This window comes from Macaca nemestrina, chromosome 4 (genome assembly GCF_043159975.1).
Source record: "Macaca nemestrina isolate mMacNem1 chromosome 4, mMacNem.hap1, whole genome shotgun sequence".
Taxonomy (NCBI): domain Eukaryota; kingdom Metazoa; phylum Chordata; class Mammalia; order Primates; family Cercopithecidae; genus Macaca; species Macaca nemestrina.
This window is the reverse complement of record NC_092128.1, coordinates 1895417-2036370: the sequence shown is the minus strand read 5'-3', so window position 1 is coordinate 2036370 and position 140954 is coordinate 1895417. Positions and strand designations below refer to the sequence as shown.

Genomic DNA, 140954 nt, shown 5'->3' with positions numbered 1-140954 from the left:
AACTAGCCGGGCGTGGTGGCGGGCGCCTGTAGTCTCAGCTACTTGGGAGGCTGAGGCGGGAGAATGGCGTGAACCCGGGAGGCGGAGCTTGCAGTGAGCCGAGATCACGCCACTGCACTCCAGCCTGGGAGACACAGCGAGACTCCGTCTCAAAAAAAAAAAAAAAAAAAAGAAAGCGCACAGAACCCTTTGCCTAGAGGCCCCTCCACTGTGGCATTGTGCAGAATCACCACATGGCGTTCCTGCCAGCACGGCCACAGAGACACAGCCACACCTCTCATCAGGCCTCCTGGCGTTTCTTGTATTTGTGTGTGCTGCGTGTCTCTATATATGTGTGGTGTGGTGTGTGTATGTGGTGTGTTGTGTGGTGTATATGCTAAGTGTGGTATGGTGTGGTGTGTGGTTTATGTATATGGTGTGTGGTGTGTGTTGTATTGCGTGGTGTGTGTGTGCATGTGATGTGTGCGATGTGATGTGGGGTGTATGTTATGTGTGGTGTGTGCTGGGTGTAGTGTGGTGTGTGCTGGGTGGCATGTGGTGTGTTGTGTGTGCTAGGTGGTGTGTTGTGATACGTGGTGTGTGGTGTGCTGGGTGGTGTGTGGTGTTGCCTGGTGTGTGTGTGCTGGATAGTGTGTGGTGTGTTGTGTGTGTGTGTGGTGTGTTGTATGTGTGTGTGCTGGGTAGTGTGTGGTGTGTTGTGTGTGCTGGGTGGTGTGTGTGGTGTGTCTGTGTGATATGATGTGATATGTATCCTATGTGTGGTATGTGGTGTGGTGTGTATGTTTTGTTGTGTGTGTGTGCTGGGTGGTGTGTGGTGTGTTGTGCACGTGTGCTGGGTGGTGTGTTGTGCGTGTGTGCTGGGTGGTGTGTGGTGTGTGTACTGGGTGGTGTGTGGTATTTGGTGTGTGATGTGTGTGTGTTCTGTGGTGTGTGGTGTGTGTGGTGTATGTGGTGTGTGGTGTCTGTGGTGTGTGCTGTGTGTGCTGTGTGGTGTGTGCTGTGTGTGGTATGGTGTGTGTGGTGTGTGGTGTAGTGTGTGGTGTGTGGTGTGTGTGGTGTGTGTGGTGTGCGGTGTGTGGTGTGTGCTGTGTGTGGTGTGGTGTGTGGTGTGTGTGGTGTGTGGTGTGTGTGGTGTGGGGTGTGTGGTGTGTGGTGTGTATAGTGTGGTGTGTGGTGTGTGTGGTGTGTGCTGTGTGTGGTGTGGGGTGTGTGGTGTGTGGTGTGTATGGTGTGGTGTGTGTGGTGTGTGGTGTGTGTGGTGTGGTGTGTGTTATGTGGTGTGTGGTGTGTGTGGTGTGCGGTGTGTGGTGTGGTGTGTGGTGTGTGTGGTGTGTGCTGTGTGTAGTGTGTAGTGTGTGTGGTGTGGTGTGCGTGTGGTGTGGTGTGCATGGTGTGCGGTGTGTGTGGTGTGCGGTGTGTGTGGTGTGCGATGTGTGTGCTGTGTGTGGTGTGTATGGTGTGGTGTGTGTGGTGTGGTGCGTGGTGTGTGTGGTGTGGAGTGTGTGGTGTGTGTGGTGTGTGGTGTGATGTGTGGTGTGGTGTGTGCAGTGTGTGTGGTTTGTGTTGTGAGGTGTGTGTGGCGTGTGGTGTGTGTGGTGTGGTATGTGTGGTGTGTGTGGTTTGTGTTGTGAGGTGTGTGTGGTGTGTGTGGTGTGTGCGGTGTGGCGTGTGCGGTGTATGTGGTTTGTGTTGTGAGGTGTGTGTTATGTGGTGTGTGGTGTGTGTGGTTTGTGTTGTGAGGTATGTGTGGTGTGTGTGGTGTGGTGTGTGGTGTGTGTGGTGTGGTGTGTGTTATGTGGTGTGTGGTGTGTGGTGTGTGGTGTGGTGTGGTGTGTTGTGTGGTGTGTGGTGGGTGTGGTGTGTTGTGTGGTGTGTGTGGTGTGTGTGGTGTGTATGGTGTGGTGTGTGTGGTGTGTGTTATGTGGTGTGTGGTGTGTGGTGTGGTGTGTGTGGTGTGTGGTGGGTGTGGTGTGGTGTGTATGGTGTGGTGTGGTGTGTGGTGTGTGTGGTGTGTGTGGTGTGGTGTGTGGTGTGTGTGGTGTGTGTGGTGTGGTGTGTGGTGTGTGTGGTGTGTGTGGGTGTGTGGTGTGTTGTGTGTATGGTGTGTTGTGTGTGGTGTGTGTTATGTGGTGTGTGGTGTGTGTGGTGTGTTGTGTGGTGTGTGTGGTGTGTTGTGTGTATGGTGTGGTGTGGTGTGTATGGTGTGGTGTGGTGTGTGGTGTGTGGTGTGTGTGGTGTGTGTGGTGTGTGTGGGTGTGTGGTGTGTTGTGTGTATGGTGTGTTGTGTGTGGTGTGTGTTATGTGGTGTGTGGTGTGTGTGGTGTGTTGTGTGGTGTGTGTGGTGTGTGGTGTATGGTGTGGTGTGGTGTGTATGGTGTGGTGTGGTGTGTGGTGTGTGGTGTGTGTAGTGTGTGTGGTGTGTGGTGTGTGTGGTGTGTGTGGTGTGGTGTGTGGTGTGTGTGGTGTGTGTGGTGTGTGTGGTGTGTGTGGTGTGTATGGTGTGGTGTGTGTGGTGTGTGTTATGTGGTGTGTGGTGTGGTGTGTGGTGTGTGTGGTGTGGTGTGGTGTGTGGTGTGTGTGGTGTGGTGTGTGGTGTGTGTGGTGTGTGGTGTGTGTGGTGTGTGTGGTGTGTATGGTGTGGTGTGTGTGGTGTGTGTTATGTGGTGTGTGGTGTGTGGTGTGGTGTGTGTGGTGTGTGGTGGGTGTGGTGTGGTGTGTATGGTGTGGTGTGTGTGGTGTGTGTTATGTGGTGTGTGGTGTGTGGTGTGGTGTGTGTGGTGTGTGTGGTGTGTGTGGTGTGTGTGGTGTGGTGTGTGGTGTGTGTGGTGTGTGTGGTGTGTGTGGTGTGTGGTGTGTTGTGTGTATGGTGTGTTGTGTGTGGTGTGTGCAGAGGCTTCTAGCTCTCTACAATTCCACCACCCAAGGGTGCTCACGGGCACCACTACAGGAGCGGCTCGGCCCCGCGCTGCCCCCAGCCCCCCTCCTGCCCCGGGACCCTCCGCCCCGGGACCCTCCGCGCTGCTCTAAACCTGCCAGCGGCGCCTCCTCCGTGTCTGAGCTTCTGCCATTTCCGCTGTGCTCTGTGAGTGGCATCAGGCCGCAGGTCGCCTTTGGGGTGGCTTCCCACACAGCGGAGGCCCCAGAGGCCGCTCTGAGCGTGGCGGGCGCCAAGAGTCCGGGGTGCGGGAGCCCGGGGTGGAGGAGCCCGGGGAGGAGGAGCCCGGGGTGCAGGAGCCCGGGGTGGAGGAGCCCGGGGTGGAGGAGCCCGGGGAGGAGGAGCCCGGGGTGGAGGAGCCCGGGGTGCAGGAGCCCGGGGTGGAGGAGCCCGGGGTGGAGGAGCCCGGGGAGGAGGAGCCCGGGGTGGAGGAGCCCGGGGTGGAGGAGCCCGGGGAGGAGGAGCCCGGGGTGCAGGAGCCCGGGGTGGAGGAGCCCGGGGTGCAGGAGCCCGGGGTGGAGGAGCCCGGGGAGGAGGAGCCCGGGGTGGAGGAGCCCGGGGAGGAGGAGCCCGGGGTGCAGGAGCCCGGGGTGGAGGAGCCCGGGGTGGAGGAGCCCGGGGTGGAGGAGCCCGGGGAGGAGGAGCCCGGGGTGGAGGAGCCCGGGGTGGAGGAGCCCGGGGAGGAGGAGCCCGGGGTGGAGGAGCCCGGGGAGGAGGAGCCCGGGGAGGAGGAGCCCGGGGTGGAGGAGCCCAGAGTGGAGGAGCCCGGGGTGCAGGAGCCCGGGGTGGAGGAGCCCGGGGTGCAGGAGACTGGGGTGCAGGAGCCCGGGGTGGAGGAGCGCGGGGAGGAGGAGCCCGGGGAGGAGGAGCCCGGGGTGCAGGAGCCCGGGGAGGAGGAGCCCGGGGTGGAGGAGCCCGGGGAGGAGGAGCCCGGGGTGGAGGAGCCCGGGGTGCAGGAGCCCGGGGTGGAGGATCCCGGGGTTTGCTCCTCGGGATGGAGGCTCAGCGCCCTCCAGTCTGCAGCCGTCGCGAACCCGCTGCCACGCACATTCCTGAGAAGGGCTCTGCAGGGGCGAGCGTGCACGGCTCTGGAACCTGCCAGGATGCGCTAATGTAGCAACTCACTCCGGGTGGCATCGTTCCATGGGCAAGCACCCCTTAGAGAAATGAGGAATGACTCAGATGATCGGCTTCTACAAGTCTCTCCTGCCATTTTAGGGCCCCCCTAAGCTTCCAGCTGTTTTTTATTTCGCTTTGTTTGCTGTTTGGTTGGACGACAACGTGAGTAGGACTCCCTGTCCCAAGGAGAGGACTCGCCAGCCCGCCCACCACGCGTCCAGCCCGCCCACCACGCGTCCAGCCTGCTCTCCAGAGCTGCAGCACAGCCTGTGTGGAGAGGAAAAGAGCAGCTCTCTGGGAGAGGCCTCAGCACAGCGATGCAAACTCCTCACACCCATGCAGAATTCTCCCACGCGTGCCAGGGAGCCCAGTCCACCTCCCAGGGAGGCCGCCTCCCCAGCGTCCGGCACGGGGCCTGCTCTGCAGGGGAGCTGGAGGCCGGGGTACCCCACACAGCTTCTCTCCGTCCACCTGCGAGGAGTTCCTGCACTGGAACCGTGGTGAGCAACTCCCGCGGTGGGGGGAGAGCCCACGCAGGTGTTGCAGATGCCCCGTGTCACTTTCCCTGGTGGTCTAAGGAGATGGCATTCACTCACCAACATCCCACTCCATTGTTCGGAATTGAAAATGCCATTAGTCCTGCCTCTGTCAGGCTGAAGGCAGTCACAGCCCTGGAGCCAAGAATGGCTTTTACATTTATGGAGGGTTGCAAAAGACAGACAAGGGAAGGAGGATAGCTTGAGGCCACAAGTTTGAGACCAGCCCAGGCAACAAAGCAAGATCTCGTCTCTACAAAAAAAAAAAAAAAAAAAAAAAAAAAAAAAAAAAAAAAAGGCCGGGAGCGGTGGCTCACCCGTGTAATCCCAGCACTTTGGGGCTGGCAAATTGCTTGAACCTAGGAGTTTGGGACCAGCCTGGGCAACATGGTAAAACCCATCTCTACTAAAAAATACAAAAAAGTAGCTGCTCAGAAGACTACAGTAGGAGGATCACCTGAGCCCTGGAAGTCAAGGCTGCAGTGAGCCGTGTTTGCGCCACTGCACTCCAGCCTGGGTGACAGAAGTGAGACTGTCAAAAAACAAAACAAAACAAAACAAAACTAGCCTGGCATTGTGGTGCATATGCCAGTATCCCCAGTTACTTGGGGCAGGAAGATCGCAGGAGCCCGTATTCAAGGCTGCAGTGTGCGGTGAGCAATTATTACACCGCTGCATTCCAGCCTGGGTAACACTGATCCTGTCTCACAATACATAAATATATCCAGCAAGTAATTCAGATCACGTTAATTTAAAGGCAACACAGCTGAATATATGATGGCAAATACAAAATGTATAACTCCAATATATAATATGAAACCTTAGAGCATTTATTCCCCTTTGCTAAGAGGGTCTGAATTCATTTTGCAGGGCTGCCAGAACAGCATCCCATAGACTGGGCAGCTTAAATAAGAGATTGATCGTCTCGCACTCTGCAGGCTGGAAGGCCAAGGTCAAGGTGTAGGCACGGCTGGTTCCTCAGTGGCTCTACAGGACGATTCTGTCCCAGGCCACTTCCCTTGGCTGATCAGTGGTCCTTGGCCCTCGGTGTCCTCACAGGGTGGTCCTTCTGTGTGTGTCTGGGTCTTGATCTCTTCTGGTAAGGACTCCAATCAGATTGGAAGATGGGCTGCCCTAATGACCTCCTTTTGGCTTAATTATCTCTTGGCAGACCCTGTCTCCAGGTACAGTCACATTCTGGGTACTGGGAGTTGGATTTGAACGTAGGGCTTGGGGAGCACTGTTCCCCCATAACAAGGCCTCTGGGGAAAAGTTCAAAAATCTGTTAAAAGAAGGAGAAGACAGGAGAATCGCATCGCTTGAACCCGGGAGGCGGAAGTTGCAGTGAGCCAAGATTGCACCACTTCACTCCAGCCTGGGTGACAGAGCAAGACTTTGTCTCAAAAAAAAAAAGAAAAGAAAAAAGAAAAGAGAGAACGGCAGAGCCTTCTGTTCTGCCTGGAAGGTTGTCCATGAGGCCTTAGTGAGTGAAAGAGGCATTCTGGGGGAGTCTAAACTATGTTCCCATGTGTACGTTCAGGCTACCGACCTGTCGACCTGTAGCTCGAGTGGAATGGCAGGGGCCTGTCTACGTCATAGACAGGGCACGCTTTGAATTTTCCTGACAACGTGCGTTTTATCTATTATAGGCACACATTTTTAGAACTGGAAATAAAAACCAAAGCAAACACAAGAAAATAAAAACCCCCAAACAGATGAGTAAGGGAAACCACTCAGGATGTGTAAACCATGCCGCCAACGTTCTAGTTCGGAGCAGCCAGAACACAGACCTGCCCGTCACAGGCGCCCACTTCCTGGTGTCAGGCAGCCCAGAAACTGCCTTGTCATCAGCGTTGCTTGGTGAGCACAGCTCCAGGCAAACAGTGCATGCTTTTCTCGACTGTCCTTCCGAGCCCAGCTCCCGCCTGATGGGAACATTCAGTATGTCTTCCTCGGAGGAGGCCACATCAACCCTGACCCAGCCACTCTCTCTGTCTTCTTCTTCTTTTTTCTTTCTTTCTTTCTTTTTTTTTTTTTTTGAGACGGAGTGTTGCTCTGTCGTCCAGGCTGGAGTGCAGTGGTGCAATCTCGGCTCACTGTAACCTCTGCCTTCTGGGTTCAAGTAATTCTCCTGTTTCAGCCTCTCAAGTAGCTGGGATTACAGGCACGTGCCACCACATCCAGGTAATTTTTGTATTTTTAGCAGAGATGGGGTTTCACCATGTTGGCCAGGATGGTCTTGATCTCTTGACTTCATGATCTGTCTGCCTCGTCCTCCCAAAGTGCTGGGATTACAGGCATGAGCCACCATGCCCGGCCCTGTTTTTTTTTTTTTTTTTTTCCAGTAGAGATGGGGTTTTGCCATGTTGCCCCGGCTGATGTCGAACTCCTGAGCTCAGGCAATCCGCCCACCTTGGCCTCCCTAAGTGCCAGGATTATAGGCATGCGCCACTGCGCCCGGCTGATCTGCCCTTCTTTTCAGTCGCTGCATAGTCTCCATTGCACGGTCCTACTGTGTTCATCTCACCAATTCCTTAGCAATTAGTGCTTAGCATAGCTGCAGTCTCTGCCACTCCCACTATGGTTGCAGCGTGTGCCCTGGCACATATTTAATGTGTTTCACTTTGTCTACTCCTGCAAATGGATCTGCAGACATTCCTGTCAGTGGAATTGATAGGTCAAAGACGATGCATGTCTTCCTTTGAGTATTGATTGTCACAAGTCTCACACTGACATATGCTACTGATTGCAAATCTATGTGGATGCTACTGTATCTAATAACATTCAAATTAGTCGCAAAGGAAAAGAAAGATGGATTCCTTTCATATGAATTGTCCAACATAGGCAGGTGCACAGGGACAACGTGGAGGAAGGGGAGAGCCCGTGATGGATCTGAGGTGGTTGTGGTTTTTGTTTTGTTTTACTGCTCCTTATGGAGTAGGTCCTCCTCGTAGACAGTGTGCCCAGAATAGCCCAAGGTTTCTTTCCTTTTTTTTGAGACGGAGTCTTGCTCTGTCGCCCAGGCTGGAGTGCAATGGCGGGATCTCGGTTCACTGCAACCTCTGCCTCCCAGGTTCAAGCGATTCTTCTGCCTCCTGAGTAGCTGGGACTACAGGCATGTGCCACTGCACCTGGCTAATTTTTGTATTTTTAGTAGACGGTGTTTCACCATATTGGCCAGGCTGGTCTTGAACTCCTGACCTTGTAATCCGCCCACCTTGGCCTCCCAAAGTGCTGGGATTACAGGTGTGAGTCACCGCGCCCGGCCTTCTTTTCATGTTTTAGAGATGGGTCTGCTGATGTTGCCCAGGCTGGAGGGCACTGGCCATAGTTAGCACAGAAGCTCTTACCTGCTCCTGTTCCCTGCTGACCTGGGCTGGTTCACCCCACCTGGGGCAGCCTGGTGGCCCCCAGCTTCCGGAGGTCACCACATTGATGCTGAATTTAGCATGGACACTCAGTCAATTTAGCATACTATAGCCTGAAGTTGCTGGGATCACACAGTCATCCCACATTCCTGGCAATTCTGTTTTAGGAATTTATCTGTAGGAGATAGTAAAAGATAACTTCTTTTTTTTTTTTTTTTTTTTAAGTTGAGACAGGGTCTCGCCTTGTCCCCAGGCTGGAGTGCAGTAGTGCAATCACAGCCCACTGCAACCTCAGCCTCCCGGGCTCAGGTGATTCTCCCAGCTCAACCTCCTGAGTAGCTGGGACTACAGGCATGCATCACCATACTCAGCTAATTTTTAAATTTATTTTTTTGTAGAGATGAGGTCTCACTATATTGCCCAGGCTAGTCTGGAAATCCTGGCCTCAAGTAATCCCCCTGCCTCAGCCTCCAAAAGTGCTGGGATTACAGGGAGGAACCACCACACTCGACCCTAGTAAAAGATAACTTTTAAAAAGAATATAGTCATGATTCATACAGATATAAAATGAGCAAGAACATATAGATATAAAATTCCAAGAACTTGGAATTAAGAAGAATTCCAAGAACCACACACATATAGGAAATGTCAAAAAAAGAGTCAAACTGCGTAAAACATTTGAAAAAATTTATTCTGAGCCAAATATGAGTGACCATGGCCCATGACACAGCCCTCAGGAGGTCCTGAGAACATGGGCCCAAGGTGATCGGGGCACAGTTTTATACATTTTAGAGAGGCATGAGACATCAGTCAAATACATTTAAGAAATACTTTGGCGGGGCGCGGTGGCTCATTCCTGTAATCCCAGCACTGTGGGAGGCCGAGGCGGGTGGATCACCTGAGGTAAGGAGTTAGACACCAGCCTGGCCAACATGGTGAAACCCCATCTCTACTAAAAATGCAAAAAAATTAGCTGGGCTTGGTGGCAGGCACCTGTAATCCCAGCTACTCAGGAGGCTAAGGCAAGAGAATCGCTTGAACCCAGGAGGCAGAGGTAGCAGCAAGCTGAGATCGTGCCACTGCACTCCAGCCTAGACAACAAGAGCGAACCTCTGTCTAAAGAAAGAGAGAGAGAGAGACAGAGAGACAGAGAGACAGACAGACAGAGAGAAACAGACTTGGGTTTGGTCCAGAAAGGAGGGACAACTCAAAGCAGGAGCTTCCAGGCTATAGGTAAGTTTAAACATTTTCTGGTTGACAATTGGTTGAGTTTCTCTAAAGACCTGGGATCGATAGAAAGGAAATGTTCAGGTTAAGATAAAAGATTATTGGCCTGGTGCGGGGACTCACGCCTGTAGTCCCAGCACTTTGGGAGGCTGAGGCGGGTGGATCACTTGAGGTCGGGAGTTCGAGACCAGCCTGACCAACATGGTGAAACCCCATCTCTACTAAAAATATAAATTAGCCGGGCGTGGTGGTGCATTCCTGTAATCACAGCTACTAGGGAGGCTGAGGCAGGAGAATCACCAGAACCCGGGTGGTGGAGATTGTAGTGAGCTGAGATCACGCCACTGCACTCCAGACTGGGCCACAGAGTGAGACTCCATCTCAAAAAATAAATAAATAAATAAAAATAAATAATATTAGCTGGATGTGGTGGCACATGCCTGTAATCCCATCTACTCAGGAGGCTGAGGCCGGAGAATCGCTTGAACCCAGGAGGCGGAGGTTGCAGTGAACCAAGATCATCCCACCGCACTCCAGTCTGGGCAACAAGAACAAAACTCTGTCTCAAAAAAAGAAAAAGATAAAAAATTGTTGGCTGGGTGCAGGGGCTCACGTCAGTAATCTCAGCACTTTGGGAGGCCGAGGCAGGAGGATCACCTGAGGTCAGGAGTTCAATACCTGCCTGGCCAACATGGTGAAACCCTGTCTCCACTAAAAATACAAAAATTAGCCAGGTATGGAGGTACGTGCCTGTAATTCCAACTATTAGGGAGGGGCTGAGGCAGGAGAATTGCTTGAATCTGGGAGGCAGAGGTTGCGGTGAGCCAAGATTGCGCCACTGTACTCCAGCCTGAGTGACGGAGCAAGACACTGTCTCAAAAAAAAAAAAGACTGTGGAGACCAAGGTTCTTTTGAATCTTATCTTGGCTGCCCTTAGAGATGGGAGATGACAAATGTTTCCTATTGAGATCTTTAACATGTGCTAGACTTTCAGTTAATCTCTTCAGGACTGGGAGGGCCTGGAAGAAAAAGATCTAGCTATGTGAAGAGACTCTTCACAGATGCACATTTTCCCACACAAAGGACGCTTTACAGGGCCATTTCAAAATATGGCAAAGAAACATATTTTGGGGTAAAATATCTTGATTTTCTTCTTTGTCATGTCATATTTTGCCAGAGTCAGATTGGAAAGTAAGTCACGATATATAGGGTTAAAGAAAACCCATCTGGCCGGGCGCGGTGGCTCACGCCTGTAATCCCAGCACTTTGGGAGGCCGAGGCGGGCGGATCACGAGGTCAGGAGATCGAGACCATCCTGGCTAACACGGTGAAACCCCGTCTCTACTAAAAATACAAAAAAATTAGCCGGGCGAGGTGGCGGGCGCCTGTAGTCCCAGCTCCTCGGGAGGCTGAGGCAGGAGAATGGCGGGAACCCGGGAGGCGGAGCTTGCAGTGAGCTGAGATCCGGCCACTGCACTCCAGCCTGGGTGACAGAGCGAGACTCCGTCTCAAAAAAAAAAAAAAAAAAAAAAAAAAAAACCAGAAAGAAAGAAAAAGAAAACCCATCTGTCTCTGAAGACGGTCCCGCTGAGCTCTGGTGGACGTGAATCCACAAGGAAAGCTCAACCCAGCACAGCTCTGAGTCAGCATCCCAGTAAAGGCACGTGGAGAGGGGCTCGGGCCAGGGCCACACAGAGCCTCAGGTCCGCCATCTGCCAAACGAGACGCCAGCTGTGTGCAGCCACAGCCCCTTCGTGAAACTCTTGGGACCCAATGCACTTTGGAACTTGGAATTTTCCCAAACTTTGCAAAGTCGATTCTGCACATATACTATGGTTCTATTCCATCCCATCTCCGGAGGGTAGGCAGCAAAGTGTGTGGGTTCACACTGGCCCTCGGTAGCCTCAGGCGGTGGCTCACGCCTGTAATCCCAGCACTTTGGGAGGCCCCGCCACTCTAACTAGGTGAACTCTCCCTAGCCTGAGGCTCCAACCGGCTTCCACCTCCGGGCCATTCCTAGTTTGTCCACTCTGCCTCATGGCCACACCTCTGACTGTGCTTTGAGGGCTGCACCAGCTGTGTGAGCATCTCACGTGCTAGTCGTGCTCGTCGGACAGACCTGGATTTCTCAGTCCCATGCTTCTGAATTCTCTGCTCCCATCACCTGCAGGCTTTTGTCCGCATAATAAGGCAACGTTTGTTCACCAGACCCATTCTTCCCGGACCACCCCAAAACTTGTCTCCATCACCCCCAGAAACCCCAAGTCCCTCTTCCTTTCTGTGGCTCAGAATGCCGTCCAGGCCTCAGTCATCCAGCCCTTCTTTGTGTCTCTGTGGTACTGTTACTGCGAAGGAGTCCTGATCCAGACCCCAAGAGAGGGTTCCAGGATCTCACGCAAGAAAGAATTTGAGGTGAATCCATAGAGTAAAGAGAAAGTAAGTTTACTAGGAAAGCAAAGGGATGGCTACTCCACAGCAGAGCAGCAGCTTAGGCTGCGGGACTAAGGATACTCACAGTTATTTATTGATTATGTGCTAAACAAAGGGGTGGATTATTCATGAGTTTTCTTCAAAAGAGGTGGGCAATTCCTGGAACTGAGGGTTCCTCCCCCTTTTTAGACTGTATGTGGTAACTTCCTGACATTGCCATGGCATTTGTAAACTGTCAAGGCACTGGTGGGAGTGGTTTTTAGCAGCTAATGTGTTATAATTAGCGTATAATGGGCCGGGCGTGGTGGCTCACACCTGTAATCCCAGCACTTTGGGAGGCTGAGGCGGGCGGATCACAAGGTCAGGAGTTCAAGACCAGCCTGGCCAACATGGTGAAATCCCGTCTCTACTAAAAATAGAAAAATTAGCTGGGCATGGTGGCAGGTGCCTATAATCCCAGCTACTCCGGAGGCTGAGGCAGGAGAATCACTTGAACCCAGGAGATGGAGGTTGCAGTGAGCCAAGACCATGCCACTGCACTCCAGCCTGGCGACACGGCGAGACCCTGTCTCAAAAAAAAAAAAAGGCATATAATAAGCAGTGAGGACAACCAGAAATCACTTTCATCTTGGTATTTGTGGGTTTTAGATGGTTTTTTTTTTTTTTTTAATATGGAGTTTCTCTCTTTTGCCCAGGCTGGAGTGTAGTGGCGCCATCTTGGCTCACTGCAAACTCTGCCTCCTGGGTTCAAGTGATTCTCCTGCCTTAGCCTCCTGAGTAGCTGGGATTACAGGCATGTGCCACCACACCTGGCTAATTTTGTATTTTTAGTAGCGACAAGGTTTCTCCATGTTGGTCAGGCTGGTCTCAAACTCTCGACCTTAGGTGATCCGCTTGCCTCAGCCTCCCAAAGTGCGGGGATGACAGGTGTGAACCACAGCGCCTGGCCTTAGATGGCTTCTTTATGGCATCCCATTTTATCAGCAAGGCCTTTGTGACCTGTATCTTGTGCCACTTCCTATCTCATCTGGTGACCTGGAATGCCGAACCTCCTGGGAATGCAGCCCGGTAGGTGTCACCTCATTTTACCAGCCCCTGTTCAAGATGGAGTCGCTCTGGGTGAAATGCCTCTGTCAGTACTCCCAGGCATGTGCGTGGAATTAGAGTGATTTTCACCTGTTAAATCCATTCTATGCCGACTTAATTCCTAGACCAGCCAAAGAACCAGCGAGGGTGGACGGAAGCGCAGGCTTTTCCTCCCTCGGCTGGAGAGCTTGTAAATTCTCTCTGCCCAGCCCTCATCACGGGCGCAGGCCCTTTCCGAGCTCGGGTCATCTTGTCATTTCCACACTCGATCCTAACTTTCTTTCATCACGAGGTCCTTCCCACTGTAGGACACACGGGGCCACCTGTGAGTAGCGGAGACCCGCGGTACCAGGAACCCACCTAACACTGCAGTGCCTGCCTTTCTCACCCAGACGACTGCAGGCAGGTGGTCGAGGCTCGGGCAGCAGCTCTGCGCCCACAGGGCTGGGGCTTCAGGACCCACCTGTAAATTTCAGGCTGTAGGAGGGAAAGAATCAGGGAAACATGGGCCTCTGTGCATCACGCTCAACCCTGAGCCTGACCTCATTCTGTGGCCACACCCAGTCACAAGCAATGTGGGCCAAGAACCTAGAACCCAGGGCTTAGCTCTGAAGAACAAAGGGAAGATGCTCCCTGGAGGACACTGGCAGTTTCCACTTGGAAAAGTTATGCTTTCCAACTCGAATGGGCTGAGGTTTACGTCCCAGTACCCTGGGTTCTCTAGTGACCAGAAAGACTGCTGGTCAAGACCAGGGAGCACCCACCACCTGATCAGGGACACGGAGATGGCTCTCAGATCGTCCAGCCATTCTGGGGAGGCCAGTGCCGCCATCCCCCAAAGATTGCGGTAACATTCCTCCACAGCTTCAGATGCATCTGCAGTTCTTTGGAACTTCAGGTATTTAAAGATTCTCCAGTTGGGTTCAGGGCTCTATCTGACTCCACAGCCATGACTCATACATCGTGGTAATAACATAAATATTTGGGAATGAATGAGGCTGGGAGCCTGGGAAGTAAGGATGTTACAGCTGGTGGAGGAGAAGGCTCAGGCCCAAGCTGAAATCATAAATCTAAAGGGAAAGGAGTGCTGAGTCAGTCAGTCCCGCAGCCACAGTCTGGTATCTTGCTGGAGTAAGAGCCACACAAGGACACTGGGTTTTCTTGCCTGTCAGGTTAGTTCATCTCACCTGGATCACCTGAGGCCCCACAGAATGGGAGCCATTGTTCCATTCCATTAACAGCACACAAGGGACAGTTGTCCCTACTGGCAGAATAACAATGAGAACATTATGATTGCATTTCTTGTGAATGGATGGCATCATTGCCATGATTTTTCCACTTGTAACTATTTTCATTCTGAAGTAAGGAAAAGTACCAGATTAAAAAGAATGAAAGTTTCCTTGTTTTCAATTTGACAGAGATAAAATTACCACAGACTTGGTTTAAAGATCTTAATTGGCTTTATTTGCAATTCTAGAACTGGGAAACACCTCGTTCTATAGAACAGAATGAGGGCTGCTGTGTGCTGGGCAGAGGAAGTGGGTTTTGTAGACAGAAGGGGGCTGAGGAAGCCAGACACGGAACAAAAAGCATATTGGTCGTTTCCAAGAGGTTTTCCTTGGAAGGTTCCAGCAGAGGGGACCTCCTCATCATGCTGGCAAGACCTGGCTTGCTTGGGGCTATTCTCTGTCTCCTGGTTTCCTGGAAGGTGAGATGAACAAGTTAGTTTTGGCTTGGTGTCGTGGAACTCTAGCACGAGTGGCTGCGTTTTGGGCTAGTCTGCCAGGCCTAGTGCAGGAGCTCAGGCCAAACCAGTGGCCTCTCGTATAGTGCAGCCTTGACATAACTAACTCTATCTTGAAGCCAGATGGGGTGGTTCACACCCGTAATCCCAGCACTGTGGGAGGCCGAGACAAGCAGATCACTTGAGGAGTTTGAGACTAGCCTGGGCAACATGGTGAAACCTTGTCTCTACTAAAAATACAAAACTTAGCCAGGCGTGGTGGCTCACACCTGTAATCCCAGCTACTTGGGAGGCTGAGGTGAGAGGATTGCTTGAATCCAGGAGGTGGAGGCTGCAGTGAGCCGAGACTGTGCCACTGCACTCCAGCCTGGGCGACAGAGCGAGACCCTGTCTCAAAAAACAAACATAAATATTTGTTTAACTAACTCCATCTTGGAAAAAGACTCCATTTGCTATTTCATGGGGAACTCTGCCAACAAGGATGAGGCATTTTGCTTAATAAACAAATAAGGCCGGGCCAGACACGCTGGCTCACGCCTGTAATCCCAACACTTTGGGAGGCTGAGACGGGCGGATCATGAGGTCAGGAGATCGAGACCATCCTGGCTAACACGGTGAAACCCCGTCTCTACTTAAAAAATACAAAAAACTAGCCGGGCGAGGTGGCGGGCGCCTGTAGTCCCAGCTACTCGGGAGGCTGAAGCAGGAGAATGGTGGGAACCCGGGAGGCAGAGCTTGTAGTGAGCCGAGATCGCGCCACTGCACTCCAGCCCGGGCCACAGAGTGAGACTCCGTCTCAAAAAAAAAAAAAAAAAAAAAACCACAAATAAGGCCGGTCACGGTGGCTCACACCTGTAATCCCAGAACTTTGGGAGGCTGAGGCGGGTGGATCACCTGAGGTCAGGAGTTCAAGACCAGCCTGACCAACATGGAGAAACCCCGTCTCTACTAAAAATACAAAAATTAGCGGGCGTGGTGACACATGCCTGTAATCTCAGCTACTCGGGAGGCTGAGGCAGGAGAATTGCTTGAACCCAGGAGGCAGAGGTTGCAGTGAGCCAAGATTGCACCACTGCACTCCAGCCTGTAATCCCAGCTACTTGGGATCCTGCCACTGCACTCCCAGCAGAGACCAGGACTCCTTTTGTCCTCTCGCCCTGTGGACTGGTTCATTAACACCCTCCCTCCCTCCTTCCCTCCCTCCCCTCCCTTCCTCCCTCCCTCCCCCCTCCCTTCCTCCCCCCTCCCTTCCTCCCTCCCTCCCCCCTCCCTCCCCCCTCCCTCCCCTCTCCCTTCCTCCTTCCCTCCCTTCCTTCCTTCTTTCCTTCTATCCTTCCTTCCTTTCTGACAGAGTCTTGCTCTGTCACCCAGCTGGAGTGCAGTGGTGCAATCTCGACTCACTGCAATCTCTGCTTCCCAGGTTCAAGCAATTCTCCTACCTCAGTTTTCCAAGTAGCTGGGATTACAGGCGCTCACCACCACGCCCAGATAATTTTTGTATTTTCAGTAGAGATGGGGTTTCACCATGTTGGCCAGGCTGGTCTCCAATTCCTGACCTCAGGTGATTCACCTGCCTTGGCCTCCCAAAGTGCTGGGATTACAGCCACAGTGCCCGGCTCCTCTTTATTTTTTTTATTTTTAAAATAAAAATTAAAAAGAGACAGGGTCTTGCTATGTTGTCCAGGTTGGTCTTGAACCCTGGGCGCAAGTGAATATCCTGCCTCGGCCTCCCAAAGTGCCGGGATTACAGGCGTGAGCTACCCTGCCCAGCTGCCTCTTTTTCCTTTTTTTTTTTTTTTGAGACGGAGCCTCACTCTGTGGCCAAGGTTGGAGTGCAGTGGTGTGATCTCAGCTCACTGCAACCTCTACCTCCCAGGTTCAAGTGATTCTCCTGCCTCAGCCTCCCGAGTAGCTGGCATTACAGGCACATGTTACCATGTCTGGCTAATTTTTGTATTTTTAGTAGAGATGGGGCTTCACAGTGTTGGCCAGGCTGGTCTCGAACTCCTGACCTCAAGTGGTCCACCTGCCTCAGCTTCTTAAAGTGCTGGGATTACAAGCGTGAGCCACCGTGCCTGGTCCTCTGTTTCCTCTTGATTTTAAATGTTACTTAAATGTGGAGGCTGGGCACAGTGGCTCACACCTACCTGTAATCCCAGCACTTTAAGAAGCCGAGAGGCCAGGTGTGGTGGATCACGCCTGTAACCCCAGCACTTTGGGAGGTTGAGGCGGGAGGATTGCTTGATTCCAGGAGTTTGAGACAAGCCTGGGCAATGTAGTGAGACCCTGTCTCTATTTTGTACATAACAGTAATAAAATAGAAAAAAAAAAAAAAGAAAAAAGTATACTGTCGTGTTCGGTTTGCAACACTGATGGATCTGTGGAGAGGCTTGAGCCTGTGTGCCCATGTCTCTGACCACAGACTGACCAGGAAGTGGTAAGGAGAACTGTCTCCTCAGGAACCCCATGGAGCTCATGGTTTTTGTGATTGAGACAGCATCAGTAAAGGCCCGACACTGTGGAGAGACGAAAATGTGCATGGACCTGGTTATCTCTGACCTTACACGGCTCATGACACCTCCTATAAACTTTACTTAACCAATCTTATTTAAAGTATGGCCTGGCTGGGCACGGTGGCTCATGCCTGTCATCCCAGCACTTTGGGAAGCTGAGGTGGGAGGACTGCTTGAGCCCAGGAGTTTGAGACCAGTCTGGGCAACCTAGCTACCAAAAAAAATACAGAAAATTAGCCAGGTGTGGTGGCGCACACCTGTAGTCCCAGCTACTCAGGAAGCTGAGGTGGGAGAATCACCTGAGCCTGGGAGGTTGAGGCTGAGCCGTGATTGCACCATTGCACTCTAGCCTGGGTGAGAGGCCATCTCCAAAAAAAATAAAGAATGGCCTTCCTAAATTGGAATTCATTCAACAATGTCCATTTTTTTCTGATATAATTTCTGTTAAGTCATCAGTAAAATGTATCTATTACGCCTGGATTTACTTAAAAGAGCCTCACTCTCGTGAAGTGCCCCCTGAGTCGTATGTGCTCTAAAGTGAGGAAGGCGTCTCGCCCAGCCGGTCCGGAGAGGCAGGCTATGTGCCTGTGTCCACTGCCTCCTGCCTCCAGCAAGCACACACAGGGTGTCCATCCAGCTAATGGCCAGACAAGCAACCCACCGCTACACATGTATCCCTGGCTTGGGCGCCACTGCCGTGGCCTTTAACCTCTTTTAATAATGGGAAGCCCACTGTGTGCCAACACGCTGCAGCCTGAGCTTCTCTGGGGGTGGGGAGTTGAGGCAGCAGAGCTGCGGGGGCGGCGCAGGTGCACGGCGTCAATTCTCTGAATCAGAAAGTGAACTGGAGGTGAGTGTGAGGGAAGAGAATAAAAACCTGGCCCAGCCCTGGGAGCAGGCTCTGCAGGGCATCTGCGGCTCTGCCCGCGGCTGCCGGCTCTCACTTTTCTGGCTGCTGCGCTGGGCAAGGATGCAGGACTCCTGCTGTGCCTTCGTGGGGGCCAGAGGCCTGCAGGGCACCCTCCACCGTGGGCAGCACGACTGGGACCTCAACAGCTCCTCTCAGGCAGGCCACCCTTCCAGTATCGAAGACTTGTCACCTATGTCCCCTCTTTCCAGGCCTCCACTCCATCGGGGACCCACATCCTCCTGCTGCTTTCATGGGACCCATACTGGTCACTTTCTCAGGACTGAATTGAAACCGCATTTGCAAAAACTATTAACAGGAAGTTAAGACAGTGAAAGAGATCAGACCTAACCGACTCCATCTTGCTTCTAACCTTTAAGCTGTCCTTGTTCATTCCTGGGTGGAGGCCGAATTAACTTTGGGAAGCAATTCAGTTTGAGAACAGAATCCCCTCCCCTCCCCTTGCCCTTCCCCTTCCCCTTCCCCCTCCCCTTCCCTTCCCTTCGAGACACTCCCGCTCTGTTGCCCAGGCTGCAGTGCAATGGTGCGATCTCAGCTCACTGCAACCTCCACCTCCCGGGTTCAAGCGATTCTCCTGCCTCAGCCTCTCAAGTAGCTGGGATTACAGGCACGTGCCACGACGCCCAGCTAATTTTTTGTTCTTTTTTTTTTTTTGAGACAGAGTTTCCACTCTTGTTACCCAGGCTGGAGTGCAATGGCACGATCTCGGTTCACTGCAACCTCCGCCTCCCAGGTTCAAGCAATTCTCCTGCCTCAGCCTCCCTAGTAGCTGGGATTATAGGCATGCGCCACCACGCCCAGCTAATTTTGTATTTTTAGTAGAGAGGGAGTTTCACCATTTTGGCTAGGCTGGTTTGGAACTCCTGACCTCAGGTGATCCACTCACCTCGGCCTCCCAAAGTGCTAGGATTACAGGCGTGAGCCACCAAGCCCGGCCTGATTTTTTTTTTTTATCTAGCTCATTCCTATCTAAGGGGCCTGGAGAGTTATGCCCTACAAACCATAAATTCTCATCTGATGGGTTTTATTTAACCCTATATATCATGACTTACTTTCCAATCTGACTCTGGCAAAACATTACATGACAAAGAAGAAAATCAAAATATTTTACCCCAAAACATGTTTCTTTGCCATATTTTGAAATGGTCCTGCACAGCGTCCTTTGTGGGGGAAAATATGCATCTGTGAAGAGTCTATTAACATAGCTAAATCTTTTCCTTCCAGGCCCTCCCAATCCTGAAGAGATTAACTGAGAGTCTAGCACATTTTATTGTATTTATTTTAAGACGGAGTCTTGCTCTGTCATCCAGGCTGGACAATGGCTGGATCTCCGCTTACTGCAATCTCCACCTCCCAGGTTCAAGCAATTCTCCTGCCTCAGTCTATGGAGTAGCTGGGGTTACAGGTGCCCATGACCATGCCTGGCTAATTTTTGTATTTTTGGTAGACGTGAGGTTTTATCATGTTGGCCAGGCTGGTCTCAAACTCCTGACCTCAGGTGTTCTGCCTGCCTCAGCCTCCCAAAGTGCAGGGATTATGGGTGTGAGCCACTGCGCCTGGCCTGGAGAGTCGGGTAACTTTTGTTTGTTTGTTTTTTAAATTGAGACAGTTTTGCTGGTCACCCAGGCTGGAGTGCAATGGCGCGATCTCCACTCACTGCAACCTCCGCCTCCCAGGTTCAAGCGATTCTCCTACCTCAGCCTCCTGAGTAGCTGGGATTACAGGCTCACACCCCCACACCCGGCTAATTTTTTTCCCCCCTCCTGAGATGAAGTCTTGCTGTGTCACCCAGGCTGGAGTGCAGTGGCAAGATCTCAGCTCACTGCAACCACTGCCTCCCGGGTTCAAGCAATTCTCCTGTCTCAGCCTCCTGGAATTACAGGCACGCACCACCACGCCCACTAATTTTTGTATTCTTAGTAGAGACGGGGTTTCACCATGTTGGCCAGGCTGGTCTTGAACTCTTGACCTCGTGATCTGCCTGCCTCGGCCTCTCAAGTGTTGGGATTACAGGCGTGAGCCACTGTGCCCGGCCAATTTTGGAATTTTTAATAGACAGGGCTTTGCCATGTTAGCAAATTTTTAATAGACAGGGTTTTGCCATGTTAGCCAGGCTGGTCTCAAACTCCTGACCTCAGGTGATCCGCCTGCCTCAGCCTCCCAAAGTGCTGGGATTACTGGCTTGAGCCACCATGGCCAGCCTGGAGAGTCTGGGTGTTTCTGTTTTGTTTTGTTTTTTTTTGAGATGGAGTTTCACCCTTGTTGCCCAGGCTGGAGAGCAATGGTGCGATCTCAGCTGACCGCAACCTCCGCCTCCCAGGTTCAAGCGATTCTCCTGCCTCAGCCTCCCAGGTAGCTGAGATTACAGGCATGCACCACCCTGCCCAACTAATATTGTGTTTTTAGTAGAGAGGGGGTTTCACCATGTTGCTCAGGCTGGTCTTGAACTCCCGACCTCAGGTGATCTGCCCGCCTCGGCCTCCCAAAGTGCTGGGATTACAGGCATGAGCCACCATGCCCGGCAAGTCTAGCACCTTTTAGAGGTCTGAAAAGGAAACATTTGTCATTTATTGTCTCTAAGGGCAGCCACTATAAGACTTCAAAATAACCTTGGTCTCCACAATCTTTTAACCTGAAAATTTTTTTTTCTATGATCCCAGGTCTTTAGACAAACTCAACCAATTGTCCACAAGAAAATGTTTAAATATATCAGCTGGAAGGCCACGGCTGAGGCGGGCGGATCCCTTGAAGTCAGGAGTTCAAATTCTCTATTTGGTTGCAATATTACAGCAACACAGTAGTAGCTATAATCCATGCTACTAGGGAGGCTGAGGCAGGAGAATCGCTTGAACCCAGGAGGTGGAGGTTGCAGTGAGCCAAGATTGCACACTGTATTCCAACCTGGGCAACAGAGTGAGACTCTGTCTCCAAAAACAAAAAAAATATTTACCTATAGCTTCTTACTGCCCACCCCGCCCCCGCCAACTTGCTTTGAGTTGTCCCACCTTCCTGGACCAAACCAATGTGTTTCTTAAATGTATTTGACTGATGTCTCACGCCTCCCTAACACCTATAAAACCAAGGTGTACCCCAACCACCTCGGGCACATGTTCTCAGGACCTCCTGGGGGCTGTGTCACAGGCCATGGCCACTCATATTTGGCTCAGAATAAATCCCTTCAAATATTTTACAGAGTTTGACTCTTTTTGTAGACAAGTTCGTGGTTTGAATCTGAAACAAAATTGATAATGGCCCTTTCCCCCAAAGACCCCCTTCTTGCCTGGAGACCAGTCAGCCTTTGCATGACTAACAAATTAGCTACAAGATTAGAAATTACAGTTTAGGGGGTCATGCAGCCTCTGGCTCCAAGAGTCAGAACCTCCCCACATTGCTCCTGGGGACAACATCACTATTGTGAAACTGAAGATCGGTGCTTGAGATGTTTTGCAGACCCTGCATCAGCTGATACCACCCAGACAGCTAATCTGACTCAACCAGTTCAGCCCTCACACCCAGGAACAGAAGACAGCAAGAAAACCTCACTTACGATTCCATCTCCCCCTATGATTCCATCTCCAACCCGACTAATCAACACTCCCCACTTCCCAAGCCCTTAGCCACAAAATTATCTTTAAAAACTCTGATCCCTGAATGCTCCCGGAGACTGAGTTGAGTAATAATAAAACTCCTGTCTCCCTCACGGTCTGTTCTGTGTGAGTCACTCTTTCTCCATTGCAATTCCCCTATCTTGATGAATTGGCTCTGGGCAGCGGACAAGGTGAGCCCATTGGACGGTTACACAATGAGTGCCCAGAGCCTTTGATCTTCTAAAAAAAGTCACTCACCTCTCTAGTGTGTCCATGTCCAATTAAGCCAAGAAGACGTTCGTTCATTCACCCATTCCATAAACATTTGATGGACACTGGGAGGTGCGGTGGCTCATGCTTGTAATCCCGGCACTTTGGGAGGCTGAGGTGGGCGGATCACCTAAGGTCAGGAGTTTGAGACCAGCCTGGCCAACATGGCGAAACCCTGTCTCTACTAAAATACAAAAATTAGCCAGGCGTGGTGGCGGGTGCCTGTAGTCCCAGCTACTCGGGAGACTGAGGCAGGAGAATCGCTTGAACCCACGAGGCAGAGGTTGCAGTGAGCCAAGATTGTGCCATTGTACTCCAGTTTGGGAAAAAAGAGTAAAACTCCCTCTCAAAAACAAAAGAGGAGACAATTTTTACTTTTTTTTTTTTTTTTTTTTTTGAGACAGAGTCTCGCTCTGTCGCCCAGGCTGGAGTGCAGTGGCCAGATCTCAGCTCACTGCAAGCTCCGCCTCCCGGGTTCACGCCATTCTCCTGCCTCAGCCTCCCAAGTAGCTGGGACTACAGGCGCCTGCCACCTCGCCCGGCTAATTTTTTGTATTTTTTAGTAGAGACGGGGTTTCACCGTGTTAGCCAGCATGGTCTCGATCTCCTGACCTCGTGATCCGCCCATCTCGGCCTCCCAAAGTGCTGGGATTACAGGCTTGAGCCACCGCGCCGGCCAGGAGACAATTTTTAAACAACTGGGGACACTTACCTGTGGGTTACATACCAGCCCATATTATTGAATAAATGTGTTCTTAGGAGTGTCAAAAGACAAAATTAGGCTGGGTGTGGTGGCTCACACCTGTAATCCCAGCACTTTGAGAGGCTGAGGTGGGCGGATCACTTGAGCCCTCCTGGGCAGGAGTTCAAGGCCAGCCTGGGCAGCATAGTGAGACCTTATCTCTACCGAAAATACAAAAATGAGCCGGGCGTGGTAGTGAATGCCTGTGGTTCCAGCTACGCGGGAGACTGAGGTGGGAGGATTGCTTAACCTGGGGAGGTTGAGGCTGCAGTGAGCCGAGATCAGGCCACTGCACTCCAGCCTGGGCAGCAAAAGAGCAATAGCTTGTCTCAAAAAAAAAAAATAAATGAATAAAAATAAGGAAAGCTATGGAGAAAAGGTACCACTTGGTGAATACCTTTTGAAGGGTTTGCAGGTGTTCACTTGATTATTTTTGCAAATTTTCTGTAGGTTTGAAAAATGAAATCAGAAACTGGGAAAGTGTGGAGTTTTGTGTTAAAGGGACGGTCAGCTGGCACATGGGGCCTCTGCAGCCTGGCTTTGGGCCCTTGGACGCTGATGACCCTGCTGTGCCCAGGAGCCCCGGGTGGCTCCCTTGGGCTGCAGGTTGAGCTTGTCAGGGCCTGCCCAGTGCTGCTGGGTGGGGACAGGGAAAACCCTGCCCTGTCATTTCACAGGGCTGAGCATCAACTAGAAAAGAAAATTTCCAGCTGGGCGCGGTGGCTCACGTCTGTAATCCCAGCACTTTGGGAGGCCAAAACGGGCAGATCACGAGGTCAGGAGATTGAGACCATCCTGGTTAACATGGTGAAAACCCGTCTCTACTAAAACAGAAAAACTTAGCTGGGCGAGGTGGCGGGCGACTGTAGTCCCAGCTACTGGGGAGGCTGAGGTAGGAGAATGGTGTGAACCCGGGAGGCGGAGCTTGCAGTGAGCCAAGATTGCGCCCCTGCACTCCAGGGTGGGCGACAGAGCGAGACTCTGTCTCCAAAAAAAAAAAAAAAAAGAAAAGAAAAATCCCCGGCGGGCGGATCACGAGGCCAGGAGATCGAGACCATCCTGGCTAACACGGTGAAACCCCGTCTCTACTAAAAATGCAAAAAATTAGCCGGGCGAGGCAGCGGGCGCCTGTAGTCCCAGCTACTCGGGAGGCTGAGGCAGGAGAATGGCGTGAACCTGGGAGGCGGAGCTTGCAGTGAGCCGAGATCGCGCCATTGCACACCAGCCTGGGCGACTAAGCGAGACTCTGTCTCAAAAAAAAAAAAAAAAAAAGAAAGAAAAATCCCCAGATTTCAACTTTCAAAAAAGTGGGGGAAGTGTGGGGGAAAATCTACTGGTTGACTGAAAACGAAAAAACATTCCCTCTGGAGGGGACGCTGCTTGACAGGCTGAGTGCTAGAGAAGCTTGCAAAAACAACAAAAGGCCGTCTTTAGTTTCCTCAACAGAATCTGCCTGCTCTTTCACTCTGCTGATCGCTCTCAGGGTTCAGGCATGAAGAGGAGACCTCAGGGTTCTGAGCCCAGGACAGTCACTTCCTTCTGGCTCAGCTGAGAGTTCCTGGAGGCTGAGCCCAGGACAGTCACTTCCTTCTGGCTCAGCTGAGGGTTCCTGGAGGTGTTTGCGTGCTGTCTGAGCTCTGAGGTGAGGAAGCTCTGGGCCTAGTGACCTCACTCACCTGCCTCTCCGGATCCAGAACTGCCCATGAATCCCTTTGTGGATGTCTCAACCTGTTTCCTCTCTGGCAGATGAGGCCTCTGGATCTGGTACCGTCTGAGAACCCTTCCTGCTGGAAATCTGCCTGCTTCTTTGCCAGTCCAGCCTCATTACGGAACTGACTCAATTTATGGCCCATGGAAGAAAATGAAAGGTACTATTTAGGGACTTTACATTCTCTTAGGACTTTTATTAAAATCCCATGTCCCGCCTGGGCACCGTGGTAATCCCAGCACTTTGGGAGGCTGAGGCAGGTGAATCACCTGAAGTCAGGAGTCGGAGACCAGCCATGCCAACATGGTGAAAGGCTGTCTCTAATAAAAACACAAAAATTAGCCAGGTGTGGTGGCGGGTGCCTTTAATCCCAGTTACTCAGGAGGCTGAGGCAGAAGAATCACTTGAACCCAGGAGGTGGAGGTTGCAGTGAGCCAAGATCCTGCCACTGCACTCCAGCCTGGGTGACAGGCAACAGTTCTGGGATTATAGGTGTGAGCCACTGCGCCCAGCAGAAAAAAAAATCTTTATTAAATTATAAAAAGAGAGAGATGGCCGGGCGTGGGGGCTCACACCTGTAGTTTTAGCACTTTCTGAGGCTGAGGCGGGCGGATCACCTGAGGTTGGGAGTTCGAGACCAGCCTGACCAACATGGAGAAACCCCATCTCTACTAAAAATACAAAATCACCCGGGCATGGTGGTGCATGCCTGTAATCCCAGCTACTCTGGAGGCTGGGAGGCGGAGTTTGCAGTGAGCCAAGATTGCATCATTGCACTGCAGCCTGGGCAACAAGAGGGAAACTCTGTCTCAAAACAAACAAACAAAAAATACAAAGAGATGCAGAGATGACTGGAAGGAAAGGGAGCCAGGTCCTCTGCACCCTGACTTCTTTGAGCACACCATTGTCACCGGCACCAGAGTTTTGAATTGGCAGGACGTCTAGTACTCCTGGTTTAGCCCTCATGGTTTGAATTTCCTCTCCAATAGCATAAGAGATTAGCCTGCTCTGGGTTTGACGCCTCTAGTAATGGGGTTGTAATTACTCCTTGAGGCAGCCCCTCCCATTTGGAGAAGCTTTGATGAAAATTATTGCAAACACCCACTTCCTCTGTAAACCTCCCCCGTGTCTGCTCACCCTGATGGCCTTTTAGAACCCGGGCAGGGACCTGAAGGCTACTGGTAGGGGCAGTTTATAAGCGGGGACTACATGTCCTGGGAGAGAGGCCACGAGTGGCATAGGTTATGCACGGAGCTATGGTTGGCCTGGAAGGTCACCCCTAGGACCTCATCCTGAGCTATGGTTGGCCTGGAAGGTCACCCCTAGGATCTCATCCTGAGCTATGATTGGGCCTGGAAGGTCACCCCAGGATCTCATCCTGAGCTATGATTGGGCCTGGAAGGTCACCCCTAGGATTTCATCCTGGCTCCAGCTCTGTCTAGGGCTTGTCTTTGTTTTGTTTTGTTTTTTTTTTTTTGAGGCAGAGACTTGCTCTGTAGCCCGGGCTGGAGTGCAGTGGCTCGATCCCAGCTCACTGCAACCTCCACCTTAGGATTCAAGTGATTCTCATACCTCAGCCTCCCGAGTAGCTGGGATTAAAGGCAAACACCACAACACCTGGTTAATGTTTGTATTTTCAGTAGAGACAGGGTTTCACCATGTTGGCCAGGCTGGTTGTGAACTCCTGACCTCAAGTCCTGATCCTCCTGCCTTGGCCTCCTAAAGTGCTGGGATGACAGGCGTAAGCCACCCTGCCTGGCCTTGGGCTTTTCTTCGAGACGGAGTCTTGCTCTGTCGCCCAGGCTGGAGTGCAGTGGCGCCATTTCAGCTCACTGCAACTTCCGTTTCCTGGGTTCAAGCGATTCTCCTGCCTCAGCCTCCTGAGTAGCTGGGATTACAAGCGCATGCTGCCACACCTGGCTAATTGTTTTTGTATTTTTAGTAGAGACGGGGTTTCAACATGTTGATCAGGCTGGTGTCAAACTCCTGACCTCGATCTGCCCGCCTTGGCCTCCCAAAGTGTTGGGATTACAAGTTTGAACCACCACGCCCAGCCTGGGCTTGTCTTTTTTGTTGTTGTTGCCAAGGCCGGTCTCAAACTCCTATGCTGAGTAATCCCATTGCCTCAGCCCCTCAAGTAGCTGGAACTACAGGTGTAAGCCACTGCAGTGTTCTGAGCCCAGAACACGGGACTCAGAGCCTGACTTTTTCATTTTTATAACTGGTTTTTGAAAAGCAAAAGTGTTGGCCGGGCGCGGTGGCTCAAGCCTGTAATCCCAGCACTTTGGGAGGCCGAGATGGGTGGATCACGAGGTCAGGAGATCAAGACCATCCTGGCTAACATGGTGAAACCCCGTCTCTACTAAAAAATACAAAAAACTAGCCGGGCGAGGTGGCGGGCGCCTGTAGTCCCAACTACTCGGGAGGCTGAGGTAGGAGAATGGCGTGAACCCGGGAGGCGGAGCTTGCAGTGAGCTGAGATCCGGCCACTGCACTCCAGCCTGGGCGGCAGAGCGAGACGCCGTCTCAAAAAAAAAAAAAAAAAAAAGAAAAGCAAAAGTGTTTATTTTTGAAGAGATCTAATTTATGAATTTTCTTTTGTTTTTTCTTTTTTCTTTTTTTTTGAGATGGAATCTCACTCTGTCGCCCAAGCTGGAGGGCAGTGTTGTGATCTTGGCTCACTGCAACCTCTGACCCCTGGGTTCAAGCGATTCTCCGACCTCAGCCTCCCTAGTAGCTGGGATTACAGGTACCTGCTACCGTGCCCGGCTAATTTTTGTATTTTTAGTGTAGGCGGTGTTTCACCATCTTGGCCAGCCTGGTCTTGAACTTTTGACCTTGTGGTCCACCCGCCTCGGCCTCCCAAAGTGCTGGGATTACAGGCATGAGCCACTGTGCTGGGCCACCTGACTAATTTTCAAAAGTTTGGTAGAAAAGGGGTCTCACTATGTTACTCAGCCTGGTCTTGAACTCCTGAGCTTAAGCTATCCTCCCGTCTTGGTTTTCCACAGTGCTGGGATTATAGCGATGAGCCCCTGCATCCAGCAGAAATACAATTTTTAAAATAAAACTCTTGCATTTTTTATGGCAGCCCTTATACACTTGTTATTCTTATTACTGCTGTGAATGATATTGAAATCACAGTGAATGCCAACTTGTAAAACATACAAAATTCAGAATTAGGCCGGGTGCGGTGACTCATGCCTGTAATCCTAGCACTTTGGGAGGCCGAGGTGGGCAGATCATGAGGTCAAGAGATCGAGACCATCTGAATAACATGGTGAAACCCTGTCTCTACTAAAAATACAAAACTTAGCTGGGCGTGGTGATGCATGCCCGTAGTCCCAGCTACTCAGGAGGCTGAGGCAGGAAAATTGCTTGAATTTGGGAGGAGGTTGCAGTGAGCTGAGATGGAGCCACTGCACTCCAGTCTGGTGACAGAGTGAGACTCCATCTCAAAAAATAAAATAAAATAAATACAGAATTAATTTCAGTTATGAGCAACTAAGTTTTAACTGATAAAATAGAAAGCCATTAGCAAGGTCAGGGGCTCAAACATGGCCGGGCGCAGTGGTTCACGCCTGTAATACCAGCACTTTGGTAGGCCAAGGCGGACGGATCATGAGGTCAGGAGATCGAGACCATCCTGGCTACAGTGAAACCCAGTCTCTACCAAAAATACAAAAAAAATTAGCCGGGTGTGGTGGCTGGCACCTGTAGTCCCAGCTACTTGGGAGACTGAGGCAGGAGAATGGTGTGAACCCGGGAGGCGGAGCTTGCAGTGAGCCGAGATCACGCCACTGCATTCCAGCCTGGGCAACAGAGCTAGACTCCTTCTCAAAAAATAAAAAAAGAGTTCAAACATGTATTACTTTATATCAAAATCATGATTTGATTTGGTCACATGCTTTGTTCTGGGAAGGGTAGGGAATACCTCTTCAATAGAAATTTGGCCGGGTGTGGTGGCTCATGTCTGTAATCCCAGCACTTTGGGAGGCCAAGGCTTGTGGATCACCTGAAGTCAGGAGTTCGAGACCACCCTGGCCAACATGGAGAAACCCCGTCTCTACTAAAAATATAAAAATTAGCTGGGCGTGGTGGCGTGTGCCTATAATCCTAGCTACTTCGGAGGCTGAGGCAGGAGAATCACTTGAACCCAGGAGGTGGAGGGTATAGGGGGCTGAGATCATGCCACTGTACTCCAGCCTGGGTGACAGAGCGAGATTCTGTCTCAATAAATAAATAAAAAAACAAAAACAGGCACATGACTATTGTCCTAGCTCCTTAGGAAGCTGAGGTGGGAGGATCCCTTGAGCTGGGGAGATGGAGGCTGCAGAGAGCAGTGATCACGCACTTCATTCTAGCCTGGGCAACATAGACTGAGTGTAAAAAATATATTTTTTAAAAATAAATACAAATGAAAATATTATTTCAATCAAATTGATTATAATTGAACATTATAATTTGAAAACAGTAAATATTTTATTAAACCTGAATTTGAAGCACTAACACAGATTCAACATGTTTCTAGGGCAGATGGCAGGTCTTAAGGCTCAGCTCCGTTGAAAGGGACGGTGTCTGTAAAACTAACTGGAAGCCTCCTGGGGCTTCAGTGTTGGTCCCAGCTGAACTTTTTCGTTTGTTTTGTTTTTGAGACAGGGTCTCACTCTGTCACCCAGGATGGAGTAGAGTGGTGTGATCTCAGTTCACTGCAGCCTTGACCTTCCAGACTCAAGTTATCCTCCCACTTCAGCCTCCCTAGTTGCTGAGACTACAGTCACGTGCCATCATGCCCAACCAATTTTTCTTTCCTTTTATTTTTATTCTGAGACAGAGTCTCACTCTGTTGCCCAGACTGGAGTACAGTAGTGCAATCTCGGCTTACTTCAACCTCTGCCTCCTGGGTTCAAGCGATTTTCCTACCTTAGCCTCCCAAGTAGCTGAGATACAGGCACCCACCACCATGCCTGGCTAATGTTTGTGTTTTTAGTAGACACAAGTTTCACCATGTTGGCCAGGTTAGTCTCACTTCATGTGATCCACCTGCCTCGGCCTCCCAAAGTGCTGGGATTACAGGCGTGAGCCGCTGCGCCAGCCTCCAACATTTGTTTTTTTTCTGAAGCTGTCCCTCCTCTCATTCTTTTCTCTCACGTAAGCCCCATGCTGTTGTTCCCCAAGATACTCTTTTTCTTCCTTTTAAAATTTATTTATTATTTAAAATGGATGGGCCGGGCACGGTGGCTCACGACTATAATCCCAGCACTTTGGGAGGCCGAGGCGGGCGGATCACAAGGTCAGGAGATCGAGACCACGGTGAAACCCCGTCTCTACTAAAAATACAAAAAATTAGCCGGGCGCGGTGGCGGGCGCCTGTAGTCCCAGCTACTCAGGAGGCTGAGGCAGGAGAATGGCGTAAACCCAGGAGGCGGAGCTTGCAGTGAGCCGAGATCGCGCCACTGCACTCCAGCCTGGGCGACAGAGCGAGACTCCGTCTCAAAAATACAAACAAACAAACAAAAAAAATAAAAATAAAATAAAATAAAATAAAATGGATGACTACTAGAGCGTACTATTAGTTTATTATTAGAGGGAACTCACTTGGTCATAGTGTTTGCATTGCTTTCTCTATTGGATTTTTTTTTTTTTTTTTTTTTTTGTATTTTAGTAGAGATGGGGTTTCACCATGTTGCCCAGGATGGTCTCGAACTCTTGAGCTCAGGCAACCCGCCTGCCTTGGCCTCCCAAAGTGCAAGGATTACAGGCGTGAGCCACCGCACCTGGCTTCTCTATTAGAAATCTATAGAGATACTTGTTTTGTTTTGTTTTGAGATGGAGTTTTGCTCTTGTTGCCCAGGCTGGAGTGCAATGGCGTGATCTTGTCTCACTGCAACCTCTACCTCCCAGGTTCATGCAGTTCTCCTGCTTCGGCCTCCCGAATGGATGGGATTACAGGTGCCTACCACCACACCCAGCTAATTTTTGTATTTTTAGTGGAGATGGGGTTTCACCATATTGGCAGGCTGGTCTTGAACTCCTGACCTCAAGTGATCCACCCCCATCGGCCTCCCAAAGTGCTGGGATTACAGGGGTGAGCCACTGCGCCTGGCCGAGATACTCTTAATATTCCAATTTGACATATGGGACAAATGAGCCTTGGAGAGATTAGGGAATTTTCCTAAACGTCTTCAAACTGGAGATAAGAAAATTATGCCTAAATTTATTTTTTTTTTTTTGAGACGGAGTCTCACTCTTGTCGCCTAGGCTGGAGTGCAATGGCGCGATCCCGGCTCACTGCAATCTCCGCCTCCCGGGTTCAAGTGATTCTCCTGCTTCAGCCTCCCCAGTCGCTGGGATTACAGGCACCTGCCACCAAGCTCAGCTAATTTTTGTAATTTTAGTAGAGATGGGGTTTCACCATGTTGGCTAGGCTAGTCTCGAACTCCTGACCTCAGGTGATCCGACCACCTTAGGCTCCCAAAGTGCTGGGATTACAGGTGTGAGCCACTGTGCCCAGCTAAGTTTTCTTTTTAATTTCTTTTTTTCTTTAAAAAATTTTTTTTGACTGCTCCTTGTAAAGCAGGGCTAACCCATAGGCAGCACACCCAGAGTAGCCATGCTTAAAAATTTAAAGAGGCAACAACCCCCGCTATCCTCAGTGAACTCTTTCCTACAGTTGAGGTCTCAAGTACAACCACATATGATTCTAACTAGGTTCTCTCAAGTACCAGGCAGGGCTTAACCCTGAGTTTCGTTGTAATGTGTCCATCGTTTTGTATAGATGTCTAGATTTGATGTCCTTGCATTATGAGAACATGAGAACAACATATAGTAATAGAAACACATGAAGCATGGTGATTTGGAGGAGTCCCGCGGTTGGAGGAGAGTGGACAAACCGTAATGATGTGAAGTGAACAAGCACTCATTAGAGAAGTGCCCAGTGAGCAGAAGCAAACGAAAAACAAGTGAAGCAATCTCTGTGAACATCAGAAACCAATGTGTATGTCCCCAGTGAAGGGTTACCAAATAGAAGTTCCTGGAGTGCCTTTCTCTAGGAAGACACCAATACAGGGTCCTGTGTGGCAATGGTGGGTCAATGGAAGCAGAGATGCCAATGAATGTTTTTACTGGCCATTGAATTTCTCTTACCCTGTTTGTTAATGTTCATTCAAAGAAAACGAGGTCAAGGCCAGGTGTGGTGGCTCACGCCTGTAATCCCAACACTTCGGGAGGCCAAGACGGGCAGATCACAAGGTCAGGAGATTGAGACCGTCCTGGCCAACACGGTGAAACCCCGTCTCTACTAAAAAAATTTCAAAAAAATTAGCCGGGCGTGGTGGCGGGCACCTGTAGTTCCAGCTACTCGGGAGGCTGAGGCAGGAGAAAAACAAACAAACAAAACAAAACGAGGTCAATTTGTCCCGTGGCGTACACCGCAGATCCCCTACCCACAATCTGGAACTTCAGCTATTCAGTGTTCGGCTGATTGTCACGTGGGGCGGGGTGCGGTTGGCTTGGGGAGAGACAGCCTTTCAGTTTGATTTTAAGCTTTTCTTGCTGGGTACAGTGGCTCACGCCTGTGATCCCAACATTTTGGGAGGCTGAGGCGGGTGGATTGATTGATCCCAGGAGTTCAACACCAGTTTAGGCAACAAAGTGAGACCATGTCTCTACAAAAAACATAAAAAATTTAGCCAGGCTTATCCAGCTACTCGGGAGGCTGAGGTGGGAGGATTGCTGGAGCCTGGGAGGTCAAGGCTACAGTGAGCTGTGGTCGTGCGACTGCACCTCAGCCTGGGCAAAGTGAGACCTTGTCCCAAAAAAAAAGGAAAGATTTTCTTCTTTTTTTTTTTTTTTTTTGAGACAGAATCTTGCTCTGTCATCCAGGCTGGAGTGCAGTGGCGCGATCTCGGCTCACTGCAAGCTCCACCTTCCGGGTTCATACCATTCTCCTGCCTCAGCCTCCCGAGGAGGTGAGACTACAGGTGCCCGCCACCACGCCCGGCTAATTTTTTGTATTTTTAGTAGAGACGGGGTTTCACCATGTTAGCCAGGATGGTCTCAATCTCCTGACCTCGTGATCCACCCACCTCGGCCTCCCAAAGTGCTGGGATTACAGGCATGAGTCACTGTGCCAGGCAAAAAGATTTTCTTCTGTCTCCTTCCTTTGGGGTTGGGGAACCGGATGATGGCTTTTTTTTTGAGACGGAGTCTTGCTCTGTTGCCCAGGCTGGAGGGCAGTGGTGCGACCTCAGCTCATTGCAACCTCTGCCTCCCAGATTCAAGTGATTCTCCTGCCTCAGCCTCCCAAGTAGTTGGAATTGCCATCACACCCAGGTAAGTTTTGTTTGTTTGATTTTTTTGAGACGGAGTCTCGCTCTGTCACCCAGGCTGGAGTGCAGTGGCACAGTGGTGCGATCTTGGCTCATTGCAACCTCTGCCTCCTGGGTTCAAGCAATTCCCCTGCCTCAGCCTCCTGAGTAGCTGGGATTATAGGCACCTGCCACCTTTGTATTTTTAGTAGAAATGGGGTTTTACCATATTAGCCAGGATGGTCTTGATCTACTGACCTCGTGATCAGCCCGCCTCAGCCTCCCAAAGTGCTGGGATTACAGGTGTGAGCCACTGTGCCCGGCCCCAGCTAAGTCTTGTATTTTGAGTAAAGTTGAGATTTTGCTGTGTTAGCCGGGCTGGTCTCGAAATCCTGACCCCAGGTGATTCACCTGCCTCAGCCTCCCAAAGTGCTGGGTTTACAGGTGTGTGCCACTACGCCCAGCTAATTTCTGTATTTTTAATAGAGAGAAGGTTTCACCACGTTGGCCAGGCTGAAGGAGTGATGCCTGTTCTGAAGTGAGCACAGTGACGATGGTGACAAGCCTTGCCACGCCTGGGGTCAGTCATTGCTTCAGAGGGCTCTGTAAGGCACCCGCTAGAACCCTGGGATTCATTATTTAAAGCTTATTTATTGACTGGGTGCAGTGGCTCTGGAGGCTGAGGCAGAGGAGTCGCTTTAACCTGGGAGTCGGAGGTTGCAGTGAGGTGAGATCACGCCACTGCACTCCAGCCTGGGCGACGCAGTGAGACTCTGTCTCAAAATAAATAAATAATAAATAAAATAAAAAAGCAATTGGGATTAATAAGAACCTACAAATAATTTTTGGCATTAAACTTGTTCTTTTGTTTCTAGATCTCGGTATGTAGTTTCTTTTCACAGCTATTCTAAAGTAATGCTGAATGGTATATGGCGAATATAGAAGACTTCACAGAATTAGCACGAAATTAAATTGTGACTTGATCTGTGAATGTCACCCATCATCAGTATTCTTTTTCTCTCTGATGGTGTGCAGGTCTGCTGAGCACACAGAGTCTCCTGTGGATTCCTCTGGGACACGGACCCTGTGCTTACTTATTGTCAGGAGCTCACACGTTTCCTGGAAGGTGGAATGGGGAGCTTATTGCCACAGAGAGTTTACATGGAACCGGTGTTGTGGATGTGTGGGAGCTGGACTTGCCCACATTAGCTGAATTTGTTGAAGTGCTGTTTCGTATCTAATTCCCCTACTCAAGTGAGACATGCCCATCTGTGAAGAAATCAGAGGATGCAAGGCTGAGAAGCAAACTCATGGCTTCTCTACAGAAGCCTGACTTATCCTTGATCCAGTGTCCTGAGGCAGTGGGAGGCTGCTCATCGGCTGCCAATGAAAACCCGCCTGACCTACTTTCAAGGCCACGCAGACACAACTATCCTTCCTGCCACAGTCGGGACCTGGCACCACCAGCAGCCAGCCTTCGGGGAGTGCTGACCAGTGCTGACCAGCTTGACCAACATGGTTAAACCCTGCCTCTATTGAAAATGCAAAAATCAGCCAGGCGTGGTGGTGCATGCTTGTAATCCCAGCTATTTGGGAGGCTGAGGTGGCAGTATTGCGTATACCTGCTTGAACCCCAGAGGTGGAGACGCAGCGCCAAGTGCTTCTGTCTCACCCTTTCCACTCCACATCTCCTCTTGGTCTATTTATTCTATATGTGAATACATTCCCATGGCATGAGGTTCAAACAAGAAGTATAAAGGACAATGTGTGAAAATTCCTGTTCCCAGCCAGGTGCGGTGGCTCATACCTGTAATCCCAGCACTTTGGGAAGCCGAGGTGGGCGGATCACAAGGTCAGGAGTTCGAGACCAGCCTGACCAACATGGTGAAACTAAAGATACTAGAGATACAAAACAATTAGCCAGGCGTGGTAGCACACACGCCTGTAGTCCCAGCTACTCAAGAGGCTGAGAAAGGAGAATCAGAATCACTTGAACCCAGGAGGTAGAGGATGCAGTGAGCTGAGATTGCGCCACTGTACTCCAGCCTGCGTGACAGGGTGAGACTCTGTCTCAGAAAAAAAAAAAAAAAAAATTCCTCTTTCCTTCTCTGCTTCTCAGGACTAACCCCTAACAGTTTTCTGCTCTTATGCCCATCCCCCACCTCTGCAACTTAAAAAAAAGTTTTGTTTGTTTCTTATTGTTTGTTTGTTTTTTTGAGACAGAGTCTCGCTCTGTCACCCAGGCTGGAGTGCAGTGGCGTCATCTCTGTTCACTGCAACTTCCACCCACCAGGTTTAAGCAATTTTCCTGCCTCAGCCTCCCAAGTAGCTGGGATTACAGGCGTGCACTACCACGACTGGCTAATTTTTGTATTTTTAGTAGAGACAGGGTTTCCCCACGTTGGCCAGGCTGGTCTCGAACTCCTGACCTCAATTGATCCACCCACCTCAGCTTCCCAAAGTGCTGGGATTACAGGCGTGAGCCACCGCACCCTGCCTAAAAACATTTTTTTTTTTTTTTTTTTTGAGACAGAGTCTCACACTGTCGCCCAGGCTGGCGTGGAGTGCAATGGCACAATCTCGGCTCACTGCAACCTCCGCCTCCCAGGTTCACAAGATTCTCCTGCTTCAGCCTCCCGAGTAGCTGGGATTACAGGTGCACACCACCACACCTGGCTAATTTTTTGTATTTTTAGTAGAGATGGGGTTTCACTATGTTGGCCAGACTGGTCTCAAACTCCTGACCTTGTGATCTGCCCACTTAGGCCTCCCAAAGTGCTGGTGTGAGCCACCGAACCTGCCAAAATAATTTTAAAGCCAAAGAAAAGTTAAAAGAATAGAACAGGCCGAGTGTAGTAGCTTACGCCTGTAATCCCAGCACTTTGGGAGGCTGAGGCAGGTGGATCACTTGAGGTCAGGAGTTTGAGACCAGCCTGACCAACACAGTTAAACCCTGCCTCTACTGAAAATACAAACATTAGCCAGGTGTGGTGGTGCATGCTTGTAATCCCAGCTATTTGGGAGGCTGAGGTGGCAGTATTGCTTATACTTGCTTGAACCCCAGAGGCAGAGGTAACAGTGAGCTAAGATCATGCCACTTCCCTCCAGCCTGGATGATGGAGCAAGACTTCCACTCCAAAAAAAAAAAAAGTTTATGTCTATTAAACATATATATTTTGATATTTTTATTAAACATATATTTAAAAAACATATTAAACATATATACCCATTTTGATATTTTTTATTAAGCATATATATGTTTAACAGGCAATATATTCATATAGTTTAAAATGTATTCAGTGAATATCAGTTTACCCTCAGCCCCTTCTTCTCTGTATTTTCTGCGCCACTCCCCAATGTCTTAAGTGTAATTGCAGAGTTTCTTATACAAACGCGTGTTCTTTTTCTTTCTCTCTTTACTACACACACTGTTCTAATGTTTTAAACCTTGCCTTTTTTTCTTTCTTAGCAATATATCTTGATGATGATAAGATAAAGTGATTTCTAAGAATATATGTGAATAATTCTGTAATACAGTGAAAGTTCTTTACTGCTGGCCTCAAGTCATCCTCCCACCTCAGTTTTCCAAAGTGCTGAGATTATAGGCATGAGAAAGTTCCTGTTTAGTGTGTTTGAATCATCAGGAATTAAGCTAATATTTCTCTTTTTTTAAGCTAACATTTCTAAAATGAGCAGTGGGTAATTTATTTTGATGGCAGGAAATGTAACAAGTAAAAGCACTTACATATAGGACTCTTCAAAGGTAATCACATCTTAGGTATTCTTTGACAGTTTTTTTTTTTTTTGAGATGGAGTCTCGCTCTGTTGCCCAGGCTGGAGTGCAGTGGCACCATCTCGGCTCACTGCAAGCTCTGCCTTCTGGGTTCACGCCATTCTCCAGCCTCAGCCTCCTGAGTAGCTGGGACTACAAGCACCCGCCACCATGCCTGGCTAATTTTTTGTATTTTTAGTAGAGACGGGGCTTCACCATGTTTGCCAGGATGGTCTCGATCTCCTGACCTCGTGATCCGCCCGCCTCAGCCTCCCAAAGGGTTGGGATTACAGGCGTGAGCCACCGCACCCGGCTGACAGTTTTGATTTACATACTTTCCTCTGAGGGTTTGAGCACAAGGATTTCATTAAGAGAAACATTAAATAAATATGTGTGTGAAATACCACAGTTCTCATACACTGCCCTGTTTATTTCTGATACCAGTACAGCAGCTATCTGTAGCTATCCTTCTTCCTATTTTACAGAGAGGGAAGCTGAGGCTTGTTGATGTGGGTAAAGTCAGCGTGTCATCAGCCCTAAAGTTTTATTGGGCATCAGGGGATGCGGGCACCACAGGGAACCATGCCTCAGGTCCTTGTGGTCACTCCTCAGCCTCCAGTCTGGCCCCAGTCAGGCCCCAGTCAGAACTGGGCCGTCTTCCCTCCGCCCAGGGGCAGAGATGCCCTGTAGCCTCTGCAGCCTCTGCGCTTGCTGGCCCATGAAGCTTCTCAGTCCACTTTTGGCCTTGAATGTTTCAGCTGCCCTCAACCCCCGGGGCTCCCTGCAAGCCATTACCCCTAATCCATCCACATTCTCCATGCTCCTCCTTTCCTTCTTTTATTTTTTGAGACGGAGTTTCACAATTGTTGCCCAGGCTGGAGTGCAATGGCGCAATCTCATCTTACCACAACCTCTGCCTCCTAGGTTCAAGTGATCCTCCTGCCTTGGCCTCCCGAGTAGCTCGGATTACAGGTATGCGCCACCACACCCCGCTACTTTTTGTATTTTTAGTAGAGACCAGGTTTTACCATGTTGACCAGGCTGGTCTTGAACTCCTGACCTCAGGGGATCCGCCCACCTCGGCCTCCCAAAGTGCTGGGATTACAGGTGTGAGCCACCGTGCTCAGTCTCCAAAGACTTTTCACTCCTATTTAAATCTTTTCTGGGATAAATCCTTGTCATTGAAAGATCTCGTTTCAAAAGAGTTAACTAAATATTACCATTTAATCTCCAAGGTGTTTATGCCTGTCCTCCCTAACTGCTATGTGACGTCCATCAGGATGGGGACCTTGTTTTGTACTGGTTCCTTTTTTTCATGATAAAATTTATTGCATTGACATGCTTCTTAAAAATTATGTATGTATTTGTTTAGAAACAGAGTTTTACTCTGGCACCCAGGCTGCAGTGCCATGACATGATCACTGTTCATTGCAGCCTCGACCTCCTGGTCGCAAGTGCTCAAGTGATCCTCCCACCTCAGCCTCTTGAGTAGCTGGGACTATAGGTGCGTGCCACCATGCACAGAAAATTTTTCTTTTGTTTTCTTTTTTTTCCTGAGATGGAGTCTTGCTCTGTCACCCAGGCTAGGGTGCAGAGGCACGATCTCTGCTCACTGCAACCTCTGCCTCCCAGGTTCAAGCGATTCTCCTGCCTCACTCAGCCTCCTGCGTAGCTGGGACTATAGGCATGTGCCACCATGCTGGGCTAATTTTTTGTATTTTTAGTAGAGATGGGGTTTCACCATGTTGGTCAGGGTGGTCTCAAACTCCTGACCTTGTAATCTGCCCGCCTCAGCCTCCCAAAGAGCTGGGTTATAGGTGTGAGCCACTGTGCCTGGTCATAATTTTCTATGTATTTATTTTTGAGACAGGGTCTCACTGTATTGCCTAAATTGGAGTACAATGGCGCTCCACTGAAGCCTGGACCTCCCTGGGCTGAGGTGATCCTCCTACTCAGCCTCCTGAGGAGCTGGGACCATAGGCGTGTGCTACCACACTTGGCTAATCTTGCTATGTTTTTTACAGGCGGGGTTTCACCAAGTTGCCCAGGCTGCTCTCGAACTCTTGAGCTCAAGCAATCTTCTTGCCTCAGCCTCCCAAAGTGCCAGAAAAAAAGAATTTTTTTTTTTTTTTTTTTTGTAGAAATGGGGTCTTATGGTGTTACCTAGGCTGGTCTGGAATTCCTAGTTCAAGCAATCCTCCTGCCTCAGCCTCCTAAAGTGCTGGGATTACAGGTGTGCACCACTGTGACCAGCCTGACACACGTTTTAATAAGCATATATATATATATATGTTTATATATACACACACACGTATTTCTTTTTCTTTTCTTTTTTTTTTTTTTGAGACGGAGTCTCGCTCTGTCGCCCAGCCCAGGCTGGAGTGCAGTGGCGCGATCTCGGCTCACTGCAAGCTCCGCCTCCCGGGTTCACGCCATTCTCCTGCCTCAGCCTCCCGAGTAGCTGGGACTACAGGCGCCCAAAACCGCGCCTGGCTAATTTTTTGTATTTTTAGTAGAGACGGGGTTTCACCGTTGTCTCAATCTCCTGACCTTGTGATCCGCCCGCCTCGGCCTCCCAAAGTGCTGGGATTACAGGCGTGAGCCACCGCGCCCGGCCTATATTTCTTTTTCGAAGGGGGAAATAAAAGCTATTTGTGGTGAGCCTACCACTTGCAATGTAAAATTCATGTCTGTGCTGTCTACATTTCAAGATTAGCTCACAATCACAGGGACTTACTGAAATGTAAAACGTCCCATAACAGTACTGTCTGTCCACACTGAGATGGAAATAAACCTCCATTAACCTGCAAGCAGATAGGTTACATGTGACAGTGCCAAACTGTGCACATATCTGAAATTCCAGTCTTCGCTGAGATTATTTTAGGTTTTATTATGAGATGCCCATACTAACACAAAATATTATTTCTTCCTTTTGAACAGTCATTTATATAGCCAGTAAAAAAAGAGAACAGAGGCTGGGCTCGGTGGCTCATGCCTGTAATCCCAGCACTTTGGGAGGCTGAGGTGGGTCAATCACCTAAGGTCATGAGTTTGAGACTAGCCTGGCCAACATTGCGAAACCCCATCTCTACTAAAAATACAAAAAATTAGTCATGCATGGTTGCTCATGCCTGTAATCCCAGCTACTCAAGAGGCTGAGACAAGAGAATCACTTAAACCTGGGAGGTGGAAATTGCAGTGACCCGAGATTGTGCCATTGCACTCCAGCATGGATGACAGAGCGAAACTCAGTCTCAAAAAAGAACAAAGAATCGAGTCAGATTTTCCTTTGCTAACTGATCATCTGCTAGAAATGACATGCAGTAATACAATTAAAATTTAAGAAACACAAAAAATGAGCCCAGCATAGCGGCTCACCTTGGTAATCCCAGCACTTTGGGAGGCTGAGGCAGGAGGACTGCTTCAGCCCAGGAGGTTAAGGCTGCAGTGAGCCATGATTGAACCACTGCACTCTAGCCTGGGTGACAGAGCAAGACCCTGTCTCAAAAAAAAAAAAAAAGGCAGTATTTCATTTTGAAGTATAACAATTAGCGCCATTAACCAAGTGTTCCAGTTGTCTAAAATGAGGCAGGTGTAGAGGGAAAATTTTTCCTGTACTCTCTGAAGGTTTCATAACTGAGTCTCTGAACTAAGCTGACAGTAGGCAGAATCGTAAGAGAAAAAATATACAAATTTATAACATGTACTAGGGCATCCCAGAATCCAGTGATATCTGGAAGCTTATATAGCCCCTTCATAGAAGAGAGGGGAGGCAGATGCAGGCAGCTCAGGGGAGAGAAAATGATTTTTGCTTTCAGAAGAATAGGTGGTGGCCTCTGGCAAAATCTGGGTGTGGAGCTGACTTCCCTTGGTGCTCTTCTCTGGTGATACTGGCTCATTCTTCCCTATTGATGAGACTTCCAGGAAGGGGGTCAAGACAATTGAGTTCCTTTGGGATGATCTGTCTTTACGCACATAACGGGGGATTCAGAGAATGCCCCTCCCTGCATTGGCAGGTCCCCATGTGCCCTCAGTTTGAGGGCATACTAATGTGGTAATCAGTGAACTAGTTAGTAATTGGTATCTTAACACGGCATAATTCGGGGTGGCATTTCTCCAACTCTTTCATTACTAACCAGCTATTATAAACCAAAAGTGATTCAAGTGTTAAAAGTGTCTTTTGAGTATCTCCCAGGCTTAAACGATCACGAATTCATAAGCATTGTTCAGAAGGTGGCTGAGCAGGCCCCCGGAATTCAGCGTCAGCATGCCACAGGATCTGAAGTTCAGGAAAGGTGTGACAAAAAGGAATTTTTCTTTTTCTTTTTTTTTTTTTGAGAGAGTTTCGCTCTTGTTGCCCAGGCTGGAGTGCAATGGCATGATCTCGGCTCACTGCAACCGCCTCCTCCTGGGTTCAAGCGATTCTTCTGCCTCAGCCTCCGGAGTAGATGGGATTACAGGAATGCGCCACCACGCCTGGCTAACTTTTTTTTTTGCATTTTTAGTAGAGACGAGGTTTCTCCTTGTGTCAGGCTGGTCTTGAACTCCCAACCTCAGGTAACCCACCTGCCTTGGCCTCCCAAAGTGTTGGGATTACAGGCGTGAGCCACCACGCCAGGTTGGCATTTTTATTTCTTAAAGGAAAGGATAAGGTGGGCTACGAAGACAACACAGTAGCAAACATCTGGCTGAGTGCTGGAAACGAAGACAGTGGGAGATCCAGGCCAGGCTCCATGCACGGAACTGCTTGTTGACCTCTTTAGGCTTTGGATCTACAGGACCTTTGGTTACTGGGAATGAAAGCCTGTCTGACTGCGCGGGGTCTGAGGTTCCCTGCTCCCGCTAGTCACCATCTGCACGCGTGTGGTATTAATCTCCAGGGTTAGAACCAGAACCCCTGCGGACGCGGGAAAAGCTCGCGAGTCTGGGGATGACCTCAAGTCCAGCGATCAAAGTGCGGCCCGTTTTCAGGAAACAACTGCCACGATTCAATCTAAACAGCTTCTTCGGTATTTTCGGCCACAGTTTGCTTCCATTTCCTTCCATCATTATTCCCTGGCGAAGTCTCCACGCACTCCCGTTCGCCGGGGAACTTAGGGTATCAGGCCTTCCCTAAATTGACGAGCGGGGGCCGGTGCCTTCGCTTGCCTTCCCTGGCCGCCGCTTGATTTCTTTTTCCTCCCCTTCGAGGACTTCTCCGCCCGCGCCCGCGCCCCAGCTTTCGTCCCGCTGTGGGGAGATGCCACCCAGCTCCACGGGAGGACCGCGGGGCGAGAGGCGGCGGACGCGCTCCGGAGGCCGCCGGCCGAAGATGAAGGGCGCGACGACATCGCGGTTTCCAGAATGGGCTCCTTCTCGCCCAGAACAATCAGTGCCGTTTGGAATCTTCAGGGCCTTCTCTGCGCCGTCCGCGCCTCTGGGCTCCCCGGTACGGTGGACCCGGCCCCGAGCTCCGCCCTCTCGCCCTGGGCTTCCCCTCCCCTCCCCTTCGCCCCCAGTCTCCCGGCCTCTTCGGGGCGGCGGAAGAGCCGAGAACCTTCGCGAAGGCGGGGCGGGCGCCTCCGAGGCTGGGCCCGCGTTTTGGGCAGTGGAAACTGCACATGCGCGGCGTCAGGGCCGGGCGGAAGTTAACGTCGCTGTGCCGCCGCCGCGTGACGCATTTCCTGTTTGTTGTCGGAGAAAGGAGAGAAAGGAAAGCGCGAGGAGACGCCGCCACCACCAGCGCAGCAGTGCAGGCGCTGTGAGGAGATTCGGGCAGTCACCCCGCCTCCCCTGCGTCCCGCCACCAGCCGCCTCCGTCCTCGGTGAGAGTCTGTTTCGAGGGCCGGGGGAGGTCGCCTAGGGCCCTGCGCGCGCCCGGCAGACGGCGGACCTAACCCGGCTCCTGGCAACAGCGTGGGGGGTGACCGGGGTCGCCGGTCGGGGCAGTACTGGAAGGGGCGGGGGCCGTGGCCGGGGTTGCGGGGCGAAAGGTGGGCGGCGTCCTCTGGGTCTGGGGCCGAGGCCGGGGCCGGGGCTGGGGGCTGGGGCCGCCCGGCCGCGTCCTCCCCGCCCGGCGTCCTTGCCGGAACGCGGCCCGGCCTCCGCGGCGGCGGTTGGGGGTGGGGCCCGGCCTGGGAGCGGCCGGCTGGGGCTCGGCTGGGGCTCGGCGGGGCCGGCAGCGTGGGAGGCGTGGAGCGCCTTCTTTCTAAGGCTCCTTCCCTCGAGTCTGAAACCAGAAACGCGAGTGGCTTGCGGAGCGGGAATGCCGCTGCCGTGCCGCCAAGTTCGGAGGGAGAAGAAGCAGGTGGTGGACCGTAGAGCCCTGTTTCTAGAACTCCGGACGGATTGTTGAGAAGTTTGTGGAAGAGCAGGCTGCGTTTCTTATTCAGAACGTCTGTCTGCTTTGCTTTGCGTTAAAGAATCTGCACCGTAGTTGATGCAACTGAAGTTTATGTAACAAGTTTATATTAACTCTTACCCAACTGAGGAAGGTCAGTGACACACGAAGTATAAACTGCAAACCGTATGTTGGCTCGAGAAAGGTTTTGGCGCTAGCGCATTTTTTAAAAAGGATGGGTTTTCTAGTCAGACGTAAACTTCTGTACTAATTTTCTCACGTAAACGAGGCAGGAAGGAGCCCGAGTAGAACGATCGTGCCACCACCGAAGGGATGCCGCCTGCGAGCTCAGAGGCTTCAGCCTGTTTGGGAAGAGTAGGCTGAGCGGAGCTCTTTGTAATTTTTAACGTTTTTGTTAATATGAGTTGCGAATTTAGTAAGGATTTGTGGCTACAAGTTAAGCCAAATTATTGATTTAGTAGAAAAGTTAAGACTAAAGACCGAAGAAAGGAAAGTAAACAGACTTTAACTACTAAATCTTGGTTGCTGCTGCTTCGTGTTTAACCGCACTTTTCCAAATAATGTTGCATATCAGAACGATTCATGGTTTCTGAAAGGAATTATATGCATCCACCTTACTACTCCGCCTGTCCATCCGTCATGTTTTCTTTTTGGGTTTACTCCAAACTTTTTTTTTTTTTTTGAGACGAAGTCTGTTCTATTGCCCAGGCCAGGGTGCGGTGGCGCGATCTCCACTCAGTGCAACCTCCAGCTCCCAGGTTTAAACGATTCTCCTGCTTCAGCCTCCTGAGTAGCTGGGATTACGGCTGCTCGCCACCACGCCCGACTAATTTTTGTATTTTTAGTAGAGACGGGGTTTCACCGTGTCGGCCAGGCTTGTCTCGAACTTCTGACCTAAAGTGATCCGCCTGCCTCGGCCTCCCAAAGTGCTGGGATTACAGGCGTGAGCCACCGCGCCCGGCCGACTGCAGACTTGTTTCCACTTCTGAGAGCCTTAAGCTCCTTTGAAGTTGGTTCTTTCACATTTCTTTCTGCCTTCTGTGATAAAGGGGTGAATATTTTTTATGCACACTTTAATGAGCTGTGGGTGTTTATGGATTATTCTGGATGTGAAATTTGGGAAGTAAGTTGCCTTAAATTGGTAGATGTGGAGACTTGACAGGAAGTGGGAGAACAAAAGGATTGAGAACCTTTGAAAAATGCCTAACTAGGCTTAGTCTGTACTGTGGAACATGAGAAAGTTGGGAATTTCAGAGGGCAAAGCTCTTAAAGAATTTGAGATGAGTTCAACACTTTCTTCAAAACATCAGTGTTTTAAAACTTATTTTCTTCTGGATATGAAAGTGTTAGGTTTGGGAAGTAATTCTGGCTGTAGGACAGTTTTTCCGGAACACTAGGTGGTGAGTATTGTTGAATATTGTAAAGACTGAAATAAGGATATGGTATTACAGTGTGATACCTGTAACTAAGTGGCATACATTAGCTTTCATTTTTAAGCAAGTCTGTAATTCCTTTCTATTAACTGATTTGGACAGTTTCAAACGAATAGTGGTACCCATCACCTTCATCAGTTTTCCACCTAGGTAACCCAAATCCAGGTCTGAGGTGGGGGTGGGATGGTATGTTTGAACTTTTTTTTTTTTTTTTTTGAGACGGAGTGTTGCTCTGTTGCCCAGGCTGTAATGCAGTGGCGCGATCTCTGCAAGTTCACGCCATTCTCCTGTCCCAGCCTTCCGAGTAGATGGGATTACAGGCGCCCGCCCCCATACCCGGCTGATTTTTTTTGTAGTTTTTAGTAGAGATGGGGTTTCACCATGTTAGCCGGGATGGTCTTGATCTCCTGACCTCATGATCCACCCGACTCGGCCTCCCAAAGTGCTGGGATTACAGGCGTGAGCCACCGCGGCTGGCCCTTTTTTTTATTTTTTATTTTTGTTTTTTTGAGATGGAGTTTCACTGTTGCCCGTGATGGAGTACAATGGCGCCATCTTGGCTCACTGCAACTTCGCCTCCCAGGTTCAAGCGAATCTCCTGCCTCAGCCTCCGGAGTAGCTGGGATTACAGGCATGCGCCACCACACCCAGCTAATTTTTTTGTGTTTTTATTAGAGATGGGGGTTTCACCATGTTGTTAGGCTGGTCTCGAACTCCTGACCTCAGGTGATACACCTGCCCTGGCCTCACAAAGTGCTGGATTACAGGCATGAGCCCCCTCGTCCGGCCGTCACTGTTAAGAGTATTTAACAAGAGGGCACTTCAAAACTTGGGCAGGTATTTTTAGTCATCCTGAACATGTCGCTGTGTACTGTCACCGTGGGACCGCACAGACACCTTATTGTCTGCCGTAAAGGTCAGCTTCTATATTGGTTAATGCTTACGGATATGTGTTGATGAGGAATAAGGTAATCAGCCTTTGTGTTTGTGAGTTGATGATTTGACAGGATTTTTACTTCTTAATTTTTACTTGCATCGAGGTTACACAGTGGATTAACAGGGTTTTTGAGAAACGTTTCTAAAACTTTCTCTTTTTCTAGGAAGTGATTCTGTTCAAAATCTGGTTTGGTTAAATTTGTCCAGGACCCCACCTGGTGGTGAGAGGCGGGTAACTGCAGGCTCATTAGCGAGTAAGAATAGGATCAGTGGCAGGATTTAGCAAATGGTGTAGTTCCAGGATAGAATTTGAAAATACCAAACTCAAAAAAATGAGGTTACTGAGAAGAAAAGCAAAGTTAGTGAAAACAAGAATATGTTAGAAATGATGATGTAGGAATGGAAAAATGACAACGCCTACCTGGAGAAAATGACTTCTTGGATAAGGCAACTAGTAAAAATGTGATGTTTTTTGTATTGATATTAATGAGGTGTTTTGTCGAACAAAATCATTTATGTTTTTGTATGGACGCAAATCACTGTTGACCTGTTTCATGTTCCTGGAGACATCCTGCTTGAGAAGGAAGATTGATTTACTTGAGATGGAGTCCTTGCTCTGTTGCCCAGGCTGGAGTGTAGTGGCATGGGCTTGGCTCCCTGCATTCCCAGGTTCAAGCCATTCTCCTGCCTCAGCCTCCCAAGTAGCTGGAATTACAGGCGCGCGTCACCATGCCTGGCCACTTTTTGTATTTTTAGTAGAGATGGTTTTACCATGTTGGCCAGGCTGGTCTTGAACTCCTGACCTCAGGTGATCTCCCCGCCTTGGCCTCCTAAAGTGCTGGGATTACAGGCGTGACTTACCGCACTTGGCTTTTATTTATTTATTTATTTAGTGCAGCTGGAATTGCCCTGTGTACCCAGGCTGGTATCAAACTCCTGGCCTCAAGTGATTCTTCCACCCTGGCCTGCCAAAGTGCTAGAATTACAAGTGTGAGCCAGGAGACTGGCCAGATTTTAGAATTTTTTTTTTTTTTTTTTTGAGATGGAATCTCACTCTATTGCCCAGGCTGGATGCAGTGGCACCATCTCAGCTCACTGCAACCTCTGTTGCACGGGTTCAAGCGATTCTCTTGCCTCAGCCTCCTGAGTAGCTGGGATTACAGGCACCTGCCACCGCACCTGGCTGATTTTTGTATTTTTAGTAGAGATGGAGTTTCACCATCTTGGCCAGGCTGGTCTTGAACTCCTGACCCTTGTGATCCACCCGCCTCGGTCTCCCAAAGTGCTGGGATTACAGGTGTGAGCCACTGCACCAGAACAGATTTTAGAATTCTTAAGCTCTGTTGCAAAATAACGTGTCTTTGTAAGGGTGATTTAGTTACACTACATATGATTTTGCCCTCTCTGATATTTTTCTACCTTTTGCCACCAAAGGCTAAGTGTGTTTTATATTTGTGTTATGTGTATACATATGTGTGTGCTCTAGTTGGTATGCTTATGAACTGTGTACCAATACTTACCCCTCTCTGCCACCTTGAGATGGCATATACCATTTGGGTGGGCTTTGAATCTGAAGTTATTTGTGCCTACAGGAATGTCCAGGACACAGAGTGCTCAGAAAATATTGATTGAATTAGATTCTTTCTGGTTTGTTTGTGTCCTGATGACCTTTCTGTGATTAATAATGGAATCCAGAATTCAAGAAAGTTGGAAAAAGTAAATTTAAGCAGCATTAGAGACTGAGTACTTAACCCAGTGTTGCTTTCTTTCTTTTTTTTTTTTTTGGAGATAGAGCCTTGCTCTGTCACCCAGACTGGAGTGCAGTGGTGCGATCTTGGCTCACTGCAACCTCCGCCTCCCGGGTACCTCAGCCTCCCAAGTAGCTGGTACTACAGGCGCCTGCCACCACGCCCGGCTCATTTTTTGCATTTTTAGTAGAGATGGGGTTTCACCATGTTAGCCAGGATGGTCTCGATCTCCTGACCTTGTGATCTGCCCGCCTTGGCCTCCCAAAGTGCTGGGATTACAGCTGTGAGCCGCCGCGCCAGGCCTATTTTGATTTTTTAATGAAAGAGAATTTAGTTAAGCTTGGAAGTATCTAATAGGTGATGAGTGCCAGTTGAAGGAATGGTCTCTGATCTTGAGTAGTGGGGAAATAACTTCCTGTGTTCGTTTCAGAAATGTTTTAGGATATACTGGGTAAGAATGAAATAAGGTGATGTGTGTGATAAGGAATGAGAATTCACTCCTGTGGCTTTTTTTTTTTCCTCCCTGTCTGTACTGTTTTTGTTTTTGCCTTTTTTTGTTGTTTGAGATGCAGTCTAGGCTGGAGTGCAGCAGCATGATCTTGGCTCACTGCAACCTCTGCCTCCCAGGTTCAAGCAATTCTTGTGCCTCAGCCTTCTTTCTGAGTAGCTAGGATTACAGATGTGCACCACCACACCCAGGTAGTGTTTTTTGTTTTTTTTTTTTTTTTTTGACAAGAGTCTTGCTCAGGCAGGAGTGCAGTGGCACTGTCTTGGCTCGCTGCAACCTCCGCCTCTCAGGTTCAAGCAATTCTTCTGCCTCAGCCTGCTGAGTAGCTGGGACTACAGGCGTTTGCCACCATGCCTGGCTAATTTTTGTATTTTTAGTAGAGAAGCGGGTTTGCCATGTTGGCTAGGCTGGTCTTGAACTCCTGACCTCAGATGATCTGTGCACCTTGGCCCCCCAAAGTGCTGGGATTACAGGCATGAGCCGCCTCACCTGGCCTCAGATGAATTTAGAAACCACCAATTTTATTTTATTTTTATTTATTTATTTATTTATTTTTTTTTGGAGACGGAGTCTCGCTCTGTCACCCAGGCTGGAGTGCAGTGGCCGGATCTCGGCTCACTGCAAGCTCTGTCTCCCGGGTTCACGCCATTCTCCTGCCTCAGCCTCCCGAGTAGCTGGGACTACAGGCGCCCGCCACCTCGCCCGGCTAGTTTTTTTTTTTTGTATTTTTTAGTAGAGACGGGGTTTCACTGTGTTAGCCAGGATGGTCTCGATCTCCTGACCTCGTGATCCGCCCGTCTCGGCCTCCCAAAGTGCTGGGATTACAGGCTTGAGCCACTGCGCCCGGCCAATTTTATTTTATTTTATTTTATTTTTTTGAGGCTGGAGTGCAGTGGTGTGATCTCGGCTCACTGCAAACTCTCCCGGGTTCAGGCAGCCTCCTGCCTCACCTGGAACTACAGGCGGCACCACTCCCGACTGGGTTTTGTATTTTTAGTAGAGTTGGGGTTTCACCATGTTGGCCATGCTGTTCTCCAACTCCTGACCTCAGGTGATCCACCTGCCTTGGCCTCCCAAAGTGCTGGGATTATATGCATGAGCTACGCACACCTAATCTTTATGTGACATGTTTTTTAAAAGTCCTAAACTTAGAGGTCATTAAATTTATTTGAGAAGGTTATTTTTGATTAATGGTGATTAGGCTAATTCTTTTTGTGGTTCTAATAAAGAGATTTTTCTTTTTTTTTGAACTTGATTTAGGTGTATTACTTTTGGAAATTGCAGGAATTAACAAACTTAGTTTTCCTAAGAAATATTTTTTCTTAATTTCTTAATTGAAAAGTTTTCTATGGCCTCCTTAATAGACAGTAGGACCTAGTTACTAGAATATTAAAGAAGTTTTGTAATTGCTATTAGAAATGTTAATTATGGGCCCGGGCACAGTGGCTCACGCCTGTAATCCCAGTACTTTGGGAGGCCAGGGTGGTCGGATCACAAGGTCAGGAGTTTGAGGCCAGCCTGGCTAGCATAGTGAAACCCCGTCTCTCCTAAAACAATACAAAAATTAGCCGGGTATGGTGGCACACACCTATAGTCCCAGCTATTTGGGAGGCTGAGGCAGGAGAATCGCTTGAACTTGGGTGGTGGAGGTTGCAGTGAGCTGAGATTGCGCTGCTGTACTACAGCCTGGGCGACAGAGCGAGACTCCATCTCAAAAAAAAAAAAAGAAATGTTAGTTTTGTAGTTAAAGAATATGTTCCTGCTCCACCCAAATTCTTTTCCAGCCTGAAGTGTTTTGGTTTTTTTTTTTTTTTTTTTTTTTTTTTTGAGACAGAGTCTCGCTCTGTCACCCAGGCTGGAGTGCAGTGGCCGGATCTCAGCTCACTACAAGCTCTGCCTCCCAGGTTTACGCCATTCTCCTGCCTCAGCCTCCCAAATAGCTGGGACTACAGGCGCCCGCCACCTCGCCCGGCTAGTTTTTTGTATTTTTAGTAGAGACGGGGTTTCACCGTGTTAGCCAGCCTGGTCTCGATCTCCTGACCTTGTGATCCGCCCGTCTCGGCCTCCCAAAGTGCTGGGATTACAGGCTTGAGCCACCGTGCCCGGCCTGTTTTTTATCTTTTATTTAAAAAAATTTTATTCTTTTTGTGACAGGGTCTTGCTGTGTTATGTAGGCTGGTGGGCATTGGTGCGTTCACGTCTCACTAGCATCGATCGCCTGTGTTGAAGTGATTTTCCTGCCTCAGCTGCCCCCAGTAGTTGGGACCACAGGTGTACACTACCACACCCTACTGAGTTTTTATGTTTTTTTTTTTTTTTTTTTTTTGTGATGGAGTCTCGCTCTGTCGCCCAGGCTGGAGTGCAGTGGTGTGATCTCGGCTCACTGCAAGCTCCGCCTCCTGGGTTCATGCCATTCTTCTGCCTCAGCCTCCTGAAGAGCTGGGACTACAGGCGCCCGCCACCACGCCCGGCTAATTTTTTTGTATTTTTAGTAGAGACGGGGTTTCACCGTGTTCGCCAGGATGGTCTCGATCTCCTGACCTTGTGATCCGCCCTCCTCGGCCTCCCAAAGTGCTGGGATTACAGGCGTGAGCCACTGCACCTGGCTAGAATTTTTATGTTTTATAGAGACAAGGTCTTGCTGTGTTGCTCAGCCTGGTCTTGAACTCCTGAGCTCAAATGATCCTCCTCCTGCCTCAGCCTCCCAAAGTATTAGGATTACAGGCATGAGCTACTGTACCCAGCTGTGATTTCTTTTAAAATGCTACTTTACAGCACTGTCACTTTTGTTTTATCATTTTTAACTTTAAAGTTTTTATTTTATTTTTATTTATTTATTTAATTTTTTTAGATGACATTTCGCCCTTGTTGCCCAGGCTAGAGTGCAGTGGAGTGGTCTCGGCTCACTGCAACCTCTGTCTTCCTGGTTCAAGTGATTCTCCTGCCTCAGCCTCCCAAGTAACTGTGATTACAGGTGCCCGCCACCACACCCGGCTAATTTTTGTATTTTTTGTAGAGACAGGGTTTCCCCATGTTGTGCAGACTGGTCTTGAACTCCTGCCCTCACGTGATCCACCCGCCTCAGCCTCCCAAAGTGCTGAGATAGATTACAGGCGTGAGCCGCCGTGCCCGGCTTAAAATTTTTTATTTTACTTTTTGTATATTTTGTTTTTTTTCTGAGACAGGGCCTTGCTCTCTCTCTTGTCCAAGTTAGAGTGCAGTGACAGGACATAGCTCACAGCATCCTCGGTCTCTTGCACTCAAGTGATACTCCCACTTCAGCCTCCTGCGTAGCTGGGAGTACAGGTGTGTGCCACCCCACTCAGCTAATTTTTTAAATCTTTTTGTAGAGGTGGTGTCTTACTGTGTTGCCCAGGCTGGTCTCAGGCTCTTGGGCTCAAGTGATCCTTCTGCACATTTCTAGGGTTGTCTAACTTGTGTCATTGCTGTCTAGAAGCTTTTTAGTGTGATGTGATCACACTTGTCTGTTTTGGCTTTTGTTCCCTCTGCTTTTGGGGGGGTCATATCCAGAAAAAGATGGCTGAGGGGCCAAATTTTACATTGTGTTTAATTTTAATGACGTCGGATTTAAATAGCTGCATTTGGAGTCTTTTGAGCAGCACCGTTTTAAAACGGTTTTTGTCAAGTGGGGTTCTAGTGGACACATGCTTGTAGGGCTCTGATGTGAGTGATTTGCTGTAGAGATTACTTCCTTTGATTTAGTGTATTATTTTAAAATGCAGGTGATGCACTGGTTTCTCAGTGAGGGAAGTTGGTTTTTACTGGCTGAGCTTCTGTAGGGTGGAGGGCTGGAGTCCAGGCTCTTGCTGGGCAGGAAAGGCGGCTTGAGTGTGTCTTCCAGGCCTCCTGAGGGCCCTTGTATTTGTGGTATCCCCTGTTTTCTGTAATGTGCGTTGAACACATGGGCCGGGAGAAGAGGGAAGTAGAGGAGGTACCTGCAGTGCTGGGCAGGCCACAAGGATGCTGGGCCAACCTTAGGAGGGAGATGAATGCCACTTAAAATGTTTTATTGCCACAAATGGTGTCTTTTAGGAAATAAATCCATGTGTTTTAACACTTAAATGATATTAGGCTACTCCGGGCACACTGCCTATGGGGTAGCCCTGCTTTGCAAGGAGCAGTTAAAAAAAAAAAAAAAAAGAAAAATCATGTTAAAGATTCAACTTGTAGGCCGGGCGCGGTGGCTCAAGCCTGTAATCCCAGCACTTTGGGAGGCCGAGACGGGCGGATCACGAGGCCAGGAGATCGAGACCATCCTGGCTAACACGGTGAAACCCCGTCTCTACTAAAAAATACAAAAAAACTAGCCGGGCGCAGTGGCAGGCGCCTGTAGTCCCAACTACTCGGGAGGCTGAGGCAGGAGAATGGCGTGAACCCGGGAGGCGGAGCTTGCAGTGAGCTGAGATCCGGCCACTGCACTCCAGCCTGGGCGGCAGAGCGAGACTCCGTCTCAAAAAAAAAAAAAAAAAAAGATTCAACTTGTAGTTTCTCTGTGACTAGGGAAATAGTCCAAGTATGTATCAAATAATACTAATTGGTACCTAGCTGTGTATCTTGATTAGGCAACTTTTTGCTTAAAATTGTTTCGGAGTGCAGTAGTATTTCTACAATTTCAGGCTGCTTTATCATCTAATACACAGTTGGAATTTTTTTTTTTTTTTTTTGAGACCGAGTCTCGCTCTGTTCCCCAGGCTGGAGTGCAGTGGCACGATCTCGGCTCACTGCAAGCTCCGCCTCCCGGGATCATGCCATTCTCCTGCCTCAGACTGCTAAGTAGCTGGGACGACAGGCGCCCAACACCGCGCCCGGCTAATTTTTTTTGTATTTTTAGTAGAGACAAGGTTTCACTGTGGTCTCGATCTCCTGACCTTGTGATCTGCCCGCCTTGGCCTCCCAAAGTGCTGGGATTACAGGCGTGAGCCACCGTGCCCGGCCTGGATGTTTTAATATATAGTTTTATCAGTTTTTTATTTAAACACTGTTTTTGAGAGGTCTGAGGAAAAAAAAGATAGTGTTACCAGAAATACTGACTTCTATAGGGAAATACTGATACAAATGTTTAGGTAGTCTTGAAGCTCTAAGGTTAATAAAAAAATGTGAATGCAGGTAACCTTTCATGGAGTTTGTCAAAGTTTAAATTGTGTCTTACATCAGTGATTACTCTGAAGCAGTAAGGAGTGAATCAGCTTGCAGCGAACACTGGTGATTGTTGCAGCATCAGCACTTCAGCCAGCTCTGCAGGTTTCCTTGGAGATACACGTGGAGCTCTCTTTCTGGACCTTCAGCTCTTTTCATTTTGTTGTTTCTGTAATACGTGTTTGTCTTTATATTCCAAATTTGTTAGTCTTACTGGCATTTGATGAAAACTAAAAAGGTAATTTTGAGATTCAAGTACTGGTGGGAGAATGTCCCAAAGCCTTGAGCATTGAGATTGTGTACATTGACAGCATAGTGTCATCATAGAGGCTAGCATGAGTTCTGGAGCCAAACTTGGATTCTTACTGTTTTTAAAGGTGCGGTGTCTTCGGTGTGTTGCCCAGGTCGAGCTCAGACTCCTGGGCTGAAGCCATCCTCCTGCCTCAGCCTTCTGAGTCCCTGGGACTTCAGGTGCACGTGACTCTGCTGGGCTCAGACTTGGATTTTGAACTTGCTGGAACATTGACATTTACTTAATTCCTTTGAGCCCCAGTTTCCTCACCTACAAACAGTAACTCACAAAATGGCTGTGATAGAATATGTACCTGTCATAATGTGTGACACATGAGTCAGTAACACATTGTTGTCCCAGCTCCTTTCCCCCTTAATTGGCTAATAACTACGCCTCAGTGATTTAGTAAACTAATTGAACATCATGTGACTTGATTAGCATGTCATGTTTAAAATTACCTGTTGTCATTTGGATTATAAGAAGTTTGTTTGTTTTTTTTTTGAGATGGAGTCTCGCTCTGTCACCCTGGCTGGAGTGCAGTGGCGCGACCTTGCCTTACTACAACCTCCGCCTCCCGGGCTCAAGTGATTCTTTTGCCTCAGCCTCCTGAGTAGCTGGGATTATAGGCGCACACCACCATGCCCAGCTGATTTTTGTATTTTTAGTAGAGATGGTGTTAACGTCATGTTGGTCAGGCTGGTCTTGAACTCTTGACCTCAGGTGATCCACCTACCTCAGCCTCCCAAAGTGTTGGGATTACAGGCATGAGCCACCATGCCTGGCTTCATTTTATTTTATTTTTTTGAGATGGAGTCTCGCTCGGTGGCTCAGGTTGGAGTGCAGTGGCGTGATCTTGGCTCATGGCGACCTCTACCTCCTGGATTCAAGCGATTCCCCTGCCTCAGCCTCCTGAGTGTCTGGCATTACAGGTGCCCACCACCTCGCCTGGCTAATTTTTTGTATTTTTAGTAGAGATGGGGTTTCGCCACATTGGCCAGGCCGGTCTCGAACTCCTGACCTCAAGTGATCCGCCCGTCTTGGCCTCCCAAAGTGCTGGAATTACAGGCGTGAGCCACCGCGCCTAGCCTTATTTTTTTAATATTGCTATATTTTAAATAGGAATGGAAGATTTCTGGCACCAGTCGTAGGGTTTGTGGATGTGTGTGGAACGCTGTTGGTGAAGTTTTCTTGCCTTGGAGAAGGACCCCAAACAGCTTCCTAAATAGCTGTCCTGTGTGCTGCTCGGTTTCATTCCTTTTTTTTTTTTTTTTTTTTTTTGTTGAGACGGAGTCTCGCTCTGTGGCCCAGGCTGGAGTGCAGTGGCCGGATCTCAGCTCACTGCAAGCTCCGCCTCCTGGGTTTACGCCATTCTCCTGCCTCAGCCTCCCAAGTAGCTGGGACTACAGGCGCCCACCACCTCGCCTGGCTAGTTTTTTTTTTGTATTTTTTTAGTAGAGACGGGGTTTCACCGTGTTAGCCAGGATGGTCTCGATCTCCTGACCTTGTGATCCGCCCGTCTCGGCCTCCCAAAGACTCTGTTTCATTCCTGCTGTCATTTCTGATTCCGGCACATCCTCATTTGGAGCATCTTAGTAACCCTGCCGTCCCGTCATCACTCTCTTAAGTCCATTTCCCTTGTAGTTAGAAGTTATCTTTCCAAATACTCTTGTTGACTTCACACCACTGCTTAATACTTCTACTTACAATGGAAAAGTCCTAATTCCTTAGTTCTAAAATTTTTCAGTTGCACCTTGTTCTTTCTTGTCCTGACTTCCTCCCCTCCCCCTCCCTCTTAGTCCCGGCACTCTCACACTGACGTTCCACCCTACTAACTTGCTGCGTCACATGTGGGCTGTGTGCTGGCGTTATTTTGCCTGAGTGTACGCTGTTACTTGTGTGTGGAATACTTTTGCCTCTGTTCTCTGCCTGGGGAGCTTACTCTTGTTTTTCATTTCATCAGTAAAATGTCAGTGTTAATTTTTCTTTTCCTCATGGTCTCCATACCATCTCCCCAGCACTCTGTACATCTTTGTCTTTTTAAACGTTTTTTGTTTTTTTGTGTAGATGAGGCCTTGCTATGTTGCCCAGGCTTACCTGGAATTCCTGGACTGAAGCAATCTTCCAGCCTCGGCCTCTCAATAGTGCTGGGATTACAGATGTGAACCCCTGCAACGGCCGCGTGCATATTTGTCTTAATTGTAAATGACTGGTTTGTTTACATGTCTGTCTTCCACTAAACTTGGTGACTTTTATTATTTCCAAAGCCAGCGTAGTGTGTGTTGTAAATAGTAAGTTTGTGTGATTATATTCAATCAGAATGACAGTATTCTTTTTAATATTAGGAAGGCTTTGATTGGTTGACTAATGGGGCCAGTCTCACTAAAATGAAGCAGTTGGGCAAGCTGTGACCCTCCCTTCCCTTGAGAGTCTCACCTGCCCAAAGGTAATGGGAAGGCAGGACAGTAACCCCAGGTTAAAAAAGACTAGGGGACTTAGCAGAGTTTTTTAATTGCTATTTTTTTTTTTTTTTTTTTGAGTCAGGGTCTTGCTCTGTCACCCAGGTTGGAGTGCAGTGGTAAAATCACGGCTCACTGCAGCCTAGACTTCCTGGGCTCAAGCCATCCTCCCACCTCAGCCTCCAGAGTAGCTGGGACCATATGCATGTGCCATCATGCCGGGCTAATTATTTGATTTTGTGAGACGGAGTCTCTCTCTGTCACCCAGGCTGGAGTGCAGTGGTGCGATCTCAGCTCACTGCATCCTCTGCCTCCCAGGTTCAAGCAATTCTCATGCCTCAGCCTCCTGAGTAGCTGGGATTACAGGCGTACGCCACCACACCCAGCTAATTTTTGTGTTTTTAGTAGGGAGGGTTTCACCATGTTGGCCAGGCTGGTCTTGAACTCCTGGCCTCAGGTGATCTGTCTGCCTTGGCCTCCCAAAGTGCTGGGATTTCAGTCATGAGCCACCGCGCCTGGCCAACGTCCGGCTAATTATTTTATTTCTAGTAGACTCAGAATCTCCCTTTGTTGCCCAGGCTGGTCTTGAGCTCCTTAGCTCAAGTGTTCCCCCTTCCTCTGTCCCCAGAACACTGGGATTACAGGCATGAACCATTGCACCCTGCCCGAATTTTACTGTTAATTGTAGCATTCTGGTCCATATTTCCGTCCTGATTAGAAAGAGAGCTGTGGGTCTTGGTGTCCTTTGTTGGTGACAGTTGGACTGTCCTTGGAGTATCTGTGTTGTATTGGGGGCACTAAGACATTACAACATTGGAGCTTGCTCTGAGGGGAGGGACCAGATAGGTCAGGGTTTCTCAGGAGGAGCTGTAAAGAATTTTAAGGGTATATTTGCTTGGAGACGGAAAAACTTGCCAAGATAAAGCACCCAAATATCCAAAGGCAACTATCTGGAAGAAAAATTGAACCTGCATAGCATAATTTGAACAAGGACCAAAGGGTGAAAATTCCTTGGAGACCCACACTACCCAGCATAAGGAAGAATGCCCGTAGTAAACACTAAAATTCAGGACTTGACTTTGGAGATAATGAGTTCCAGTCACTGGCGTTTGTTCCGACAGAAGAAGGTCGCACTAATTAGTGGTTATTGAAGTGTGGATGCCTTATGAGTCAGAGCTTGAACTTGGTGATATAAAGGTCCTTTTATTTAATAGGAATTTGAGGAAGACGCCCAATATGGCACTTTTCTCGAAGTACTTGGAGACAACAACCTTTTTTTTTTTTTGAGACAGAGTCTCGCTCTGTTGCCCAGGCTGGAGTGCAGTGGCCGGATCTCAGCTCACTGCAAGCGCCGCCTCCTGGGTTTACACCATTTTCCTGCCTCAGCCTCCCGAGTAGCTGGGACTACAGGTGCCCACCACCTCGCCTGGCTAATTTTTTGTATTTTTAGTAGAGATGGGGTTTCACCATGTTAGCCAGGATGTCCTGACCTAGTGATCCGCCCGTCTCAAAGTGCTGGGATTACAGGCTTGAGCCACCGCGCCCAGCGTCTTTTTTTTTTGAGACAGAGTTTTGCTCTTGTTGCCCAGGCTGGAGTGCAATGGCGCAATCTCGGCTCACCACAACCCTCTGCCTCCCGGGTTCAAGCGATTCTCCTGCCTCAGCCTCCTGAGTAGCTGGGATTATAGGAATGCGCCACTGTGTCTAGTTAATTTTGCATTTTTAGTAGAGACAGTTTCACCATATTGGTCAGGCTGGTCTTGAACTCTCTACCTTAGGTGATCCGTCCGCCTCAGCCTGAGCCACCATACCTGTCCTGTCTTTGAATACTGTCTCACTGTTTTTGTTCTGAGTCTTTGAAAAGAATGTTAAAGGTCAATAATAGTTGGAAGAATTAAGCCTGACATTCTCCCCACTCATGCTTTTACCTTTATTAAAAAACTGTCGTGGCCCTGGCGCGGTGGCCCACGCCTGTAATCCGAGCACTTTGGGAGGCTGAGGCAGGCGGATCACAAGGTCAGGATATCGAGACCATCCTGGCTAGCATGGTGAAACCCTGTCTCTACTAAAAATACAAAAAAATAATAGCTAGATGTGGTGGTGGGCGCCTGTAGTCCCAGCTACTCAGGAGGCTGAGGCAGGAGAATGGCGTGAACCTGGGAGGCGGAGCTTGCAGTGAGCCGAGATTGTGCCACTGCACTCCAGCCTGGGCCACAGAGCAAAACTCCGTCTCAAAAAAAAAAAAAAAAAAAAATTTGTTTGGCTGGGTATGGTGTATTCCCGTAATCCCAGCACTTTGGGAGGCCGAGGTGGACAGATCACCTGAGGTCAGGAGTTTGAAACCAGCCTGGCCAACATGGTGAAACCCTGTGTCTACTAAAAAAAAAAAAGTCAGTGTGTTGGCGGCACATGCTTGTAGTTCCAGCTACTTGAGAGGCTGAGGCCAGAGAATTGCTTGAACCCAGGAGGTGGAGGTTTCAGTGAGTCGAGATTGTGCCACTGCGCTCTAGCCTCAAAAACAAACAAACAGAAACATAACTGTTGTCAATTTAAAATATTTACTCCAAATTGTGGCTCATTCCTGTAATCCCAGCACTTCGGGAGGCCAAGGAAGACGGATCACGAGGTCAACAGATTGAGACCATCCTGGCCAACACAGTGAAACCCCATCTCTACTAAAAATACAAAAATTAGCTAGGCGTGGTGGCAGGCGCCTGTAATCCCAGCTACTCTGGAGGCTGAGACAGGAAAATCGCTTGAACCAGGGAGTTGGAGGTTGCAGTGAGCCTCAGTTGCACCAAACTACTCTAGCCTGGCATCAGAGTAAGACTGTGTCTCAAAATATATATATATATTTTGTACTCCAAATAAGCCAGGAGTATTTTCAGTATTGCTGAAGGCTTTACTTAATCATGCAGTGCATTTGATCATGAATTACTCTCAATATTTATTGAGCTGAATGTGGAATGAGGTGGTATGATGATGGGGGTGGGGGTGATTTGGAGCCAAAGTCCTTTGACTATTCCTGCTGGCTCCCTAGTGAGGGTGTGGCATCTCTGCAGATGAGTTCTCAGAACTGTGCTCAGGCAGCTCTCTGTGTGCCCATCGTTCCTGCCTGCTTTTCTCTTTCCTCCCCACTTCCTCATTGTGTGAGACCATCCACTCCGTGTATTACTGGTTCCTTTCTACTTCGTCATAAGCAGGTAGCACGGAGGATGTTCTAGATGGAGCCCAGGGCTTGCTTCCCTTGGAGAGCATCATCTGTAAATAGCCGTAGGAAGTGGTTGTCACACACTTCACAGGGTGGGGAAGGAACCACAATGAAGGTAGGTAGTTTTCCAAGGAACCACGGCTTATTTACGATAAACACCCAGTTCCACTTCCAAGTTCCTTTGCTGTGAACATTACTGCTTCCCTGTACAGGGAAGGCAGGGTGGTAAATCCTTGATTCTTAGTGCTTGCTGGCTTTTTAGAGTGACATGAACTCAAGTATTTTAAATGTAGGTTTTAAATGCAGTTCGGTCAATTCATTTTGAAGCCCACATTCTGGTTTAGGTCATGGATTGCCCTATCAATTTTTTTTCTTTTTAATTTTTAAAACGTTTTGTAGAGACTCTTTCGCCTTGTTGCCAAGGCTGGTCTCGAACTGCTGGGTTCACGCAATTTGTCCGCCTTGGGCTCCCAAAGTGTTGGGATTACAGGTGTGAGCTACCGCACCTGGTCCAGTTTGGTATCTGTGTCCTTTTGACATACATTTCGTCTTTTTGAACTTTTTAAACTTTATTTTGAAATAGTTTTAGATTTATAGAGAAGTTGTAAAGATAGTACAGGGATTTTCCTGTATACACTTCACCCAACTTTCCTTAATCCTTCTGTAACTGTGGTAACTGGTGAATTTCTCAGAAGTAAGCAGTTGACACCGCTACAGTACTGTTAAATGTGGACTTTATTCACATTCCACCTGTTTTTCTGCTAATGTCCTTTTCCTGTTCTAGAAACCATCTGAGGAACCCAGATCGTATTTAGTTGTCATTTATTCTTAGTTACGGGTTGTCCCCTTGTTTTTCTTGACCAGGTGTGTGTGGGTGTGTGTGTGTATGTGCGTGTGTGTGTGTTTATATGTGTGTGTGTGTGTGTATATATGTATATATTTTTTTTTTGTGATAAGTTGGGCCTGGTTAGTGCTTTGATGGGAGATAGGGTCTCCTTCTGTTGCCTATGCTGGAATGCTGTGGTGCAGTCATGACTCATGGCAGCCTTGATGACCTTCCTGGCTCAAGTGATCTCCCACCTCAACCTCATGAGTAGTAGCTGGGATGACAGAGACATGCCACCATGCACAGCTACTTAAAAATTTCTTTTGTTGCGCAGAGTTTCACTGTGTTTCCAGGCTGATCTTGAACTCCTGGGCTCAAGCAGTCCTCCTGCCTTGGCTCCCGAAGTGCTGGAATTATAGAAGTGAGCCACTTTGCCTGGCCTGAGTCTGATTTTTGGATAGCTTTTTAAATTTTCTTGCTTGATCTAGCATTAGCCAGTATAGTAAATTTTTATTTAATTTAATTCTGAATTGACCTATCCTTTATAGCTGGTTTTGTCCGGGGCAGGACCACAGATTGTATCTGTTGTGATAATAATCTACACATTTATTCATTTTTTTTTTTTTTTGAGTTGGCATTTATTCTTTTTGAGGTGGAGTTTCGTTCTTGTTGCCCAGGCTGGAGTGCAATGGCGTGATCTTGGCTCCACCACAGCCTCCGCCTCCCGGGTTCAAGCAATTCTTCTGCCTCTGCCTCCTGAGTAGCTGGGATTACAGGCATGTGCCACCACACCTAACTGGTTTTGTATTTTTAGTAGAGACGGGGTTTCTTCATGTTGATCAGTCTGGTCTTGAACTCCCGACCTCAGGTGATCCACCCACCTTTGCCTCCCAGAGTGCTGGGATTACAGGTGTGAGCCACCGCACCCAGCTATTCATTTTTAATTTTAATTTTTAAAAAAATTTTATTTTCATTTTTTTGGAGACAGGGTCTTACTCTAACCCAAACTGGAGTGCTGTGGCACGATCTCGAACTGGTCTCCCAACTCCTGGGCTCAAGCAGCCCTCCCACTTTGGTCTCACAAAGTGCCAGGATGACGGGTGTGTGCTGTTGTGCCCAGCCAATATCTGCACATTTATAAGCTGACATCTGTGAGAGCAGAGGGCAGGATGAAATTAGAGGCTGCTGTAGGTCAGGGTAAGAGAGAATGATGCTGGTGAAGATAAAGAACAGTGAATGAACTTCAGATACTTCAGAGGTAGACTCGGCAGAATTTTGTGATTCATTTGTGTCTGTGTGCTGAGTTGTGATGTTGGTGAAGGTGAACATTTCACAGGTACCTCAGAGCTCAAGGTAGAATTTACTAGAGAAAGACCAGGTGTGTAGTGGGGGAGAAGGATTAAGAGTTAAATTTTGGTCGTGTTCTATTTGGGATGTCTGCTGGACATCCAAGTGGCTGTGTCAAGTAGTCATCTGTCTATTTGTGTCTGAACTGCCTAGGAGAGCCCTGAGCTTGGAACTTACATTTGGGACTCAGTGCTAAGTAAATGATACTTACGTAAGGGGAAAGGATGAAAACCCACATGTTGGATGAGAGTTGGCCTTGAGCCTTTAGAGTTCCCGTAGTTTCTTCAGCGGGCCGGTGGAGGGGTGAAAGCTGGTGATGGAAGTTAGATGGAGAGAGAAGTCGGACAAGTAAAGTTGGGAAACTCATTTGTGGGTGGTGCTGTAGGTTTTTTACTGACCTTAAATAAGAGCCTCCAGTGGCAGGCAGTGGGGAGCTGCAGCAGAACTGGGGGATGAGTCCATGCAAGGGAGTGGAGAGGCTACGGGTAAGCAGTGCAGGACGGTGGCGGAGGTGAGGGCATCCCCTACAGGGGGTGGCTGTCATTACTGCCTTTACGCTTTCCTTGTAGGGTAGCCTTCATTTAGTAAGGACACTAGCCATTTGATGGAGTGCTGTGAATACTGGGTGCCCTTAGTGGATGCTGCACGTACATGTCAGAGCAGGCTTTCAGTGAGTGTTTTTGGTGATGAAGTAAATCACAGCATTCCCCAGCTGGCCATGCGGCCCTCGCCCACACCCACGTTCTCACCTCTATGCTGGCTGCCTCGGGGGGTGTCTTCTTCCCATTCCCACCACCACATGCATAAACACAGGCACACAAGTGTAGATAGAGGATGAGCTGTTTGGACTTGCGAGAGTACGTGTGCTTGGTGTGTGGCCTCTTGCTATATATAGTGTTCAGGGGATGATCCAGATGTCTGGCATGGGAAGATTGGTACTGAGATTTCTGCTCTTGTTCTGTTAGTGAGGGTGGATTAGCAGCTTCCCCCTGTTTCTGCTAGGTACTGCTGCTGGCATCACTGCCAAAACGGCACCTCAGATCCTTGGCATCAAACTGGAGCTCAAGTGAAAATAACCTCACATAGTCACTCAGCCAAGGGAGTGAGAGAGATGTGAGGAAATGCTGGCTTTCCTGCTGCTTGTTGGCTGCTCTGCTCTGTGTGCTGTGACTGATGGGCAGGTTTTTAGTTACTGAAAGAAGATTGCAGTGTTCCTGCTTACGGGAATCGACTCCTGTCTTTTCTCTAGAGACTGGTTGGACTGGTGTGGTTTGAATTCTGTATGTTGCCATGTCGTTCTAACTACCAGGGAGGAAATCTTTCATAATTGGGTGTCCTTACCTTGTAACTTATTACATAAAAAAGTCCCTAAAATGTTATATTGAATATTTCCAAATGGAGTGGAAAGAACTGTATGGTGGTATACCCTTAGGCACCTTCTCCAATTAATATTTTATTTTGTTTTATTATGTGTCCAGCAAAGCTGATAATGTTAAGTTGGAATAATTACAAGAAAATAGGAACCATACAAGTTTTTTTCTAAGTTGTAATTTTAAAAATACTGGGAACAGATCTACTTAAGAAAAAGAACATTTTGATACTTTAAATTCTGTATCTTGTGGTTGACATTTTAAACTTAACACCTAGAATCTTTGCTCTCCTGTATTTGAAGATGTACATTCCTTTCTAAGTTTGATGTTAGTCATTCCATCGAATTGATAATGTAGTTTATATACATCTAGATAGATCATGATTTCCATTATAGTTTTTTGATTAAAGGACTTCCATAAAAACAAGGTACAGGTGTGGTGGCTCGTGCCTGCAGTCCCAGCACTTGGGGAGGCTGAGGTGGGAGGAATCCTTGAGCCCAGGAGTTTGAGACCAAGACCAGCAACAAACTGAGACTCTGTCTCAATTAAAAAACAAAAAAACCCAAGAGTTTAAGTTTCCACAGATGTTTCTTTGTGGTTTCGTGATAATGTTTTTTTTCTTTTTCTTTTTCCTTCTTGCCCTTTTTTTTTATTTTTGAGACAGTCTCGCTCTGTTGTCCAGGCTGGAGTGCGGTGGCGCGATCTCAGCTCACTGCAGCCTCCGCCTCCTGGGTTCAAGCGATTCTCCTGCCTCAGCCTCCTGAGTAGCTAGGACTACAGACGTGCACCGTGACGCCGACTAATTTTTGTATTTTTAGTAGAGATGGGGTTTCACCATGTTGGCCAGGCTGATCTCGAACTCCTGACATCAAGTGATCCGCCCACCTCAACCTCCCAAAGTGCTGGGGTTACAGGTGTGAGCCATTGCACCCGGCACTGTTTTTTTTTGAGATGGAATCTCCCTGTGTTGCCCGGGCTGGAGTGCAGTGGTGCGATTTTGGTTCACTGCAACCTCCACTTCCCGGGTTCAAGAGATTCTCCTGCCTCAGCCTCCCAAATAGCTGGGACTACAGGCGTGTGCCACCACACCCGGCTAATTTTTGTGTTTTTAGTAGAGACGGAGTTTCACCATGTTGGTTGGCCCAGATGATCTCGATCTCCTGACCCTGTGATCTGCTCCGCCTTGGCCTCTCAAAGTGCTGGGATTAGGGATGTGAATTGCCGTGCCAGGCTCTGCAGATTCTTGATTGTTGATTTAATAGAGTAGATTAGCCAGTGAAAGTTAAAGAAGTAAATTGGTTAAGAAACATCATGTCTTAAAGCAACAGTGTGTGTGTAGTTCCTCCTTGTGGGACCAGAGGCTGCATCCTCCTTCAGAGCTGGCAGGAGCAGAGTGGGTTTCGCTGAACGTTTTACTGCCCGGAGAAGTAACAGGGCTGAACCACGTAAGCCATAGGGGAGCTTAGGGAACGAATCTCTGCTGCTGGTTTTCTCTCCACCTTCTAATCCATAGTGATACCATCTAATTAGTGTGATCAGCCGGCAATACTGTATTTGTTTGGTAGAGGAATGGATGGGAGCTTGGAGCCAGAGGGTAAAGTTACACTAACCACTGTGTAGTCAAAGGTCTTTCTCTCTTGGGAGATATGTGGGAGGGCTTTTACTGTTCCCTGTGTGGGTGACAGAATGGTGGAAGGATGGCTTTCTATTGTTCCCATGTGAAGTTGGTTCAGGGCAGGGACAGCGTGTTTGTCCTTGGAGCCCCATGGTCTTGCCCAACGCCTGGCACAGGAATGCATTGAATGAAAGAGGTAACTGACGTTCCCTGAGCACAGACCGTGTCTAGGAACACACGACAGACTCTGTCAGCTAGTGGTCAAGTGGCATGGAGTCTCTGCCTCAGAGTCACCTGTTGTTTTTATTTAGTTTAGGCTATTATTAGGCTATTTCAGAGCTTTTCCCCCATCTCTAGAAGGGTCTTAGGGCATGAATCTGAGAGCCAGTTCCCAGACAAGGTCTTAGCCCAGCAGGCTAGTGGTTAGCTGTAGAAGAGTCTTAGGGTGTGAATCTGGGAACCAGTTCCCAGACGAGGTCTTGGCCCAGCCTGGCTAGTGGTTAGCTCTAGTGGAAGTTCTCTCTGTAGGCCAGTAGGTGCTAAGGTGACACCATCTCTTTCTCCCTCTCCAGACCCGTCCCACCACCGTGACTTGCCTATCCCCAGCATCCTCATCACTGACCACCTGTTTTTACTTGCAGGACCCATTCCAACAATCTCTTAAAACATGGTGGATTACTATGAAGTTCTAGGCGTGCAGAGACATGCCTCACCCGAGGATATTAAAAAGGCGTAAGTAATTTTATTTCTGAGATAATGCATCTGCACAGTGGTACATTGGTAATTGAGTAGTGTAACTTTTTCTATTGCCTATGAAAACTACTTTTAGTGTAGTATACCAGTCTTTGAATGCCATGTAGTTTAATTTGACAGAGCAGTTAACAAGGAGCATTTGCAGTCTAGGTCTGGGCTTTGCTCTTCGTTAGTCACTTGGTTTATATCTGAAGTTGATGAAAAAGTTACCGAGGATGTGAAATAATCCCAAACATCTTTTACTTTGGACTTTGAAAATGGAGCTGACTTGGCACTCTTGAGTGCCCTTTTGCAAGGCAGGGGCCCAGAGTAGGTAGCACTCGGATTTTCCTGGTGTGGTTGTTGGGCTCCAGCCTCTGCCATTGGAGTCCCTTCTGATTCATATGAAAGTTTGAGAACTGCACCACTGCCTGTTGCACCTGCATCTGTGTGACCAGGGCCTGGCCAATGTGAGGAGGGCAGTTCCAGCCGTAGAAGGCTCTCACGGTAACCTCAGTCTGTTTAATTAATGAAATGCTAACTGTGAATGTAGAGTGTACAGCAAAGACATCATGAGACAGATTGTTAGATATTCACATAGCTAGAGAGCAGTTAGCCTGGAATAGTTAGTATAATAATAAAAAAAATAATACAAAAAAAAAAGAAAAAGTCTGACCTAATAAAAACCACAACACAGGACTCTATGGGCTGTTTTCCAGTCAGGACAACCCACATCTCTCTTGGCGTGTACTCTCAATAAACTCTCTGCTCTGTTAGCTTAAAAAAAAAAAATTGTTAATAAATAATGAAGTTTATACTGCTAGACTTAGTGGGCCTGAAGATAGAATTAACTTTGTTTTTGGACCAAATAGTTCATTTTGATTAATTTTTAAATTTTAATAGAAAAATAGAGTCTCACTATGTTGCTCAGGCTGGTCTCAAACTCCTGGGCTCAAGCAATCCTCTCGCCTTGGACTCCCAGATTGCTGCGATTATAGATGTGAGCCACTGTGCGTAGCTGAGATAGTTCATTTTAAAATGCTAAATTACGGCCAGGCAAGTGGCTCACACCTCTAATCCCAGTACCTCGAGAGGTCTACGTGGGAGGGTCAGTCTCAAGCCCAGGGGTTTGAGACGAGCCTGGGCAACGAAATGAGATACTGTCTTGACCAAAAAAAAAAAAAAGGGTGTGGTGGCATATGCCTGTAATCCCAGCTGCTCCAGTGGCTGAGGCAGGACAGTTGCTTGAACCCAGGAGGTTGAGGCTGCAGTGAGCCATGTTCGCGCCACTGCACTCCAGCTTGGGCAACTGAGCCGAGACCCTGTCTCTCAAAAAAAAAAAAAAAAAAAAAAAGGCCAAGTCAGGATGATTACTATTGGGCAGAGCTGACGTTGCCTGCAGATTATTTGAAACCTCTGCCAAGGAACCTAGTAGAAGCAGCCCACTGAGGAGAGGTCAGGCAGGCCCTGATATTGTCACCAATGGAGTGAGGTTTCCCACACTGAGGAAGCCTATGCTGTACACTTGAGGCACACACTGTTCTTATCAATAGTGTTAACAGCTTGACAGATTATAGAATGAAGACAAATACTTTGCTCTTCTTGAATAAGTTAATGGATGTATTAGTCTGTGTGTACACTGCTGATAAAAGACATACCCAAGACTGGGAAGAAAAGGAGGTTTAATTTGACTTAACAGTTCCACATGGCTGGGGAGGTCTTATAAACATGGTAGAGGGCAAAAGGCACTTACATGGTGGCAGCAGGAGAACGCGGAAGAAGCAAAAGCGGAAACCCCTTATAAAGCCATCAGGTCTTGTGAGGCTTATTCACTGTCATGAGAATAGCACGGGAAAGACCAGTCCCCCTGATTCAGTTACCTCCCCTGGGTCCCTCCCACAACACCTGGGAGTTCTGGGAGATAAAACTCAAGTTGAGATTTGGGTGGGGACACAGCCAGACCTTATCAGTGGATAAGCATAATATGTGTACAGTACTTTCAGTAATGATGGAACTTACATACCTTTATGATAGAGGTCATTAGAGAGTAGATTGGTTTTAGTATTTGTGAGAACAGACAAGTTGCTGAGTGTCTCTAGCATGATGTTGAAGTAGGAATTTAGAACAGGCTATTAACCTTTAAAAGCAGTGAGATTTCCTGCACTCCTGAGGGTACAGTTGTATAAATGCTGACTTTTAAAAATGAGCAGAATGATAGCTATGGGGTACATGCTGTTAGAACAGTCTACCTTGTGTACCCTTGGCTTTGTGTCTGTTGACAGTTTTTGTTTGAGGACTTAAAGGTCTGTGGCTGCCACCTATTCCGCATCTCTCCTGAGATACCAGACTCTTCCTGTGTTTGAATCACACACCATGGGCCTTCCTTCCTTGGTGCTGAAGTACTGGTGTGCAGGTCCAGCAGATCTGAAGGTCAACATTCAAAGTCATTTGGCACTGTTTACACTTGCATGTCATATGTTGTATTACACCTTGATTTTTAAAGATTTTAGTAGGTGTATGACTGGGGCATACACAGTTGAATCTTGTCCTGCATTCTCATCTGTTACCAAGTTTTCATATGAACACTAGATGGTAGGTAGTACTGCACACTAATCATGTTTTCTCTTTTGTCTTTTGTATGGTCTGTTATTTTTGAGGATTTCTGGCACATTTAGGGTTATTTGATCCACTGCTACATGTTTATTTAGGTCCACAGTGACATAAATTACTGTTTAGTATTCTGGACTCCAGCTTTAATCAGATTTTAGTATGGTTAAGCCAAGGTTTTGTTGAACATGTTGCAAGTTAAATTGAGCCACGACAGCTTTACAGTAATAACTTGCCAAGTGTTAAAAGCACTGTCAGATTTGTATACTAGTCTGAGATTTTGAGGGGTATACTGCTTCTCTTTTTTAACATTATCCTCCTTTTGAATATATGCTGCTTAGGTTTTGCTGATTAGAGAATTTTTTTGTATTCATTCACGTATTCATGTTGATCCGGAGGCTCGCTGTGTCACCCAGCCTGGAGTTCAGTGGCATGATGTTGGCTCACTGCAACCTCTGCCTTCTGGGTTCAAGCAATTCTGCATCAGCCTCCTGAGTAGCTGGGATTACAGACGCACACCTTCATGCCCGGCTTTTTGTATTTTTAGTAGAGATGGGGTTTTGCCATGTTGGCCAGGTTGGTCTCGAACTCCTGACCAGGTGATCCACCCGCCTCGGCCTGCCAGAGTGCTGGGATTACAGGTGTGAGCCACTGCACCTGGGCTTTTTTTTTCGTATTTAAATAGCATGCAATTATTTGGTCAGTTGAAACTCTGCAACAGAATGTGACCTTGGTCCTAGAATCTTTGTGGAAGTCAGTGTTTTTTTTTCCACTGGGTGAACCAAAGACTTTCTTTTTTTTTTTTTTTTTTTTTTTTTTTTTGAGACGGAGTCTCGCTCTGTCGCCCAGGCTGGAGTGCAGTGGCGCGATCTCGGCTCACTGCAAGCTCCGCCTCCCGGGTTCACGCCATTCTCTTGCCTCAGCCTCCCGAGTAGCTGGGACTACAGGCGCCCACAACCGCGCCCGGCTAATTTTTTGTATTTTTAGTAGAGACGGGGTTTCACCGTGGTCTCGATCTCCTGACCTTGTGATCCGCCCGCCTCGGCCTCCCAAAGTGCTGGGATTACAGGCGTGAGCCACCGCGCCCGGCCAAGACTTTATTTTTCAAAAGCAGGTAACACCAAAGTACTACGTGGTATCCATATTCGTTGCAAAAATGGTAATTACTGGAATTTTCCAAACGTCAAATGACGTAAGGGGGATCAACGGTTACCACTATCATTTTCAACCAATATACAGATGTTCGCTCAAGGTCTAGGCTTTATTTCTACATAGTAGTATTCACATGAGTTTCGTAGGCTGAATTATTGTCAAAACGAGGACTCTTGAAGGTCGAGCCCAGCTTAGTCTTGACTTCAAAGATGACACAGCAGCCAACCTAGAATCCTGGCTTGCTGCTTGAGTCCCGGAAGTCATGTCTTCTGATGTTTTACAACAAGCCGTGTCTCTGAAAACTAAAAGCAGACTTCAGATTCCTCTGAAACAGCGCTGGTTCCCAAGTGTTCCGCACTGTGGTACCCAGAGATGCTCAAAATGTGCTTTCCCTTATCTTTCAAAACCCACCACCAGGAACCCAAGAGGGCCCCACTTGGAGAGTTCCAAGATGAAGGTGTTTAAGAACCACGTTAACCCCAAGTAAAGGCAGCGGATGAAATTATCCATTTCTTTTCCTTATTTTTTTTTAAGTGAGACTACCTTGGCAAATGGGAAAATGACACCAATCATATGATTAGAGAAAATTGTTTTATAAATCCTCCTCTTGAAATTATGTTCAGGCCCCACACGGTAGCTTATGCCTGCAATCCCAGCACTTCGGGAGGCCAAGGCAGAAGGATCACTTGAGCCCAGGAGTTCGAGACCAGCTTGGGCAACATAGTAAGACCCCGTGTCTGTTTTTTTTTTTTTTTTTTTTAAAAGAAAGAAATTCTGTTCAAAAGTATTTCAGACCAAAAGGAGGTCATAAAAACTGTTCATATGATTACTCTATGAGAAAAACATCCCTGTATGGAAAGGGGCACTGAGGATCTGGCACAGAGAAACAAGGGCAGACAGGGCAGTGATAAAATCCAGCCCTAGTTTTCTACCATGAATTTATGACCTCATGGATATGTCTGTACTGGGTGTTAATAGCCCCTCTTTGTACTTAAAAAAAAATTAGGAAATTAAAGTGAATCTGTGTGCTAATGAAGTCTGAAGTTACAGAATCTAAAAGCCAAGCCTGTAAAGTCTGTAAGGCAAGATCTTTATCATCAAGGATGGGAAGGAAGTCAGTGTTTTAACTCTGTTTAGATCTTGAATATAGCACAGAGGGTGTTTGAAAGATCCTGAGATCCTGGCCGGTTTGGTGGCAGGCGACTCACCTTTGGCACACAGATGAGCTAAGTAGTGGACTGACTGAGGAAGTAGGGTCCTGGGAATCAGAACGTGGAAGGATATGGATGGTGATGTTCGATCTTACTGCTCAGTGACCCAGGCCTTTTTCTCTCTTTTTAAAAATTTTTCGAGACGGAGTTTTCGCTCTTGTTGCCCAGGCTGGAGTGCAGTGGGGTGATCTCAGCTTACCACAACCTCTGCCTCTTGGGTTCCAGTGATTCTCCTGCCGCAGCCTCCTGAGTAGCTGCGATTACGGGTATGCACCCCCATGCCTGGCTAATTTTGTATTTTAAGTGGAGTCGGGGTTTCTCCATGTTGGCCAGGCTAGTCTTGAACTCCTGACCTCAGGTGATCCGCCCACCTCAGCCTCCCAAAGTGCTGGGATTACAGGCGTGAGCCACCACATCTGGCGTTTTCCCCTTTACTTCCTGTCACTGTCAGTCCATGTTGTGGACACTGTGATCTTCATTTTTCTCTCTCCAGAGGTTTGTTTGTATTATGCTATCAGGATTTTGTTTAGAAAACTTACTTTAATGAGTATTTTTACACTTAATTTTGAGACGGTCTTGTTCTGTCGCCCCAGCTGGGTTACAGTGGTGTGATCATAGCTCACTGTAGCCTTAAACTCCTGGCCTCAAGCCGTTGCCACCCCTTAGCCTCTGGAGTAGCTGGGTCTGTCTGGCAACACACCACCTCACCTGGCTATCTGGATTTTAGAACTTTGTGTATTTCATTGTAGAGAAAAGGGAGGTTTTACAATTAAAACCGGTATTCATCTCACCAGTTGGCAGCTCTGAAGCCATTCTCGTGGTTAATGACGTTAGTTTCAAAAGCATAGTTGATTTCTGGGTTTAGAATGTGATCAGTATCCTTTATTCTTTTCAAGATATCGGAAACTGGCACTGAAGTGGCATCCAGATAAAAATCCTGAGAATAAAGAAGAAGCAGAGAGAAAATTCAAACAAGTAGCGGAGGCATATGAAGTGCTGTCGGATGGTGAGTGACACCAAGCTGCTGAAGGACCTTGAGCGGGCATGCCGGAATGCGGAGTGGGTGTTGGGATCCTCCTGAGGGTAGCACAATATGGACTCAAGTGACTTGTTTTTGATGCCAGCTGAATTTTGGGCCCCCGAGAGGTTTTTACTTTTCTTGTGAAGATGTGAATTGATTGAGGTAACCGCGAGTGCTGTGGAGTACCAGGGCTTCTAGTAGTTACTCTTAGGACGGCTGTTCTAAAACAGGACTCGGAACCCGGGAGAGAGGAGGTTGCAGGACTCAGGTCACTGTGCATGTGGCGTGCCTGCCCCCGTTGTTGTGTGTGATCATTCTGACCTCGCTCACCCCCACTGGCTTAAACAATACCGTGCCAGTGGAGTAAGCTTTACTACTTGAGAGGACGTCATTAGTTCCCAAGAAGAGGGGATGGAACATACAGCTAAAATTTAGTTTGCAAATTTCAGGCCTGTCTTCCCCTCCTGGGTCTGGAGCAGAGGTGTTGTATGTTACTGGAAGTCAGATCCATTGGCTTAGTTCACAAATGGGTGAGGGATCAGAGGTCAGCTGTTGCCTAGATGCAGTTGGGGTTCCGTGGGGAAGTAAGAAGCTGTGCATGGGGCCTGGGGTGGGGGAACAGTGACAGAACTGGAAGGCCACACAATGCCCCTGTCTGCTGCAGTGCTGGGTGGCCTGTTGCGAGCAAAGGCCGAGGCATTTACAAAGTTAGGGATGGACTACCAGAACCCTGGAAGTGGGCACTTGGTTAGGTTAAGTGTATCTGCATATGGTCAGGTAATTGGCCCATATTTACAACAAATGTGGGTGGTTTTTTTTTTTTTTTTAATTTTTTAAAGAAGGAACCCAGTTTGAGGTGGAGGTTGCAGTGAGCTGAGATTGCACCACTGTACTCCAGCCTGGGTAACAGTGCGAGACTCTGTCTCCAAAAACAAAACAAAACAAAAAACAAAACAGAAGGAACCCAGCGTAAGCTTGCCACCTTCAACAGCTACCAGCACACCACCAGCCTTGCTTTCTCTGGTGACACTGTGGCCCACCCCCTTTGTTTTAGAGGAAATCCCAGACATTTTACTTCAAAAATATGAAAAGACATAAAACACTGATACTTGAAATCATCTTGAAATGTGGCATTTAAGGTCTTGAACTGTTGAGCTTATTCATTGGAAAGTTTTTTTTTTTTAAAGAGAGAGGGTCTTGTTAGGTTTCCCGGGGAGGCCTTGAACTCCTGGATTGAGGTGATCATCCTCTCAGGCTCCAAGCGCCACTGCGCCAGGCTCGTTCCCTTGGACTTGTGTGCTGGAGTGACAGGAGGGCACAGGCCTCAGTGTTGCCATCTTGTTCTTCGGTTGTTGTTGTTCGTGTGGTAATTCAGTATTGCCAGATTCAGGGTTTTAGGGACTAGTATCATTAGGAAAAGTGAGGACCAAAATGAAGCTTCATACTTGATAGAGCAGCTTTAAACTCTCACACTGAGGAGTCGCTTGGTTCTTTCGGGAGGTGCGGGGTGTGTGCTTCATATCCTTTTAGGCAGCCCTAAGTGCGAGCTGGAGTTATCTTCAAAACATGGTCATTGTTCTTGCCATGGCATCGGCTACCTGAACCTGCTTGTAAGTGGTTTGCTTATAAGCCTGTTTTCCCATTTTGTGGAATGTGAGATTTTCTTTTACTTTTTACAAATTGAGAAGGAGTCTCACTCTGTTGCCCAGGCTGGAATGTAGTGGCATGATCACAGCTTGCTGCAGTCTTGACCTCCCAGGCTCAAGCGATTCTTCCATCTCGGTTTCTCGAGTAGCTGGGACCACGCACGGGTGGGTGCCCCTGTGCCCAGCTAACTTTTTTGTATTGTGTTTAAAGGTGGGATTTTGCCGTGTTGCCCAGACTGGTCTTGAACTCCTGGGTTTTAAGTAATCCACCTGCCTTGCCTGCGCAAAGTGTTGGGATTACAGGCGTTAGCCACTGCGTCCAGCCTATGAGATTTTTTTGAGGAGCACAGATGGTGTCATGTCAGAAGTACCAATGCTTCTAGTGTCATTCTTTTTGTTCTGGGGTATAAGTAGTGTTTGGAATGTTAAGTGGGAAGGCTCAGGGGGAGAGTGGCACGCTAGCCCCAGGCCTTGCATCCAGGTGGTCCCTTTTCAGGGTGAATGAGCCTGCAGGGTGTTAGGTTGGCGCCTTTCTGGCACATCTACTTTCTACCACTTGCCTAGGCCCTGGCATGTTTGTTTTTGTGCTGCAGATTTTTGTAGTAAGATGGTGCACTTCTGTGGTTGGAATAATTTTGTACTTGGTCATGTGATTTTAATGTAGCATGCCTGGGCTCTGTGGGCAGTAGAGTGAAAGAAATGATCTAATAGAATAAAAAAAAAAAAAATTTTTTTTTTTTTTTTGAGATGGAGTTTCGCTCTTGTTGCCCAGGCTTGAGTGCAGTAGTGCAATCTCGGCTCAGTGCAACCTCTGCCTCCTGGGTTCAAGCGATTCTCCTGCCTCAGCCCCCTGAGTAGCTGGGATTACAGGCATACGCCACCATGCCCGGCTAATTTTGTATTTTTAGTAGAGATGGGGTTTCTCCATGTTGGCCAGGCTGGTCTCGAACTCCTGACCTCAGGTGATCTGCCCACCTTGGCCTCCCAAAGTGCTGGGATTACAGGTGTGAGCCACTGTGCCCAGCCGTAAATACTTACATACTTAATGTCTTTTTTGAATTGTTTTTCAGCAGAGAGGTACAGAAAGTTTTCCCTCTTGCTTCCTTTTGTTTTAAAGAAAGGATGGCCATACTCCTTGAAATTTAATTGTAAAACACTGAAAACTGATTTACAACTTGGGAAATACCTTTTCTTTTGAATTAAGGGTTTAAAAGGAACTTGGCCTTACTGACCTTTCTTTAAATTTTTAGCTAAGAAACGGGACATCTATGACAAATATGGCAAAGAAGGATTAAATGGTGGAGGAGGAGGTAAGTACATGAGTTTTTTCTTTGAAGACAAATGGTCTTGGCAAGTAAGTTGAGTTTGTAAATCACGAGTCTCTTGGTCAGAGTCTATTTTGTATCAGTAAATAGAGATGCAACCTAGAAAGCATACTAAATTGGGGAGAGGACAGAGAAATTGATAGCATTTAAAAATCTTTTGTGAGACTAGAAGTATATGTTGATGTACTTCTTATAGGTAGGATACAATTTGTAACCATACTGCAATATATTGTGAACATACACCCTTAGATCAGCACTTGACGTTATGTCAAAATTATCTTAAGGGTTTGAAGAGCAGATTTTCCTGAAAAGCTAAAATAATGACCTTGTAGGGCCTATACTTTGTCTCCAAAAGTTCCCATGGTCACTGGGCTGTGACCAGCCTCCCTTGGAATGTTGGGAAATTATTGCTCCAGACCCACTGAGGCCACATGGCAGCTTCTGTGGCTCCAGGAGGCCAGTCGTTGAAGTGGATGCAAATACTCTTGGTTGGTAAACCTTCATAACAAATCATAAAAATGGTGTGTAATGTTACATGCCGATCATGGGTTTAGAGATGTCGAAAAGTAGTCTCAATATCTGCACTCATGTGTCATCAGTGCTGGGCACACTCACTTTCAGTCAGTACAGGACTCATGTTTTGAATTACAGAGAACTTCAGGTTTATGAAATGTTTTTTTTTTTTATTAGATCATGATTTTGTATAATGTTCTGTCAACAAAGAATTCTTTGCCTACAAAACAAAATTTATAAACTAAAAGCTGTGTTGTATTTGTGCAGGTGGAAGTCATTTTGACAGTCCATTTGAATTTGGCTTCACATTCCGTAACCCAGATGATGTCTTCAGGGAATTTTTTGGTGGAAGGGACCCATTTTCATTTGAATTCTTTGGTAAGTTAAACATGTGGGTTGACTTGGTGTGTGTCCATGACCCAAGTGAGGGTGAGGGCTTAGTATGACCTTTCTGTTGAATTAACATTGTGTTTTAGGCTGGGCGCGGTAGCTCGTGCTTATAATCCCAGCACTTTGGGAGGCCGAGGCGGGCAGATCACCTGAGGTCAGGAGTTCAAGGCCAGCCTGACCAACTTGGAGAAACTGCATCTCTACTAAAAATATGAAAGTAGCCGGGCATGGTGGCGCATGCCTGTAATCCCAGCTATTTGGGAAGCTGAGACAGGAGACACACTTGAACCTGGGAAGCAGAGGTTGCGGTGAACTGAGGTCACGCCATTGCATTGTCGCCTGGGCAACAAGAGCGAAACTCCCGTCTCAAAAAAACAAAACAAAACATTGTATTTTGTCGTGAAACTTTGTGTTGAAGGCAGCATTGGACTAGCCTGGGCAACATGGTGAAACCCTGTCTCAACAACAACAAAAAAACCCACAAAAAATTAGCTCAGTGTGGTGGTGTGTGCTTGTGGTCCCAGCAACTTGGGAGACTGAGGTGGGAGGATTGTTTGAACCTGCAAGGTCGAGATTGGGCCACTGCACTCCAGTCTGGGTGACAGAGCAAGACCCTGTCTGAAAAAAAAAAGCAGCACAGGGGCTGTAAAATCTTTTCTCTTCTTCGTCTTTGAAATTTTGTTTTGAAGTTACAACTTGAAAAATTAAAATAATAAAGGGTTTAATGTATTTTTTTTCTTTGTTATGTACGGCCCTAGTTAACTTGCTTTTGCCCTCAGATGAGACAGTGGTAAGGGCATGGGTGCTGGTGTCTTGGAAATGTTGTTTCCCATTGAACAACCAATTTGTGTGTGAATTTGCCACATCATATTCCTGTTAAAATCATTAAGCATCATAGTACTGTTTGCAAGACCTTTCGTCTGTGAACATTGTGTGTGAGGACCGTTGTTGAGAGTTTGCTGAAAGGCACCTCTGGAGCAAGACTGTGGAGGCCTTTGCTGAGGAGAGAATAGTTTTGTTAAGGGAGACAGTGCTGTTATAGCTGCTGTGTGATTGTAGGAAAATGGATTTCTCATCGACAGCATTTCAGTCCTGATGCCTGGTCCTAGGCTTTGGTGTGTGTCTTGGGCACAGTTTGGGTCAGGCACTTTTGTTAGTTGTCTCCTGTTAGTCTTCTCACCCACCAACCACTGGGACTTCCTGTGTGATGCGGTGGGTGACCTGAGAGGTCAGGATTAAACGTGTACTACTGTAGCTGTTTTTGTCTTTTGACTTATTGAGAGGGAAACACATTGTATGTTTACTTCCTTCATTGCCTGGAGCATGGGTGAAGAAACTGACCACCACCTGCAACCCCCAGGAGGGAAAGAGAAGAGCAGTTGTGTCTGCAGATAGTATAGGGGAGACACGTGGAGCCCCTGCCTGCCGCAGACTGTGAAGATTGTGCTTCTTTATAGAAGCATAGTCACTCATATCTGGTAGGTCTTGGGCCTTTTGCATGGTGCAGTTCTTCAGTGTATCTCAAATGGGGATTCAAAGAGGTTGTCCTTACACCTTATTATGGGCTGGGTGGCTTGAAGAGAGCCCCTTTCTGAGGGAGGAAGGACAGTCAGTGGCCTCAAGCATTTTCAGGGAAACTGTAGCTAAGCGGGGGATTTCAGATTAGGGGACCGGGAGACTGGTCTGCTCATTTTTGAAGTGCATTTGCTGTAATCGCTGCTGCCATCAGCAGAAACAGAGCTCAAGAAAGAACCATGTTTACGTCCTTCCCTCACCGACCCTCACAGGCACGAAATCTTCCTCTAAGACACCGTTTCTGTCTTAAAAATGGCCTTTGCGTCTTGCTGTAGCCTTCAGCAAACTGCATTTGTTGCTTTGCCGGACAGGGCAGTGTTGGGGTTGAAGTCCTGTGTTCTGATCCTTGATTCTCATGGTGACCAAGCGAGGAGGAAGTCCCACTCTTCCAACACCGTGGCTTCTATTCTAGGGCATGTGAGGTGAAAAAGGCTGTCCTCTCAGTGTCTGAGACCGGACGTCTTAAACAGGCACTTTCTTAACATTATTATTATTTTTAATTCAAAGGGGAAAGTCCCTTAGTGACTGAATTGTAGCTAATTTTTGTTTTCTTTGGGGAAAATAATCTGATACACCAAGTCATAGAGCAATTACTCGTAAAAGTGTAGAGATTTTTTTTTTTTTTTGAGACGGAGTCTCGCTCTGTCACCCAGGCTGGAGTGCAGTGACCGGATCTCAGCTCACTGCAAGCTCCGCTTCCCGGGTTTACGCCAGTCTCCTGCCTCAGCCTCCCGAGTAGCTGGGACTACAGGCGCCCGCCACCTCGCCCGGCTAGTTTTTTGTATTTTAGTAGAGACGGGGTTTCACCATGTTAGCCAGGATGGTCTCGATCTCCTGACCTCGTGATACGCCCATCTTGGCCTCCCAAAGGGCTGGGATTACAGGCTTGAGCCACCGCGCCCGGCCAGGTATAGAGATTTAATTAGATATGAGTGAATATGGGAGTTTAATTAGATATGAGTGAATATGGGAGTGAATATGGGAGAGGTGCTAGTCTTACTGAAACGCTGCACTGTTAAATGCTCCATTTTGCATACAGACCTGCTTTAAGACTAGGTACCCTGTGTTTCCCATGATGAGTGTGGCAGTGGTACTTGTTCATTCCGTTCTTGCAGGTGTTCTAGATGACTTCCATTTTCAGGCTTTCAGGATTTACACACAGGAGAAGCTGCTACTCCGTGGCTACTGTATGTATGTAGTCACTGTGCAACCTGCTGGCGGCGTGTTTAGTGTAGATGGGCGTGGATGCAGAGCGAGAGTGATTTCTGCCTATTAATGATGTCTTTCAGGGGTCAACACCGTGGTCTATGGCCTGTTACGAACTGGCCTGTTAGGAACAGGAGGTGAGCGGCGGGCAGGCGGGCAAGCATTACTGCCTGAGCCCCACCTCCTGTCAGATCAGTGGCAGCATTGGAGTCTCGTGAGGGCACGAACCCTGTTGTGAACTGCACATGCGAGGGACGTAGGTTGCGCGTTTCTTATCAGAATCCAGTATCTGAAACCATCCCACCTCCCGCTCTGTGGACGAATTGTCTTCCGTGAAACCAGTCCCTGGTGCCAAAAAGGTTGGGGACTGCTGTTGATAAACCATATTTACTAGACCTGGTGTATTTTTCATGTGACAAAAAAGTAGTTTAAAATCTGCTGTAAGATATTTCTGAGCTGCACTTTACATCAGTGCAGAATGTAGAACCCCTGCCGTACTTCAGACCTCCCTCATGATAGGTGGGGAAGGGTGAAGTGGGTGCCGGGTGTTGGACACACGGTATGCAGGTCTGTGCCTGAGCACCAGGCAGTTGCTCATTGTCACGCTGTGGCCAAGGAGACTTGGGCCTGGGGCCTGTGGGTGTGGAACCCATCCTTCACAGCAGAAGCCCTCCAGGAGAGGCCGTGGAAGCGGATTCAGACACCAGCCTGGAAAGGAATGCTGCCTCTGAATCGGAGGGTACAATCAAAACTGCTGAGGCTAGGTGACTGTTGAAATTTCCAGAATATGGAGCTCGTGAAAATGAGCTCTTGTCAAAATGTTAATCAGGAAAGTTAATTAATAGGCAGTGGACCTGTTTGAATTAGGATGATCTCTTTATGTTATTCTTGGAGGACCCTGTTGCTCAGTGAAGTGATGCTCTAAGTTAGGAAAGAAAGGGTACCTGATAATAGTGCCTTTTGATCCCGTTAGTCATAGCAGGCATTACCATCTGGGAAAAGCCTGTGGGTTTAACTTCACAGTTTTATTTATATTCTTGGAAAGCCAAAGCTAACCTTTAGGGTTTCCAGAGAGGCCTTTTATTTTAGCAGTGCAGCAAGTTTTTCCTTTTTTTTTTTTTTTTTTTGAGACGGAGTCTCGCTCTGTCACCCAGGCTGGAGTGCAGTGGCCGGATCTCAGCTCACTGCAAGCTCCGCCTCCCGGGTTCAGGCCATTCTCCGGCCTCAGCCTCCCGAGTAGCTGGGACTACAGGCGCCCGCCACCTCGCCCAGCTAGTTTTTTTTGTATTTCTTAATAGAGACGGGGTTTCACCGTGTTAGCCAGGATGGTCTCGATCTCCTGACCTCGTGATCCGCCCGTCTCGGCCTCCCAAAGTGCTGGGATTACAGGCTTGAGCCACCGCGCCCGGCCTTCTTTTTTTTTTTTTTTTGAGACGGAGTCTAGCTCTGTTGCCCAGGCTGGAGTGCAGTGGCCGGATCTCAGCTCACTGCAAGCCCCGCCTCCCGGGTTCACGCCATTCTCCTGCCTCAGCCTCCCGAGTAGCTGGGAGTACAGGCGCCCGCCGCCTCGCCCGGCTAATTTTTTTTGTATTTTAGTAGAGACGGGGTTTCACCGTGTTAGCCAGGATGGTCTCGATCTCCTGAACTCGTGATCCGCCCGTCTCGGCCTCCCAAAGTGCTGGGATTACAGGCTTGAGCCACTGCGCCCGGCCAAGTTTTTCCTTTGTAAAGCATCACTCTGGTACGAATGATGCTCCATAGCAATAGAGGGGGAGTCCTGTGGTATGTAGCACCAAGGGAAGCAGACTTTTTGGAGGAAAAATGAGTGCATTGAGGATAGTAACCTGACTTTCTGACGTGTGATTAAATGATGGTGGTGAGTCAGTCATTTTACTCTCCCAGGGTGTGAGGAAGTGGCCAGTGAGGACTTGGAGCCTAGTGAGGAGTTAGTGGAGCTGCCCGGGATGGAGGAGGCCACAGAGGACAGCCCCAGTGAAGAGAACAGTGAGGCCTTGGATGTGATGATATCCAGTGAGGACCCGGCACTCCAGTGAGGGTGAGGCCTGCATAGGATATAACTGGGGCCTGGGTGAGTCCCTCAGCGAGGAGCTGGAGCTCATATCCAGCAAGGACGGGGCCAGCCCTAGGGGCACAGAGGAGCTCAATGAGGAGTGCGAGGAGTTGCTGAGTGAGGAGGAGCACAGTGGTCCAGAGCTGGGGCGCTGCCGGCACCACCATAAAGTGTCAAGGAGCTGTCCGGGCTGGACTGACTTACAGGGTATCTAGAATAAAATGGTTTCCTCTAATGCCTTGATACTGTCCTTGGTCAGATGACCTCAGCTGCCTCAGAGATAGAACTGAAGAAGCAAAAGAGGGAGGTGGCAGTCCTGAAGCACTGGCCAGGCATCACTAGAAGCCAGAGCACAGACCCTGAAGGCAGCCTTTGGTCTCTGAGTTTGATCTGTACCACAAACCCGGGGCTTAAACAACCAAAACATATCATCTCCTAGTCCTGGAGGCTGGCGGTGTGAGACCCAGGTGCTGCAGGGCTGGTTGCCTCTGAGGTTGAGGTGTGTCCTGTCCAGCCCTGAGGTGTGTCTTGTCCCGCTTCAGGCCCCTTCCCAGCTGTTCTTCTCTCTGCGTTTGCAGATGGGTGGCCCGTCCTATCTTCACATAATCATCTTTGAGTCTGTCTCTGTGTCCATTGGATTCAATGTTTTAGAGACAGGGGTCTCACTATGTTGCCTAGGCTGGCCTCGAACCGCTAGGCTCAAGCAGTCTTCCTTCCTCAGTCTCCCAAGTACTGACTACGGGCATGAACCACTGTGCCCAGCCACAAGTTCCCCCTTTTCATAAGAACATCATTTATATTGGATTAGTGCCCACTGTAATGATTTCATCTTAACTTGATAATCTACACAGAGCCTATTCTAAGTAAGGTCACATTCACAGGTACCGGGGATTGGGATATCTTTTTTGGGGGGCATGATTCAACCTTTAACATCGTATTTCTAGCGGGTGGATTTTTGTGCTAGTCTTTGAAATTCACAGCCAAGCAGCAAATTTTGAAAGGTGAAAGGAGGAACCTGTAAAGTTAGACATGTGCCCCCACCCCCAGCTCCGAGACAGAGTTTTGCTCTGTCACTGAGGCTGGAGTGCAGTGGCACGGTCTCAGCTCACTGCAGCCTCTGCCTCCCAGGTTCAAGCGATTCCCTTGCCTGCCAAGTAACTGGGATTACAGGTGCCCACCACCACACCTGGCTAATTTTTGTATTTTTAGTAGAGATGGAGTTTCACCATGTTGGCCAGGCTGGTCTCGAACTTCTGACCTCAGGTGATCTGCCCACCTCGGTCTCCCAAAGTGCTGGGATTACAGGTGTGAGCCACCATGCCTGGCCAGAGTTAGATATGTTAATGAGAGCTAGAAGTTAGGGGTCAAGTACAGGCATGGGAGTGGCACAGCAAATTGGATCAGTGTGTGCTGGTGACCTGGACCCACTGTCATTGCACAGTGCTACAGCAGTTTGTTTGTAATGAGTGTTCTTTGATTACTTAAGGACAGAGTTCATACGCATGCACACCTACACACAGGTCACTTAGAAGACGTTAAGGAGTCCTTTAAAATACGCATAAAAATCACATATTAAGCTGGGCGTGGTGGTGCACCCCTGTAATGCCAGCTGCTGGGGAGGCTGAGGTAGCAGATTCCTTGAGCCCAGGTGTTCGAGTCCAAGCTGGGAAAAATAATGAGATGCCGTCTCTAAAAATTGAAGAAAAAAAGATTAAAAAACGAAACCGTGATGAACGAGACTGGTTTCTGGCTAAAGTTGTTGGAACTATCCTTGTGTGTAATTTCACATGGCCATGAAGCAGCGGGCAGTCCCACACGCTCTTCCCCTCATCTGGTGAGTTTCTTGGAGACGATGCCAAACCCATATATGGTTGTGTGCATATTTGAGAACTCCTCATGTCGAGAAAGCTGGTTTTTGGAAGTATCTCTTCTTTTTTGAGATGGAGCCTCACTCTGTTGCCCAGGCTGCAGTGCAGTGGTGCGATCTTGGCTCACTGCAAGCTCCACCTCTCGGGTTCAAGTGATTCTCCTGCGTCAGCCTCCCAAGTAGCTGGGATTAAAGACATGCGCCACCATGCCTGGCTACTTTTATATTTTTAGTAGAGACAGGGTTTCTCCATGTTGATCAGGCTGGTCTTGAACTCCTGATCTCAGGTGATCTACCCACCTCAGCCACCCAACGTGCTGGGATTACAGGTGTGAGCCACCGTGTCAGGCCCTTCATTTCTACTTAAAATTATTCTGGCTAGTGAGGATGGTGCCATGTTAGTGATCTGCAGCTTCTTCTGTGCTGTTTTTCAGTACACACTTGGTAATTTTAGGACCTTTGTTTCCTCTGATCTCCTTCCTTAAATAGGGAGAGGAAATGGTTCCCTGAAACGGTCATTTTGAGAATTTTCTCTGCTGTGAGAACTGAGGCTCTGGCTACCCCCCTAGAAGACTTGAGCCATGCCATAGGAGTTTGTGTGCAGTGTTTCTTTGGTGGTTCCTCCCCTGCATTTTGTGGTGTTGGTCTCCCTCGCAGGTCTTTGTATAGTGTTTGGTTCACATTGTTGGCATGACAGTCAGCTGAGCAAGACGTTGCGTGAGTCCTTTGTCGGTTTGTGGGTTTTCGCATCATCTGTTTCCAGTGGGATTTTGGTCCCTGGTGAACTTGCGGACAACTCCAGAGATTGAGATAGTTGCCGTGTCTGTAGTGCTCCCAGGAGGAGATGTTCTGGGACTGTAGGTGCAAGAGGTAGGAAGAGTGGTTTAAACTTGAGGCTGCAGCAGAGCTGAGACTGTGTTGGGCTTTGACAGGTTTAGGGAATACCAGCGTTTATAGGAAGTATGATGGTGTAGGGGACAGTGAGGTGGAGTGTGTGACGGTGGAGGACAGATGAAGCGGCGGTCTGCGAGTAGGGCTCAGAAAAGAGCCCGGAGCCTGCTGCTGTTCTGGTGGTTTCTTCCCTGAGGAATGAGGACTGTGGTTGGGAGGAGGCCCGTTCCTCCTGACGCCAGGGTTCCTCGTCTCACGTTGGCCTTCTTGTATTTGAAATAGAATAATTTGATTCCAGTGTATTGTGGATTCTTTGACTTTGATAGATTTTTGTAACTTTTGGGAAACGGATTGCTCTAACCAGACCTAGGATGTAATTAGAAATTATACTTGTTTTTTTTTTGTTTTTTTTTTTTTTTTGAGACGGAGTCTCGCTCTGTCGCCCAGGCTGGAGTGCAGTGGCCGGATCTCAGCTCAGTGCAAGCTCCGCCTCCCGGGTTCACGCCATTCTCCTGCCTCAGCCTCCCGAGTAGCTGGGACTACAGGCGCCCGCCACCTCGCCCGGCTAGCTTTTTTTGTATTTTTTAGTAGAGACGGGGTTTCACCGTGTTAGCCAGGATGGTCTCGATCTCCTGACCTTGTGATCCGCCCATCTCAGCCTCCCAAAGTGCTGGGATTACAGGCTTGAGCCACCGCGCCCAGCTAGAAATTATACTTGTAATACAAAACGATTGTATGGGAAGCTGAAAATAGTGGTGTTCATTTAACAAATCTGGTGTGCCTGCTGTTTAGTGCCAGGCACTATTCTAGGTGCTGGTTCGGCAGTGGAAAGAAACACTGAAGCCCTGTTCTCAGGGTGTGTAGTTCAGGGCAGAGCTCTGGTCGTGTTCTTCATTTACTGCCATTGCATATTGTACTCCAGATTCCTAACAGTTATGTTATTTGCTGCTTCAGAAAATGTGAGTGACACCATCAAAACACGCAAGTTGTAGTAAATGAGTGCCTGGTTTTGAGAGGAGTTGGGAGAGCAGAGTCTGTGTCTTTCATGCTTGGCTTTTGAATCTCAAGCGTTTCTCACTTTTGAGGGTGGCTGTTTAGGTTTTAGCTTTGGAACTTCAGGAGAGAGTGATATTGTCCTTTGTTTGAAATAGCCATGATGCTTTTTCAATTTTGTTTTGCTGTCATCTTTTTGTTCCAGCTTTTCTGTGCACTTGGGGAGTTGACAGTGAAATCATGACAGCAGGCCTCTCCTGGGCCGTGGGGTGGGGGTGTGCTGAGGAAGGGCGAGCTTAGTTCTGCCCTGCACTGTGCTGCTGTGAGATGAAAGCGGTTGGTGGGAATCCCCTTCGCTTTGTTTTTTTTTTTTTTTTTTTTTTTTTTGAGGCGGAGTCTCGCTCTGTCGCCCAGGCTGGAGTGCAGTGGCCTGATCTCAGCTCACTGCAAGCTCCGCCTCCCGGGTTCACGCCATTCTCCTGCCTCAGCCTCCCGAGTAGCTGGGACTACAGGCACCCGCCACCTCGCCCGGCTATTTTTTTTGTATTTTTTAGTAGAGACAGGGTTTCACCATGTTAGCCAGGATGGTCTCGATCTCCTGACCTCATGATCCGCCCGTCTCGGCCTCCCAAAGTGCTGGGATTACAGGCTTGAGCCACCGCGCCCGGCCCGCTTTGTTGTTAAGCTGTTCCTGTTCGTCAGGTTCTCATGCTTGGTAAAGCTCAGAGAAAATGTGTGGGTTTAAAACATGTTCTCCACTTCCTCAGTGTTTTTCAAGTTTGTATGTGTGTAAATGTTTGTTACATGTGTTTTGTGGTCAGTTTTCTCACACTGTTCAATTCATTGTATATATATTTTTTGTTCATACATTTGTGACTGTTCTTTAGATTGTTGGTTTAGGATCTCGTTAATGTTATGGGCCCCTTCGTGAATTGGTCTTAGTATTCCTCAGGCAATAGCATGGTATTGCAAAGTTTTAAAGAAGCTCTTGCTATACGATGCCCAGAACATGGAAATGAAGAGAGTGTCACTGAAGAGAGTCGAACTGTGTAAAATATTTAAAGAGGTGTATTCTGAGCCAAATATAAGTGACCATGCTGGTGACGCAGCCTCAGCAGTCCCGAGAACATGTGTCCAAGTGGTCAGGGTGCAGCTGGGTTTATACATTGTAGGGAGGCATGAGACATCAATCACATCACACCTGTAATCCCAGCACTTTGGGAGGCCGAGGTGGATGTTGAGGTCAGGAGTTTGAGACCAGCCTGGCCAACATGGTGAAACCCTGCCTCTACTAAAAATATAAAAATTAGCCAGTTGGGGTGGCAGGCGCCTGTAATCCCAGCTACTCGGGAGGCTGAGGCAGGAGAACTGCTTGACCCGGGAGGTGGAGGTTGCAGTGAGCTCAGATCGCGACACTGCACTCCAGCCTGGGTGACAGAGCAAGACTCCGTCTTGGGGGCGGAGAAGACATTTTTTGGCTCAGAAAGGCAGGACAGCTCAAAGCAGGGGGCTTCCAGACTGTTGGTGAATGAAAACATTTTCTGGTTGACAATTGGTTGAGTTTGTCTAAAGACCTGGGTCACAGAAAAAAAATGTTCAGGTTAAGATATAAGATTGTGGAGAAGGTTCCTTTGAAGTCTCATAGTGACTGCCCTTAGAGACAATAGATGACAAATGTTTCCTTTTCAGACCTTTAACATGTTCTAGACTTTGAGTTAATCTCTTCAGGATTGTGAGGGCCTGGAAGAAAAAGATATAGCTATGTGAATAGACTCTTGATAGATGCACATTTTCCCCCACAAAGGATGGCTTTGCAAGGACAATTTCAGATGGTTTGTAGGACACGACTCCCAGGCCCCTTAGGAATTTGGGCAAGATAAAAAATCAGAACTTAGTCCTCAAGAGTTAAATCCTAATGCAGTCTGTTTCAAGTAATGTTTGTACCTCAGGATACAAAGTTAAGGTTTGAAGACCCATGTAAAGAGATGCTTCTAAAGATTGATGAGCATACATGTTTTGCTTTGCAGAATCTGCGTGAGTCTAGAGAAACTGCCAGTGGGGGAGAAACGTGTATTACAAGGAAGGTGCTCAAGACTCTAACCCTCACCACTGTGGAGACTAGCCAGTAAAACCCGTCAGAGCTGGAGCAGTCTCCTCCCCTGGGGTGGGGTGGTGTGGGGTGGGGATCCCCGGCCCCCCAGGTGATTGGATGAGGCTCATCCACATTAGGGAGGCAACCTGCTTTACCAGTCTCCCGATCCAAATGCTAATCTCATCCAGAATCACCCAGAAGGATGTTTGGCTCAATATTTGGGAACTCTGTGCATGGATGGCCCAGTCAGCCTGAACATGAAATCAACCACGTGTCCATCTCTTGTCAACTGGGCACCTATATGCATTTCCTTAACTCAGGCTTAATCTTCAAGTGAAGACAAGAGCAAGGTCATAGCCACCTAACATGATACCACTATCCTACAGACAACCAAAAGCGCACTAGCTGCTTGCCTAGTGGAGGTCACGTTCCCCTGTGATACTTATGGTTCTACTTGATACGGGGTAACTTAATAGGCAGTATGTGTATGTTACGTAAGAGGATAAGAGGGAAGAAAACTGATACGTGCTTAACTATAACATACATAGACTATATGTGACAAATACTGGTCACAAAATAAGCAGGAAATACTCCAAGCATTGATGGTCCTCTTTCCTGTAACTGATTCTGTGGACACAACCACTTTCTTCCACTGCCCATTCTGTGGTCCTGTGCCTGCCTTAAGCAAGCACCTCACTGGTTGTGGTTCTTTCTGGTGAGGTAAAGTAAAAAAGTCTATAGCACATTTGATTAACAAGTGTCTTAAGATTTATTTCTAAAGTGTAAAAGTATGATCAGTATAATCCAAAAGTAATAACACATGCTGGGTTTAAGAATTTGAAAATGGGAGTGAGGTGTGAGGAGGAGGAGGTCTTGCCCCTCCGCCCCCAGTTGGAGCCCCATGGGAGCGTTGTAGCACGTTCTGTATAGTTAGGATGCGCACAGGCCTCCCTGCCTCTCTCCAGCTCTGCTAGCCAGGAGCACTTCCAAGTCTGCATTTCACAGGCTTGCTCGCCTCTGCGTGGTTATTCTCACATCAGTAACAGTTGCACACTCAGCAGCTTCGTTCTGCGTTTGGGAGAGTTGAGTTCCCTGACGTAGAATTGCTGGGTTGAAGGTTTTTATAATAAAAATATTGGTCTTATTTTGGGGGCTGAAGGTTTTAAAAGCTTAATACATACTTCTAGATTGCTTTTCAAAACGACAGAAAGCGGCGCGTGATAAGTAGCTCGTCCTTGAAATAAGGACTTGTCTGATCCCAAGTGGCAACTTTTAACTATATATAGTTATAAGTATTGAAATTCTTTTAATGTTTCTTAATACTGTTTGTATTATAAATGAGACTTCATTTTTAGGGTAACTTGTGGTTTTAATATTTGAAATTATAGGAGTTAACACTGTATTATAAATGAGACTTCATTTTTAGGGTAACTTGTGGTTTTAATATTTGAAATTATAGGAGTTAAAATTCAGTGAATACCTGAATTGTAAAAAATTATATTTAAGCTATAAAATGTCAGTAGAGAAATAAGATAAAGATTTTTTTCATACAAGAAAATGGAACTGAAAAGCGTTGGCTTTCTCATAACATACTTACTCAACCAGTTTTTGAGGTAGCTTCTGTAGATGATGATTTTATAATTATGAATGTCCTCGTCTTAATTTAGCCTGGAATTGAAACCAGTTAAAATAACTTGGCTAGTACTGCTATCACTCAGACACTGACTGGTTCAAGATGCATCCAAAAGCTCAATGCCTTGTGGACAACTTCTAAGGGTTTAGTTGCCATGGATTTAAAGAAATTGTGACTGAACCAATCTGTTAACATTGATAAATGGGAAATTGCAGAAGGATATAGACGTTGTAGAGTGTGTAAAAGTAACTTGGTTTAGGGACTCAGGTATGGACAGTGAGACTGGCCACACGAGTGCCTTTCTTTGGATCTCACTGTCACACTCTTTTTTTTTTTTTTTGAGACGGAGTCTCGCTCTGTCGCCCAGGCTGGAGTGCAGTGGCTGGATCTCAGCTCACTGCAAGCTCCGCCTCCCGAGTTCACGCCATTCTCCTGCCTCAGCCTCCCGAGTAGCTGGGACTACAGGCGCCCGCCACCTTGCCCGGCTAGTTTTTTGTATTTTTTTTTAGTAGAGACGGGGTTTCACCGTGTTAGCCAGGATGGTCTCGATCTCCTGACCTCGTGATCCGCCCGTCTCGGCCTCCCAAAGTGCTGGGATTACAGGCTTGAGCCACCGCGCCCGGCCCTCACTGTCACACTCTTACCCAGGTTGGAGTGCAGTGGCTGTTGACAGGTGTGATCATAGCTCCCTGCAACCATGGATTTCTGGGCTCAGCAGTTCTGCCTCAACTTCCCAAGAAGCTGGGACTAAAGATGTGTACCACCACACCTGGCTAATTTTTAAATTTATTGTAGAGAAGGGGTCTTGTTACGTTGCCTAGGTTGGTCGTGAACTCCTGACCTCCAGGGATGTCTCCTGTCTTGGCCTCCTTAGGAGCTGAAACTACAGATATATGCTAATGTCCTCAATTTATGGTAATGCAGAAATGCCTTTTGTTTTTGAGATGGACTCGTGTTCTCTTGCCCAGGCTGCAGTGCAGTGGCGCGATCTCAGCTCACTGTATCCTCCACCTCTGGGATTCAGGCAGTTTTCGTGCCTCAGCCTCCTGGGTAGCTGAGACTGCAGGTGCCCATCACCACTCATGGCTAACTTTTTTTGTATTTTTAGTACAAAATGTTGGCCAGGCTGGTCTCAAACTCCTGACCTCAAGTGATGTGCCTGCCTCGGCCTCCCAAAGTGCGGGGATTATAGGCGTGAGCTACTGTGGCCTCCTGGAAATGCTTTTTAAGGATCACCACCTAGGGGAGATGAAGAGAGTTACCGTAGCATAATCAGTTTTAACTGTATTTGTAATGTTTGTTTCTTTACCTGGGAGGATATATTGTAGATATGTCAGATAACATATGTGACCCAGTGGTGTGCAGGCTATGGCTATAAAGTAGAAAGTTACTAAATAGAATGCTTGGATTTTATTTGAATTGGATGCAGTTTTTGTGTCCTAGAGAAATTCACAAAATGTTCCTAGTTTTAGATACAAGGTTATGATTTAACATCTTTGCTTTTGTTCTTTCTTGTCTTTGAGTAGAACAGTGGGGGACAGTAAGGTCTGTTTGCAAAGTACCTATGACCGTCTTCTTATTTTTATGGGTGGGGGGCATTGACTGTGGAATGTGGGCGGTAACTTGCAGTCAGTAACAGTTTGAGTAACTTCTTGTTGGCATCCCCGTTCTGCCATTCCTCCTCTAGGTCTCCACCTCTCGCTGGCTGGTGGGCGGAGGGGCAGATTGGCGCATGGGGTGTCCGGGCACTGGTCGTGCATGCCTTCTTCCTCTTCTGTCTTCCAAAAAGTAACCAGTGACCAGCTCTCCCAGTGTTTCTTTCTTTGGGGCTCAATGTCTTGGGCTTGGCATTGGGTAAAGCCGACTGGCCAGTTTCATTCCGACGAGCTTTATAATAGTCTGGTGTGGACCTCTGTCCTCTCTGCTATGCAGAAGCTTCCTCAGCCTTTGCTCCTCACTATGCACTATTTGCTGGTCCTGGGGGTACCCAGCATCTTAGGGTTTTGACTGCCCACCTGTACTTCGATCCTTTCAGACTGGTCAGAGTCAGCCTCAGGTGCTGCTTTTCTCTAGTCACTGAATTTTCTTTAGTAGGGACAAAGTCTTGCTATGTTGCCCAGCCTGGATTCAAACTCCTGAGCCCAAGGAATCCTCCCACTCAGCCTCCAGAGTAGCTGGATCAAGTCACTCTTGTTCATAACCTCAGTTGCTTCATGAGTCTCGATTTCTGCCTAATTTCAGTGCTTATTGTTGTATCCTTGTGTGCTGCGGTATTTATTGTTAACCTTTGTGACTCGAATGTATCCACTCCCTTCTTTGGTCACTCTGGCCTGCAAATAGGCCATATTAATTCTTAGTTGGTTGTGGCTTGCCTTTGTCTTTATACCTTGCATGTGTTTATGTCTTAATGCATCTATTAGGATTCCTTGCTTTTATCACAGGTTTCCCATGTTTTCTGAAAAAATTACAGTAATTAATGCAGCACCCAGGTAAATTAAAAAGCTTTGTATACTTTATGAATTTTTAGTAAGTATGCATTGATTGATAACACCAACGGAGGAAAACAAAACAGTCAGTTCTGATCTTGATTTTCAGGAGCATTTTGTGTTTCCACTTGGCAGCGTGATGCTTCCTCACGTTGGTGATTTTCTGTTGAGACACCTTCAGGCGTAATCTTATGTCTGCTGGTTAACATTTGTTCAGAATTGATTTCAGCTAATCCTTAAAAGTTTTTTGAGACATCACACTTAGAATGAAAGGAATTTCCTTTGCCGAGGTTCATCAGGTATTTACACTTAGTTTACATGGCCACACCATTCCTCTTCTCTCTCTGTGTGTGTATGTTCATGTTAGGGTAATCCATTTTTCTGTTTGTTTCTGAATTGCTTTGGAGAAGGCAACTCAGACTCCAAGGAATACAACAGCCTCAGTGTAAAGCTTTTCTCACTTTTCCAGTGGTCATAGCAGGAATAGCATCTAACAGGACCTCAGATCAGTGATGTGAAAAGAGCTGAGTTTGAAGTGCATATTGATGCTCCATAAAGAATGTGTATATGTGCTGTTTTTAAATTAAGTCTGGTAATTTATTTGATATAAGGTATTGTAGTTTTAGTTGAATTAAACAGTTGGTGAAACTGTTGTGAGGTAGTCTTTCAGTTACTCTGTAGATAAGCTCTTTTGTTACAACCTCGTCTTAAGCTTTTTGTTCCTGAATATGTTACAAACATCTATTTTCTCTTACTGTAGCTGTCACATGAGGAAAAAAACTTGAAAGAAAGATTTCATAGTGTGTGTTTATGTTTGATTTTAGAAGACCCTTTTGAGGACTTCTTTGGGAATCGAAGGGGTCCCCGAGGAAGCAGAAGCCGAGGGACGGGGTCGTTTTTCTCCGCGTTCAGTGGATTCCCGTCTTTTGGAAGTGGATTTTCTTCTTTTGATACAGGTATTAAATCCCTAGGTTTAATTTCTGTTGTCTTAACAGTGGTTAGTACTTATAAGCATAATACTCTTTTAGAGTAATTTAAAATATGTGCATTGCTTTCGTAGAATAACATTGTAGATTTGCCAGCTTTTTTTGGTATACAAGTCTATGCTTAATAACCTACATTTTCTCCTAATCTTCCTAAGAATGTTGTACTTGGAAATCTCTTAATATAATAATCAAGGCCAGAATGTAATGAAATTCTTAGTTAAAAAGGGGCAAGGTATGTTCTGTGTCAGTAGGTGGAAAGTAACGCACTTGGGAAATCTCACTAACCTTCATGCTGTCTAACCTCCTTTGCAGTTAAAACAAAAGTGCACAAATAGGTAGCATCCCAGGAGTGTCCCACTGGATGGAATCGAAGGCTAGGCCTTAACACCAGCCCAGGCCAGGCTCACTCGCTAGTGAAGTGTCAGCCTCGCTCACGTAGCTCTTCATAAGTGGAAACATAGCTTATAGACTGGAGTAATATGAATATGTATGTAAACACACATTATATACCTGTGAGTTTAGCCTGAAGAATTAGCATCCCATTTTTCTCTGAAGCTTACCCAGTTTCTCTTCACAGAGGAGCTCTTTTTTTTTTTTTTTTTTTTAAATTTAAAAAGACAGAGTCTCACTTTTAATAAGTGCCACTCTTAGTGTAGTGGCATGGTCTCGGCTCACTGCAGCCTCCTGCCTCCTGGGTTCGAGTGATTCTTGTGCCTCAGCCTCCTGAGTAGCTGGGATTACAGGTGTGCACCAGCAGGCTCAGCTAATTTTTGTATTTTTAATGGAGACAGGGTTTTTGCCATGTTGGCCAGGCTGGTCTTGAACTGGCCTCAGGTGGATCCACCTGCCCTGGCATCCCAGAGTGCTGGGATTACAGGCATGAGCCACCACTCCTGGCCTGGAGCTGCTGTTTTGATTCTCTCATTTTTATTTTTAAGCCTCCATGGTAAGAATTGGGAGAGCTTGTTACATAGGGTTCCTTCATAATGGTCAGAATTTTATTTTCTTTTAACATTGTGCTCATGCCATCTAGGTAAGTAGTGAATTCTGCTTGATTGGACCTCAGTTTTGATGTGCTTTCCCTCAACAGATCCTCTCTTTAGATACCATGGAATATGCTGACCACAGGTTAAGAAAACTAGTTAAAAATACCACGTAAATAGTCCTTTTTAAAAGTAATCAGTGGCTCCTGTGTGTGTGTGTGTGGTGGGGGTGTAAGCCTTCTCCACTTCTGAGGTGCCTTACAGAGTATCACAAGAATAAGTACTTAGCGAGGCTTGATCTAGACCGTTGCAGTGGTCACCAGCCACGTGTGGGTCCTGAGCCCTGGAGGCCTGGCTGCTCCAAATGGAGATCAGCGGGAGTGTGAAACAGTCATTGGGTTTCAAAGATGGAACATGGAAAACAGTATAAAGTATCACAAACAATTTGATTTTTTGTATTTCCAATTGAAATATTTTGGATATACTGTATTAAATAAAATACTGCAATTAATTTCACTAGTTTCTGCTTTTCAGTGAAGTCGTTAGAAAAGGTAAACTTAACATACCTGGCTCACATATTTCTTCAGTACGCCACTAGCACTAGACAGTATCTGGCCTTAGATGATTGAATCATGTTCAGAGGTATGCGTCATTTGTGTTAATGTGAGCATTTTGGAAGCAGGACAAGTATTAAGCTCTAACCAGTAGACCAGCTTTAATATAAAAAAATAGGTTTGCTTTAGTGTGACTTGTGAAATTTTATGGTGTCCGCACTGATACAGTGTCCATAATGTATAATTGAGAATGGTGTCCATGAACCGTAGAGACATAGGTTTTTCAGATGGATGCTTGTAGTATTCTTTCTACAGTTATTTTAGTTTTTTAATAATTTAGATTCTTATCCCCTGTGGTTCTTTGGTAAAGAGAAAGGAAGCCGGTTAGGTTTGCTGTTCTGCGGTGGTGAGGACATTCTGTTCTTGTGGGGTAAGGGTGTCCATCACAGTCCGTGGAGTTTACAAGCCATGCCATAGCAAACAGAGCTTTGATACTGAGGCTGCTCTGCTGGTTGGAGCTGAATACCGGTCCCGGTTCCAGAATGTTCACGTTAACACAACGCATGTGCTGCGTGGTGCCCGGCAGACCACCCACAAGCCGGGGTGGTCTTTGCCATGTCAGAAAGGCTGCTCATGTCCAGTGAAGCTCTGCATGAGGAGAGGGTGAGAGGCTGCACTCTCGCGTTCCCCTCGAGTCCCCACTGAGGGATTTGAGAGAGTCTTTCCCCCTGGGCACCCCAGCACTTCGGCTGAGGCCTTGCTAGTTGCATGGTTTATTATTCATTGGTTCTACGTCTTAACATTAAACAGTCTGCTACTGAATTTTCAGACTCTTGTCTTTGCATTAGTAGTTGACATATTTCTCTAAGCATTTTTCTTTTCTGTTTTCCTGTAGGATTTACTTCATTTGGGTCACTAGGTCATGGGGGCCTCACTTCATTCTCTTCCACGTCATTTGGTGGTGGTGGCATGGGCAACTTCAAATCGATATCAACTTCAACTAAAATGGTTAATGGCAGAAAAATCACTACAAAGAGGTACTGTGCTAATCTGCATTTCATATTTTTAGTAAGCGGGCATGATGTTTCACTGGTGCCATGCTGCACGTCTCCCAGAGTGTGAAGCAGAGCTTGTTGTGTGCTGCATCTGGCACCATGAAAATCTTCTCTCCAAATTCATTAATTAAAGCTCTTCCTCTTAAATTTTACTTAACTGTTGATTAGAGGGGATCTTTAATGTAAATAAAAGATAAGTTGTAAATAAAAGATAATAACTTAAGTGTAACAAGTTTCTGCAGCTTTGTTAAGATGACTGAATGGAGAATTTTTAATAGTAAAGCCTTTACTGTTTTATAGCCTCTGCTTGTATTTAGCATCCACCTGTACAGTATTTGAGACAATTTATTTTGTCAGGTTAATTCTGTTTTAGGAAAGGAAGACGTATTGTTCACAGGTTGGCTTCAGCCGTGTTTTTACAGCCTGAAAATTACTTATATTCATGGTGTATTTCAGTAATGTCCTTAAAAAACTTAGTTACCCTCACACATGTATTTACTTTACCGGAAAGGTTTTTAAATGAATTTTTTTCCTACAGAATTGTCGAGAACGGTCAAGAAAGAGTAGAAGTTGAAGAAGACGGCCAGTTAAAGTCCTTAACAATAAATGGTAAGGAGCAGCTGCTGCGCTTGGATAACAAGTAATTCAACGCACGCGCTTAACAGAAATGTTAAACTATAACAAGCACCATTTGAGGATTAACAGGAACATTTTTTTGAAGATTTCAAACGAACTCGACTTTCAGTATAATTGTACCTAAAGTATTTATAAACAGCTCATCGGAGCCTCTATTTGTCATAGACTTTTGAGTTTATTGTTGGGACCACATAATAGGACCATTTTTTTTTTTGTCTTTAAAATTGTTGTAAATCTCTGTATGCACTTTGCTTTTTTATTAAACGTACTCCAAGGTGAGTCTTGACTCTTTAGTGTAGGACAAGATTGTACACTAACACCAGCATGGACCTGCTTTTCATTGTGTCTGAAATGTGAGCCACGTAGTGTCGGCCTGCTGTGAAGTTAACATTACCAGGACGATTCTTCTACAGAAATAATTTCAATTTTTTTCAGTATTTAGTAGTGAAAGATATTAATGCATTAATGGTAATACATTTCTGGTTTAATATAAATTAAGGATGTTTTCTAGTTGTGCATGAATGCTGGCAACTTAGTAAGTTTTGACAATTGTTTAAATATGTAATGTTAAGCTTAGGTTTAAAAAAGTAAAGCTGGTAAACTGGGTCTTTGTCATTTGCTTTAAAAAAAAAAAAAGAAAATAAATGCGAATGTGTTGGTGCATTCTTCCTGAGTGGGATCTGGAGCTTTTTTGTGTCTGTGTATGATTTGTGCCTGGGCTTCTAGTGTCACTTTAATAGCATTTCGTGCTATTATGCCGCACCTCAGTTACATGTAGACATTTTCTTCAGTATATTTGAAGTATATGAAGATTTTCATATTGTAAGTTGCGATTTAGCAATTGATCAAACATTTAATTATGGTAACATTTCTACAGGAGAGGGAAGAAACCATTGTATAATTTTTCATTCTTAAAGTATGTTCTAGTTTTTAGGATTTTTTTTTTTTTTTTTTTTTTTTTGAGACGGAGTCTCACTGTGTCTCCCAGGCTGGAGTGCAGTGGCGTGATCTCGGCTCACTGCAAGCTCCGCCTCCCGGGTTCACGCCATTCTCCCGCCTCAGCCTCCCAAGTAGCTGAGACTACAGGCGCCCGCCTCCACGCCCAGCTAGTTTTTTGTATTTTTAGTAGAGACGGGGTTTCACCATGTTAGCCAGGATAGTCTCGATCTCCTGACCTCGTGATCCACCCGCCTCGGCCTCCCAAAGTGCTGGGATTACAGGCTTGAGCCACCGCGCCCGGCCAAGTTTTTAGGATTTGATGTAAGATCACATATGGAGCCGGGCACAGTAGCTCACTCCTGCAATCCCAGCACTTTGGGAGGCCTAGGCGGGTGGATCACCTGAGGTCAGGAGTTCGAGACTATCCTGACCAGGATGGTGAAACCCCTGTCTCTACTGAAAAATTAGCTGGGCGTGGTGGCAGGTGCCTGTAATCCCAGCTACTTGGGAGGCTGAGGCAGGAGAATTGCTTGAAACCGGGAGGTGGATGTTGCAGTGAGCCAAGATCATGCTATTGTACTTGAGTCTGGGAGGCAGAGCGAGACTTCATCTCAAAAAAAAAAAAAAAAAAAAAAAAAAAAAAAAAATCACTTCTGGACAGTATGCATGGGACAGTCATGGAATGATTTAGGAGTGAGCAAAATAAAGGTCTTTTGTTTCTCAGTTTACCTTTCATGATTGCCATTGGTAACTAGAATCCTAGCTGTAGTGAATATTGAACTAGATTTATACTGGATTTAAAACTGTTTTGTTTTGGAACTAAATAGTGTGAAAACTGCTAGAAGGACGGGCGGGTCCCTGACAAACAGCGCTTTCCATCTGTGCTGGCTTTGCAGGAGGGCATAGAGATTGCTCAGGATATGCCAGAGCGTTTAAGGAACCTGATGTGCTGTTTCTGAAAATAAGTAAAAAATATTTTAAGGAATTTCATAGGAGCTCAAAAAAGCATAGCAACAGTTAAGTATTTGGGGACAGTTGAACTACAAGAAGAAGAACGAGTAATGTGCTTGTCTGTTGTGTCGGAAATAACCCAGCACACGGCACTTCGTGTCTCTGGATAAGGTAGGTATGCAGTCATGGCACGTGCGGGAAAGCGGGACAGCGCCCTGTAGTGTTGGAAATCCCACCTCACAACTAGCATTGTGGGATCATAGAGTGCGCTTTTGTTTATGCTATCAGGACGGGTGGCTTCTTTGTTACTAAATGAGAAATTCAAGTAGATACTTTGGAGTTCAGGGTTTTATATTTTTCATAAGTGGGTGGGATGAGTCAGTGCAGCAGCCTTGAGACATCCAGGGATGTCCAGAAAGACCAGGAAAATGAAGACAAGTCTTGACCTGTAATTGTTAAACTAGTTTGCTATAGCTTTGGTGCTGCAAAAGTTTAGAATACATTTGGTTGTTCCAGACTTCGTGGAGTGTTTCATGCAACTCTGGCTGTGAACAGCCTACTCAACATGGTGTTACAGGTAAAATATGTTTGACTCCTAAGAAATCTTTCTGGTGAAAACTTTTTTTGAGGGGGAGGGAGCATTCATTTGTACTTGGGAAGATTACTGTTTTTTTAAGTTTTGAGATAGTCTTGCTGTGTCATCCAGACTGGAGTGCAGTGGCGTGATCTTGGCTCACTGTAACCTCTGCCTCCGGGGTTCAAGCGGTTCTCCTACGTCAGCCTCCTGAGTAGCTGGGATTACAGGTGCCTGCCACCACACTCAGCTAATTTTTGTATTTTTAGTAGAGGTGGGATTTCACCATGTTGTCAGGGCTGGTCTGGAACTTTTGACCTCAAGTGATCCATCCACCTTGGCCTCCCAAAGTGCTGGACAGGCATGAGCCACTGCGCCTGGCTGAGAAAATTACTTTTATTCTGTTCTTCCGTTGATAGAAGTGTAATTTTATTAAGTTACTAATAGAAAACCTATTTGTTGCTGTCAAATCTTACACCTTTGATTTTTAAACCCTGTTAAGATTATTCCTAGAGAATTCAGTCTAAGTGTGCATGAGAGCAGCTTTGAAAAGTTAGGGAAATGGCTTTGAGCATTGACAGCATCACTCAAGTAAATGATGACTTGGAATAAGAATAGCATTTGATTTAAATTAGTTTCTGGTAAAGTCAACCGTCTCTTTACTTTCTGTAGTGTTAAGCGCCTTTGAAAACAGGAAGCCGAACGCTCCTAAACGGCACATGCCTGGTTGTGCACGGCCCCACATGGTCCCAGCCATTCCGGGATGTGCGTCTGCTGTCTTTGGTTTGTGCTCAATGTCCCTGTTTGAGAGTCTTAAGTTTTATTTTTAAAGTCTTTAATTTTTAAAAATACTTCAATAGCTTTTGGGGAGGTAAGTGGTTTTTAGTGACGTGGATGCATTATATTATAGTGTTGAATTTTGAGATGTCGGTGCTGCTGTCGCCTAAGCAGTGTATGTTGTACCCAAACTGTAGTTTTTTAATCGCTGTTTGGCATCCTTTTGTATGGAAGGCTCAATAATCTGTGTTTTTGTCATCTCCTATTTTCCTATTCCTTGTAGTTCCCCAGCCCCCGTTGGTTTAATTCAGTGATGTATTATTCCTTATATCTCTATCCTTTATAAAATTTAAGCTTTTTAAACTCCAAAGATTCCAGGCTTGATTTTGGAAACTCAGGGTTTTAAATCATCTGAAAGATGTCAGTCAGTCTTGGCATCGTGGGTGACTCGCTTTTCCTCTTGGATGTCCTCCAGTAAGTAGCTTTTAGAAGTGGGTGGAGTTAGTGTCACCATTTGCTAAACTTACCTGTGCACCTGGCGTGCTGAAGTAAATGTTCCTTACAGTGTGGTAACGCTTGAGGAACATTGTGGGATGATTGTCTTTCCAATCCATTTTAGTTTCTGTTTGTTAATTAAAGCTTTAAAAATGCCTGCTTATCCTGTCTTGATTACCTTCTAGCCATCATTTCTCTTCAGGGAATACTGATCTTGTTTTAACCACTACGGAATGAATTAGAAACATTTTTATTTGCAGAGGATTCAACAGTAATAAATAATTGGCATATTCTCTGTTATTGATGGGCAGCGGTGTTGAAATTTAGCCATTAGCATGTTCAGTAACAGAATGGAGGCAGATATTATTTCTGGAGGTTTTCTTTTTTTTTTTTTGAGACGGAGTCTTGCTCTGTAGCCCTGGCTGGAGTGCAGTGGCCGGATCTCAGCTCACTGCAAGCTCCGCCTCCCGGGTTCACGCCATTCTCCTGCCTCAGCCTCCGGACTGGGACTCAGCTGGGACTACAGGCGCCCGCCACCTCGCCCGGCTAGTTTTTTGTATTTTTTAGTAGAGACGGGGTTTCACGGTGTTAGCCAGGATGGTCTCGATCTCCTGACCTCGTGATCCGCCCGTCTCGGCCTCCCAAAGTGCTGGGATTACAGGCTTGAGCCACCGCGCCCGGCCGGTTTTCAAGCACAAAATTAGTTGATACGAATACTTGATTTAGTGGGGTCTAGAGGGGGCTGAATTACATAACCCACTGCTCGTATTTTTAAAGATGAGAGTATGAGATCTTACCCTTTGGGGTCTTGGTTTCAAAGCCTTTGGATATGGTATTCCTAGCTGTTCTAGGGACGTGGGGGGAACTAGATGTAGGCCTTGGTACTAAAGTGTGACCAGTGGTTGAAATGGGGTAGACCGAAGTCTTTGGCTACGTTATTTCGTCTTCCTGTTTAAAAAGGTGAAAAGACGGAATGTCACAGCAGCTATTCCTGTGTTAGAAATCTAGATGTCACTGAGTTCCAGAGGCGGCAGAGTTTATGATTGGGCATCAGAAAGCCGGTCTTGGCTTCTGTGCTTTGGTCAGTATTTGCTGACTTTTGTGCAGGGTATCGGTCAGTGTCACGTAACTGTTCACTAAGGATTCGACTCTGAGCTTTGTGGCCTGGGCGAGTTGCAGACTCAGGGGTTGAGACCCCCGAATGCGCTTTGCCCTTTTCCCTGTACCCTGATAGGGAGAAGATTCCTGCCCTGGAGCGCAACTCCCACAGGAATGCGGGTCCTGTGAAGGCAGTAATTCTTGTCTGTCTTGCTACTGCTGTGTCCTGGCAGGTGTGCCCTGGAAGCATCTTGCTGCGGAAACCCCGATGGTGGTTGCCGTCCCACAGCCCTTGATTCAGAGATGCCCTGGACCCTGGCTGCCTGGAGAGTAGAGCAGGGCCTCACTCCTGCACCCCTCCTGCTGTGTGGCCTGCGGCCCAGCCTGCTGTTGGAAGCTTGCCATGTGGATCAGAAGGACCTGCGTCTTGGCTTACAAAGATTCTCCCCTCCGGGGAGCCCTGACTAGCAAATGCCTGTGTAGTGTCGATGCCACAGTCTCGTCGGTGCACACTGCAGTTGCTAGCATAGTGTCCTTTTCTGCCCTGTTAGGTTGGTTTCTTTCTTAAACAGGGCAGCACTGTCATCCCGTTCCCCCACCTTGTCCTTCCTCTTCCCCCTAGCCGGTTACTGAACTGACTGCCGTTCAGGCACTGGTGGGAAATCACTCCCAGAACTTCCGGAACCATAGAGACTGGAGGTATTCTGAAGGAGGCTTTGGTGCTGAAACATTGTTGCAGAAATGTGGGGTGGGGCCTCTTTCCCGCCGGTCTCACCTACGGGATGTGGTTTGCTTCCTGTGGGGTCAGCGCTGTGCTGGGAGGTCTGAGAGGTGACATTTTCCTCTGTCTTCCCACAGCTGCCCTGAGTTGGCAAGAAGTGCTGTGCCCAACGACAGGGTCTCATTGCTAATGGTGTGTGGGGGAGACGTGGCTCCTGAGGCCTGGAGCATTCATTCATTCATTCCTTTATATTATTTTACATTTTACTTAACTTTTGGACCAGGTCTTGCTCTGTAACCCAGGCTGGAGTACAGTGGTGCAGTCACAGCGCTCTGTAGCCTGGAACTCCTGGGCTCAAGCATTCCTCCCACCTCAGCCCCTAAGCAGTTGAGACTACAGGTGTGCGACATAACGCCTGGCTAGCTTCTTATATTTTTTAGTAGAGACGGGGTTTTCGCCATGTTGCCCAGGCTGGTCTTGAACTCGGGCTTGAGCGCTTCACCCCTTGGCCTCCCAGAGTGCTGGGATCACAGGCATGAGCCCCCACTCCTGGCCCAGAGCAGTTTACACTAAATGTCAGGACATTGCTGGTAGGAACAGCAGTCGGAGCAGAAGCTCGGGGTGTGGTCGTCAGGGAACTGTGGAGTTTGCAGCCTGCATGAGACACGTTTCTTTTTTTTTTTTTTTTTGGGCGGAGTCTCGCTCTGTTACCCAGATTGGAGTGCAGTGGCGCCACCTTGCCTCACTACAAGCTCCGCCTCCTGGGTTCACGCCGTTCTCCTGCCTCAGCCTCCCGAGTAGCTAGGGACCACAGGCGCCCACCACCACGCCCGGCTAATTTTTTTGTGTTTTTAGTAGAGACAGGGTTTCACCATGTTAGCCAGGATGGTCTCGATCTCCTGGCCTCATGATCCGCCCGTCTCGGCCTCCCAAAGTGCTGGGATTACAGGCGTGAGCCACTGCGCCCGGCCTGCAAGACACGTTTCTTACATGCATTTCCGCCAAATTGAGAACTTTGCTGCTCGTCAGCTCTAGGCCAAATAACCTCTTACCCAAAACTTCCAGGGCTGCTCTACGTAATGCCAGGTCTCTGAGAAAGTCAAATCCAGAACTCGAACGAGAAACTATTTTCCACGAGTCTTTTCAGCAGTATCTTTCAATGTCCATGGGTCAACGGTCCCGGCACAGATGAATTGGCACTGGGCACGGTCTCCCGCGGTGGCTGCTGGGGGCTGAGCCTTCCCTGCCAGCCCCTGACAAGCAGGAAAGACAAGTTCCCCTAGTTGGGGTCTGTGCCCAGCATGAGTGGTCTATCTAGTGAGTGGCTGGGCACAGTTGTCCCCATCCATGGCTGATGTCTGGTGGCAGTTAGCAGCCACTGGGTCTCAGCCCAAGTCTCCTGTGGAGCCTGGCAAAGCGTTGGTGTCCTTTTCCATGTAATATTTAAGGTATTTGTGTAGAGTCTTATGTACTTGTAGGAGCAGTTTGTTAAATTAGGTACCTAGAAGCTGAGCAATTGGCTTGAGAAACGTGTGCATTGAAAATTGGTAGGTTACCAGGCGCAGTGGCTCGTGCCTGTATTCCCAGTGCTCTGGGAGGCTGAGGTGGGCTGATTACTTTGAGCCCAGGAGTTTAAGACCAGCCTGGGCAACATGGTCAAACCACGTCTTTACAAAAAATAGAAAATTAGCTGGGCTTGGTGTGGCGTGCGCTTGTAGTCCCAGCTACTCGGGAGGCTGAGGTGGGAGGATCAGTTGAGCCGGGGATGTGAGGCTGCAGTGAGCCATGATTGTGCCACTGCACTCCAGCCTGGGCAACAAGGAGACCCTGTCTCAAAAAAAAAAAAAAAAAAAAAAGTCAAAAATGATTTCTCAGAAGGAGTCTTCTCCTATCAACAATGGATTGGGGTCTGTGTCGTCACACTTGCTAGTACTGTCAATAATTTCTAAAATCTGCATCTTGGCTATCTAGGGCAAGCATCTTTTGTTACCTGCGTGTGCCTCCTTTTCTGTGGACTTACTCTCCTGATTTTATAGGAGCCCTTTATGTACTAGTTGATTAGTCTGTGGCCTGCTGTGTTGAAAGTGTGTTTTTTTTTCCCCCCGTTTTCCTTTTGTTCATGTGACTGACTGTGTGGTAGTCTTAAATATTCACACAGACGTGTGTGTGCGTGCGTGTGCTTGTAACGAAACTGCCCCGTATTTTTATTTTGTATTCCTGTGTGTGTGTACTTTTATTTACTTGGAAAGGTGGTTGTGTGGAAAACAGCCAGCTTTGTCCCAGACTTCTTGCCCGCATTGTCCACCACGTTTCTGCTGGACTCTCGTCCCATCTGGTTTCTTGCACCCTGTATGGATGGCAGTGCATCTGGAAACGCAGCTCGTTTCCAGCTCGTTTCTAGGCCAGTCTTCGTCATGCTTTCAGATGAAAGGTGCAGTCACCGTGAGGAACACCCCATGTAGATTTGGGAGAGCGTTTGACACCCGAGAGCCATGTGACAGTGTAATTTTTTTTTTCAACGTCCTGTTTTACAGACAGCTGTAAAGTGCTGTCTTAATACGTAGGTGTGCACGTTTCTTCAGTGAAGCGGGGAATGCCCTCTGTGTGTGTTTTCTTTTGTAACTTGTTACGGAAAACCAGGAAGTCGGTACGCCTTACATTGCTTTTTATCTCATCACTTTAGTCTTGGTATTCTGATTTTATTCTATTATTTTTATTTTTTTGCGATGGTGTCTTGCCGTGTCGTCCAGGCTGGAGTGCAGTGGTTTGATCTTGGCTCAGTGTAACCTCTGCCTCCTGGGTTCAAGCGATTCTCCTGCTTCAGCCTCCTGAGTAACTGGGATTACAGGTGCCTGCCACCACCCCCGGCTAATTTTTTTGTATTTTTAGTAGAGACAGTTTCACTATTTTAGTCAGGCTGGTCTCGAACCCCTGACCTCAAGTGATCTGCCCTCCTTGGCCTCCCAGAGTGCTGGGATTACAGGTGTGAGCTACCGCACCTCGCCTATTCTGATTTTAAAAAAGAATTGGAATATCATATTTTTTACAGTTGGAAAACTCTATAAATTTTCTCATATTTACTCCCCCTCCCCTTTTTATTTTTTTGAGACACAGTTTCGCTCTTGTTGCCCAGGCTGGAGTGCAGTGGCGCAATCTAGACTCACCGCAACCTCCACCTCCCGGGTTCAAGTAATTCTCCTGCCTCAGCCTCCCAGGTAGCTCAGATTACAGGCATGCGCCACCATGCCTGGCTTATTTTGTATTTTTAGTAGAGACAGGGTTTCTCCACGTGGGTCAGGCTGATCTCGAACTCCTGACCTCAGGTGATCCGCCTGCCTCGACCTTCCAAAGTGCTGAGATTACAGGCGTGAGCCATCGCGCCCGGCTTATTTTTCTTATTGATATAAGTATTTTTGTGTTGTTTTCCAGCAGGCTGATTTTAGTATTTTACTGTGTGATTATGTTTCTGAGAAAGATTAGTTACTGTGTTTATGACCAAAAATTCCTCTACATGGCACTGTTGGGTTCTCTTGTACCTTGATTTTACTTTGGGTTTTAGATTGTGTAGACAGAGGGTGAGGGTGAGGCTCCCGGCCCTGTGATCTTGAGGGTGAGTTGGGAGCCGTCTGTGCCCTGCCTACCCCAACACCAGGTTCAGCTGCCCTTGAAGTCATTTATTTCTGGCACATTTCCTAGTTACTGGTATTTTAAACTGTGGCTAGTAATTGTACGTATTTGTGGGGCGTGTGTGTGCAGTGGGTGACGATCAGATTGGGGTGAATGGCAGAGCCACCTCAAACAGTTTATTGCTTTGTGTTGGGAACATTCGGAACCTCTCAGAAAACTGTAGTGATTTCCCAAGCTGTGGTTTGTTGAGGGGTTTTCTTTCATATCAGTTTGCTAATTTACGTGTTCACTGGAAGTGTCCGCGCGGTTTTGAGGCCTGAGATCACACGCCTTTCTCATCCTTCACGTTTGTCCGCGGCGTAAAGGCTTCCGAGTGTTCTCCTGTTGGTTTAGTTTCTCTTTCAGAAGAATAGCTTTCTGATAGAATATCTAATTATTATCCTAAGTTTTTCTTCCTATTCTTCTGGTTAGTTGTGCTTCTGCAGAATATTTATTTGCAGCATTTTTGTTCATTAATAGGAATTTTAAGAATTGCTTTTAAGTTTGACTTGTAAAACATTTTTGTTGATTTCTAAAAAAGTCGCTTGTTCTTTTAAATTTCTATTTTCATTCAATGCATAACCCATATGGCATCTGTTTTTTGGAAGGAAGGGTTAAGAAACAGCAAATGTTGCCTTGTCGATTCTGTGAACTTGTGTTCTACTGGGCTTTTTTCTACTTGCTTAAGAAACGCTGCTCCTGTGTATCTACCTTAAAAAGTTGAAGTCCAGACGTGGTGGCTCACGCCTGTATTCCAGCACTTTGAGTGGCCACGTGGGTGGATCGCTTGAGCCCTGGAGATCGAGGCTTCAGTAAGTCGTGATGATGCCACTGCACTCCAGCCTGGGTAATGGAGTGAGACCCTATCTCAAAAAAAAATTGAAAATATGAATCCATCTAGAACATTTGTGTGAGGTGGCCTCACTTTTTCCTCCTCTGTGGACAGTTTGTCCTTCCTCCGTGATGAATTGTGATTTAATTTTTAATGATTTGCTTGTCTGCAGCTTTTTTGGGGAGGAACTTTCGTGGTATTAACCCATCATGAGTACATTTCTTAAGGACGTGCGCGATTTCTCTCTCGTGAAGGAGAAGCAACACATCACAAGACCAGATTTTGTCCCCACTTCTCAGCGGAGCTTAGAACCATACAGAAAGTGGGCCAGGCGTGGCGGCTTCCGCCTGTAGTTCCAGCACTTTGGGAGGCTGAGCCGCGTGGTGGGTGGATTGCTTGAGCTCAGCCTGGGCAGCGTGGTGAGAGTCTGTCTCCGCAAAGAACAGAAAAAATTAGCCGGGTGTGGGGGCGCGTGCCTCTAGTCCCAGCTACTCAGGAGGCTAAGGTGCGAGGATCGCTTGAGCTGGTGGAGATGGAGGCTGCAGTGAGCCAGGATTGCACCACTCGGCACTCCAGCCTGGGCAACAGAGCAAGACCCTGTATCCTGGCCCGCACAAGAAAACCCGTAGAAAGCAGAGTTAGCTGTTGGTCTTCCCCACCTGGTACTACCAGGGCTGGAAGCGTACTTGAGAGCACTACGTTTTATGGGCAGCATTTTGGGAGGGTGCTGGGGAGGGTTGGTGATGGGCACATCTGGCCACTTAATGTAGTTAAAGCCGTAGCAACTGAATGAAAAGCTTTAACATGAATTCATCGTTTCCTCTGTTATTTGAGTTTTAACATTAACATATCTAGTTCTGCTTTTGTCTTTCTTTTAAAGAGAATTGCATGGGAAGCTTCTCTGTTTTTCCTACAGATGCAGGAGCATAGCTTTGGGCTCCTGAGCTCAGGCCTTCTCAGCTCTGATGAGCTTCAGGAGAGGCAGCTGGAGGTTGAATTCTGGGGTGGGCTATGCCTTCTTATGGAAGTCCCTGATGGGAAGACTGAGGAGCTCTGAGAAGAAACTAGAATGACTTGTCATTACATTTTTATGTGGAATAAGATTTAGATGTCTTTAGAAAAATAAAATTTTGTGAATATGTGAGTCTACAAAAGTCACAACATTCATTCTACCTTTTTTTTTTTCTCTTTTTTTGAGACGGAGTCGTGCTCTGTCAGCCAGGCTGGAGTACAGTGGGGCGATCTCGGCTCACTGCAACCTCTGCCTCCCCAGTAGCTGGGATTACAGGCCTGTGCCACCACACCCGGCTAATTCTTTTTGTATTTTTAGTAGAGACAGAGTTTCACTGTGTTGGCCAGGCTGGTCTCGAACTTCTGACCTCAAGTGATCCACCTGCCTTGGCCTCCCAAAGTGCTGGGATTACAGGCTTGAGCCACTGTGCCCGGCCTTTTTTTTTTTTTTTTTTTTTTTTTTTGAGACATAGTCTTACTCTGTCAGCCAGGCTGGAGTGCAGTGAAGTGAACTCTGATCACTGCGACCTCCGTCTCCCGGGTCCAAGCGATTCTCATGCCTCAGCCTCCTGAATAGCTAGGACTACCGGTGTGTACCACCACGCCTGGCTAATATTTTGCATTTTTAGTAGAGATGGAGTTTCATCATGTTGCCCAGGCTGGTCTCAAAATCCTGACCTCAGGCAGTCTGCCTGCTTCAGCCTCCCAAAGTGCTGGAATTACATGCGTGAGCCACTGTGCCTGGCCCCCATGTTCCTTTTCAAGATTTATTTTAATGATTAATTATGGTGCCCTTTGTCCATCTTGATAAAAATGGGCAACAGTTAAATCCCTCCAGCGCCACAGCCTAACCAGGGAGCGGGGCAGTCTCAGGGCGATGTGTTTCTTGAGGATGCTTAGATGCCTAGGGTGCCATTTATAAAGAGTTCCTTGAATAAAAATCACACTTAGACTTTATGTAGTGGGCAGCTAGAAACAGGGAACTAAAGTCTTCCTCTCTCTGCCTCCCACAAAGCCCAGGCACCCCACCCAGCACCATGCCGTCAGCCGTGGGGACAGGCAGCCCAAGGCCGCAGGGAGAGGGGCCCCAGAAGGCCTGGCCTTGTGGGGTGAGGCTGTGGTGCACCCTGGGCCCCCTCCTCTGCTCTCAGTGTGTGAGTCCACTCTCTCTGCTGCCCTCTGGGGTACTCCGTGGACCGCAGCTGTGTCCATACTAAAACATGACCAAAGGCTGTAATTTCCAGCTTTCATAGCCCTGGAAACTCTTTGTCAGGGTATTGTATATTGTGAGTTCCTGGGAAATGGGCGCAAATCAAAGGGACCCAGCTCTGGGAAGGGAGGCCACAGTGTACGCCCCGAGACTGAGGAACTTCAGACAGTTCCAGTCTAAGGGGTTTTTCAGGCATAAACACCCACTGCCCGCCTCCTTTTCTACATGGGAAGGCCGACCCCACAGTGCGCATTAGTTGGTTTCCATCTGAAAAGGGTCCCGAACCTGCCACAGGGCATGATGCCAGTGGTAGCTGAGTGTGCCTCACTCCAGGTCCTCCTGGAGTTATCCTCACACTCAGCTGAGGGATGCTGTCCACACCGCTCTCACCGATGTGGACGTGTGCACGCGGTGTGGACGTGCGTCCGTAGCTACCCCTTGAGAAGTGACCCGCGCTGCATGCTTCCTGGGAGGTTGATGAGCTGCACTGAGGTGGTGACTCTCAGCACGTGGCCTCCACTCACACAAGCATCTGGCTTCTCCTTGAACCTGTGTTGTGCACCAGCCCCAGGAGCCACCGAAGAGTCAGACCCAGTCAGGGCCGTCCAGCCAAGGAGGGGGCGGTGTGGGTGAACGGCGTCCTGCAGTTGCTGGGCCGGAACCTCTGTATCGCTGCGGTGGTGGTTTAAGCTCTGACGCTGGTGGGAATGCCGACCCCAGCAGCGCTTCTGGGAGTCTTTTGGCCTTTTGTTGGCAGTGCTTCGTGAGCCTCTTATGCTGGAGGGAATCCAACAGGAGACTTTCCGCCTCATCCTCAGCCTTCGCCCGTGCTCTGATTTCCTCCTGTGTCCCCCTGTGTGCTCCCGTGCCACCATCCCTCTCCCAGCTGGACCCTGGGCACGTCCCCGTGCCATCAGCCAGTGCGCTCTTGCAGTAGTTACTTCCAAACCAACCTTCACATATTCCTTCTCTGGAGCCACCTCTTCATAAGTAGCCATGAAGGGTTAACTGTGGCACCTGTTCTTCCTCCCCACCTCTGCCCTTCCTGCTTCTCAATTCAGCTTCTATGTCACAAGCCCATCACGTGGCTGGCAAAAGCAAGTCACTCTCCTGTTTAAAACTGTTCAGGAGCCTGGGCGTGGTGGCCCACGCTATAATCCCAGCTACTCGGAAGGCCGAGGCAGAATTACTTGAACTGGGAGGCGGAGTTTGCAGTGAGCTGAGATCACGCCACTGCACTCCAGTCTGGGCAGCAGAGCGAGACTCTATCTCAAAAGAAACAAAAACCTGTTCAGCCTTCGTAGCTGCTCTGTCCTGTGTTGAAGCCAGGTTCCTAGTGTTTCCCCAGCAGACGGGGTCTGCCGTTCCAGGGCTGTTCCACGCGCCTTTGTACCTGCAGAGTGCAGACAGCACCGCCTTGCTGCGTTGTTTGAAGTCTGTCCACCACTGAGCTCCCGAGGAGTGAGAGCAGGGTCTTGCTGGGTGTCCCCAGTCCCCGGCACACATTAAATGTTCGAATGAGCCGATCTTCTGATGGGCCAGGCATGCGTTTTTGGTTGTTTGAACAATCTGCAGTGTGTAAGTGGTATTCCTAATTTGTGTAAGTAGGGACTAACCCCCCAATCTCTCAAAAAAGTCAAAGAAAGGAGCAGTCTCCCCAGGGGCCTCGTGGATTGTGCGTATTTGGGAAAAGTGTTTTTATCTGCAGGAGTTTGTTTTCATCTGCGTGTTATCAGCCAGGCTCCTGCACTCCATTCAGACTCCATTTGGGGAAGAAACTGGAGCCTCCGATAAGATGGCCATGCCCGCGGCAGCTGCGGAACATTCCTCTAATAGCTTCTCGATGATTTCAGTGTGTTTTTGGCTCGGGGGGATGCTGGCAGATCTTGTTTCTGTTTTTAAATTTTATTTAACTGTGGTTACAAAACAGGATGTTTTCTGGTATATTTAGTTCCCCCAATAAAAAGAAACTTGAACCGTTGTAACCAGCCTATATTTTAGTAATTTATAAGGTTTAATATTTAATTCACGCACAGGAAGAAGCAGAAATTATACCCAAACAGTAAATTATCTATGGGCTGTAGAATTAGAAGTGACTTGTTTTTTCTACAACTAATGTGTATTGCCTTTTCAGGACAAATTGCTGAACTAAAATTGTTTAAACAATTAGTGGTAAATTTCCAAAGAAGAGTAATTAATGGTATTACATGGAAAGTTTTAAAAGGCTATATAGAGATTTTAGAAAGTGGCTTTCAGAAAGTGGTGTTGACTCTAGGAGGGTGAGACAGAATGGCAGTGAATGCCCTTTTTTGGTTTTAATTTGGGGAATTTTAGGTTAATTTGTGAGAAAGTTGAGTTGTTTTCTAAAGGATGTTTGTAGAAGTTCCACTGACAAGTTTGTTGGGGGTTCTTCGTGTGAGATCTTGCACAAGTCAGTTTGCTTGACTGGAAGGTTCTGAGCAGCTTTTGCAGGGCAGGTCCATGTGGCCCCCCACTATCCCCTGCCCCGTCTGGTGACGCTTATGCCTGGAAGGGAGGTCTTTCCCCTCCTGATGAGTAGGTGCCAGGAGAGTGACCCTGCCCCTGCTTGGTGCTAAAGACCAGCCCTGACCGCGTGAGGACATTTTGGCCAGTGGTGGTCCACGTAGACTGCGGGGGTTGTGTAAGGTTAGGACGGCATTTTCACTGCGTGTGATCCAGGTTTGCATCCTTGCCATTGAGCTACAGCTGCCTGCAGCGCTCAGTGTTGGGATGGTGGCACAGGTGTGCGGCCTAGCAGCAGTCGGCCGGGCCCTGCAGCCTGGGTGTGGAGTGGGCCGTGCCTTCTAGGCCTGAGTGCGGTGACATCACCTAACATACCCCTCTTGCTAAGCTGTGTGTGACTATGTATCTATATCTCTATCTATCTATATTTTTTGGAGATGGAGTCTCGCTCTGTTGCCCAGGCTGGAGTGCAGTGGCACATTTGTGGCTCACTGCAACCTCCACCTCCTGGGTCCAAAAGTTGGCAGGAGCTTCTACTGAGAAGGGGCACTTGACCCTCGGGTGGGCTGTGTTTAAGTTCTTGGCGCTGGAATTACCTTTGTCTTGCGGCCTCCGTCGCTGGTGGTTGGTGTCTCCTCAGCATGCTCACCGCCGGGGCTGTCGCGTCCGCCTGGCATGTTGGCTGTGCGTCTGGGATGAAGCCCGGGTGGAAGTCGAGGGTGTGGATGAGGCACACAGGTCCTGAGGCAGGGCGGGAACTGGGGTGGGCGAGACATGAGTGGGTCATGGAAGGATCTTTCTGGAAGTGAGTTGGTCACTGTGAACCCTGCAGAGGGGCCCTAGGCACCAACGTTAGGTCACAAAGGCGTGGAAGGTAGGTGGTACTGGAGCCCCGACCCTGGCCAGCCCTTGGCTTGTTTCTGTGTGTGGCTGTGACCCTTGACTCTGGATTCCTAGGAAGCCGAAAAGGTTTGATGACCTCTGTCTGTCTGAAAGGGGGAGGTAAGGTAAAACCACTCCTGAGAGGGACTTACCCGCTGTGGCCCCGCCCTGTGCAGAAGCCGTGGGTTTTGATGGTGCCGGCAGCCACGGGCCTCCTCGCCTCTGATTGCTCTGGCCCACCCCGAGCCCCTCACCTCCTGCAGGGCTTACTGTGACCTGGGCTGCTCCTCCTGTATCAAAGGATTGCTGGCAGTCAGAGCTCTTCAGTCGCGTACATGATTTATATAACTTATATTTCTTTCTTTTTTTGAGAAGGAGTTTCACTCTGTTGCCCGGCCTGGAGTGCAACGGTGCCATCTTGGCTCACCGCTACCTCCGCCTCCTGGGTTCACGTGATTCTCCTGCCTCAACCTCCCGAGTAGCTGGGATTACAGGCGTGCACCACCACACCCGGCTAATTTTGTATTTTTAGTAGAGACGGGGTTTCTCCATGTTAGTCAGACTGGTCTTGAACTCCTGACCTCCGGTGATCTGCCCGCCTCGGCCTCCCAAAGTGCTGGGATTACAGACGTGAGCCACTGTGCTCAACCAACCTAATTTATATTTCTTAAGGAATGGAAAGAGCACAGAGACCTGTTCATATGGTGGATGTAGCAGTTTTTAAAAGTGAATGTAGATTTGAAGTCACGACGTCTGTGTGTGAGTTTTTGGGGACACGGTTCAGCCTATAACAGGGGAAGTAAATCAGGTATAAAAATGTGTCAAGGTGAGTGGAACTAAGGGGAGAGAGCTGTGACATGAAGCATCACGCAATAAAGAAATTCCTGCCTATTAGAAACAGAGGTGGGAAGGGGACTGAGTATGCCCTGACCTCTGCAGCAGTGGCCCTCCTGCCGCTGTCTCCATGCGCCCCTCCCAGACCTTTCCAGTTCCCCAGCAGCGGGCCGGCGCCCCGCCTGCCTTCTCTGTTCCGGAGGCCGGCTCTTCCTGCATGTGGACCCTCTCAGAATGGTTGGAGCCCGGAGCCCACAGGCTGCTCATCTTAGCAGAAGCCTTGAGGGCTCCTCTCCCTCGGTCGCTGCGACGGAGGGAGCCCGTCCACCCTCTGTGGCTTCCGTTCTTCAGGCTGCTGTTGTGTTGAGAGCGGTTCTGCTGCACTCAGCCTTGACAACTGGGTTTCATCCTCGTTGTATTTTCTTACAGAGATGGCATCTCCCTATGTTGCCCAGGCTGGTCTCGAACTCGTGGGCCCATGTGATCCTCCCTGCTTGGCCTCCCAGAGTGCAGGGATCCCAGGCGGGGTCCGCTCTGGCCTTGTCCTCATTTTAAAGATGAGGGGACAGTGGAAGCACAGGGAAGGCACCTCTTCTTCTCTGAGCTGCACCCCTTCCACGGACACCCATGCTTCCACGGACACCCACGCTTCCACGGACACCCACGCTTCCACGGGCACCCATGCTTCCACGGGCACCCATGCTTCCACAGACACCCATGCTTCCACGGGCACCCATGCTTCCACGGACACCCATGCTTCCAAGGGACACATGCTGCCCATGCAGTGGCGGGTGCAGCACAGTCCCACTGCTGAGTGGCTTGGCCTGCAGCGAGTCCCCCACCACCTGCCATGCTCTCCTGCTGGCCATGGGGCGGGCATGGGGTGAAGGGGTTGCCTGTGGTGGCCACAGGGCCATGTGTGCTTTGAGTTAGGAGGCATGCTGGCCACAGCACGGGGCAGGCGTGGGGTGAAGGGGTGACCTGTGGTTGCCGCAGGGCCATGTGTGCTTTGAGCTTGGCGCTGTCACGCTACTCGGCATCCATCTCTATTCAGAGACAAGCACCTCCCGGGCTGGCCAGACTGCTCACACCGCCTCCACCTCCGTAGGCTGAGGGAGCTGGGTCCCAGGGGAGGGTTGTGGGCAGGGCGTGGCAGGAGAAGTAGCAGTGTGTCTTGGGGGGTCACTGTTTCTTCCATCCCAGGGGCCTGCGGTACATGGGTGGCCCCGATTTAAAACAAGGAATATGGAGCCTGTGGTTTCTTATTTAAAGGAAGCCACTGTTTGACACCTGCACTTTTCCAGGGCAGGGTAAACTGGAACGTTGTTAGAATCGGGAGCAGTCATCACCTTGGGCCACGGAGAAACTCCACGGACCCCTACTTTCTCCATCAGCCTTCTGGTCTGCCTTCGTACTGTGAACCAGGAGTATCTGAGATGGTCTCAGTCAGCGCAGGAAGTTTATTTTGCCGAGGTTGAGGACGTGCCCGTGATACAGCCTCAGGAGGCCCTGACGACAGGTGCCTGAGGTGGTCAGGGCACAGCTTGGTTTTATGCACCTCGGGGAGACATGAGGCGTCCCTACACACAAGATGTACGTTCCGGAAAGGTGGGACAGCTGGAAGTGGGGATGGGGGCTTCCGGGTCATAGGTGGATAAGACAAATCGTTGCTTTCTGTTGAGTCTCTGATCAGCCTTTCACTGAATACATAATCCACGTGTGAGAGGGGGTAGAGGAAGGGCCACGTGTGCCTTAGTCTGGCTCCGTGAAACAACAGGGCAGAGGAAGCAGTCAGATACGCGTTTGTCTCAGGGGAGCAGAGGGATGACTTTGAGATCTGTCCTTTGTCTGCACCTGTGAAGGTAAGCTGTCCACTCACATTGCCAGGGTGAAATCCCACACAACTGCTCTAGGGTAAAGATCTTGAGCCCCACAGGGAATTTCCTTGTGCACAAATTGTGAGGGAGGTGTGTGGCCTTTGTTTTTTTTTGAGACGTTGTCTCACTCCTGTTGCCCAGGCTGGAGTCCCGTGGTGCAGTCTCAGCTCGCAGCAACCTCCGCCTCCTGAGTTCACGTCAAGCGATCCTCCCAGCTCAGCCTCCTGAGTAGCTGGGACTGCAGGCGTGCACCCCTGGGCCCAGCTGTAGCCACCTTCTTTAGGAATAAAATGGGAGGCAGGTGTGCCCAACACAGTTCCCAGCTTGCTTTCTCCCTTTAGCTGAGTGATTTTGGGGTCCCGAGATTCATTGTCCTTTCACAATACCTTGTTTCCCAAATTAGCAACCAAGGAGAGCGGTTACATTTGCCCCGGGGCTTTAGGGGGAAGTGCGGCCCACCCTGTGTGGACTCCCAGCGGAACCAGAGGCTGCTCCAGAGACTGCAGTGCCTTCCTGTCCACCCTGACCCAGGAGCCTCAGTGTTGAACGAGGGGCACTGGCTGTTTCTTGAGGGTGGGAAGGAACACCTTTCAGCCTACTGTGCAGGGTTTTTTTTTAAGGCAGGATTTCTGTTACCCAGGCAGGAGTGCAGTGGTGCGATCACAGCTCACTGCAGCCTCGAACTCCTAGGCTCAAGCAATCCTCCCAGCTCAGCCCCCCGAGTAGCTGAGACTACAGGCGTACACCACTACACCTGGCTAATTTTTTCTCTTTTTTGTAGAGATGGGGTCTCACTGTGTTGCCCAGGCTGGTCTCAAACTCTTGGGCCCAAGTGATCTTTAGCCTCCACTTTAGCCTCCCAAAGTGCTGGGACGACAGGTGTGAGCTGACACTTCCAGCCCTACTGTGCAGTTTTGTTTCATTTTCTTTTTTTGAGACAAAGTCTTAATCTGTCACTTAGGCTGGAGTGCAGTGGTGTAATCACAGCTCATTGCAGCCTTGAATCCCCTGGGCTCAAGTAATTCTCCCACCTCAGCCTCCAGAGTGGCTGGGACTGTAGGCGTGCAACAGTGCACTGGGCTAATTTTTGTATTTTTTTCTTTTGATAGAGATGGGGTCTGTCTTTTTTTGATAAGGAGTCTCGCTCTGTTGCCCAGCCTGGAGTGCAGTGGTGCAATCTCAGCTCACTGCAACCTCTGCCTCCCAGGCTCAAGCGATTCTCATGCCTCAGCCTCCTGAGTAGCTGGGACTACAGGCACATGCCACCACACCCAGCTAATTTTTACATTTTTAGTAGAGACGGGGTCGTCATGTTGCCCAGACTGGTCTCAAACTTCTGACCTCAAGTGATCCGCCTGCCTCGGGCTCTCAAAGTGCTGGGATTATAGGCGGGAGCCACCGTTCCGGGCTGAGATGGGGTCTTTCTGTGTTGCCCAAGCTGATCTCGAAGCTAAGCTGGTCTCAAACTCCTGGGCTTAGGTGATCCTCCTGCCTCAGCCTCCCAAAGTGCTGGGATGACAGGTGTGAGCCACTGCGCCAGCCTGTGCACACGTGTTTTTAAAAGGATTGGTGTAACAGTTACTTGTGTGAACACATTGATGTGGTCTGGGCCCTTCCCTGCACGAGAGGACTGGTGGAATCCTCAGAACTGCAGGCATGTGGAGCGCCGGAAGCAGGGTCCTTGGGTCACCGACAGGCCAGCCTTCCAGGTCCTCTCGCACGTGGGACGCAGCGATGGTAGAGATAAGAGGGTGGTGTGGCAGGGAACTCCTGAATCACACAAGGGCGTGTTGTGCGATAGCTGCGTGAGCTCTAGCAGGATGTTCGAGAGCATGTCCTGGGGGCGCTTTGCCGTGGGAGAGGGTGTTGCTGTGGGAAGTGTGCTGAGTTGTGTGTTCCTCGGCCCTCCGCGTGGCGCCTGCTTCCAGGCTGTGCATGAGGCTGGCTTGTCCCGTCCTGGGATGCTGGCAGGAGTGCGGGTCTGTGCATTCCCACATCTTGTGAGGCACGTTTCTCAGCATCAGCAGCCCCAGCTCCTTCCTCCTCGTGGTCCTTCCTAGTTGTGAGTGGGAGGCGGATGGGCCGGGGGGCAGGGTTGCTAAGAACACCTGCCTTACTGTCTGGGGGGTTCCCAGGGTTCACGCGGTGGCCCTGTCAGCCCTGAACACGGAGAGCCACTGCCTGTGAGGCCCTGGGGCATCTCTGGAGAGCCTGTCATGGCCTGGAGCTCACCATGCAGTCTCCTGGGACCTTGACAGACTGCACCAGGCTGCATCCTGCGCCAATGAAACCCGAACCTCGGGGCTGATCCCATTGTGGCCAGGAGGGAGATGGGATAATGCTGGGCCTGGGAGGGACTGGGAGGCCGAGTCCAAGGCAAGGGCCGTGGGGCGGTGCCTGTTCCGGTTCTCCTGCAGCCGGTCTGTCCGTCCTGCCTGCCGCGACTGCTCTCCAGCCACTTTCTCTTTTTTATTTTTCCTTGCTGGAAAGCTGTAGGAGGCAGTGGGGTGGGAAAGCTCCATGCACAGTGTAGGTTAGAACCTTGGAGGCAATGGCTTCACCTGCCAGTGAGGTGGGGAACAGAGCCTCCAGCAGTGCCGGCATGTAGCTGGGGCGGCTGCAGCAGGAGGACGCCCAGAGCCTTGGCCCTGAACAGATAGAACCATCGAGGCCGAGTCGGGTAGTCCTCCTGTTCAGACCAACTGTGTGTCCCTTTTGTCAGACAGCTGATGACCCCTGCTGGCACATCTGCGTCCCAGCCGGGAGGCGGCCGTTCCCTGTCCATGCCAGCCGTGCACCGTGCCCACGGGAGGCTCAGTGTGGGGGTTTGGAGCAGCGGCGTGCTGTGTGACTCCCCAGGTGATAAGGCGGTCCTCATCTCCACCTTCATCTTCTTTCCTCAAGTCACTTTTCCTGGCACCTCACTAACCATGAGGTTTCATGGGAACCTTGGGGAGTCCCTTGTGTGCTTGGCCTGGGGACACAGAACTATGTCTGACCGCTGGGGCCAGAAGGGTTTGCCGAGAGACCAGACCTGAGCAGCTGCTGTCTACCTGCCACGTGTGCCAGCCCCAGCCCTCCTCCAAAGTGAGTGGGGGGAGGGAGGCTTCTGGGTGTTGCCGGGACCTGGCCGGGGGCGGAGCGGCTGAGCCGTGCAGGAGAGGATAGGGATGCAGGCGTATCCGCAGGAGCCAGGCTGCCCTGTGGATGTGGCTGTGGAGCCTGCACCTTTCTCCCCCAGTCACTCCAGGGCTGCTCTGAGCCCGCAGCTGGCCAGCTCAGCGGCCCGGGGTTAGAAGGAGTGCACCGTCCGTGCCTGCCCAGTGGCCTCAGCCTCTGAGGAGATGATGCAGGGAGCTTTGGATGCTGCAGGTGTCTTCAATATTCATTTTCAAAGTATCAGTTTTCAGTCTCAGTGGGGCCTTTTTCTAAACAAACGGTAGAAGCAGAACCTCTCCCAGAGCAGCTCCGAAGGAGGCCGGACCTTGAGGGCGGGAAGCCCTGGTTGAGGCTGGACCAGAAGCCTGGCCCCCAGGCGATGCGATGGCAGCCCCGGCTGACCCACAGCGCTCTGAAAACGGGTCCTTGGACACCCGCCCAGGGGCGTGTTTTCACCTGCGGACCAGGGGTGCGGGGGACAGTGGGAGGCGGGGGTTCCCAACTGCAGCTGAGCTGGAAGTGCGTAATTTCAAGTGGCAGCGAGACTGGGCATCCCAGAGCCAGGATGAGCCAGGATGTGTGGGGTTACCCTGCCCCCCTTTTCCCTCCCCACGGAGTGGGGCGGGTGAGCGGCTCCCGCTTGGCTCTGAAGCTCCCGGGCACTGGGGTGTGTGGCTGGGCCAGGCAGTGGGTGGCTCTTCTGGTGGCAGTCACAGAGCTCTTGCTGCATCACTGTGCCGGGGAAGACTTCACAGCTCTCGATATTTAGGGTCCAGTTCAGTGTGTCACACACCAGAAACTTTAAATTTTTTTCTCAAATGTTCTACATTAGTTGGCAAAGTATAATCTTCAAAGTCATGGCGGAGTATTGGGTGTAATCCTCCTGGAGGCGGGAACGGGCTTGGCACCGGCAGGTTCCGGTTGGCCCTTTGCTGCTGTGTGTGTGGGTCCCCTCGTCTCTCCTCTCTCCCTCCAAGGTGGGACGTGGTGCCCTGGGAGCAGCTGTGCTGAGTCTCTCCTTGGTGTCCAAGGGGCTGGGACGGTCCAGGGTCCACAGGTGTCACCGGGGCAGCCTGCCCCTTTGAGTTTCCGTGTCAGATCTGGAAGCCATGTTGCCACACAACAGCAAGTTCGCAGCACTGTCTCCATGTGTCCCGCTCTCCTACCAGGGTCCAGGCAGCTGGGAAACAGCTTGGTTTGCTGAGAAGCTGCATCCTGGGTGTCCTTGTCCCAGAGCCCTCCTCGCTCCCAGCCTGCAACTGGGGCCTGGTCAGGGGACCCTGGCATATTTCCTCCTGCCGCGGGCACACTCAGGAAGTGCTGTGTGTGCATGACACCCGCACGCACGGCCTGTGTGCTGGGGGCTGTTTTCCTTCACTCACATCATAGAATCGCAGACAGCAGCCCTGCCACCTGTTCATTCTGCCCGTGAGCACACGGAGTTCCCAAGGGGAGAACTGGCCCCGGGCTAGGTGACCCCTCTCAGCTCAGCAGTTCTGCGTGATGCCGAGACATGCGTGTGTTCTCCTGGTGTAGCCATCTCAGCAGGGGCCCTGGGGTCCCCTGGCAGGACGTGCGGGCCAGTATTGACAATGGGTGTCATAGGTGAAGGACGTGCAGGCCGGTGTTGACAATGGGTGCCATAGGTGAAGCCTCACAGCCTGCATTTACGGTGCATGGTTAAATGGTCCCCAAAATTACATTCTGTGTTCACAGTGTGGGGAAATAGGATGGGGGTAGAAGGTGACATCTGAGGCCTGCGCCTCCTCTTGGGTTTGCTGAGTTCCAGAAACGACCGAGCCCTGTGGGCGCCGTGCTGCAGCTTTAGGGTTTTGTGAGGCTTGCCCTCCCCTCTGGGGACACGCAGGCCCCAGGTTGCGAGTTGCCCAGGTCTTGGAGATGAATTCTGCACTCGTGTGAGGGTCTTCCTTAGGTGAGCATCACCATCGTGGTCTCCAAGGACCAGAGCCTGGCCTGAGGGGACAGCCTGAGAGCAGGTTCCTTCCTGACCTCAGAGCCAGTTGTGTCCGTTGTGGGTGATCACATTTGAGCTCCTGGGGTGGGCCCCGGGCCTGGCACTCAGCATGGAAGTGGCGTACGGGCCAGTTTAATTGGAGAAGCCCCTGAATGTCCGTCGATCTCAGTCCGTTGCGTTTCAGGCGCGTTTCAGTGGCTGAGTGCTCCTTAGTGCCGGCGGGGAAGTGAGGAGGACGGGCCGCCTCTGGCATAAACTCCGTGCTGTGCCACGGGAGGGGTCTGCCTCGCTTTACATCTGCGCAGGGCTCGGGGCCCGAAGTGCTGGGTGCGACACGTTTTAGACACATTTTAGAGTTTACAGAGGGACGAGGAATCCACCAGCTACAGCCTCACATGCTTTGCTCCTGGAGCTGCTGCTGCCTCCCTCACATCCACACAGCGACTGTCACTCACACCTTCAGAGAATCACAGTGGAGATCATTCTGCGAATATTGTTTTCTTATTTTTATTCCTCGTATCCATCAGTGTTCAAAACATTTTTTCTGTATTTTTTTTTTTTTTGAGATGGAGTCTCACTGTGTCCCCCAGGCTGGAGTGCAGTGGCCGGATCTCAGCTCACTGCAAGCTCCACCTCCCAGGTTCTCACCATTCTCCTGCCTCAGCCTCCCGAGTAGCTGGGACTACAGGCGCCCGCCACCTCGCCCGGCTAATTTTTTGTGTTTTTAGTAGAGACGGGGTTTCACCGTGTTAGCCAGGATGGTCTCGATCTCCTGACCTCATGATCTGCCCGCCTCGGCCTCCCAAAGTGCTGGGATTACAGGCGTGAGTCCCCGCGCCCGGCCTCTATTTCTTTTTTTTAATGCACGGCCTTCCAATGACTTTTTCTGTATTTCAAAAGATTAATAAAAGCACAACTTTTCAGAGCATTGAGGAGCCGGCCTGTCTTGGGGGTGTGTGTGTGTTGTGCGGGGCCAGAGCTGGCGCTGCACTGGCGTGGCCCTGCCTTGGGCGGAGCTGTGGCTCCCCTGGGCACCGTTGCCGCGGCCACAGATTTATGAGGGTGCGTCTTCTGTGTGTGGACTCGGAGGATGAAATCGCCAGCTGGACCCAGAGCCTTTCTTCCCCAGGGTGGCCCAGCTGGCTGATTCTGACAGGGAATTTGTCAGCCCTGGGCTGTGATTTCAGGGGGGCACTCTCGCTCTTGGAAGGGGCGTGTTGGTTGTGCCAAAGCTGGTGGGGCGGGGAGCCGCTTCTTCAGGAGGGAGCGGGGTGATTTTCAGATGACTCTCTTCCCACTCGGAGCCTTAAGTTCTGGCCCCGGCGGTGCCACCGAAGAAAGGCGATAACCTCTTTCTCCTCCCCAGAGATGACGCGTCTGTCAGGGAGACCTTGCTCTGGAGGGGGCCGGCTGCCGCTCACTCACGGCCGTCTCTCTCCCACTGTGCTTGCAGGTGTGGCCGACGAGGATGCCCTCGCTGAGGAACGCATGCGGAGAGGCCAGAACGCCCTGCCAGCCCAGCCTGCCAGCTTCCGCCCGCCGAAGCCGCCCCGGCCCGCCTCCCTGCTCAGACATGCGCCTCACTCTCTCTATGAGGAGGAGGGCGAGCAGGACCGACCTCGGGCACCCGGGCCCTGGGACCCCCTCGCGTCCGCAGCAGGTGTGCAAAGGGAGGCAGCCGAGGAGCAGGCCCAGAGGGAGACTTCCGTGGGTGCCAGAGGACGGCGAGGACACAAACCGCGCCTGTGCTGCTGTGTTCTGACCTGAGCGGGCGGGGGAGGGCGGGGCGGGAGGAGGTGGCTTCGCTCTGTTCCCCTCCCGCCCGCAGCCCCCACGCCACGGTGGCTCCGGGCCCCCCACCGTTAAAACCGGGTCCCCGTGTCCTTTACACAGTGTGTTGCTCCCCAAAGGATGACAGAGCTGCCACAGCAGTGCCAGGTGCTGCTTTTACCGTAGACGTGCCTTTCCGTAGCTTTCAGCGTAGAGCTTGAGGCCTGTGGCTTAGGCCAGGCGGTCTGGTGCTGGGGGGGTCTGCATCTGCTCCTGCCCCTCCATCAGCTTCACCTTCTCGTGCCTTCTTCTGCGCTGGGTGCAGAACAAAAGACCCCTCAAGTCAGACGTCCTTGTGAAGCGTAGTCTGCCCGTCACCCGCCGTGGGGCTCTTGGCCGCCCTGCCCGCCGCCCACCTCTTAGGGAGCTGGAGAGTCTCTGAAGTGAGTGCCCCGGAGAAGTTCTGGGTCGCCCAGAGGACGTGCTGTGCATGTGGGCTTGGCCCTGACTGTGTACTACAGCCCAGGGTCTGTTTAGTGTGAACCGTGCATCGGTTGGAAGCATTTGTGCCCCCTCTGGTTCTTATCACTGCACACAGTGAGGGGACGCAGCCGCTCCTGTCGTGCAGGAAGATAGGGATGGCTGATCTCTGGGTTTGGGGGGCCTGAGCGGATGTCCTGAGGTTACTTCTGTGGATGTGGGCGGAACAGCACTGCCTAAGCAGGACAGGAGAAGAAGCGGGGAGGCCTCTCCCTTTCCCTTCATGGAATTTTCTGTTGAAAAATTAGCCCCTTCCAGTCCTCCTTGGATGAAGCACAGTTGCCGGTTACGCTTCCGAGGAGGACGGAAGGTGCACCCCCAGCCATGAGAGCCTCAGGACGCGATGCCTGTGGTGGGCCCAGCAGCCCCTCCAGCTGGCTGGCCGCCCACCCTGCTGTGCTCGACTTTGCCATGTGAGTGTGCTGTGTCACTGAGTGATAAACAGAGGCAGTTGCAGGCTGTGTGCACCCAGAAAGAACTCCCCATGCACTGAGTGGGTGTGGGGGAGGCTCCCCAGGATCCCTGCACTGAGTGGGTGTGGGGAAGGTTCCCCAGGATCCCTGCACTGAGTGGGTGTGGGGGAGGCTCCCCAGGATCCCTGCACTGAGTGGGCGTGAGGGAAGGCTCCCCAGAATCCTTGTACTGAGTGGGTGTGGGGGAGGCTCCCCAGGATCCTTGTACTGAGTGGGTGTGGGGGAGGCTCCCCAGGATCCTTGTACTGAGTGGGTGTGGGGGAGGCTCCCCAGGGTTCCCTTCATTGAGTGGGTGTGGGGGAGGCTCCCCAGGGTTCCCTTCATTGAGTGGGTGTGGGGGAGGCTCCCCAGGATCCCTGCACTGAGCGGGCGTGAGGGAGGCTCCCCAGGATCTGTTGTGCACTCCTGGTACTGAAGGGTCTGAGGGCGGTAGGGAGGGCGCACTGTTTGTCGATGGGTCTTTGCAAGGTGCAGGATAGAGCAGGGTCATAGCTGTAGTGTCCCTGAACCACTGGGGTGAGGAGGCCACCGGAAGCCTGGCCTGTGAGGAGCCTTGTGATTTCCCAGGCCCCAAGAATGTGGTGCACAGGTGCGAGCCGCCTGGAGGAGCCATGTTTAAAGTGAGGTGAGACTCCTGGAACAGCACCCAGCACAGGCCTGAGGCCACACCCGTATTTCAGAACTGGGCTGGTCTCCTCCTCCCAGCGACTGTAGCTGTGGGCAGGACTGATGTGGGAGGCAGGCGCCGTTCTCCCCGCGCCTCACGGCTTTGCCAGTTTGTCTCCTCGGCTTCCCTGCCATGCACCGTTTCTGAGGGGGAAAGCTGGCTGACTGCTGAATCCCAACACAAACCCTTACAGCAAAGAGACCAGTGATGGCTTTTGTTTCTGCCCGGATCCTCTTTGGGGAGCTTCCGTCCCAGAGCTTTTCCTCTCTTTTTTTTTTTTTTTTTTTTTTTTTTTTTTGAGACGGAGTCTCGCTCTGTCGCCCAGGCTGGAGTGCAGTGGCCGGATCTTGGCTCACTGCAAGCTCCGCCTCCTGGGTTCACGCCATTCTCCTGCCTCAGCCTCCTGAGTAGCTGGGACTACAGGCGCCCGCCACCTCGCCCGGCTAGTTTTTTGCATTTTTTAGTAGAGATGGGGTTTCACCGTGTTAGCCAGGATGGTCTCGATCTCCTGACCTCGTGATCCACCCATCTCGGCCTCCCAAAGTGCTGGGATTACAGGCTTGAGCCACTGCGCCCGGCCGCTTTTCCTCTCATTTGTTTCCTTTTTAATCGCTTCATAAGATCTTGAAGATACCAAAGTAACCATCAAAGATTTAAAGATGTGATTTTCATACAAATATATAATGAACACATGTCAGAGACTTTTACTTAAGTTCTTATTGACAGATGACAAAGCTGACTCAATGGATGATTCAGGAAGCTGCTGCAGAGTTGGAGACAGAACTAGAGTGAAATTGCAAAGCAGGGTGGTTTTGGTCTCTGCAGAGGCCATTTGCGACTTACTCACCAACTCCAGGGTGCTGGTGGGTGACAAGAAAGAGGCTGAGCAAGGCTCCGCCCCTGCAGGCTCACTCATTGTATCGGGATCAGAGCACCAGCACCACCAAATCGGAACAACTGTACATGCCTGCAGACAAGGGCATGTGCTAGTGTGGGCATGACAAAGTCACACGGGTGCAGACCCCTTAGCTCCAGCCTGCTGGGTGTGCTGACCAGGGGACTTTGTAGCGGTAACACAGGCTCCTGAGTCAGGATACTGGTTTGCTGCATTTTTGTGTCACTGAAGGTCTCTCTTTCCCCGAAGCCCCTTGTCACGGAAAACCCATGATTCTCGGCCAGGCCTCTGGGTGCCTGGAAGATCCCACTATCTTTTTGTGGGATTGGCATGTCCTGGGCAAGGTTCCTGAAAAAGGAGTACGCAGTGAGGAGACCGGCCACCCAGCAGTATTGATGGCCCCTGCTTTGGCCTCCAGCCGTCTGACCAGTCCCTGAATCGAGTAGGTCTTATTGGAGCTCCCAGGAGTGAGCGAGCTTCCACTCATGGAGTCACAGCCAGGTGTGCAGCCCCCAGGCCTGGGCGGTTCTAGGGCATGATTTTTTTTAGGCTGGAAATGAGCTCTGACTTGAGATGCACCCCTCAAAATACGGAACGTACTGCTTCTGCAAGAATTTCCCCTCCTTGTGTCTGGTGTGATTGACAACGGGGTGCAGTCAGTGGAAGCAGGAATGTTGGGGAGTACAGGGTACTGGGGGTGCTCCTATCCTGGTCAGCAGAGCGGCGGGTCGGCGGGGAGCGCCTGTCCCTGCTGCGTGGTGTGGGGTTCCCTGGCTGACATTTGCTGCTGTGTGGAGTCCTTAACCCCAGCACTCGCCCTGCCTTAGTTCAGAGGACAGAGGCACTGCCGGGAACCCACCCGATCCTAACTCAGGCTTTGGAAAGGACGAGTGAGATTTTGTGTTTATGAATTCCATACCTACTGTAGGAATATCAAGAACATGTAACTGTTAAAAAAGGAAAAGTAAAATGACTAAACATGAAAGAAAGAGTAAAACAGGTCCTTTACTTTTTTGACTGAGGAAAGCAGCCTGTCCCGGAATGCTGTAGGACGGAATGCTGTAGGACAGAATGCTGTAGAAGGGAGCTCCAACTAAAGATTGCAGTCTAACCCTGCCCTCAGCTTTCAACGGCTCGAAGTTTGTCTTTTTAATGAAACTAATTTGTGTATTTATACTTAAGGGTTTTCAACAGTTTCCAGAAGTCCTTTTCTATCAGGACGAATTTTTAAGTAGTCGCTGATGGGAGAGTGTGCCTCTGTGGTCTGTGCCCGAGGCTGGCAGTCCCACGAAGGTCTGGAGCCCACGAGCCGGTGCCCAAGGCCATGTCTGTGATTCGCAGGAGGTTCAGGTGACAGGAGGGCCTGCTCTGTTTTTCTCACTTCAATTTTGGACTTTTTTTTTTTTTGAGACTGTCTCGCTCTGTCACCCAGGCTGGAGTGCAGTGGCATGATCCCGGCTCACTGCAACTTCTGCCTCGAGAGTTCTGGTGATTTTCCTGCCTCACCTCCCGAGTGGCTGGGACTACAGGCGCCCACCACCACATCTGGCTCATTTTTGTATTTTTAGTAGAGATGTGGTTTCTCCATGTTGGACAGGCTGGTCTCGAACTCCTGACCTCAGGTGATCCCCGGCTTCAGCCTCCCAAAGTGTTGGGATTACAGGCGTGAGCCACCACGCCCAGCAATATTGGAGGCTTGAAGAAGACCGGAAAGGGGTTTCTTTGTGGCGGACCCGCCCCTCGCCACCCTCCCCGGCAGCCCCAGGGCGGTGAGGGTGACTGCAGTGTGGTCACCTCAGGCTTTTCGGCCCTAACTCGTAAAGGACCAGCGGCAGCAGTTGTTTTAAAGGAGCTCCTGTTACTCCCTTTGTTCTGGAGTCTTGGTAAAGTTTGCTTTCCCGAAGCTGAGGAACCTCAGGCCGGGCTGACCCCCCACCCCGCCCCCATCCCACGGGGTCCCTCGGGTCCTGGGGCACGAGGATCCTCTGGGGGACACGGCCTCCGAGAGCTGGCTCTGCCCAGGCCGCGCTCCAGTCAGGGGGGGTTCCCTGCGTGCTCCTCGGGAGGGAGATCTCCTGGCTTCCTCCCGCTTCCTTTCCTTTCCTCTGCGTTTTCTGCAGAGCCGCCTCCCTGCTTTGGAAGCAGGTCCTCAGCGGCCTGGCAGCCGCCAACGGCGCACATGCCCCTCCGTTCTTTCTTTCTTTCCGTAACTTAAGGCCCATTTCCTAAAAACGCAGCATGGAACGCTTGGCGGTTCGCAGAACGCGCATCTTGCGCTGCTCCCTCGTAGGGCGGTTAGGACGCGCTCGGCTCTAGTGGAAAGCTGCGAAGGTGGCAGCCTCCACAGTGCACAGGCCACAGGCGAGTGGCGTGGTGTGTGGCTGTGGGTGTGGACTGGATCTGCAGGCTTGTCCCCTCCCGTGGAGAGCTGTCGGGGTCCGGGCAGTGCTCAGTGGTGACAGCCACGGCACATTTGAAAGTCCACGTGTGTTTGCCCCACTGTGGTCCAGGACACGCGTGAGCCACACTCAGTGGACTTGCACCTGTGACATGCTGGTCAGCATGGCGGCCGTCAGCTGGGCGTGGAATGCATGTGGTTGGAGCCCGGCACTCGGCCCACCATGATTGTGATTCTCTGGGGCAAGTCCTGACTGTGGGCAGGGCCTGAGGCCCCGGAGAGGGCTGTGAGCAGGCTCCTCCCAGTGAGGCACGATGCCACGATGTGAAGTTGCGTGGGTCTTTGGAGTGTTCTCCTGGCAGGTCGAGGGCCCGTGCGTGTGGGACCCAGGCCCGCCCTGCCTGCTGCCGGCCATGTTCCTTGTGCCCCGTCATGTTGACAATTGTGGCCAAATTCAACATCAGGCCCGTTTCCTGCACCCATGTTGGCACACACTGAGTCCAAGACAATTTCTGCAGAAATGAATCCAGAGGTGTTTATTTCTGGCACGTTGGATCAGATGTTCAGAGGGTGGGCGTCTTTCTCCCTGCGCTTCAGCTGGATCAGTCAGTGTCAGCCGTTGGCTTTAGCAAAAGGAAAATGAAAGGTTACTTTCCTCCAATAAGAAATGGGACTTTCCCACGCCGGATGGCACAGAGCCCGCAAACGTGAGGCCAGTCCACGCCAAGGCTTTGCCTGCAGACAGGCTGCACTGCGGCCGGCTGGGGAAGCAGAGGAGACCGCGGACACCCTCCCCACAGCGGGGCGCAGCTTTGCGCAGGCCCAGTGTGCGCTCTGAAGGGGAGCCCAGGGCGGGGTTCCGGGGCTGAGGCCCAGGGTGGGCTTCTAGCTCTGCTGCTGGGCGGAGCTTGGATAGGTGGGAGCCCTCACTTCTCTGCAGGGTGGCGAAGCTCTCTGGGTAGTGTGAGCGGTTCTCAACGTGCACCTTGGGAAGTCAGCTCCCGTTTTGAGGTGCAGGTGTGGCCCAGATAGACGACTTCATTTTGTTGCTTTTTGTTCTTAACGTGGGGAAATACTGAGAAAACATGTTTGGCTCTTGCTGGGGAAGCAGTGCTGTTCCGCACAGTGTTTTACAAGCCGTGTTTCCTTAGGATTCAAAGAAGGTGGCAAGAGGAAGAAGCAGAAGCAGAGAGAGGAGTCCAAGAAGAAGAAGTCGACCAAAGGCAATCACTAGACCGGACTCGAGGCGCGCGGTGCACCCCCGGACGCTGGCGCTCCCCCGTGCTCGGCGCGCGGTCGTGCACACGCGCTAGGTAGCGGCGTTGGGGCAGGACTGTCTCGAGGCCACACTCGCTCGGCAGGATTATGCGATCACGGATCAGTCAGAGCAGGGTCAGGAGACGGGGCTGACGGCACGGGTGGCGGGGATAGACTTTTGGGATGCGGCCGCGACTCTCTGCTTCTCTCCAGCGCTCAATCTGCTAGCATTTTCCTCTAGTGCTTCCGGATCCTCTTCATTCTTTTCGGCTACTCAACCACTCCGCGTGCTGCTGGAGTATTTCTAGCTTTAGGAGTGCAGTAGGGCGCAGACAGCTAACTGAGTAACATTCATGAAATGAGGCTCTTTCCTGTGGCGGCGTAGTGTTTGAAATTAAAGTAATTCAGTGGAGTGTAACTTAGAGAATATCGCAAGTGACACACTGACTCCTGCACCTTTTCCTCAGAGCAATCCCGCCACACCAATAGAAGGCTGTCGTGAATCCCATCAGATGTAAAATCATTCCTTCTGTTTGCTCTTTTAATTTGCATCCTCTGCAGGTAGTCCAAATTCAACTTCAAATATGGTGTAGGTTTTGCTAGAGTCCATATTTTTTTTTTTCTCGGATTTTTGCTAATTATTGTTAGCAAAATTTTTTGCTCAGCGGCACCCTCCCCTAGTGTCCATGGGTTAGGGCCGTGCTGGGGAAAACGGGCCGGAATTTACACATGCGCAAAACACCCAGAGACAGCACAAGGAGGTTGAACTAATGTTTCAGTTCGCGAACATTGACTCCTTATGAAAGTCACTTCTAACTAGATGCACCCCCTTCCGGTCATTATTTCATTTGCATGATGTATTGCTTCTTCACTTTTTGTTTTTATTGAGCACGGAGTAGAATTCCAGGGCTGCCTTGACTTCTTCCCTGCACGCTCCCTCTCAGTGACTTTCCTTCCCTTTCACATGAGGATCTGCTGTTCATGTTCCTTTTTCCTTTGTCCTCTTGGACTTGAGGGCATTGTGAAAAGCTGTGATGTGATTTTAAAATGCCAGCAATTTTAATCTAGCCGTGTTGAAGCCGGGAAGTTTCTGGCGCAATCCATGTAGCAGTGACCCAGGCTTGGAAGCCAGAAACAAGTGTGATCTGTGATGTTATTTAACACAACTGTTGCCAAAGAGTTGGCTCTGTTTATTTGGTTTTGGTGGGGAGTGGAGTGGTATTTGATGCTTTCTGTGGACAATGCAACCCTAAACACATCATGTATTTGGTGGGGAGTGGAGTGGTATTTGATGCTTTCTGTGGACAATGCAACCCTAAACACATCGTGTATTTTAAGTGCCACCTACGTAAATAAAACATAAGCATATTGAATACAGCTTGCCTGCCGTCCTTTGTAGGCGCCAGTAAGTTGCACTGTTAAGACTGATTAAAAATGAAAGCAATTCTTCAACATTACAATTATGAAGGACAAAGTGGTGTTTTGCGGGCAGAAGTCTTGCTTCTGAAATTCTTCACTGTCAGGTGAAAACGTGACTTTAAAGCTAACACCCCCGGCAGGGCACGGTGACTCATGTCTGTAATCCCAGCACTTTGGGAGGCCAAGGTGGGCAGATCACCTGAGGTCAGGAGTTCAAGACTAGCCTGGCCAACATGGTGAAACCCCATCTCTACTAAAAATCCAGAAAATTAGCCGGGCATGGTGGCGCATGCCTATAATCCCAGCTGCTCGGGAGGCTGAGGCAGGAGAATTGCTTGAACCTGGGAGGTGGAGGTTGCAGTGAACCGAGATCGCACCACCGCACTCTAGCCTGGGGGACAGAGTGAGACTCTGTCTCAAAAAAAAAAACTAACAAACACCCCAGCGCACAGATGAGGTGGAAACCGGCCCTTACGAGGCGGAACGCACGCTTGAGGTGTAAACTCCTGCAGCCTTCGCAGGAAACAGTGAGGCCCCGAGAGGAAAACCTCGTCCACTCGTCCTGGCTCTGCTGGCAAAACCCAAACAGGGCCAGACATGTGCTCAGTGCTGAGGGCCTGGCGTCCGGCCTTCCTGGGGACTGAGGAAGGCAGTGCAGTAAATTGCCTTGCAGGGGGGTTGGGGGGGTGTTTCAAAAACAAGATTAGTCCTTCTCAACTGCTCAGATCCCAGAATCTGCTGCTGAGATTGTGGCGAGGGAGGCAGGTGGTTCGACAGGTTTAGAGGTGACTGTTGTGCCCTCTACCCTGCTCGCTTGACCTCAGGGCGTCCCAGGAGCTGGCCAGGCTTCCTCAGCAGGGACACAACAGAGCCTGGAGCGCCTTCCAGACAAGCCAGGCCACACACAAGACAGTCTCTTGGCAAAGCTGCCAGAGCCCCGTCTTCACACGGTCTGGCTGCCAGGTCAACTCGTGTCACAGGCGGGTCCTCCCGTCACTGAGAGGGAGAGACCCTGACCCCAGGAGGAGGAGGGAGCTAGTGTCCATGGAGCCTGGCAGGTGCCTGGTCAGCAGGTAGGTATCTGCTTCTAAGGTGAGGAGGGGTGCTGGGGTCTACCCAACCCCTGTGCCCAGCGGCCCCATCCCCCTAGGGCGTGTTCAGGAGTGGAGACAGAGCCCACGGCTGCCTATGCCAGCATCTGCTGAGGGGGTGGGGAGGGAGCCCGGGCCCTGGGTGTGCTCGGCAGCTGCTGAGATGATGGTAAGAGGGAGTGCGGCACCTGTCATCGTCACCTTTGTGATGTCCCAAGCAATGGGGGGCCCTGCAGGGGGTGGGGAAGGCAGTGAGGTGGTGGTGGGTGGGAGGCAGGGGGCTGTGGACGGTGCGGCAGGGACTGCAGTTGTGGGACTGAGGTGGGGAGTCCTGGGGGTGTCAGGACCACAATGGGACCTCCTGGCCACCCCACTGCCAGCCCCAGGGCCACCCTGTACACCATTCACCTTTGTCGGGCACGAAGGGCTGCAGAACCCACTTTCCGTAAGTAAATACATTTAAACATTCAGAAACATTCACACCCTAACCCTAACCTGGGGGTCCCATGTGCCTTCCCTCATGTGGGTTGCACAGCTGGAGACAGGATCGGAACCAGGACATGGTGCCGTCACCTGGGAGAGCGCTCTGCTCTTTTGTCCAGAGGCCTGGGAAAGTGGGACCATGACGTGAATAACCACACCTGAGGTAAACACATTTGCTTTTGTTTTTGTTTGTTTGTTTTTTTGAGATGGAGTCTCACTCTGTCACTTAGGCGGGAGAGCCGTGGCACCATTATCACACCTCAGAAAATTGGTAATTCCCCCACGCTGGCTACTTGTCAGTCCATTTTCAGAAACTATTTAGTTGTATTCTTTTCTTTTTTGAGGGAGAGTCTCGCTTTGGCACCCAGGCTGGAGTGCGGTGGTTCAATCATAGCACACAGTACCCTGACCTCCTGGGCTCAAGCAATCCTCCCACCTCAGCCTCCCAAGTCGCTGCGGCTACAGATGTGCCACCGTGCCTGGCTAATTTTTACATTTTCTATAGAGACAGGATTTCACCATATCGTCCAGGCTGGTCTCAAACTCCTGGGCTCAAGCAATCTGCCTGCCTCAGCCTCCCAAAGTATTGAGATTGCAGGTGTGAGCCACTGTGCCTGGCCTGTCATTTTTTTGTTTTTGTTTTTTTGCAGGAGACTGGAGTTTTATTGTTATACAAATCAGTCTCCCTGGCCTGTGATTTTTTAAAATTTGACTTCAGTCAAGACTACACACTGCATTTAGTTGTCATGTGTATTAAGTCTTTGTATGCTTTTACCTTTTATTATGAAAAATCTTAATGTCCAAATTGTGTGTTTGGAACAGGTAACTGTAGGAATGAACCCCTCTCCCCCACCCAGAGGTGCACAGCGCCTGCCCCTCTTGCGTATCTGCACCCCTTCCCCATCATGTTTTTTTGTTTTTGTTTTGAGACAGAGTCTTGCTCTGTTTCCCAGGCTGGAGTGCACTGGTGTGATCTGACTCACTGCAACCTCTGCCTCGCGGGTTCAAGGGATTCTCCTGCCTCAGCCTCCGGAGTAGCTGGGATTACAGGCGCCTGCCACCACTCCCAGCTAATTTTTGTATCTTTAGTAGAGACAGGAGTTTCACCATACTGGCCAGGCTGGTCTCGGACTCCTGACCTCAAGTGATCCACCTGCCTCGGCCTCCCAAAGTGCTGGGATGACAGGCGTGAGTCACTGCGCCTGGCTCCCATCCTGTTTTGAAGTCAGTCCTGGGCTATGCATGACTTCATCTGTCAATATCTGACCTGCCTTTCCTCCAAGCTTCTTGGCTGGAATTCTTCGGTAAAGATGGATTTTCCCTTATCCACTGCTTGGGTCCCAGAAGTACAGTTTCTGCTTCAAAATGCCCCGCACATTCTTGTTTTTCTCGAGTCCCAGCGTCTAGAGCGACCGGCTGGCTCCCTGGCTCCTCCGAGGACCCCGAGGTGACCAGCGGCTTTGTCTAGTTCCATCGTGAGCCCACAAGCAGTGATTGCACTTGTGGCGTTCCACGGTTGGGGCCATTGCCTTTGGAAGCTCGGATGGCTGCGTCTTGGGGCGATGGACAGACTCCTCGGTGCCTGCAGTTTGTGCTGGCCTCAGGGCCTCGGCTGCTCCGGGTCCTGCCTGGAGATGCCCGAGGCTGCCTCTGTGGACGGAGGGAGAGAGTATTTTTTAAAGAGAAAATTCATATTAGGATATATAATATAAAGGATTTGTGTTAATATTTCCAGTTCAAATTTAGGATTACAGGGTTTTCACTATTTGGATTTTATATCAGATTTTTTCTTTTACTCTGAGAATTTAAATTCTTTTTTTTTTTTTGAAATGGACTTGCTCTGTCACCCAGGCTGGAGTGCAGTGGCATGATCTCGGCTCACTGCAGCCTCCAACTCTCAGGTTCTAGTGATTCTCCTGCCTCAGCCTCCTGAGTAACTGGGATTACAAGTGCCTACCACCATTTTTGTATTTGTAATACAGATGGGATTTTACCATATCGGCCAGGCTGGTCTCAAACTCCTGGTCTTAGGTGATCCACCTGCCTCAGCCTCCCACGGTGTTGGAATTACAGGCATGAGCTCACCATGTCCAGCCAGATTTTTAGTTGTTTTTTTTTTTTTTTTGAGACGGAGTCTTGCTCTGTTGCCCAGGCTGGAGTGCAGTGGCGCGATCTCGGCTCACTGCAAGCTCCACCTCCTGGGTTCATGCCATTCTCCTGCCTCAGCCTCCCAAGTAGAGCTGGGACTATAGGCGCCTGCCACCACGCTCGGCTAATTTTTTTGTATTTTTTAATAGAGCCGGTTTCACTGTGTTAGCCAGGATGGGCTTGATCTTCTGACCTTGTGATCCACCTGCCTCGGCATCCTAAAGTGCTGGGATTACAGGCGTGAGCCACTGCGCCCAGCCAATTTTTAGTTCTTAATACATAACATAGTTACTTGATATATAGAAAATAATATAATTAAAAAACTAAAAAAAAATAAAAAAATTTCAGAGCTCTTCAATCCTTTTTCTTTCTTTCTTTCTTTCTTTCTTTTTTTTTTTTTTTTTTTGAGACAGTCTTGCTCTGTCGCCCAGGCTAAAGTAGAGTGGTGCGATCTTGGCTCACTGCAACCTCTGCCTCCTGGTTCAAGCAGTTCTCCTGTCTTAGCCTCCTGAGAAGCTGGGATTACAGGCGTGCACCACCATGCCCAGCTAATTTTTGTATTTTCAGTAGAGACGGAGTTTTGCCATGTTGGCCAGGCTGGTCTCGAACTCTTGACCTCAGGTGATCAACGCGCCTCGGCCTCCCAGTGCTGGGATTACAGGGGTGAGCCTGCGCGCCCGACCCCATGGTTTTTCTTAGGCCATGACACTGGGTTGTGTAAATCTTGAGAAAATCCCTCTTGGTGTGGCTAAGTCAACAACTCGGTGGACCCTTAGCTTCATTTATTTCCTTTTACTTTCAGCGTCTAGGATTTAAAAAATGTTTGCTGTGAATGTGTTCATGGTTCCAAAGCAAAATTCACAAACAAGGCGCCGTCAGGGGAGTCTGGCTTCCGTGCCTGCCCCTCCCCCCAGCGGGCTTTCATTTCCATTTGTTTTTTAGCTTCCATTTCAATACATTAAACATAAACAAAAATTACTTTTATTTATAATTTAATTAGATAATATTTAAATAAGCACGAAGCAATCCTTCACTCCTGCCTTTGCTTTTCCTTCCTGGGCGTCTGGAGGGCTGTGCGCCTCACCGGCCGAGCTGCCGCGTTCTGGACCTGCCCCTGCCCTCCACGAGCTGCTCACCTGGATCCTCTGCCTCCTGCGATCTGAGAGGCATCGGGCCTAGAGGCCAGAGGACCTGCAGTCACACATCTCGGCCCAGCACAACCCGTGCGTGGGGCAGGAGATGCGGGTCCCTCCTCTGGTGTGGCGGGAGCCCCGTGTGCGCCTGGTGGTCCTGCTGGAGATGCTGAGTGCGGTCACCATAGAGGTGCTGGGGCCGTGCTCCTCCAGGGTACGGAGGGTCTCTCGCCTCTGTGCTGGCCCTTCCACTCTCCGAGACTGGTAGCCTCATCTCCCACTGCCTTGCTGTCCAGTGGCATCTGGGGCCTGGAGTACCATTCGTGAGTGGCTGCAGAACGCCGGCCTCCTCATCCTGTTACTCATCCTGCCTTTACCAGCTTGCTGTCTTCCGAAAAGAAGCTTTCCCGAGTCGAGCACGGTGGCTCATGCCTGTCATCCCAGCACTTTGGGTGGCTGAGGCAGGAGGATCCCTTGAGCCCAGGAGTTCCAGACCAGCCTGGGCAACTGAGTGAGACCCTGTCTCTACAAAAAAAAACATAAAAAAGTTAGCTGGGTGTGGTGGCACATGCCTGTAGCCCCAGCTACTCGGAGGCTGAGGTGGGAGGATCAAGTACACCCAGCCTGACCACGACACTGTGCTCTAGCCTGGGCAACAGAGTGAGACCCTATCTAAAATAAAAAAAAAGTATTCCCTTATTGACTGGACATTGGGTTATACTGAAATGCACCTTCTACCCCATATCAAAAGTATTAATTAGCTGGAGTGCACTGAGGGCCAAGCCCCAAGAGAAAGCCACGCCACCAGGGAGCAGTCGAAGGAGTAGGTCACGGTCTGCTCGGAGAAGAGGCACTCACTTTATTAACTTTAAGTATTTTATTTCTAAATGTTGGGAGTAAAATCAACATACAGGGAACACATGATCATTGGCAGAAAAACCAGAAATGCAGATATGAAAACATAAATGATCCTTACCACCTGGAGACCTTGTCTTGGTAAACACACACCAGTCTGTGCCTTTGCCCAACTAGATGCTGGGAAAGACTTCACATCAGGAAACAGAGACCTCCATGAATATTTTTGTGGCACAGAATTCCTTTGTATTGAGATGAATTGATCACAGCCAAGTGCCATTTTTTTTTTTTTTTTTTTTTTTTTTTGAGACGGAGTCTTGCTCTGCCGCCCAGGCTGGAGTGCAGTGGCCGGATCTCAGCTCACTGCAAGCTCCGCCTCCCGGGTTCACGCCATTCTCCTGCCTCAGCCTCCCGAGTAGTTGGGACTACAGGCGCCCGCCACCGCGCCCGGCTAGTTTTTTGTATTTTTTAGTAGAGACGGGGTTTCACCGTGTTAGCCAGGATGGTCTCGATCTCCTGACCTCGTGATCCGCCCGTCTCGGCCTCCCAAAGTGCTGGGATTACAGGCTTGAGCCACCGCGCCCGGCCCCAAGTGCCATTCTTACTCCTGCAGGCTGACTTCCTGTGGCTGACTTCCTGTGGCTGAAATCCTATTTATGTTTTTGCTGCTTCTGGGGAGATTCTTGTTCCTATAGGGTCCCTTCCTGGACTTGTCTGTTATCTTTGGGGCAGATTCCCAGAAGTGGGATGGCCATGTCAAAGGTCAGATGAGCGCTCATCCCTGCAAGCTCCTCCCCACCCACACTCATCCTCCCCACAATCCCTCATCCCCATCAGTGCTCCTCTCCAGGAAGTCCCCCTCACCCACACTCATCCTCCCCACGACCCCTCATCCCCAGCAGTGCTCCTCCCCACGAGGTCCTCCCCACCCACACTCATCCTCCCCATGAGGTCCTCCCTACCACACTCATCCTCTCCAGGAGGTCCTCCCCACCCACATCCTCCCCACGAGGTTCTCCCCACCCACACTAGTCCTCCCCACAAACTCTCATCCCCAGCAGTGCTCCTCCCTACGAGGTCTTCCCTACCCACACTCATCCTCTCCACGAGCCCTTATCCCCAGCAGTGCTCCTTCCCACGAGGTCCTCCCCCCCACACTGGTCCTCCCCACGAACTCTCATCCCCAGCTGTCTTCCTCCCCATGATCTCTCATCCCCATGGGCTCCTCCCTGCGAGCTCCTCCCCACGCACTCCTCCCCCTGCCTGCCCTGGTCCTTAGGAGGGGCCCTGCCCTCCATCCCTCGAACTTCCGCACTCTGCAGGGGGTTGGTCAGAGGCAGCTTCACTGCGGCCCACACTGGCTGTGGACAGAGCAGGGTGCCTGGAAGGCGTCCCTAGATTCACATTTTAGAGGTTTCTGACAGTTTTTTTTATTTGGCAAAGCAGCTTTCTATTGCATCTGGAACTCTCCCAGGCAAGCCCTTCGGTTGCACCGAGGAAGGAAGGGCCACAGCCATGGCTCTTGGCAAGTGAGGCGTGGACGTGGCCTGGCGCCGGCAGGAGGCCTCAGCCGTGTGGGTGCTGCGTCACTGTGCGGGGGCCCTGTACGTCCTGATGAGGCCACTCCCGCGGCTGCAGGGCTCTTGGGCATCTCAGAGGGCGAGGGCACCAAGGGGCTGGGCTCCAGACGCTGTCCTGGCATGCAGGCGTGGGGAGAGTTGGGGTGGGTGAGCACCTGTGGGATTCTGGGATGTTATTAGGGGATGGGAGCACCCCAGGAAAGATGAACTTCCCGAGTTTGGGTGCCTTGGGTCACTCATCGCTGGGGTTTGAGTGTTCCCGGTGAGGTGCTGCTGTTCTGTGCCCAGGCCAGGGGGCGCTGACGCCCCGGGGACTCCTCAAGAGCAGGCCCTTGCGGTCCCTGGGCGGTCCTGAGTTTCTCCCCGTGCTGACTTTGTTTCTTCTCAGGAGAGGACAGAGCGGGGTGCCGCATGTAAGGTGTGGCCGCTGGATGACACAGGAGGAGCCCTGCTTCGGGGCGCTGCCACTGTCACTGCTGTGCTGCGTAGGGGCCAGAACCCCCAGCCAGGGGAGGTGCAGCCCAGCCTGCTGTTCAGCTGGGCAGGAAGTGGGCAGGGGCCAGGGCTGCCTCCCAGAGCTGGGCAGGTGGTGCCTGGTTTACAAAACCCAAATTCAGGGAGAAGAGAGACCTGACCTGCAGCTTCAGATCCACACCTAGGCCGGGAGAGGTGGCTCATGCTTGTCATCCCAACACTGCGGGAGGATCCCCTGAGACCAGGAGTTCGAGGCTGCGGTGAGTCGCACCCATGCCACTGCACTCCAGCGTGGGAGACACCATGAGCCTTGTCTTTAAAACAAACAAACAAACAAGTAAGATCCACACTGATGCCTGTTCTCCACTTCTCTCCACAATGCTGCCTCCTAATGAGGTGGGTATCTGGGTCCACCCCAGAAACCCTGAGGCTGGAGGCAGAGGGGAGTGTCAGCAACCCTGGTACCTTTCATCCTGGAGGGTGGAGGGAAGAGCATGGGGTAGGAAGGGCAGGTGGGTGCACGAGGGGACCCCAGGTCAACAGTCTGTCCTGAGACCCTGCCCTGAGCTGGGGGAGGGTGCACCTGGGTTCCACCCTTACCTGAGCGCCCTGAGCTCAGGCTCCACCCACGCAGGGGCAGTGCTCACCCAGACAGCCCAGGAACCTCTCTGCCCTAGACTGGCCCAAGCACCTGCTGGTCCTGAGCAGGGGGAGGCGATGAAGGGCAGTAGGCTTTGCAGAGAAGAGGGGCGAAGGCCACTCCTGTTGCCTGTGAAGTAAACTCGAGCATGGAGCCCCCTGTGAGCCTAGAGGGCCCTGGCTGACTGGCGCGTGGGTCTGAGGCAGCCCAGTTAGTACTGTGTCCACCTCTGCTGTGGGGTCCAGCTTGCTTCTCCTCTAGGCCTCCCTCGAGGGTGCTGCAGGGAGAGCCTGGCTGGCAGGTGACTTCCGGACACCCAGACCTGCAGAGCCCCGGCCCCTCCACCCGCTTGCTTGGGAGCAGCACGTGGCGTCTGCCACTCTCCTGCCTCTGCCCTCTCCCTGGGAGGTGCCCGCTCCATGTTCCAAGCCACTGTGCTTCTCCCTGCGCTCACATGGATCAGGCAGGAAGCAGAGGCAGAGGACAGAGGGCTCCCTGCTCTCAGGCCCCGCCTGGGTGTACTGTCCGGAGCAGAGGGCTCCCCCATCTGGGCCCTGCCTGGGTGCAGTGTCCCGGGGCAGAGGACTCACTCCTGTTGGGCTCACCCGGGTACAGTGTCCTGGGGCCTATCCACGGACGCTGTGGGGCCAGGGCTTCCCAGGGCTGCTCCCCTCTGGTGGACAGAGATAGGGGGCGTGGGCAGAGCCCGGGTGAGGGTAGGTCGGGCTGGGTGAGTGCTGGCTCACTTTCCCCCTTCTTTTTCATAGTAATACTTTTTTCCTTCTTATTTTGGGGAACATATAGGCTATGATGAGGCTCAACTCAGCCGGATGTTTGTGCTCCCATGCTCACAGCGGCACTGGCCGCAGCAGCTGGGGAGGGAGTGGATCCCACGTGCAGTCGGCGAGACGGACGTGCTCCCTGCGCAGTGGGGCTGCGTTCAGTTCTCCGAGGACGGGCTCTGACGCACTGCCTGTGGACCAGCCCTGTGGGCACTAGGCAGGTGAGACCCGCCGGTCAGGAAAGGATGGGTGCTCTGTCCTTGCACTCACAGGGAGTCCCACGGCCGCCAGATTCCTTGAGGCAGAAAGTAGAATGGGGGATGCCAGGGGCTGGGGAGGGGCTGGGGAGTTGGTTTACTGGGGACAGAGTTTCAGTTTAGGGAATGGGAAGTTCTGGAGATGGATGATGGTGACGGACACCAAGCAGCTCTTCATGCCGCAGAACTAACTGTGCACTTAGGAATGGGAGAAATGGTACATTTCCCGTCACGTGTATTTTACCACAGTACAAAATTATTAAAAAATAAAAAGATGAGGCTTAGCCGAGAGTTGTGTAACTAACAGCCCCCAGACAGAGCAATGGATGACAGAATCGAGAGTGCAGGGACAGGCTCCCGTTACCTCCTTCGCGGGTGGGAGCCCGGTGCCCATCTGGCTGCCCACGGCCCGCTCCTCCATGCAGCTCCCCTGGGCATGACCTCCGCCGCATCAGGGTTCCTTCACCTCCGGGTTCTCCTGACCAAGAACGTTGGGGCCGCAGGCAACGGTCAAGGTTGGCCCGAGAGGAGGAGGCGGGTGGTGGGGACAAACCTCTCTGTAGGGAAGAGGTCCAGGAGCTGCCTTGGGACCTGGCAACCCCCTCCCAGCTGGCGGTGAGCAGGGACAGGGAGGCCAGGTCCGTCACCTGGAGCAGATGGACACGGCCCAAGGATGTGGCTGGGGAAGGAGGGAGAGCGAGGTGGGGCACCTGGCTGGCAATGAGGACCAGCCTTCATCCCTCAGGGCCCATCAAGGGCAGAGCTTCCTAGATGTCGTGGGAAGGATGGTGGCACGTCCTGGACCCCGTAAGGGCAGCACAGGTCCCAGGAGTCTGGCACTGAACTGGGCAGTGCCCCGCCAGAAGTCGAGCTGGGGCACAGTCTTGGAAGCAACTGTGTGGGTTCCCCTCTGTCAGGCTCCGAGGCTGTGACTGGACGAGCTCTCGGGGGCCCTCTTGCCTTCACGTTTGCGCTGGCTTCCATGACTGGTGCCTGGCGTCCAGGTCGCACAGTGGCAGATGGGGGGTTGGGGTGGCCGTGAGATCCCTGAGCCCCTGCCACCCTCGTTCCCGGGCCTGGCAGGGACGTGTCTCCCTGGGGCTCACACAGTCATGCAGGCACTTGTTGGGGGCTCACACAGGATGGGGGTGCAGAGCTGGCCAGCGCGGTGCTCTAGGGCTCCCCGTGACTCGCGGGCACTGGGCCGCCTCACTGCACATCTCGAGCTTGCTGATGGGGGTCTCCGGGAGAACGCACCACTTCCTCCGGCCTGCCTCCTCCCTGCAAAAGGCCAAATCTTGCCTTGTGCGGCTTTTGAGTAAAAAACTATCATAATGGAGGATTTTAAGAGGTGTTTTGACCCAGATTCAAACCTGCAGTGGAAAACAAATTTTTTTTTTTTTTTTTTTTTTTTGACGGTCTCGTTCTGTTGCCCAGGCTGGAGTGCAGTTATGTGATCTCAGCTCGCTGCAATCTCCGCCTCCCAGGTTCAAACGATTCTTACGTCTCAGCCTCCTGAGTAGCTGGGACTACAGGCGTGCATCACCACGCCTGACAAATTTTTTATTTTAGTAGAGACGGGGTTTCACCATGTTGGCCAGCTGGTCTTGAACTCCTGACCTCAAGTGATCCACCTGCCTTGGCCTCCTAAAGTGCTGGGATTACAGGTGTGAGCCACAGTGCCCGGCCAGAAAACACACCTTTAAAAAATCGAGTCATCCTTTTCCTCTAGAGGAGCCACCATGTGTGGTGCAGTTTGCTGTAGGGACCCACCTGGGTGGACCTGTCCCGGATCTCCGTCAGGGTCTGGCCGTGAACTACCTGGCATCTTTGCTGAGGCCTGGGGTGCCCTGACTGGCTCCCTGCCAGGGAAGGGGGCCTGGGGACCCCCAGGGGCTGCTGAGGTGAGGGGGGCCAGGACCCGGCTGGGCAGAGTGAGTGGTCAGGGTCCATCCCGGGCACAGATGCGTGGGTGTTCACATCAGGGGCTATGGACGGGTGTCCCCAGCAGAGGGAGGAGGGACAAAGGGGCCATTCCAGAACCGTGGGCTCAGCACAGCGGGCATAGGGCTGGAGGGGCCCTGTGAGGGGAGCTGTGAGGGGCGGGCGGCTGTGCTGGGGACTGACCTGCAGTTGAGGAGGGAGGAGGGGCAAAGCACTGTGCCACCCAGGGCAGGAGAGGGCCCAGGCACCCAGCAGCCTCTATGACACAGGATGGCCTGGGAGCCGCGTGAGAGCCTTGTGGGAGCTGTGACCCGCACGGAGTCAGGGCCAGGCTCCTGCACCCCTGGGGAGTGGGTGCCCAGTGGGGCTGTGGTGCTGGGGTGGGCTATCCTGGGAGGACGGTGTTGATGGCGGTGGCTGGGAGTGAGGGCTGGTGGGGCTCCCTCTCTGCACCTCTGCGGTCTCTGTGAGGTGCCGGCTCCACTGAAGCCCGTAGCCTTCTCCTTGGTGAAGGCAGCTCACACCAGTTGTGTGAGGCAGGGCTGCACCTGCTGGGCCCCCAAAGGCAAGGCTGGGACGTCTCAATGGGGTCTGGTGGCCAGGTCTTCTCCAAGTTCCTTGGGCCAGAGTCTGCTGGGGAGACCTGAACTATTCCTACTGTCCTGGGCCTTGTGGGGACGCAATGTGGGGATGCTTCCCTCTCTGCCCATGGGGTCCACCCGGGGAGCCCAGCCTGTGTTTCAGGCTTCCCCCAGTCCCAACGTGGGCCTGGTGCATGTGTCACCGAGGGAGCCTGTGGGCAATCTCACCTCCAGTCCACAGAGGGAAACGCCTCGGACCCTGCGGGTGAGGCTCTGCCCCCGGGACCCCTCTGGAGGGACCTGGATTGCCGGGGCCTGAAGTGGCCGCGGCTGGCGGGGACCAGGTTCCCTGGGTGCTCTCTGCACCTGGGAGGGACATCCCAGGACATCCCCAAGTCTCACTGGGAGATCTGCCCACAGGGATGACAATACTGGTGATTGTGAGGCGTGCAGTCTTCCAGAGCTCATGGAGTAATTCTGGGGTGCTGATCAAGGTCTAGCTTGTGTGAGAGCTGGGGGCCACGACGAGGGGCACGGCGCACCCCATAACAACAGCAGAGGCATGGCCGTCAGTGCTGGGACAGGGAGTTCTGGGACGGGGAGTTCTGTTTGCTGTCAGGGCCCAGAGACGTCCAAACCCTTTGGGAAGAGCTCACAGCTCCCAGGGTCTCCTCAGGCTCACGGAACCACAGGCCCAGTTTCCAGATGACCAGCAGAAGCTGCCCTTCCTTAGGCTTTTTCTGGGTTCGCTGCCATTGGCCCCGTAAAGGAGGGGCCTCTGTTTCATTTGAGGATGCTGAGCAGGGTGAGCTTCTAAGCATCTGGGCTCATGGATCCTGCAGCCCAGGCTGCTTGGCACGTCGTGGCCAGAGCTTAAATTGTGGCTGACTCAGCCCTGTTCTCAGCTTAGTTAAAACTTCATGCAGCTGCCAACTCAACAGGCTGCTTATGTGATACTACAGTGAATTAGACAGCGCGAGGGGAGGACCACATGCTGAAGACGCTCAGCTTGGACCTTCCCAGGATGGATGTGGCTGGCCTGCTGCCAGCTTCCTGGGGGTGCATGGCTGGGCGGAGGCACCGTGGGTAGTGGACCAGGCTTCTCCAGCTCCCAGGACCTCCCCTCGGGGAGGACCGAGCCTTAGGGTCCAAGTTTTGGGAGTGGGGGCAACCCCTGTCCCACACAGTGATCATAGCAAATACGGACGGTGGACCTGCTGTGTAGCTTGGGGAGCTTGTACCGGGTAGAGGAAGCTGACTAAACATGCTCATGTTGTCACGGACCCCTCATGGGACTCCCCTAGAAAATCATATTCCTGTTTGGCCTGGTTATACACAAACAGACCTGGCCTAAGGGCAGTGTGTAAATATAATGTTTGGTCATTTGTTCATTCACCTGTCCATCCATCCATCCATCCATCCATCCATCCATCCATCCACCCACCCACCCATCCTCCCATCCACCCATCCTCCCATCCACCCATCCATCCACCCACCCACCCATCCTCCCATCCACCCATCTCTCCATCCATCCATCCATCCATCCATCCATCCATCCATCCATCCATCCATCCATCCATCCGTCCATCCATCCCTCCCTCCCTCCCTCCATCCATCTATCCATCCATCCATCCATCCATCCGTCCATCCATCCATCCATCCATCCATCCATTTGTCCCTCTGTCTGTCCATCAGTTCATCCATCCATCTATCTGCCTGTCCATCTGTCTGTTCATCCATCTGTTCATCCATCCACCCATTCATCCACCCACCCACCCGTCCACCCATCCATCCATTCATCCATCCATCCATTTACATCTATCCATCCACCCACCCATCCATCCACCAACCCATCCATCCATCCATCCATCCACCCACCCACCCACCCATCCACCCATCCATTTGTCTATCTGTTTGTCCATCAGTTCATCCATCTATCCACCTGTCCATCTGTCTGTTCATCCATCTGTCCATCCATCCACCCATCCATCCACTCACCCACCCATCCACTAATCCTCCCATCCATTTGTCCATCTGTTCATCCATCCATCTATTCACTTGTCCATCTGTCTGTTCATTCATCGTCCATCCAACCACCCACCCACCCACCTGTCTATCAGTTCATACATCCATCTATCCACCTGTCCATCTGTCTGTTCATCCATCTGTCCATCCATACATGCATCCATCCACCCACCCACCCATCCACCCACTCACCCATACACCCATCCATCCACCCACTCCCCAATCCACCCATCCATCCACCCACTCACCCATCAACCTATCCATCCACTTATCCATCCATCTGTCCATCTGTCTATCCATTTGTTCATCTGTTCCTCCATCCTTCCATCCATCTGTTCATCTGTCTGCCCATCTGCCTGTCTATCCCATTCATTCATTGATGTGTCCAGTACATGCTGGAATGTTGGGGACAGAGAGCTCTATACATTGTCATCCTGCCCTGAAGAGGGGAAAGGCAGAATCAATCACCTCCAACCCACCCTTGTCAGCCCTCCACAGGCCAGTGGAGGGGAGGACTACACGCTGAACATGTTCAGCTTGGACCTTCCCAGGATGGAAGGAAGGATCAGGGAGCTTCCTGAGTGGGTGTCGGCGGGTGGAGGTGGGCAGGCTGTCTGGACGAGAGTGGCCTGAGCCCGGTGTGGGCCTGTGGGTTGGAGGTGAATATGTGGGAGGGAGAATTCTGCATGCATCAGGAAGAGGCGAAGCTGGCCTGGACGTGAATGGGCGGCTTCTTCCCCACACCTCACCCCTTGTGCTGCCTGTGGAGTAAGCCACGGTGGCCAGCGATGGGCTCGCCCTAGGACCACTGTCCATGCCGAATGGTGGCAGCCACGCCCTGGGAGCGCCCCCTCCTGCTGTGGCATAAACGCAGCCAATGGACAGAGAGAGCTGGTCCCCAGAACTCGGCTCAAGTGTG

At 49.8% G+C, this 140954-nt stretch overlaps 1 protein-coding gene and 3 long non-coding RNA genes across 5 annotated transcripts; 1 reads left to right on the top strand and 3 right to left on the bottom strand.

Moving 5' to 3' along the window:
• The first annotated feature begins 41920 nt into the window (after nucleotides 1–41920).
• Nucleotides 41921–125996, top strand: LOC105474977 (DnaJ heat shock protein family (Hsp40) member B6). Of its 2 annotated transcripts, XM_011729931.2 has the most exons (10): nucleotides 41921–42078; nucleotides 64155–64245; nucleotides 70112–70221; nucleotides 73133–73192; nucleotides 73988–74098; nucleotides 89749–89880; nucleotides 92343–92484; nucleotides 93041–93111; nucleotides 118077–118283; nucleotides 124518–125996. In XM_011729931.2, exons 2-10 carry the CDS (start codon nucleotides 64181–64183, stop codon nucleotides 124598–124600), a joined length of 981 nt encoding a protein of 326 aa, XP_011728233.1. In that variant the 5' UTR covers nucleotides 41921–42078; nucleotides 64155–64180; the 3' UTR covers nucleotides 124601–125996. The 2 variants fall into 2 exon arrangements, with proteins under 2 accessions (XP_011728233.1, XP_011728231.1); XM_011729929.2 differs by having other exon boundaries at nucleotides 118077–125996.
• LOC139362668 (uncharacterized) lies at nucleotides 51095–52903 on the bottom strand. Its single transcript, XR_011621807.1, has 3 exons — nucleotides 52763–52903; nucleotides 52410–52565; nucleotides 51095–51233 (listed from the first exon to the last, which is right to left on the bottom strand). It is a non-coding gene; the product is annotated as an uncharacterized lncRNA (long non-coding RNA).
• Nucleotides 125997–133088: 7092 nt separating the features above from the next.
• On the bottom strand, nucleotides 133089–135385 carry LOC139362667 (uncharacterized). Its single transcript, XR_011621806.1, has 4 exons — nucleotides 135269–135385; nucleotides 134454–134575; nucleotides 133968–134120; nucleotides 133089–133447 (listed from the first exon to the last, which is right to left on the bottom strand). It is a non-coding gene; the product is annotated as an uncharacterized lncRNA (long non-coding RNA).
• On the bottom strand, nucleotides 135385–138597 carry LOC139362666 (uncharacterized). Its single transcript, XR_011621805.1, has 4 exons — nucleotides 138239–138597; nucleotides 136592–136766; nucleotides 135850–136042; nucleotides 135385–135523 (listed from the first exon to the last, which is right to left on the bottom strand). It is a non-coding gene; the product is annotated as an uncharacterized lncRNA (long non-coding RNA).
• Between the last annotated feature and the right edge of the window lie 2357 nt (nucleotides 138598–140954).

Bases quoted from the DNA above. Each gene is read 5' to 3' on its own strand.
- LOC105474977 (XM_011729929.2), top strand. From the start codon at position 64,181: ATGGTGGATTACTATGAAGTTCTAGGCGTGCAGAGACATGCCTCACCC. The intron at 73,193-73,987 runs GTAAGTACATGA...GTATTTGTGCAG, and splicing joins ATTAAATGGTGGAGGAGGAG to GTGGAAGTCATTTTGACAGT. The intron at 93,112-118,076 runs GTAAGGAGCAGC...CTGTGCTTGCAG, and splicing joins AAAGTCCTTAACAATAAATG to GTGTGGCCGACGAGGATGCC.